Here is a 139642-nt window from a genome sequence, read left to right on the forward strand (position 1 = left end):
AATACATATTTCCTTATGATCTAGCTTTCATTTCACCGACTCCTTATTTGAGGTTAAACTCCACACCGAGTCCCTCATTTCTATTATATTTCTCAGTTTTGGAATTTATATTTGGTTCTATACTATAATTTCCAGTTCTCTATTTTGTTGTTTTTTTTTGTTTTGTATCTTTGAACACATGAGGAATAGTTATTTGAAAGTTTCATTGATAATTTTACTACTGCTGTTTCCTGTTCACTCTGATTCCTCCAGTGTAACTTCTCATAGTCCCAACTCTAAGTCAAGTTTGGGAAGTTTGTCAAGACCTGCTTTTTTATGGGGTCCTAAATTATTTCTTCTCCTTTTTGCCCCCATAAATTATAGAGAGCTCTGCTCGTGTGTGTGTGTGTGTATATGTGTGTGTGTGTGTGTGTGTGTGTGTGTGTGTGTGTGTGTGTGTGTGTGTGTGTGTTGGAACTGGGGCTTGAATTCAGGGCCTGGGTGATGTCCCTTCACTTTGGGGCTCAAGGTCAACACTCTACCACCAGAGCTAAACTTCACTTCCAGCTTTTTACTGGTTAATTGAAGGTAGGAGTTATGGACTTTCCTGTGCCGGTTGCCTGTGAGCATGATCTCCCAAACTCAGCCTCCTGAGTAGCTAAGATTACAGGTGGGAGCCATGAGCACCCAGCCTTCCTCTCAGCTCTTTAGCTATCTCTTCTGGAAGTAACAAAATACTTTCAGGAAAAAGATAGACACATAGCAGCCCTCTTCTGTACCAGCCCTCGGTTATTCTTCTCATTGGTAACTCAGCAAGGAGCTTGCTGCCGCCCAGAATAACTCCGCACTGAGGCCATGAAAGCAGCCATGCAGGGTTTGGTGGCAGAGAGGACACTTGACCTTCACGTGTTCTCTTTCCATGGCTGACACCTAGCTGTGCCATCTTGGAGGCTGTGCAGGCTTGGAAGGGTAACAGGCAAGTCGTAGACCAGAATATCACCTTAGAGTCACGGGCCCTTGGGACTTGAAATAAATGAATGAATGAATGTTTTAAAAAAGAAAGTTATGGCCAACATTTAAGAGTCTTCACCACATAGCCGGCCCTGGGCTCAGTTCTTCCAACTTCTTTCCAAGAACAGGGAGGCCATGGCCCAGGCATGGGTCCAGTTGTCGGCAGACCAATCTTGGGTTTCAGCGGGGCCCTCGCTGCACCTGCTGCTTCCCCGGCTCCCAGCAGCCTCGGGATCACCTCCCCCAGCTGCACAGGCAGCGCAGGACTTGGGAGCAGCCACATTGTAAAGGCCCAGATGAGGGGGATGAGGGATAGTGAGTGGGTGGGACTCCTCTCACTTCCCTCCCTACCGCCGGCCTCATCCCCACTTCCTGCCTCGCTCTCATGGTGACTCTCACTTTATTTGAGTTGGCCTCAGTCTTGATGGAGAAGCCCACAAACGACAGAAGGGAAGTGTAGGGGAGTCCCCTTACCACCTGGTATGTAAATAAGGCAGCAGAAAGACTACTGGGGAGAATGGGCCTAGGAGGAGTTGGGCTGCAGAGCCAAGGCCCAGGCCTGAGGGAGTGGGATGGAGATTGGGATGTAATCAATGAGTTCTAGACCAGCTCTAGAGGTTATCCACGCGGCTGTGGCTTCCCATAGACCTGGGGTCCAGTTCTGAGCACAGTGGACCCACTGTCATCTATGAGCCTAGACAAAACACTTGACCAGTCCAATGGAGATGATGATAAAGAGCTCCTGCCTGCTTTTTGTTTTTTTAAGAACCGAATACCATCCAACATATGTGGGGTTCACCCCTTCACCCCACCCTTCCCTGGGACTTCCCAGCGGCTTCCCACCCAAATCCTGTCCCCTCTACTTTGCTTGTCCTTCTGCCTCGCTGCCTTCCCTTCCCTTCCAGGTTGATATACACAACCTATCTACTTATGTCTTCACCCCAAGCATAAAACACTAGGTGTTAAGAAATTTCAGAAAGAATCCATTTCCGTCTTCTCCCTTGAAATGAGGAACCTGAGGCCTAGAAGGAATGGGGCCTGGCTCAAAGCCAGTCCATTGCTCCCTCATTTGCACAGAAACTGGAATCTCAGTGCACCCCTAACCTTCACTTGGAATCTGCAGTGCCATTCACTTTATCTTTCTTTCTTTTTTTTTTTTTTTTTGGCCAGTCCTGGGCCTTGGACTCAGGGCCTGAGCACTGTCCCTGGCTTCTTCCCGCTCAAGGCTAGCACTCTGCCACTTGAGCCACAGCGCCGCTTCTGGCCGTTTTCTGTATATGTGGTGCTGGGGAATCGAACCTAGGGCCTCGTGTATCCGAGGCAGGCACTCTTGCCACTAGGCTATATCCCCAGCCCCCATTCACTTTATCTTGAAGCCTACATCCCTCCTGCTCTTTTCTTCAGCTCCTACCTTTTGACTCCATCTCTCTCTCTTTGTCTCTCCTCTCTCTCTGTCTCTCTCTCTCTCACACACACACACCATTTATTTATTACTAGTATTATATTTTTACAGTGTTATTAATAGCAGAACATGGTGGTATATGCTTATAATCCTGGCACTAATAAGAAGGCTAAAGCAAGATGACTATGAGTTCAAAGCCAGCCATGGCCATGTTGTAAGATCAAAAGAAATCAAGTAAAATGGTTTATCTGCATTTGACCCTCTAAGCTCTTTTGTACAAGGCTCAGAGATACCATTTGGGGCCTGGAGTCCCAGAGTTTATCAAGCAGTTAAACCATGATTCCATAACTAGGATCCAAGTCTCCTTCCCAGGGTCTTATTTTCTGCCCTTCTCCCAGCTACCCCTTTGGCTTTGCCTGTCACTCATCTGCTGGGACTTAACCTGGTCCATAGCCAGAGAACTCATCCATTGGGTCTTGTCCACCCCCTAGTTCTACAGGAAGCAGCTCCCTGCCCTGCCCTTAAGGCCCTCCCTCCTCCCTGGCCCCTCCCACCTCCCAGTTCAAAAGCAGCTAAGCGCAAGACTCAGCAGACAACCCTCAGCTCCTCTCCTGAAGCTGTTCCTGAAGGCCTGGCAAGATCCTCCCAGGATGAAGGGCTTCCTCTTTCTCCTGCTCGCCATCATCTTCCTGCTCACCATTCAGGTAGGAGCAGCCCTTCAGAGCGGCTGGAACCACACAGGACTCTCCTGACCACCTTGGCATGGGCAGGAGAACAGGCTTCCAGAGACCCAGCCTTCTGCCATGGGGACAGAGACAGACAGGCTCCAGTGGGGACCAGGGCTGTGGAGGTCTGAGTGTCTGGGCTCCCAGCCTGGCTATGGTCAGTGTTCAAACGCTGGACACCAGTGGCTCACACCTGTAATCCTAGCTACTCAGGAGGCTGAGATCTGAGGATCAGGGTTCGAAGCCAGAATGGGCTGAAAAGTCCCCGTGAGACTCTTATCTCCTATTAACCACTCAAAAACTGGAAGTGGAGCTGTGGCTTCAGTGGTAGAGCGCTAGCCTTGAGCACAAAGAGGCTCAGGGAGATCCCCCAGGCCTTGAGTTCAAGCCCCACCACCACCAACAAAGCTGCCTGAAAAGAAGCCTTATTCGCACGCACGTGGGGATCTTCATAGGGTGCCAGGCATGTGGGGGTTCAAGAGGAACTGCACGATACTGGGGAATGAAGGAAAGTGAGGACACAGCCTGTGAGGATGGTCCCCATCCACGGGGGTGGGGGGGAGGGAGGGCTGTGGAAATAAAAGTCCCCAACAGAGGCTGCTCTGCTTCAAGAAGGGGCTCCCCCACCCCTGCCGGAGAGAGGTCTGAGGATGCAGTCATACAACCAGATAGAGAGACAGGCCCCATCCAGTCTCAGAATCAATGCCCTTCCAGAAGGCAGTTTCCACAGCTTCTACATGGCGGCAGAGGCTTTCTTAGTCAATTTAGGAGACAGGTGTCATCAAGTTCTTGATCAGGAACAATTTGTTCAAGCAGCAAAGATAGCTTGATAACCACCTGAAATAGTTGAATTTCCACCAAGAGCAGTTTCAGTGGCAGCCTGATCAAGCATTAAGGACAGCTTGTCACCACCAGGTCATCCCATCCCCCACCCCCACCCCATCCTTTTATCCAGGTCTTTTCACCTGGCCCCGATCCATGTGACCTTCATGACTGCTGGACTCTCCTCTGTTTGGCAGATGGGAAAATGGAGGTTGAGGGAGCCCTTTGCCGGGTAGAGAGACCCAAGCCTGGGGCTCCTCTATCTCCCTCTGCACCGGAGAGGCTAATGGTCTAGGAAAGGTGAAAGGAAGTTTCTAGAGGAGGTAGGCAGGGACCACCTCTGTCTCTGCCTGTGTCAAGATAGGAATCAGCTAAACATCCTGACCAGGGACGGTGGGGTGGGGGAGGGAGCTGTGTGCTCAACACACAGGCACGTCTGAGGACACACACCCCCTCCCCCCACTTCTCCTCTTGCAGATACAAACCGGAGTCTTGGGGAACCAGACCTTCGCTATAGGCTATGACCCTGACATTGTCACCGGGACCGCGACCGCGAGACTCAAACCAGTCAAGGGTGGCGTCCTAGCTCTTAGTGGCATGGATCGTGGCAGTTTCCTCCTCTTCTTGACCAACACCCTCATTCACCTCTTCTACCACAACTGAGGTGACAGTGTCAGCCCCCCCCCCCAGCATTATGCCCCCTCAAAAAGCTGCCATCGTTACTAGCTGCAGTCTTTGGGAAGAGCTGATCCCAGAAGTCCCAGACGGGAAAAAGTGACAAGTGGGGTAGTGGGGGAAATGACCAAAAAAGGAGAGGTGATGATGTAGAGGGAAAGAATCACCAGCTGGAGGGGGCGGCAATAAAATTGTCCTTGGACTAGAGGGGTCCCATGCGTGGTCACTGGTCATCCTTGGGCCTCAAGAGTCATCAGCAAGCCAGGCGCTGGTGGCTCACCCCTGTAACCCTAGCTACTCTGGAGGATGAGATCTGCGGGTTTAAAACCAGCCTGGGCAGGAAAGTCCATGAGACTCTTTTCTCCAATTAACAGCCCCGCCCCACCCCCAAATGGAAGTGGAGCTATGGCTTAAAGTGGTAGAGTCCTGAGTTCAAGCCCCCATGACCGACCAAAAATAAATAAGTAAATAAATAAAAAGTCATCAGCACAGAGGAGCTCCATGACCCCCCCCCATCAGCAGGGCCCCAGGCACCCCCCAGCCTCTCAGCCCCCCCACGCGAAGGTCCTTGTAGAGATAAGACCCGGATGCTGCCCTCTCCCCTCATCCTTGGTTATGTCCCTGTGTTTGGGGTTGAGTGACTCAGAGATCCTATTCCAACCTGACAGACCTTGGGTAATAATCCCAAGCTCAGGACCCTCCACCCCACCCCCATAACTCAGAATGCGATCAGGGGTCTCTCCAGTCCTAGGAACAGCTGCCTGGGGTTAAGTCTTTCCCTGCCACTGGGAGGCAGCTGCTTACTCATCCACCAGGGGCTGAGGGGGGGGGGGGAGAGGGGGGAGTGTCAGGGAAGACCAACAAGCACTGTATAACTAGTTCCACCCCTCCAGAGTTTGGGGTGTTGGTGTGTGGAGCCACAGGGGCAGAGAGGAAGCTGCAGAGCAGTCTTCAAGGACCCTTTTTCCTGGAAGACTTCAGCCCTGGGGCTGAGGAAATGGCTGTCCATGCCCTTAGTGACACGGGCTCTGTCCTCTTCAGATTCTTTGAGACCAAACCTTCAGGCTGTGAGATCAGAGAAGGGAGAAGCGGAGAGGAGCCTGAGTCAAGACTGTCCCTTATCTCTCTTCACCAGCTCCCTGTGCCTACACTGGTCCCACTTCAAAGTTTTCTGCATCCTGGGACTCATCGGGCCTGGCGTGGTAGTTGAGAGTTCTGTCCTTCTTCCCCCCCCCCCACCCCCCGACCTGTGTGACTGTGTGACCCCTGAGGGTGGGGACCCCAGGCCTGGTGCTAAGAGGTGGCTCTGAACAGATGTTGGTCCAATCCCAGGGCTCCCCCTGGTGGCAGAAGGCGGCATTACATCTGTGCGACGACGACACCCCCCCCCCCCCCCACCCACCACCAAAGGAGAGTCCAATGCCCTCTAAAAGATAAAAGAAAAACCGGCCACCAGGAAGAAAGAAGCCTGCCTGGACAGGGAAAGAAGGCCCACGATCCCCATCCCCAACTCTCAACATCGAGAGGACAACACCCGGCAGCGTATTCATTAGAAAATAGCTTATGTTACAACAAAAACCTATAAAAAACATTCCAGCCCAGCAAAGCCCTGGGGTGGGGAGCGGGGGAAGGGGGAAGGGAGAAGGGTTGGTGGGGAGGAGGGCGAGTCAAAGCACGTGGATGGTCCAGGTCTGGGATGCCCTGTCCTTGTCCAGCTCCCACAGCACCACGTGGTCCCGATCATAGCCTCGGCCACCTGAGGGAGGGGCAGGGGGGGGGTTCAGAGACAGTCAGAGAGGCCGGGACCCCTCCAGTGCCCGTGCCCATGCACCTGGCCCACCTTACCCTTCACATCCAGGATCTGGCCTTCAAACATCTGGCTGCAGATGTGGCCGGATTCATCGATGCTCCAGGTCTGGCGTGGCAGGCGGCTCTCTGCCCACAGCACCACCTTGGAGCCTGGGCTGGGAGGTCCGATCACCTGCAGACTCATGGTGGGGGCCACCTGAGGCCCCAGGTGGTGGTTAGGCCCTGTTTTTCCTTACACGGGGACTCTCTAGGGGTAAATCCTGACAGGCTGAGACCCCAGGCAAGTCTCTCCATCGAGGGCTTAACATGAGAAACGACAGGTGGGCTGGGAAAACATTAGCTGTACTGGGAAGTCTTCTCTGTGATCAAAGTCTCAGAGCACAGGCTTTCCTATCAGATAAAACTCTGCATATGTACTGGCTGTGTGACTTTCAACACATTACTGACCTCTCTGATTTCCTCACCTGCCCACTGACAAGTATAACAGGACCTGCCCATAGGGCTAAGGATTACAGGGAGGCGTTTGTGTGTAAGGCTTTGTGTGATGCTGGAACACAGCAAGTAAAACAAGGGCCTACAAAGCATGGCGCTCCCCACTCACTGCCTTTCTTGCCTTGTTTCTGGCTACTTTCTTTCTCCGTTGGCCTTGCTAGTCCTGGGAAATCTCTGGCATGTTCATACCTCAGGGCCTTCGCACTTGCTATTCCCTCTGCCCGAACTGTTCTTCCCCCAGACATCTATCTGCACGGCTGCCTTCCCGCGAGTGCCACTTCCTGTCCTCTTTGGTTGTTGTTGTCGCCAGTACACTCTGCACACTCAGCATGCTTGCTCAGTTGGTGCTGCCCCACTTGAGCACTTGAGCCACACTTCCAGTCCATCCTTTTTGCTGGTTGCTTTGGAAATGGAGTCTTGGGATTTCCCTACCTCGTGTTTGAACTGCAGATCTCCAGGTCTCAGCCTCCTGAGTAACTAGGATTACAGGTGTGAGCCACCAGAGGCTAGCTAGCTTGCTTTCTTTTTTACATTTTTCATTAGCATCAGTTAGGGGATTTCATTCTGACTTGTCCGCTTATGAACACAATGTGCCTGGTCAGACTCACTCCCTTTATTACTTTCCCTCATTCCCTTTCCTCTCCTAGCTTTCTTTTTTTTGGGGGGGGTAGGGGGGAGGATACCTCAGGGCCTAGGCATTGTCCCTGAGCTTTTTTTGCTCAAGGCTAGTATTCTAGCACTTGAGCCACAGCACCACTTTCAGCTTTTTGCTGAAGAGTCTCATGGAGGGCTGGGAATAGGGCCTGGTGGCAAAGAGTGCTTGCCTTGTGTACATGAAGCCCTGGGTTCGATTCCTCAGCACCACATATATAGAAAACGGCCAGAAGTGGCTCTGTGGCTCAAGTGGGAGAGTGCTTGAGCAAAAGGAAGCCAGGGACAGTGCTCAGGCCCTGAGTTCAAGGCCCAGGACTGGCCAAAAAAAAAAAAAAAAAGAGTCTCATGGACTCTTGGCTGGCTTCAAACCATGATCCTCAAATCTCAGCCTCTTGAGTAGCTAGGATTACAGGCGTGAGGCACCAGTGCCCAGCCTACCGTCCATTCTTGATTTATCTTTTCCCCATCCTACTTTCCTATCACCTAACACAGTAAAATATTTCTCATGTAAGTTGTGTTTGTCATCCTCTCTCCCTGGGATGGAAGCCTCAGGTGGGCAGGAGTCCCTTCTGCCTTTGGCAGAGCCTGGCACAAGAAAGAAGTGCTTAGGGCCAGATGCTGGTGGTTCATGCTTGCAATCCTAGCTACTCAGGAGGCTGAGATCTGAGGCTCATGGTTCAAAGCCAGCCCAGGCAGGGAAGTCCATGAGACTTATCTCCACCAGAAAAACTGGAAGTGGCACTGTGGCTCAAGTGGTAGAGTGCTAGCCTTGAACTGAAGAGCTCAGGAACAGCATCCAGGCCCAGAGTTCAAGCCCCATGACCACAAAGAACAACCAATAAAAAACAATAAAAAACCCAGAAGTGCTTAGAAAACTATGGAGTGGACATCATTATGGAAGAGAAGATGTGGCTCAAGTGGTCGAGCACCAGCCTTTAGCAAAAAAGCCAAGTGAGAACATGAGGCCCTATGTTCCAGTCCCAGCACTGGCAAGAAAGCACTGTCACGGCCTATGTGACACACGGAGGCCCTGAGAAGAGACTGGCTTACTGGGGGTCGAGGCGGGGGGGAGGAGCGGGGGGTCTACCTCTGCATTCTCTACTCCCCCAGGACAACACGGGGCCCATTCCTGACTGTGCCGGTCTCCCTAAGGTAGGCTTGCAAATAACTGGGGCTCAGCAGTGCCCAAATCTCCCAAATCACACCTGGTTCTTCAGCAGCCCATCCTCATAGAACCAGATGCAGCTGCCCCCGGCCTGGGGCCCGGAGACGACCACACGGCCTGCCTTCATGTCCTCCACGCGGTCTGGCACTGCCAGGAACCCCCCCAGGGCTGCATTCCACAGGCGGAAGTAGGCACGGCGCTGGGGGGACCAAGAGGCAAAGAGTTAGGAGATGGGAGACAGGAAGGGCCTCCGAGCCTCACCTCTCCATCGTCCAGGCCCCCAAGCCCTGCTTCTGAGTCTCCCCTTCTCATGCACATGTACAGTGGACACATGCATCACACACATGCATGCGCACGCACACACACAGTTCTATGTCCAGAGGTACCCATGTGAGTGGGGACGCTTGTGGCCCACGAAGTCCGGCCACACAAGTTCACGGAGGGCAAAGACAAACTTAGATGCAGCCACCAGACTCACACAGCCTAAACAACACCAGGCCCAGCCCAGCCTACTCCACGTTGTTATGGGGATGTGTGGAAGGATTCAGATGGACACATGCGTGTACACACACACACACACACACACACACACACACAGAGGGAGAGAAATGCTGACACATGCCCCATGCTAAAGAGAGGCCATGGTGAAGTGGGCACCAGACCACAAATTAGTGAGGCTCCTCATTTGGGGTGACAATAACAATAGTAATAATAATTACAGCTAACAAGCTGGGCACCAGGGGTTCACACTTGTAACCCTAGCTACTCAGGAGGCTGAGATCTGAGAATCACATTTTGAAGCCAGTCCAGGCCCAAAAGTCCGTGAGACTCTCAGCTCTAATTAACCATTCCCCTCCCGCACACACACACACAAAAAGCCAGAATGGAAAAAAAAAAAAAAAAAAAAGCCAAAATGGATCTAAGTGGTAGAGTCCTTGCCTTGAGCACAAAAGCTCAGGGGCAGCGCCCAGGGCCTGCTGAAGCTCCAAGATTAGCACAAAAAAAAAAAAAAAAAAAAGAAAAGAAAAGAAAAATCACAGCTATAGCTGGGTGCTGGTGGCTCATGCCTATAATCCTAGCTACACGGGAGGCTGAGATCTGAAGATCGTGATTCAAAGCCAGCCTGGGCAGGAAAGTCTGTGAGACTCATCTCCAATAAACTACTCAGAAAAAGCCAGAAGTTGTGCTGTGGCTCAAGTGATAGAGCACAACCCTCAAGCAGAAGAAACTCAGGGACAGCGCCCAGGCCTAGAGTTCAAGCCTCAGGACCAGCAAAAAAGAAAATAAAGTAAAATAAAATCACAGCTAAGGTGGGCTGAGTGCTTCCCACTCAAACCCTGGTCTGAAGGCTCTGCCACATTCCAGGTCTCTGGGCCTCAGACAGACCCAGGATTCTGCATGCTCTCCCCATTTTAAAGATCCAGAAATGGGGCTCTCTGGAGGGACAATACTTGCCCGAGGTTGCAGAGCAAATCCTTGTCCACTTGTCTGGGCCTCTATTTCCCCATCTGTAAAATGTGAGGGTTGGAGATAACCTCCAGGGTTCCTTCCAGCAATATAAGAGTCTGTGAATGGGGACTATACAGTCTTGCACACACACACACACACACACACACTCAACAGGGGCCCCAATGTGCGTACAAGCACTCACAAAGAGTATATACCCACAGATGTGTGCACTCACGTGCATATACACACACAAACCTCACAGCCATGCCACCCCAAAACTGCATGTGTGTGGTAATGAGACCCACGCGTGGCCAAGCCTGGGTGCTCACAAAAGCATTCGTGTGCAGAGGCTACACTTCCCAAAGTCAGCTATGCTTACTACTAGTGGGACACAGGAGAAAATTCTCAGTCCTGTGTGGAAAAACCTATGTATATAGACAACAATCTCATGGGTGTATGGAGATTATTCCTTAAGACAAAGTACCAAGTAAAGCCAGGTACTGGTGGCTCATACCTATAATCCCAACTACTCAGAAGCTAAGTTCCGAGGATCGAGGCTCAAAGCCAGCCCAGGCAGACAAATTCAAGAGACTCATCTCCAGTTAACCATCAAGAGGCTGGACGTGGGCAGGGAATGTGGCTTAGGGGTAGAGTGCTTTGCCTAGCACATATGAAGCCCTGGGTTCGATTCCTCAGCATGACATAAACAGGAAAAGCTGGAAGTGGCGTTGTGGCTCAAGTGGTAGAGTGCTAGCCTTGAAGAAATAAGCTCAGGAACAACACCCAGCCCCTGAAATCAAGACTCAGGGCTGGCACACACACACACACACACACACACACACACACACACACACACACACAAAGCTTGATTTAGAGAAAGCTCTGTGTACAGCCATATCACTGAACGCATGGAGTCTTGTCTGGTTCAGGCCTGGCAAGACAATGGGCCCACCTTCTGTGACAAAAGCAGCCAGACACACACATTCCCGGACAGGCACACACAGGGACAGGCCCACCCTGGCACGGCCTCTCGGGTGCACTACTCACCTGCTTGATGGGGTAGAGGGAGCCCACCCTTTGCGTGCCACTGTAGGTCAGCCAGTTGGTGATCTCGCAGCTGCCTACCAGCCACTGGCGGCCCCGGAAGTCGCTGTGCTCACACAGTACCCAGCTGCACTCAGCAGGTGCCAGGGACACAGAGGGGAGGAAGACAGAGAGAGGAGGAGACGCGATGTCAGAATAATCTCCACCTCCTCTCTTTCATGCTGGGCCCAGGGTCCTCAGGGAGCAGGGGGCAGGGGGCAGGGGGTAGGGAGGTGAGGAGAAGGAAGTTGGAAAGTAGATAACGGGGTTTACAGGGCCAAGCAGGGACTCCGAGAGGCCCATGGGGCTGGAGTCCCGGCTCTAAGAGGCAGAGCCCTCCTCACTCTGTGTATCCCCCTCTCCCTGCCAGCAGCCCCATCGCCCCCAGGGCCTCATCTCCCCCAGCCCCACTCACACGCCCCCCTTGATCCGCACAGACAGCACGTGGTTGTTGAAGCCCTCAGCCTGCAGACTCCGCACTTCCCCTCGGAGCTCGATCTCCTTCCCCTCAAAGCACTCTAGGCCGTACAGGAAAATGGCAGGCTCTGAAAAGTGCTAGGGCAAGGTAGAGGAGCAGTGAGGCTGGGAGAGCCCAGGCCGAGGCTCTGACCCCACCGTCCCAACAGGTGGACTCCAGATGCGTCCTGAGACCGATCGCTGCCAGTGGGCTGGCCCCCGTCCAGGCTGGTGACAGACGGAGGCCCAGCTGCCCAGTAAGCATCCTCTCTGGTAAATGGCATTTCTAAGAACCAATGGCCTGTGGCTCACACCCGTAATCCTACTTAGGAGGCTGCTGAAATTTTGAGGATCAGGATTCTAAGCCAGCTCAGGCAAGCAAGTCTTTGGAGATTCATCTCCAATAAACCAGCAAAGTAGAGCTGTGGTTCAAGTGCTAGAGTGAAAAGCTAAGGGATAGCAACCAGGCCCAGAGTTCAAGCCACAGTACAGGCATAAAAACAAAAATAAATATAAATGACCAGGCCAGAAACTTAGAATTCATTCTATATTTCCCCTTTCCGTTGTCATGATGTTCCTAACTGTACAATAACTCGGATGACAATGGTAAGGCTCATTTCCCGGGGCTCACGGTGTGTTGGACCCTGGCCCAAGCGCTCTCTCTGCCTATTCTCACTGTAAGTCAACAACTCTGTAAAGTGGATGTTATCATGATCTCCTCCTTTTTGTGTCAGTCGTGGGACTTGAACTCAGGGCCTAGGCACTATCCTTGAGCTCTTTTTGCTCAAGGCTAACACTGTAACTACTTTGAGCCACAGCTCCACTTCTGGCTTTCTGGTGATTAATTGGACATAAGAGTCTCTGGGGCTTTTTTACCTGGGCTGGCTTTGAACCATGATCCTCAGATCTCAACCTCCTGAGTCACTAAGATGACAGTTGTGAGCAACCGGGGCAACCTTGCTATAACCCGCTTTTAACAAAGGGGAAACAAACAGAGAAGGTGAACCTGTTTATTCAAAGCCCCAGATCTGGGCTTCAGACCCTCATCTGTCTGCCCTTAGGTTTCAGATTCTCGCCTGTCATCTGTCCTCAGACCCCAGCACATGGCAGTGTGGGACACAGACAGTACAGCCACTTTTGCCTGTTTCCAATGGTGTAACTTGGAAAAGATCATGGGGGTGGGAGTGGGGGAGGCAGCTGTGTGCCTCAGTTTCCACATCTAGCCATGGTAGCACTCCTCGCAGGATTGTGGTAAGACTCTGAGGCCTTGGTGCTTGGGGAGCCTGTTCTTGCTCTGTGCTTAACCCAACATCGGCACCCCCTCACTTGCCCAGTCCTCCAGTAGGCCTAGGATCACTTTTGTCCCTCTCTTCGTTGGTCCAGGACTTCACTGCTCAGTCTGCTTCACTGAGGCTGCCTCCCCGCCACCTGTCTGGCCATTCCCTCCTAATCCATTCCTGCTGTGGAAGCAATCTTCCCAGTAGATCCAGAGTGTTAGCTCCCCCTGTTCCCATACCACCTCTAATCTGGACACCCCAGTCTGCACTGTAACCGTTACATCTGTGTGACCCTGGGTTCTCTGGCTGTCTCCCTAGACCTATCTCAGCTGATTTGCCACAAACCTAGTAAGTGGAACTGGCCTGTAAGCCACACCGTCAAGGACGTGTGGGGAAGTCTGGGAAAAGACTGTGTTTAGCCCTGGCCGGCCCCCCCCCCACCCCCAGGGAGAAGACAAGATTTTTGTGCCCAGGACTCTTCCAGCAGGATCCTGCCTCTGGGGTTGCCTGGCACTGGATTGGGGGGACTCACCAGAGGGACTTTCTGCAGAGAGCCCAGGATGGTGGAGGCTAGGCAGCCCATGGCCGTGAGAGTGGGGAACTCGCCCTCGGAGAGAATGTGCTGGTCTCCCTCGAAATTCTTCTCATCGAACAGGATCCAGCTGCAGAAGGAAAGAGTGAAGGAAGGTGAGTGGTCACCCAAGCACACCAGCCTGCCCTGAGAACCAGGAGTGAAGGGCCAGAATGAGCATACACTGAAGCAGCAGGGACTGGTTAGACTTAGGAAAGGACGGTAAGAAATCCTATTGCTCCAGTGGAGAATTCAGCAATATCAAGCAACACACTCAGCAGCCCCATATCTAGGAGTCTATCTCAAAGATACTCTTCAAAACATGACATAAGCTGGGCACCAGCGGCTCACACCTATGATCCTAGCTACTCTGGAGGCTAAGATCTGAGGATTGTGGTTCAAAGCCTCAAAGCCAGTCTGGGTAGGAAAGTCCATGAGACTCTCCAATTAACCACAATAAAACTGGAAGTGGCACTGTGGCTCAAGTGGTAGAGTGCTAGTCTGAGCTGAAGAGCTCAGACAGCACCCAGGCCCAGCACACACACAAACACACAAAAGTTGTTTAAAAAACAGGGGGACAGGATAAAGATTTGGTTCACGTAAGATCAGCACTTGCATGGTAAGTGAAAAGCTCTGAGTTTGGTTTCAGCTCCACCAAAAAAAAAAAAAAAAAAAAAAAGTACTGGAGGGAGTAAGTTTTAACAAAGTTACATAAAATGGAATGACCAGGGGCTGAACAGTCCATGTCAAGCAGGGGGAAAGCATCTGAAAGGTGCCCCCCCACCCACACACACCCCTCAGCCCCAAGCACACCCTGAGCTTCACTCCCTCTCCTCCTCACCTGGCGCCATGCACACGACAGGACTGGGGCCGGAAGGAGGGAGGTAGAGAAGCCTGGTCGTCCTCGAAGGAGATGTGGTCGCCCAAGAAGTCGGGCCCAGAGAAAAGCTGAATCTGGAGGCAGAGGGGAAGGAAGGCGATGGGACCGGGCAGAGGGAATGGAGAAGGGACCGGGAGTTTTTAAACGAGGGAAGAGGATGTGGGCGCCACCAGTTCCCTGTGGAGATGCTTCCTCACCTTGGAGACAAAGTGCAGGTCATGCTCCCCAACCTGAAGGGAAAGGATCCGTGTCAAGACTCAAGGGAAGGTCAAGGTGACTCGATTCACCCTTCAGGTCTCAAATCCGTACAGTCCACCCACAGGAAGGGCAGATGCTGGCCCCGCCCCGGGCCCCGCCCCTTCCCAGAGCCCGCCCCCACGAATGCCACGCCCCCTCTGTGAAACACTGTCGCTCCCCAGCAAGGCCCCGCCCCCGCCCGCCTCGCCCAATGAGCCCTGCGGGCCGGCCCCTCCGGCCCCGCCCTCCCAGGCCCCGCCCACACGCCTGGGCGCACCTGCAAGACTGGCTGCAGCGAGGCGAGGGCGCTGTTGCCCGATCCCCAGTCGTCGCAGTTGCGGTACACGCCCTTCTCCAGCACGTACTGCTCCCCGGAGAAGCTCACCTGCCCATAGGCCACCCACCTGCCGGCAGGGCGGGACTCGGGTCGGCGGGGGCGGAGCCAGGCCTGTCCCCGCGGCGACCCAGCTCCCGCCAGGCCCGCCCAGTTCCCCAGCCCCGTCACTCACACGCCGCTGAGCACGTGGATTGCCTGCGTGTGTGGCCCGTGTCCTACCAGCTCCACGTCCGGCAGTGCGGAGCTCACCTCCACGCCGCGCCCCTCGAAGTCCATGGCCTCAAACAGCACCACGGCTGGGTCCCCGAAGTCCTGGGCCCCAGGGACAGTTAGGTCTCTCCCACCTCCAGGTGGAAACCACCAGGAGTACCCCGATTCCAGCAATAGAACCCACCCTCTCCCCAGGAAGGGGAGAGACCAGCCCGCAGGGAGCACTTCCTGGGAGAACTAGAGAAGGGGTACACATTGTGCCCTAGACTGGGGTGGTCTGGCTTGTCAATGACCACAGGCAGAGTCAGTCCGTCCACCCTTGCTCACCGTCCGGATGACCCGCAGGGAGGTCAGCAGCTCATCATAGCCACCCCAGTGTGACCAGTCGGCGTATTCACCCTCCTCCAGCAGGTACTGGTGGCCGCGGAAGCCCTCCTTCTCATAGCCCACCCAGCTGGAGGCAAAGGAAGGACAGACAGACAGATGAAGTCACAGGAAACCTATGGATAAAACAGCTGCTCTTACCCCACACAGTCTAGCCTACTCTCCACTCCAAAGGAGGCCGGTAGGGACAATGAGGTAGAAGGAATCATGCTAAATCCTCACCAGCCCCCAAGAATTCGTAGGGACCCCACAGAGGCCAGATTGGGGCTCTGGCTGTCCTCTGGCTGTTGAAGGTTATAGATGTCTCTGCTCACTTCCCAGCTCTGGCCCCGAAAACCTGGGGCTTCATACACCACAGCCTGGGGGGGGGGGGGGGGAAGAAAATATCAAATTGATAGGGTGTCATCTGGACCTAAAAATACCTAGCTAGTCCCAAAATCGGTCTATCAGTCAGGAGCTCCCTCAAGAATCCCCACCCTCTCACTGAGCTCCATCCCCTACCTGATTCCTGTCTCTGACTTCTGGCCTGGTCTGTACACATCAAAGGACGGTCTCCAATAAGCCCTTTAGGTCCACCCTCTTACACAGAGCTCCTGGCCCCTTGTGCCTATCTCTTGCCTTCTAGTCCAGGCTATGGTACCACTACCCCAACACTCTCCAGCTCCTTACCTTGGGCTCCCCTGGCTTCTCCACACTTGGACAGCCCTACAAAGGAGAGATTTTTATTTATTTTATTTTTTGCCACTCTGGGGGTTTGAACTCGGCCTGGGCACTGTCCCTGAGCTTCTTTTGAACAAGGTTAGTACTCAACTACTTGAGCCACAGCGCCACTTCTGGTTGTTTCTGTTTATGTGGTGCTGAGGAATCAAACCCAAGACTCCATGCATGCGAGGTAAGCACTCTACCACTACTAAGCCACCTTTTCAGCCCCCAGAGAAGAAATTTTTTTCTGCCAGTCCTGGAGCTTGAACTCTTGAACTCAAGGCCTGAGCACTGTCTCTGGCTTCTCTTTGTTCAAGGCTAGCACTCTACCACTTGAGCTACAGCACCACTTCTGACTTTTTCTATATATGTGGTGTTGAGGAATTGAATCCAGGACTTCACGTATGCAAGGCAAGCACTCTACCACTAGGTTACATTCCCAACCCCAGAAGAGATATATTTTTTGCCAGTCCTGGGGCTTGAACTCAGGGCCTGAGCATTGTCCCTGGCTTCTTTTTGTTCAAGGCCAGCATTCTACCACTTGATACAGTGCCATTTCTGGCTTTTTCTGTATATGTGGTGCTGAGGAATGGAACCCAGGACTTCATGTATGCAAGGCAAGCACTCTACCACTAGGCCACATCCCAGACCCCAGAAGAGAGATTTTTGAGACACTAGTCCAAAGGTAGGGAAGACAGAACTTTCTTGACTCTGAGGCCCCTAAAACTGGCTGACCTATACCTTTCCTTTCCTCCAGCCCTATCCCCAATAAAAGCTCCCAGGGAATGCTAAAGCATTCTTTTTTTTTGTTTTGGCCAGTCCTGGGCCTTGGACTCAGGGCCTGAGCACTGTCCCTGGCTTCCTTTTTGCTCAAGGCTAGCACTCTGCCACTTGAGCCACAGCGCCACTTCTGGCCGTTTTCTGTATATGTGGTGCTGGGGAATCGAACCCAGGGCCTCATGTATACGAGGCAAGCTCTCTTGCCACTAGGCCATATCCCCAGCCCCTGCTAAAGCATTCTGTTCTACACTTATTTTCCCTCTCCTGTGCACATATGCAGGGCCACACTTACTGGAACCCAGGGCAGAGGCCAGTGGGTATGTCCTACTCCTTACCAATTTCATGGGCTTTAGGGAGCCCACCCTAGAGTCCAGTGTACCCCAGGCTTCCAAGGTTGGGTACTCTCCAGGCTCCAGGATGTAGGGAGTATCTTCAAAGAATGGTTTAGGGTATAGCAGCCACCTAGGGAAGATAGAAAGGCCACTGTACCCCAGACTCCAAGGTGGAATCGTAGGGTAGGTTTGGAAGAGAAACTTGCCCAAAGAGGCTCAGGAGGACATTTCTGACCTCTGTCTCTCATAGTAGCCATTCCATTGGCCTCCCTTCTTCCAGCCTGTCTCTTTCCGGTTTTACACAGCCACTGGAGAGTTCTTTCTCATACACATAACCACTTACAAACCCCCTGTTGGACCAGGCACCAGTGGCTCACGCTTGTAATCCTAGCTACTCAGGAAGCTGCGAAATGAGGACCACGTTTCTAGGTAGACCTAGGCAGGAAAGTCTATAAGACTTTTATCTCCAATTAGCCAGCAAAAGGCCTGAGGTGGAGGAGGTATGGCTCAAGTGGTAGAGTACTAGCCTTAAGTAGAAAAGCTAAATGACAATGCCCAGGCCCTGAGTTCAAGCCCCATTACCAACACACACACACACACACACACACACACACACACACACACACACACACAAAATCTAGTTGTCTTCTTAACCTCACAATGAAGCCTGGCTACACAGAGGCCTAAGCTCTTCCTTCCTCTTGGATTCATACCTATCCACTTGCTGTTTATATTAGCAAAGCTGGACTTTTTATTTTGGGTGCTAGGGACAGAATCTAGGGCCTTATGCCTGCTAAGTATATACCCTACTGCTGAATAATGTCCCCAACTTCCAGACTGAACTTCTGAAGATTATCTCTCACCACTGGGCCGTTGTATATGCAGTTACCTTTGCTAGATATACTCTTCCTCAAACATTCAATTAACGATTATTTAGAAGCATCTCCTTGGGAGCAACTTTACCCTTGACATCAGGGATACAGTACTGAACAAAACATAAATTCCTGTCCTGGTGAAGCTTAAAGTTCTTTCTTTCTTGGTGCCAGCACCATAGCTTGAACTCAGACTTCATGCTCTCACTCAGCCTTCTTGGCTGTGGCTGACAGCCTACCACTTGAGCCTTGCCTCCAGCCCAACATTGGGCTAGCCTTGACCTGTGATCCTCCAAGTCTCAGCCTCTTGAGTAGTTTGGATTACAGGTGTGAGCCACCAGGGCCCATACCTTCTGCTGGTGCTTCTCTGTGTTCCACAGTCCTGCATTCTCCTGTCCCAGAACTCTGATTGTAATTATCTGTTTACTTGCTTGTTGTACCTTTTTTTTTTTTGAAACAGGGTCTTGCTATATATCCCAGGGTGCTATGTAGCCCAGGGTGGCCTCAGTGGACTCGCATTGGAGATCTTTTCTGCCTCAGTTTCCTGAGTGCTGGGGCTACAGGCAGGAACCACCATGTTCCACGCAGACTGAGAACTTTTGAGGTCAGGCACTGGGCCCTGTTGCCTCTTTGTCTCCCAGCACAATGAAGGTTAAGTGAAGGACTTCCAGAATAGCCTCGACTCACAGTCCTGCGGAGACAGTGGCAGAGGCCACCTTCAGGGGCTTCTCCAGGCCCTGGGCATCCTTCAAGGCCTCGGTGAATTTCACTTCTTCCCCGGCGAGGCCCACCTCGGAGAACAGGCTGATCTCTGGGGTGCAGTAGTCCTGCGAGAAGAGAAGCGGGGACAGGGACCTGTAAGCCAGGGCCTCCTGGTGACCAGCCTGCCCCAGCCAGCTCCCCATATCCAGCAGGCCAGGGCTTTCCAGTGGCTCCATCAAGATAGGAGGGTGTCTGGGGGTGTTCAAAGTTCTCCACAGTCCCTACTAGACCTAGACCAAAGTTCAAAGGAGAACTTGGCAAGGCATCATGCCCACCCCTTGCCTCTGCATGGCCGAGTTTCCTGCCCAGTGGAGGGGGAAGACAGACAGTCACTTCCACTTCCTGAGGGCCCAGTAGCTGTACAAGGACAACCTCTGTGCCGTTTGTTTTAGTGCTGTGGGGATGGAGCCCAGGGCCACACCCCAGGCTCTAGACTGACTTTGCCAGGTTCATGAAGTCTCTACATTCTGTATGTTTCTTCCTCATTAGGGCTATTTCATTCACTCACGGATTCGTCAAATGATTAGGAAGCATCTACTGAGTGCGAAAGTCGTGGGCTACCTCAGGGGGTGTTAGCAGTACATTTACAAATGTGGCTCAGAGAGGTTAAGCAGCCTGCCCCAGGTCACACAGGTTCTAAGTAGCAGAGCCAAAAATAAAGCAATGGAGTTTTTGTTCAGGGTTGCAACCCAGCACCTCCTACATGCCTGGCAGTAGTAAATGCCCACTCAGTGCTGGCTGAATCGAATGATTCTAGAACTGTCTAACCTCAGAGGTCTTGTTTTTCCCGTGTACATCGCCACCTTACATGAGGATGAATTTCACCTAATGAACTGTCCACAAACATCCTCGTCCTAGCTGAAGCTCATCATCTTAGCAGGGCGATGGCAACAGCTTGGGACTCAGTTCCCCATCCTTTCATTAAAAACAACAAGCTGGGTGCCGGTGGCTCATTCCTGCAATCCTGGCTACTCGGGAGGCTAAGATCGGAGGATCACAGTTGGAAGCTGGCCCTGGCTGACAAGATCATGAGTCTTATCTTCAATTAACCAGCAAAAAACCTGCAAGTGGAACTGTGGCTCATGTAATAGAGTGCTAGCCTTGAGCGATAAAGCTAAGGGACAGTGCCCAGGCATTGGGTTTAAGCCCTAGCAACAGCACATACACAAAATAAAAATTTTAAACTAAAGGCCAAGTGCTAATGAGTCACGCCAGTAATCCTAGCTACTCAATTAGCTAAGGGTCTGGGTTCAAAGCCAGCCTGGGCAAGGAAGGCCATGAGACTCTTATTTCCAATTAATCATCATAAAAGCCAGAAGTGGAGCTGTAGCTCAAGTGGTAAAGTGCTAACCTTGAAGAAAAGAAGCTCAGAGACAGCATCTAGGCCCTGAGTTCAAGCCCCGGGACCAGCACCAAAATTAATTAATTAATTAATTAATTAAATTGCTGTGACTTGGGGAGGGGGAAGCAGACTTCTTAGGCCTGCCCGGACCTGCTTCAAAAATCAAGAAACAGGGGCTGGGGATATGGCCTAGTGGCAAGAGTGCTTGCCTCATATACATGAGGCCCTGGGTTCGATTCCCCAGCACCACATTTACAGAAAATGGCCAGAAGTGGCGCTGTGGCTCAAGTGGCAGAGTGCTAGCCTTGAGCAAGAAGAAGCCAGGGACAGTGCTCAGGCCCTGAGTCCAAGCCCCAGGACTGGCCAAAAAAAAATAAAAAAAAATCAAGAAACAAAAATTAATGCTGTTGGGCTGGGAATGTGGCTTAGTGGTAGAGTGCTTGCCTAGCATGCATGAAGCCCTGGGTTCAATTCGTCAGCACCACATAAACAGAAAAGGCCAGAAGTGGCGCTGTGGCTCAAGCAGTAGAGTGCTAGCTTTGAACAAAAGAAGCTCGGGGACAGTGCCCAAGCCCTGAGGCCAAGCCCCAGGACTGGAAAAAGGAAAAAAAAATGTTGTTGGTTTTCACTTTCTACATAAGAAATTATAACGTAAACTTAAGAACCAGAGGAGTCCCTGCAGGGCCTGGGACACCCTCCTTTTCTGGTCTCCCTGTCTTTTCTCGGGGCAGCCAGAGGGAGGCCCATAGATTCTCACTCTGCTCTGAGCTCAGCTGGCGGTGTGTCCCGCAGGGCTAAGGAGACACCAGTGGATGTCTATGAACAAGTGTATGAAGGAGCTCAGTGGCAGCTCACCCTGGGTGCTGGGAGAACCGCTGCTCTGACCTCTCTCTGTTCCACTACCCGCACACACTTTCCTGAAGGCTTAGCTCAGCCTGGCACTTCCCCCTCCTCCCAACAGACTGAGCACTCCCTGGAGCCTCTGTGGCTCCAAGGCCACACTCTGCCCCCACCTGAGCCCAGGAGCTTCTCACTGTAGGCATGCAAGGCTGTTCCCCTCCTAGGGCCCAAGATGCCGGGCACATGGGGTAACATCTGGCCCCACCGCAGCCACTCACCTGGACAATCCGCCTCAGGGAGCCGATGCCCTGGGTGGCCCAGGCGGGGGCTCTGAGCTCCAGGTCTCCTTCAGACAGGACCAGCTTCCGGCCCTGGAACTCTGGGTGTTCGTACAGCATCCAGCTGGGAGTGTGGAGACCGCAGGGTCACAGGAGAAGGCGGCAACCATGGTCTCCAGCTAGCTAATATGATTCCCACTACATTCACTTCCCTCCTTACCCCCAGGTTTGCCCCCCACGGGGTATGCCCCACTCACCAGCCTCGAACCACCCTGAGGGAAGCAGTGTGGGCCCAGGCCGAGGCATCAGCAGTATCTCCCCAGATCTCCCTGCTGTGGCCCTGGCAGCCAGGCTCAGAGAAGAGAATCACCTGAGAAGGCACGGCAGGTATGCTCACCCCCCTGTCCCCAGTCCCCCCTGGAATCCCTGCCATTTGCCCCCACGTTCCTACCTTTCCAGGCCTGGTGTTCAGCTTGCCCTGGATCTTCAGATCTGGGCTCTGGAACAGAGGAGATGAACAGAAGTCTTACACCTCCTCACTGCCTCCCTGCTCCTGCCAATCCAAGGACTGAACGTCCCTCCTGCTGGCCTTCACCTCTAAGGAACCAGGGTATAAAGGGTGGAGGCCGCCCTTGTTTCAGCCCCCCAGGGCCTTGTCCCAGGAGCGAGATGCTTGTGAATTTCTTTCCCCAGCCTCTAGGAAATGGGAGCCACCAAGCTCTTTGAAATACTCAGTGAAAACCTCCTACAGTATGAATAGGGAAACTGAGGCCCATAAAGATGGGGCTTGCGCCCTGAGCTAGATAGACCTCAGACCCAAACCTTCTACTTCCAGAGACTTGGACTCCCCTCATCGGTTGCCACCCCAGCTGGGAACCAAGCAAAACCAAGCGTCTCCCTTGCCTGCCTAAGGTTCACCCACCCATTCCTCTGGGGGCCGGGCCTGGGCTGGCTTCTCTGGTGGTGGCCTTCCACTGCAGAGCAGGGACGAGTGTCCTGGCCCCTTCCTGAGCCCTGGTGCTCCATGAGGTGGCAGAGAAGATAATTTTGCACCCAGAGGTTCAAGGGTAGGAGCCTCCTTGGTGGCTGGCATCATACTGCCAAAGAGAAGGCTGCCGCCCAGACGGGAGGAGGGCCGGTGGTTGGCCTGTAGTTCCAGCCCTGGCTCTGCATGGGAGCCCTTGGTGCCGGCGACGTGCTTTTTCATCATGTCCAGAGGTGAGCAAGAGGCCTGCGTGGGCTTGGCAGGGTGGGGATCCCTGGAAGGGCTGGGATCCACTTTCTCCTGCCTGCGCTGGAGTTTTTCATCATCACTCAGGTAGGGGTTTTCTGGCTCCTCTTCCTCCTCTTTTTCCTCCTCCTCCAGCATAGGCACCTCCTGGGGACCGGGTCCCAGAACCCATGGCCCAGGCTGGTCCTCTTCGATGGCAGGCAGTGTAGCATACATGGCCAGGTAGGAGGAGCGGGGGGCTCGGGGCAGCCTGTGTGTGCGCAGGATCTCAGGGGGCTCCATGCTTCTCAAGGTGTCCAGGAAAACCTCCAGGTCAGCAGCCAGGGCCACCTCCTCCTCCTCCCTCGAGGGCTCTGGGAACACCTGGTCTGCACTCGAGTTGGGGACAAGCTGGGACTCCAGGCTGACCTCTGCTCCCATTGGTGCTGGGACAGGCTGGTCCTCTGGGCTAGAGGACACCTTCTCCACTGTGGAAGGTGGGGTGAATGGAACAGCATGACTCTGGACCCCCTCTTTAGGGGCAGCAGAAGAGGTGGGGCTCCTGTCAGAGTCCTGGGCAGCCTCATTCTGTGGGGGGGACAGGGGAGTAAGGACTGCTGGGCTTTGCACAGTCTCTTCCTTGGGAGGGGAAGGGACAGGACTGTCTTCAGGGACCAGGATGGCCTCAGGGGGCTTAGGGGACTGGGCAGCAGGAGCATCAGGGCCCTGCCCAACCTCTTCCTGGGTAAGGAGAGGCCCGGCTAGGACAGGGCCTGGGCCAGGCCCAGGTTCCGAGTCCTGAGCACATTTGCTCATGGAGGTGGGAGCAGAAAGGGCTCCTGAGCTGGGGACAGTGGTTTTCTTTAGAGAAGACGGCGTAGGAGCTTGTACAGACTCCGTAAGAACCTCGCTCACCCTGGGCAGGGTGGGGGCCGCTGGGGTATGGGCCGGCCCGTCTCTTTTCACCTGAGGCAGGGCATGGGGGGTGGGCTGGGTCCCGGGGTGAGTGGGCAGCACCGGCTCCTCGGGGGGATGGGCCGGGTCCTGGGAGGGCCCATGAGTCTTGGGTCCGGGAGAGGAGGGCGCTGATGCTGGGGTCTGGACAGACAGTAGGGTGGGGCTGAAGGCTCCCTGTCTCCTGGGGGACTCACTGGCCCTGGCATCGGGGTCTCCCTCATGGTCTGGGCCCCCTGAAGGGCTGTCCCGGTTTGGAGGTGGGTGAGCACCCCCTGGGATGCTGGCAGGGGTCACGGCTGAGCCGTCCTTCAGTTCTGCTGCCCTGGTCTCAGGCAGCTGCCCCAGGCCTGTGCCCAGCGTGCCGCCCAGGCCAGAGTTCCGTGGCATTCCACTGGTGGGCCTTGGGAGGCGGCTGGCAGGGGGGCTGCGCTCGGCAGGCACGAGGCTGCTGAGCAGCTCCAGGGCCTGGCTGCGGCTGGGTGAGCCCTCGGTCCCAGGGCTCACCACCACTGCCCGAACTGTGCGGCTCACGTTGCGGCCTCTGGTCAGGGCCTCCCCCGGCAGCTTGGGCCCCACGGTCACAGAGCTGCGGCGGTCCACGTGACCTCCGAGGATGGTGGTGGTCCGCACTGTGCGTGTCACGCGCCACTCCTCATGGCTTCGGGAGCTCCCACTTGTGACTCCCACACCTGGGTGAGGGCTGGGCTCCCGGGGCCCAGGCAGAGGCACCAACAGCTCCGTCCTAGCCATGGCTCCGGCGCCTAGGGATTCACTCCTGGGAGTCTGAGGGCTGCCATCGCCCCAGTCCCTGGCTTCCTTCAACCGCCTCACTGGCCTTTGCTCCTTGGGGGGCGGTGTGTACTTCTTAGAAAAGATGGGCCCATGGCTCTGGAAGTGCCAGGCGCCAGCCTCACCCCGCGGGCCCTGGTAGTTCACAGTCTCCTCTTCCTGAGTAGCGAAGCCATTGATCTCCTCTCGCCGGAAGCTGTGTTCAAACACCTCCTGGGAGGTGTCTGTCTGGGACCCTGACACCAGGGACACCTTGTGGAAACGATGTCTGGTCTCTTCCTGGGCTGGTGGCCGCTGCCGCCAAGTCAATGTGGCACTGACCACGTGGGCTTCAGCCCGGGCCGGGGGCCCAGTTGCCTCCTCCATCTTGGGCCCCGGCAATCTGTCTTGTAGAGTCCTTGTCTCACTGGGGTCCAACTCCCTGGAGGGGACAAGAGAGAGCGCCAGAGGGTGAGGTGGTAAGGCTGGCTCCTTGTGGCAGAGAACAACCGTCCCTCCACAGCCGAAGCTCAGGCCAAGTGCCTGACCTGCAGGCCTTTGCAACCGGATCTGCAACAGGGGCTAGAGATTCAAAGCTCCGATGTCAGTCATCAGAGTGCCCTGCCCACTCCTCCCCCACCCGCCAGGTCCTCAGATCCTTGGAAGGGTGGAGCTGAGGTTGGACCCCAGAAGGATGGAAATGGTAAGAGTACAAAGAAAGTTATATTGGCCCACTGGCTTATGGAAGGCTGTGGAACCCCACCCAGGCTGTCCTGTCCAGTGCTCCAGGAGCTGAAAGCTTGAAAACTAAGTACCTATACAGGAGGCAAAGAAGCAGACAGTTGTGGTTGGAGGCCAGTTATGGTTTGAAAAAAAAAAAAAGTTAGTGAGACTCCGGCTAAACAAAAACAAGTCAGGTGAACTCCCCAATGTCACCACAGGGATTTGCGAGCAGATGTGGGCAGGTGTGCACACATCTGCGCATGCAGGAGTAGCTGGTGATAATGCCAAAGCAGAGAGTACATTCATGTGCCTCTGTGGGTCTCCACGGAACCCTGGTCACAGCATGGTGGGCACTATAATGCCTTCTGCTCAACCTTCCTCTGAAGTCATTACTTCCCCCCATTGTACAGATGAAGAACCTGAGCTTTGGAGAAGAGGGATGGCTGGTTCAGGGTGATGCAGCCACTAAGTTGCCATGCTGAGGTTTGGATTTGCAGCATTTGTTTGTCAGCTGGGCAGGTACTGAGACTTGAACACAAGTCGTGGGTACTGTCCCTATACTTTTTCACTCAAGGCTGGTGCTCTACCACTTGAACCAGTGCTAAACTTCCATCATTTTTTTGCCAGTCCTGGGCCTTGGACTCAGGGCCTGAGCACTGTCCCTGGCTTCTCTTTGCTCAAGGCTAGCACACAGTGCTACTTCTGGCCATTTTCTGTATATGTGGTGCTGGGGAATCGAACCCAGGGCTTCAAGTACACAAGGCAAGCGCTCTTGCCACTAGGCCATATCCCCAGCCCACTTCCATCATTTTTCTGCTTAGTTGATGATAAGAGTCTCATGGACCTTCTTGCCTGGGCTAGTTTTGAACTGCGATCCTCAGATCTCAGCCTCCTGAGTAGCTAGAATTTCATGAATTTCCATCTTCTGAATCCTGACCTGGATATCCCATCTCTTACAGGTTAGGTGGGGCTCAGGCCACATCTAGTTGCTCCCATGATCCTCTTTGGCTCAGCATTTCTTCCCTTCCCTCCTTCAGGGATGTGGCCCTGGTCTTATTACGATAGCCTCTTTTACTAAGTGGGGGAAACAAACAACACCTACCTAACCAGACTTGCACACTCTCAAGAAACTCTGGTGAAATTCTGCTTTAAATAGCAACTACAGAAACAAGCAGCCAGTGCTGAGATTTTATAACACTTTGCTAAGTGCTTTACACTCATTGTTCTATTGACCTTTTAGAAGAATCTCATGATTCCTGAGACTTCATAAATATGTTGTTGCTGTTGCTAGCCAGGCACCAGTGGCTCATGCCTCAAGAAGCTGAGATCTGCAGACCTTAGACAACTATAGGAACTCTTATCTTCAATTAGCCGCCAAAAAAAGCCAGAAGTGTATGTATGGCTCAAGTGGAAGAGTACCAGCCTTGATTAAGAAAAAAAAAAAAAAAGCTAAGGGAACCTGGGTGCCAGTGGCCCACGCCTGTAATCCTAGCTATTCAGGAGGCTGAGATATGAGGATCACAGTTCGAAGCCAGCCCAGGCAGAAAAGTCCCTGTCTTTTTTTTTTTTTTTTTTTTTGCTCAAGGCTAGCACTGTACCACTTGAGCTACAACGCCACTTCCAGCCTTTCCTATATGTGTGGTGCTGAGGAATCAAACCCAGGGCTTCATGTATACGAGGCGAGCACTTTACCACTAGGCCATATTCCCAGCCCCTCTGTTAGTCTTTTATCTCCAATTAGCTGCTCAAAAACCCCACAACCATCCACAAAAAAAAAAAAAAAAAAGCTAAGGGAGAACTCAAGGCCCTAAGTTCAAGTCCTAGTACCATCACATACACACACACACACACACACACACACACACACACACAATATGTAGTTGCTAAGCAAACATTCCTATTCTGCCAATGAGATTTGAAAAGGCTCAGAAAGGAGAGGGAATTTGTTCAGAAACAGTAACAATTAAGACTTGAACCTTCCAGGTGCCAGAGGTTTACGCCTGTAATCCTAGCTACTCAGGAGGCTGAGATCTGAGGATCATGGTTCGAAGCCAGCCTGGGCAAAAAAGTCCCTATGAGACTCTTACCTTCAATTAACCAGTAAAAAATGAGAAGTGATAGGCTGGGAATGTGGCTTAGCAGTAGAGTGCTTGCCTAGCATGCATGAAGCCCTGGGTTCGATTCCTCAGTACCACATACACAGAAAAAGCTGGAAGTGGTGCCGTGGCTCTAGTGGTAGAGTGCTAGCCTTGAGCAAAGAAGCTCTGGGACAGTGGGGCCCAGGCCCTAAGTTCAAGCCCCAGGACTGACAAAAAAAAAAGAAAGAAAGAAAGAAAGAAACTTGAACCCCAACCCTAAGTGCTTAACCAGCATTCTAAACTAGATATTCATCTAGTAAACCGAGTCTCTCCTTTGGGGATTTACTCTTCAGGAAGACTACTGCCCAGGAAAGCCACCCACCCTCTCCTTTTGATCTCCAGGTCTATCCTAACTGTGGCAAGCCTGTTTCAGACCCTTGGATCCCAGAAGTGGACCTCTTGGTCCCCTCCCAGCCCAGGGGCTGGCCTGCTTCCGGTCTGCACCTCCTTTCTAAGAGACAGCCCCCAGAGGCCGTCCCTGGAGCAGAAAAGGACCCAGGGCTCCCATTCGCCCCTTCCATCTCCACCTTCCTGCTTCCTGAGCAGCAGCTGGAACCCAGAACTTTGGCCCTGCCCTGTGGCCTCAGCAGTGACTCAGGGTTTTATGAGGGGCAGAGATGAAAGGGGCTGAGGCCCCGAGAAGCCTGGCTGGACTCCATGACCACTGGTGACTGTGAAGGCACTGGGTGAGGGCCTCAGGGGCCGCGGACAGACTGCCTGGTGTGTGGAGGAGAAGAAGCCAAGAGCCCCACCACTCCCAGGTCTGGGCTTGCTGAAAACGGACATACTCAGACAGCCCTACGCTGCATCTCAGTGCCTCACTGTGACCCGGAGCCCCGCTGTCCTCCCCAAGGAGTCACCTCCCTCCCGTGGCAGCCTCAGTGGGACTCCCTCACCCGCAGCTCCTTCCTGTCCTCCCCTGAGGCCCCCTCTGCAGTCCTGAGTCATGGCAGCAACAGCTCCCTGCACTTGTGGAGATGCCCCGTTCCTGACCCCACTCATGGAAACTGGCAATGCCTGGACTCGAACCGGCTCCTTCACCCATTCCATCCCGTGCTCACCGTACCAAGCAGTGTGCTGGGCCCTGGTGACACTCACCCTCAGCCCGCCGGCTCGAATCAAAGGCATCCTAGGAAGCAGTCAGGGAGAAGCACCCTCAAAGGAGGCTGTGGACGATCAGCTCAGAAGAAGCAGCTTAACCCCCTGGCAATCAGTTCCATGCCCTTCTCAGCCCAGCCCAGCCCAGCTGGGGACAACACCCCTGTGGGTCACTCATTCCACAAGCGTGTGCTCACCGCTTCGGCTTGCATACTTCTAGGGACACGGAGGTCACCACTTGTCAATTTACCCATCCCGTCCCTGGACAGCCGTGACTACTAGAATGTGTTCCAAACTGGGCTGAGCCCTGCCTGCCTACAGCTCCCTGCTTTGCCCTTGCTCTGGAGACACACCCCAGCAACCCAGCTGCCAACCCCCACCAACCAGAAGCCCTCCTTCTCTAGGGCCCCAGACCAGAGGTGGATTTGCAAGCATGGTGACCTATGACCTCCAAATAAGGTGTGTGAGTCTGGGAAGGGAAGGGCAGGGCTGGGGGCGGGGGGGGGGGGGGGGGGAGTGTGGGAAAAGTCTTGTCTAACTCAACAAGTCCTGGATTCTCCCTGTTTACCTGTGAGTCACCCCCAAACTAGGCCAAACCAGTCCACAAGCTTACATGCTAGCAAGTCCATGCTGCGTCACGCAGGCCCACTCAAGTCCCAGGCCCACAGTCACACAGCCCCAAAACACACAGACAAACCCAGCCAGAAGCACACACAGCCACCAAGAGACACGCACACAGAGACAGAGACACAAAAGACAGATAGAAACACCACCACCACCACCTCCCAAGACACCCGTGTTGCACACACTCCCGGTGCAGCCACGAGCTCTCGTTCCTGTGAACACACAGGCACAGGGCAGGCACGCGTACCTCACACATTCATTCCCACGTGTGGCCCCGGCTGGACTCCACCCTTCCCACATTTGCCAGCTCTGACCCAGCGACCCCTCCTGCCGACAGAGGACTTGAAGGACGATGTCCCCGGAGGCCACCTCCTTCCTGTCTGCAGAGGCCCCAGTCTTCCACCCAAATCAATCATTTATCCACCAGGGACTGAAAGTAGCCAGGAAAGCTGGGTACCTGTGGCACGTACCTGTAATCCTAGGTACTTAAGAGGCTGCCATCTGAGGATCGTGGTTCAAAGCCAGGCCAAGCAATCTCCAATTAACCAGCAAAAAGCCAGAAGTGGAGCTGTGGTTCAAAGCCAGCCAGGGCAAGAAAGTCCGTGAGACTCTCATCTCCAAATAACCACCAGAAAACTGGAAGTGATGCTATGGCTCAAGTGGTAGAGTGCTAGCCTTGAGCTGAAGAGCTCAGGGACAGCGCCCAGGCCCAGAGTTCAAGCACCATGACGGACAAAACAACAACAACAGAAAGCTCAGGGAGAGTGCCCAGACCCTGAGTTCAAGCCCCAGTAGCCCCTTCCCCTCCCCCCCCCACAAATAGCCAGGGAGTGGCACCCTGGGTCCCTCTAGCCCAGACTGCTACTCCTTCCCCTACCCCTGCCCCATCCAGGGAGAAGACCTCCTGTCTCTCTAGCTCCTCTATCTCGGAAAACAGGTTCCAGAGCTGTAGTAGAAACCAGGGTTCGAATTCTGACTCCTTCACAGTTGACTTGTAGGTAAGTGGCAGGATTTTAGTTTTCCTACAATAATTAGGTAGTAGTGGAACTGTTTTGAGGGTTAAATGAAATTACACATAGTAAGCAAAGCACCGATGACAAGCCCCCACCAACACCATTGGAAACTCCTCAGAGCCCTACCAGAGGCCCAAGGCCCCTTCCTGGTGGAGTTTGGGTGCTCCCATGTGAACCCTCCTTACTGAGTTTTGAGGGATCTATACCTCCCCATGAACCCTCAAGGCAGATATAGAAACGTCATTTCAATATAAACTAAAACTCAGGCTTAAACAAGACACCAATGGCTCACACCTGTAATCCTAGCTACTCTGGAGGCTGAGAGCTGAGGACCATGGTTCGAAGCCACCCAGGACTGGAAAGTCTGTGAGCCTCTTATCTCCAATTAACCACCAAAAAGCTGGAAGCGGAGGTGTGGCTCAAGTGATAGAGTGCTAGCTTTGAGCAAAAAAAAAAAGTTCAGGGGCAGCATCCAGGCCCTGAGTTCAAGCCCCAGACTGACCATAAACAAACAACCCAGGCTTGGGAATCTCCGCACCTCTTCCTGTGGCCGCCAGCACAGAGCCAGGCAGAGTAATTACTGCTGCCACTGGGGTGTAATTAATAAGCATCCCTGCTATTTTGGCAGCTCAACTTTCTGGAGTTCAAAGCATGTTCCTTTAACTACCTCCTCCTTCTTCATCTCCGGCTACCAAATCCACTCAATAACTCAAGGCTCAGAGAAGTTAAGCAACTTGCCCCAGGACACCCAGCACCTTGGCTAGGTGCCTGTTCCCAGGCTGAACAGATCTGGGGAGTGGTGGGTTGGGGCTGAGGAGAAGGTGACCTCCTTCCCCCCCCCACCCCCTTCATCTGCCCATCCTGTGATAAGATTTTTCCCTCTTAGGGCAGGCAGGGGAGGAGGGTACCAGTGGTGGGTTCTAGGAGGCGGCTTGCGGATGAAGGGAGGAAGAGGAAGCGAAGTCGGAGGAGTAGCAGGGTCAGCTCACACTCACGGTGTCAAATGAGTGGCTGGATAGATCCAAGAGGGGGTGGCCACACCCGGGTCCTCTCCCGCCATCTCAGCCCCTGGGCTCATCGCTACTCACCGGCTGTGTGTAGCCTTAGGTCTCCAGCCTGCCTGGAGCTCCTGCCGCTGGGCCTCACTCCCTTGGAACCGTGGGGCTCTCAGCCGGGGCTCCAGGGCTGGGTTGGTTGGGCACTCGGTGATGGGGCGGGGCCCTTGGGGAGGCTCCTGCCAGCCCCTGGATTCCTCAGGGCTGCAGAGGTGGGGAGCTGGTCGGGCCGGTTCCTGGCCCTCCTTCCCCGGTGCGTGCTCACACCCCTGCAGGGTGATGGTGAGGTGGTAGCGGGCCCTCCTGGCAGAGGGGCCTGTGTGTAGGGTCTGTACCTCTGACTGTGCTGGCCCTGGGGTGTCGGGCTCGCCCTTTGCTCCCTCTGCCATGGGGACGGCCAGCAGGCGGGGCGGCAGGGGCGCGTCTTCCAGGTTGCCCGGTTGCCCCGGGCTCCCGGGGACGTCTGGTGCCGTAGGGAGGGACCTCGGGTAGGTGCAAGCTGGGGATCCCTGTCCCGAACGTGGAGGGGCAAGTTCTGGGCAGGAAAGGTGAACAGGCTCTCCTGGGGCCAGCGGGGGTGCCAGGCTGCCGGGCCCCAGGGAGGCATGGTAGGCCAGGTCGCAGGCACTGCCCACCGCTGGCCGCTGTAGGCGCCCCAAGGGCTGAGTGGCTCTCGGTGAGACATGTCCTCGATTCTGAATCCAGGCCCGAAGGTCCCATTCCGAGTGGCTCTGGGTTTGGACCTGGTGAGAGCGGAGGAAGGGATATGGTGAGGATGCGTCTCCCTCGCACCCTCTAGAACATGCCGGACACCCGGGCTGGCTCCTTGCTGCAAGGGGAGCTGAATGGACCAAGGCTCGCAGGACTCGGAGTGGACAGCGAGAGCCCTCGGCTCCCAGGCCCCACCGGGCCTCCAGGCCTGGCTCTGTCCTCTCAGCCTGCCGGCTCAGCTCCCGGAAGGCCCATTGCTGCTTGCACAGCGCCCTGGATCAGGGGCTACAGGGACATTCCTGCTTCAGGAGTCCATGGCTCTGTCTCTCCAGGCCACCAGAGGGCCTGCAGCCACCTCCCTGCCTAAAGTTCTCAAGACATGGCTGGAAGGAGGCATAGAAATAATCTGGGGGCATGCGTGGTGGAAGCGGGGGCCTGGGGACTCCTGAAATTTGGACACCTGAATACACCTGCTTTCTTCCCTGGGGTCCAGCCTAGCTGTGGGAATGTGAGGGAGGGGCTCAAGATGCCACACCCATATGACACTGGTTCCCCAAACTACCAGTTCTCAGGGATGGGCTTGGGTCCTTGGCAAGAGGAGCCAAATCTGGGGACAAAATTCCCTTTGTCCAGGAGGGCCCCTGAATCCCAATCTGTGTGTGTGTGTGTGTGTGTGTGTGTGTGTGTGTGTGTGTGTGTGTGTTGGGACTGGGACTTTAACTCAGGGCCTAGGTGTTGACCCTTAGCTTTTCCCATTCAAGGCTGGCACTCTACCGCTTAAGCCATACCTCCACCTCCACCTTTGGCTTTTTTGCTGGTTAATTGGACATAAGAGTATCATGGATTTGTCTGCCGGGCTGCCTTCAACCTATGTTTTTCAGATCTCAGCCTCGTGAGTAGCTAGGATTACAGGTATGGACCACCGGCGCCCAGCTCCCAATCACTTTCCTTGACTCATCTATGAAACACCCAGTCTCCCATTCCCTAGGCACCAGACATCTCGTGAGACCGGGAAGCTGCATGGGCAACGTGGGGACCCAGACAGAGACGGCCCAAGCCTCAACCCCCGTTCTGCTACTTGCTAGCAGCAGTAGCAGCAATAGCAATAGCAAGGCCACAGGTGTCTCCGCCTTCCCGTGAGTGCCTCCTTGGAGGTCTGTGCAGACTTGTTGAGATAATCCATACCAACAATGAGTACTCAACGTAAGTAATCAATTGTGGTTTGGGGGACCAAAGGGAGCCACCTTGAGCCTGCTTGAGCCCCTTAGAGGATGTCACTGTCTGACTCATGGCTCAGGTCCCCACCACTGAGGGGGGCCTGTAGCCATCTGTAGTCAGTTTAAGACTCAGGCCTACCAACACTTGCAAGGGGCCATGTCAGGAAATGACGAAAGGAGCTAAATACAGAGATCAAGGGGGTGGTGAGAAGGGGACCCCAGGAGCAAGGAAAACTAGCATTAATTAGAAAGTACACATTGGCTGAATACTCAGACCCCATGCTGGATGTTTTGCATTTATTATGTCATTTCTCCCCACAATCCCAGGAGGCATTCTTGTGCCCCTTTTGCAGATGGGAATACTAAGGTCACAGAGGGAATCTGTGACAGAGGGAAGATCAGTCCATCGTCTGACTGGAAAGTCGGGATTCCAGAGTCCTACCCAGCCCTCCGGAGCTTTTACCCCCACCCCCTCCGGGTTCCATCCTACCTGCAGGTTGACACTGCTGGCGCTGTCCTGGCTCTGGGCAAGGTCAGGGCAGCTCTGGCCACCCCAGGGCCTGAGAAAGAAGCCAAAAGAAAAAGAATGAGCATCCTCACCCAGTTCCCACACCACTATCCCAGACTCCAGCCCCCTCCCTGCCTCTTCCAGTAATAGCTGCTCAAATCTCTGGGGAAGTGGCAGCCTCTACTGCTCTTTCCCTGGGCTGGTTGCCTCATTCCTAGAGGCAGAGAAAGAGACAGGTAAGCTAGAATCAAATTAGGGTCAGGAAGGATGACATTGATCAAGAGGCACTGTACCCATAAACTGACATGCTGAATCAAAACTCCTATGTACAAGTTCAAAATAATAACAAAAATTTAAATAGTATATTTTTTAAATGAGGCCTGGGCCTGTGTGAGGGCCAAAGTGCAGAGACATAGGATTGGGATGACTTTACCATGTCTGCTGAGAGCCTCCTAAATGTCAGACTTAGCACCAGATTTTGTGCCTACGTGTGTGTGCGTGTGCGTGTGTGTGTGTGTGTGTCCGTGTCCACATGCCAGTCTTGGGACTTGAACTCAGGGCCTGGGCATTGTTCCTTAGCTTTTTGGGGGGCATTCTACCAGTTGAGCCACAGCTCTACTTCTGGCTTCTTGGTGGTTAACTGGAGATGAGAATCTTGTGGACTTTTCTGCCTGGGCTGGCTTTGAACCACAATCCTCAGATCTTAGCTTCCTAAGTAGCAAGGATTATAGGTATGAGTCACTGGTTCCTGGCATCTACCTGGATTTTAAGCCTAATAACAATCACAGCAGGTGGATACAGTGCCCTCCATTTTACCGGTAAGAAAACCGAGACCTAGAGAAGCAAAGTGACTTGCTCAGATCCACCAGGCTAGTGCGCCTTAGTGTGGGGACACGGGGATGGACCGTCGCAGGCCAATTCTTGGTTGGACACTGCTGCACTAGTAGGGACAACACAAAGAAAGTGCCTGGCTGCCCCCTCAGGCCCCCTCCCTGGGCACAGCAGGAGTCAGAGGCCCAGACCTCCGCGGGGGTCCCATTCCCACAGCTGGTAAGCTTTGATTCCAAATGCACACACAGCCAGCGTCATCAGGCGGGCCCTTCAGCCTCTCCCCTGCTCTCCTCACTCCTGCCTCACCTGTATGTGGGGAAAGGGAGAAGGGCAGCTGGGCCCATAGGGCAGGTTGCTTCCAGACAGGCTAAAGGCAGAGGGTGTGTCTACCAGAGGACGGTGGGCCGGGCCCTGGCAGGGAGTGGGTACCCTGGGGCACTCAGGCTTCCAGGCTAGGCCCTCCTCTTTGTAGGGTGAGAGAGTAGTACAAACCCCTCCCCTCAGTCATCCCCGACCACACCTCATCTCTCCCAGGGCAGCCGGGTGAGGACAGCTGTGTCATGATAAGATCAAGACAAATTGCCTGGTAACTGTATAGACATACAAACACCCCATACCTGACAGTGCACCCACATTTGCTGCCCAGATAGGGCCTGGGAGCTACCGGGACCCTCTCAGATTCTTACTCTCCCGCTCCTGGCCATTGGGCTCAGCCATCCACAGGGAAGTTTCCTTCCTTCCAATCAGATATCAGCTACCCCAGATAAACTCAGAGGGGTGAAGCAACCTGCTGAAGGTCACCCAGTGAGGCACCCGGGGCTAGAAGCCTGAGCCCTCCGGGTTGAAGTCTGGCCATTTCCCAAACGACAGAGTTTCAGGATTTGAGGTCTGGAGGGGAACTGTGGAAATGCGTACCCCAACTCCACCACTTCCAACTGTGTGGCTCCAGGCAGGCGACTTCGCCTCTCGGAACCTCCATTTCCGGATGTGAATCACTGGAAATACCTGCTTCCTAGGGCTGCCATGGGGATTACATGAGACAATCCAGGTTAACCACGAAGCAAGTGGCAAATAAAGCTTTATTGTTATTGCATTCTAGAGCTTTTCTGTAGGTGCAAGATGACAGGAGGACATCTCTGCGCAGCTTCTAAGGGCAAAGGCAATGCAATCCAAGGCAAGCCCGGAACCTGTCACTCATGACAAATGGAAATGGAGACCAAAGGGACATTGACCTGTGATGTCAGAATCAAAGTCCACAGCGACAGGAGGAACTACCACATCTGCCTTTAATTTGTCTTTAAACAGGGGAGGAAACTGTCCACAGGCTGCTTGTCTGACTTCGGAAGTTATTAAAGATTGTTTTTTTCAAGGTTTAAAAGAGCACAAGGGGTTTCCACAGTTCACAGATCTCAAATCGTGATACACTGACCCACATGTACTGTTGCTCAGAGGTAAGAATACATGCTGATTTGAACACATGATATTCTAACACACATACACACACACTCACGCTTACACACTGGGCAGCCCACCAGCCTTTCTCATTCTCCCCTCACCTATCCCGGGATCTGGCCACCTCTGAGGTCTCCTTTCCCCTGCGCTCCTTCCGGACCCCTAGTCCAGCGAGGAGCTGGGCCAGGCGGGCCCCCAGGCCCCTGCGCCGCTTAGTCATGGCGAGAGCCAGGCCGGGGGTTCGGGCTGTGGGACACGCGTTGGCCGGGGGCCACCCGGATCCGCTGCCCAGGTGGAGAAGCGCCTCCTCCGGCCCGCCCCCCTGAGTTAACACCCGCCCGCGGGCCGTGGGCGGGGCCGGCGCCCTGCGGCACTGGGTGCCTCCCCCCCACACCCCGCGCCCCTCCTCGCCAGCGGGCCGTGGACTCTGGGTCAGAGTCTCACGCCCAGCAGTCACACGCCCAGCTCCACGCTCGATCCCTTGCTCTCTGTTGGGTCCGCACTGTTTGCTCAAGCTTCTGAAACATGCTCGGGGCTGACAGTGAGCGAAACCTCCGAGCTGTGCAAAGAGGGTCACGAAAACCGGGGTTCGGTTTGAGGGCGGGGGGGGGGGGGGCGCCGCTGGGGGGCGGGGCTGAGCGGAGGGAGCCGGAGTGCGAGGGCGGGGCCTCGCTGCAGGGAGGGCCAAGGAGAGAGTGGGCGTGGTCTCTCCGGAAGGGGGCCTGGGGAGTGGGCGTGTCCTCGTCAGGGGCTGGGGGCATGGGCGTGGCCTCGTCGGAGGGCCCCGGGGAGTGGGCGTGGCCTCGTCGGAGGGCCCGGGCGGAGCGGTAATGCCGTGATGAGGGTGGGCTGGGAACCCAGGGAACCCACCCCGCGAGGGGTCTGTGTCCTGGAGCCACCTTAGGCAGAGAGGGAATGTCGCTCCGCTCTGCTCTGCAACGGGGTGGAGAAGCCGCTGGCGGGGGGGGGGGGGGGGGTGGCGGGCGGGAATCAGCTCCTTGTTCAGTCCTGGGCCTCCTGCCTCCTAGGCAGAGCCCCTCCCGCCATGCCTTGTGCATTTGCTGCAGGGACCCAGTCATCAGAAGTGGAACTAAGGGCTGGGGAGATGGCCTAGTGGCAAGAGCGCTTGCCTCGTATACATGAGGCCCTGGGTTCGATTCCCCAGCACCACATATACAGAAAATGGCCAGAAGTGGGCACTGTGGCTCAAGTGGCAGAGTGCTCGCCTTGAGCAAAAAGAGAAGCCAGGGACAGTGCTCAGGCCCTGAGTTCAGGACTGGCCAAAAAAAAAAAAAAAAAAAAAAAAAGAAGTGGAACTAAGGCTCCAGCCTTGGGCGGAAAAGGCTGAGGGACAGGGCCCCGAGTGCAAAACCAGTATCAGCAAAAAGAAATACAGAGGGAGGGAGGGAGGGAAGGAGAGAGGGAGGGAAGGAGGGAGGGAAAGAAAGAGGGGCTGGGAATGTGACTTAGCAGTAGAGCGCTTGCCTAGCATACATGAAGCCCTGGGTTCAATTCCTCAGCACCACATAAACAGAAAAAGCCAGAAATGGCGCTGTGGCTCAAGTGGTGGAGTGCTAGCCTTGAGCAAAAAGAAGCCAGGGACAGTGCTCAGGCCCTGAGTCTAAGCCCTAGGACTGGAGGGAGAGAGAGAGAGAGAGAGAGAGAGAGAGAGAGAGAGAGAGAAGGAGGGAGGGAGGGAGGGGGGCACAGGGAGAAGGAAAGGAGGGAGGAAAGGAATGGAGCAAGTGTTCTGTCCTGGGCAGCACAGTCTGCACCTGGCAGAGTCCTGGAAGGACTATCCACTAAGGAGTTCAGATGGCACTGTCCCAGATAAGTAACATGTAGGAAATGGAGCCCAAAACCAGCCCAGGATACATGACTGCAAGCTCCTGTCTCACACACAGGCTCTTCCAGGCCGCTTCCCCTCGCCTGCATCCAGGTGAGGTATAAGAATTATCAGTCGCATAGAGGCTCAGAAGACCCCCAACTCAGCTGTGGGGAAAATCTTTAATTTCTCTTCACCCCTTCTCCCCAGGGCAGTCTTGAGGGGATACTGGCTTGAGTGCTCAGGCTAGCTGTTTGCCCTGAGATACAGAGGCCATGTGGACCTTGTCCACATCCCAGCCCACCTGCTGCTCTGATGGTGCTGCCACAAGATCTAGTGCTCCCTGGTGCCACTGGGTGAGGTAAGTGAGAGATGCCAGTGACAGGTGGGTCCATGCTAGGCCACAGGGCCAAGGGGCATGCAGCTGAAGGTGCTAAGGGACACGACTCGGGCAGAAGCTGCCCTGGAGGTGCTGGGCCCTCGTGTGCAGGCGCAGGTGGATCTTGAGGTTGCTGGAGCTGCTGAATCACTTGTAGTACATCTGATAGGAATGGACATGGGTATCAACTCTACCCTTTGGGCTGGATCAGGATCTCCCGCATCTTGAATACATTCCTCCATACAGTTCCCTGTCAAATGCATGCCCCGAAGCTTTTCCTAGTGATTTCTGCCTGAGACCACAGTATCTGGTCCACAGGAGCCATGCAGACTCAGGTTAGTGTCCTTCTTTTACTCTGTGTATCTTTATAGAAGTCACTTCTCTCTGAGCCTTACTGAAAACATATGGCCATTAATTCCTAGTCTCATGATTAGGATAGACTGAATGGGATCATCACACAGAACTTTACTTCTGAGGCTGCAGCATTGGTGGGTACAATCAGCATTTTTTGGGGGGTCCCACATAGTCTTCCCCAGGAGGTCTTGGGGCAGCATGACTTGGTACTAGAACAATTTCTATATTATGGAGAGAAAGCTGAGGCCAGAGGGTAAAGCCACGAGTCAAAGGTCACACAGCAAGTTGGAGGAGAGGCTGGGATTTGCACACAAGTCATCTGATCCCATAGCCTACACAGAACAACTCCACTGCTCTAATTTCTGCCCCTGTAAATGGAGAATCCCTGCTTTTTGACCTCCTGAGGAATGAGGTCAGGCTCCAAGAGGGAGGGACCCATTGATCCAAGGTTTTCCTACTTAGGTTCTTTGCATATACTGCATTCTTAACTTCTATGAGAACCCTGAAAGGCCAGTCAGTAATGGGTATGTATTCCTTGGGATCCTCAAGTTCATTATCTCCTGTTCACAGTCATATGAATCTATTCCTTCCTCCAATATCACTCATTCCTAAATGGAAGGGTCATTTTCACACACACACACACACACACACACACACACACACACACTTTCCCCTACCACTTCCCACCCTCTGTGTCCATCTCTACTTGCACAGGAGGATTGGAACCAAGGCTCAGGGGCCTAGAAGTCATGAGGCTGCGGGGTGCAGGGAGTGGGAGGTCTTACCAGGCACTTGTGGGGCCGCTCTCCAGTGTGCACCAGGTGGTGCTTCTGCAGGTGAGCCAGCTGGGTGAAGCTCTTCAGGCACAGGGCACACTGGAATGGACGCTCCCCACTGTGCAAGCGCAGGTGGACCTGAGCCAGGTGAGTGAAATGCTGCCAGCTGCAGAGAGCCCCCAGAAGGGCCTGGGGTTCTCTCCAGATCTCTGTAGGACCCTTTACTGAAATCTGAGCCTCTCTCTCTCTCTTTCTCACCTTCCTAGAGGCCCAGCTATCACCCCCAGGATGCTTACACTCTTTCTTCGAGAAGCTAGGAGGGCAAGGAGGCCAGGCAAGGGGTATCCAAGTATCAGTGCTCCTCCAGGTATGAGCGCATACCAGCAGCATTGGTATCCCTTTAGGAGGATGTTAGAAATGCAGAGGCCACGTGGGTACTGATGGCTCACACCTGTAATCCTAGCTTCTCAGGAAGTATCTAAGGTTCCCAGTTCAAAGCCAGACTGGGCACAAAACCCCATGAGACTCTTATCTCTGATTAACTACCTGAAAACGGGAAGTGGAACTGTGGCTCAAAGTGGTAGAATGCTAGCCTTGAGCAAAAGAGCTCAGGGACATAGCCAGGCCCTGAGTTCAAGCCCCATGATAGACAATAACAAAAAAAGAAATGCAGAGGTCTCGCTCTAGACCCCACCCACCCACCCAAGTCACAACTCAGGGCCTGGAGCCTAGGAATGTGCATCTTATTGGCCATCCAGGTAGTGTGACATTTGTTAAAGTTTAGCAACTGCTGCACATCAGTAACTATAACTTGTTCTCAACTTTGGCAACTAACTTCTGGACTTTGCTAATACCAAGTGACACAGCCATTAGTGCCCCCTGCTGGCTGATTCCAGCAATACTATCTTACCTCACCTGGGCTGATCTGTGGGGTCCCACTTGACAAAGGTTTTCAGTCTGTGTCTAATACTCACCAAAATATAACTACTCCACCATCTTCCCTTCAAAAACAGTAAAGATCCTGCACTGATGGGCCATGCCTGTAATCCTAACTACTCAGGAGGCTGAAGATCGTGGTTCAAAACCAGCCTCGGCAGGAAAGTCTGTGAGACTCTTATCTCCAATTAATCACAAGAAAACCAGAAATGGCACTGTAACTCAAAATAGTAGAATGCTACCCTTGAGCAAAAAAGTGTAGGGACAGTGCCTAGGCCCTGTGTTCAAGCCCCACAACAGACCAAAAACAATGCACAGTAAAAAGACTTGGCTGGGAATCCAGAAAGTGTTGTGTCCAGGAAAAGGGACTTGTACTAAACATTAAGTGACCATTAAATCACAACAGTTTTGGGAAAACCCTGTCCATTAGGAACCTCAGTTTCCTTATTTTTATCTTAAATGAGATGATCTCATAGACAGTATTCTAGGACAGAAAGGATTTTCATGAATAGTTCTTTTCCTCTCCTATTTATTTATTCATTTAGTGCAGGTCTTAGGGCTTGAAATCAGAGCCTGGACACTGTTTCTGAGCTTTTGTGCTCAAGGATAGTGCTATACCACTTGAGCCACAGCTTTACTACTGGCTTTTTATGTGTGTGTGGTTAATCTGAAACATGTCTCATGGACTGTCCTGCCTGGGCTAGCTTTGTAGCCTGAGGTAGCCTGGGCTATCTCGGATCTCTGTTTCCTGAGTAGCTTGGATTACAGACCTGAGCCACTGACACTCAGCTATTTATTTATTTATTTATTTTGCTAGTCCTGGGGCTTGAACTCAGGGCCTGAGAACTGTCCCTGAGTTTCTTTTGCTCAAGGCTGGCACTCTACCACTTGAGCCACAGCGCCACTTCTGGCTTTTTCTGTTTATGTGGGTCTGAGGAATCGAACCCAGGGCTTCATGCATGCTAGGCAAGCACTCCACCACTAAGCCACATTCCCAGCCCTATTTATTTATTTATTTATTTGAGCTGAAGGATTTACTGTGTTACCCAGACTGACCTCCGACTCTTGAACCTAAGCCATCCTCTATTCTGAGTACAGGGACTATGGGTGTAAGCCTTTCTACCCAGCCAAGGACCATTTTATCCTGCATTTCTACTCAGCTGAACTTCAAGGTCACTTGGCCCTAGAGGCTGCCCAGGACTTGATTCTAAATGCAGGGTTGGAGTTAGGAGGGACCATGGGAGGGCTAAGGGGGTCAGCAGGGAGGCAGGTACCTTGAGGTTGGAGAGCTGCCCGAAGCTCTTGCTGCATACATTGCACTCGTAAAGGATTTTGCCATTCTTTTTCTTTAGTGGGTAAGGAAGGGCTGTGGTGCCTGCCCGGGCCTGTTTTCCTGGAGCCGCCAGGCCAGCTTGTGCAAGCCCTGGGTTGGGAGGGAAAGGTCTGGAGTCTAGATACCAGGCCTGTGAGGACAGGGTCCAGCCAGAGGCTTGGGAGGCCCCTGGGTAGAGAACACGAGTTTCCCCCAAGGCACTGGGATGCCCTGGCTCCATGGTTGTCATCGGCATGCTGAGTGCAGATGTGGTGGGGTAGAGGGTCTCTCGGGCTACCAGGAAGAGATGGGGATGTTGGACAGCAGGTAGAGACCCATAGGTGAACCGGTATGGTAGAGGTAGGAGAAGTGGGTACTCAGGATAGAAATGGTGGAGGTGGAATGGGAGCTCCTTGGAGATGGGGGCCAGAGGGGGACAGGGACAGAGAGCCAGAGAGCTAGGGGTCCTTCTTTTCAGCCCGGGGGCTGGGAAGCAGTTGTTGTGAGGAGGAAAGGATGAACAGGGGGCTCCGTGGCTTGCTCTTTCCTCCTGGCTTGCCATCCTGTCCCTGCTCCGGGAGTTCGTGGCTGTGGGTTTGTCATCATCGCTGGAGCTGCCATGCGGTGCGGGTGGCTGGTAGACTGAGCAGGGAAAGGAAAACAGTTTGGTCTCCACAGTCTCAGGTGAAGACCCATCTCCCCTACAAAACGGCCCCGCTGAGCTAGGCTCCAGCGGCTCACGCCTGTAATCCTAGCTACTCAGGAGGCTGAGATGTGAACACTGCTCTTTGAAGCCAGCCAGGGCAGAAAAGCCCATGAGATTCTTATATCCAGTTAATCTCAACTCCAGTGGTAGAGCTCTAGCCTTGAGCACAAAAGCTCAGGGACAGCACCCAGAACATGAGTTCGAGTCTCAGCACTGGCACACACACACACACACATACACACCAAAAATCGAGTGAAGATCCTAGCAAGTAATATACGGTTTGGTATTTTTCCTTTTAGTATTTTTTTCTTCTTTTGTTTTTGCATCGCTGGGGATTAAACTCATCACCTGTCTCACTGTTTTTTGTTTTTGTTTGTTTGTTTTCACCAGTGCTGGGGCCTAAACCCAGGTCCTGGGCACTATCCCTGAGCTTCTTTTGCTCACGGCTAGCGCTCTACCAATTGAGCCACAACACCACTTGCAGCCTTTTCTTTTTTTCTTTTTGGCCAGTCCTGGGCCTTGGACTCAGGGCCTGACCACCATCCCTGGCTTCTTCCCGCTCAAGGCTAGCACTCTGCCACCTGAGCCACAGCACCCCTTCTGGCTGTTTTCCATATATGTGGTGCTGGGGAATCGAATCGAGAGCTTCATGTGTAGGAGGCAAGCGCTCTTGCCACTAGGCCATATTCCCAGCCCCACTTATAGCTTTTTCTGGAGAGAAGAAACCCGTGGACTTTCATGCTTGGGCTGGCTTTGAACAGGAGTCCTCAGATTTCAGCCTCATGAGTAGCTAGGATTACAGGCTTGAGCTCCCAGCCCCCTGCTTGAGATCCTACTTTAAATAATAAAAATGGTTCTAGAATTTGAGCTCAGGTCCTCTTGATTGCTTAGGCAAATAAGTGCCTTACTAGTTCAGCTATGGCCCCAACTCTTTTTGCTTCTAGTTTTGCTCTTAGATTGGATTGTGAGCTTTTGTCAGGGCCAGCCTTGGGATCCTCTTGGCCTGTGCCTTCCAAGTAACTGGGATTACAGGCATGCACCACTATGCATGTACCACAGGCACCCCCCCCCCCCCGAGATTTCCCTTTTTAATGGGTGAATAAGTAGGCCTCAGGGATGTGCCCAAAATTATGGAACAGAAAGGACAGTTTCCTGACTCTCAGTCAGTGCTCTTAGATTCTTCCAGCCCAAACATTCTAGGCAAAACTTATCCCCATCTTCAGTGACTGGCTATATTTATTCTGCTTCCTATCCACCAGTATTACCTCCTTGAAAGGCCCCAGATCCTCAGGCCAGAACTTCAGGTCAAAGTAGAAATAAGGTGAGAGTCAGGCTCTGTGCTCACTAGGGATACTGAGCCACTTCCTCCATCCTGGAACCCAACTGTGCCCTTCCAAACCTCTGCCGAAGAACATATCCAGCCCCGTGCCCTGGCTTACGCATGCCTGAGGCATCCTCTCCGAGATCCTTCCGGGTTACACCGAGAAGTGCTGGCTGCAGAGAACACAGGAATGGATCCAGGGCCTGGGGAGAGGTCAGCAGGTCAGACCTGGCTGGTACCCCTGGCAAGGGGCACAACCAGGGACACAGGATGGGCCATGAGCACACACTGTGTCTGGAAGTGGTCTGCGGGTGGGGGGAGATGTGGAGGGCTGGGCAAGGCGCTTAGGAACTGGAATATATGGGTCCCGTACGTAGATGGCCCCACCCCTAGTTTGGTTTCCAAAGAGGAGAAGCTGGCTCTTGTCACATGGCTCCTCTCCCCTCATCCAAAGGTTTATTTTGTTCTCCCCCACTCTGGGGCTGCATTTCACACACACACACACACACACACACACACACACACACACACACACACCTATTTTGTTCTCTCTCCCAACCCCACTCCTGATCACCCTGGTCCTCAGCATATCTCAGACTATCTACTGTGTGTGTGTGTGTGTGTGTGTGTGTGTGTGTGTGTGTACATGCCAATACTGAGGCTTGAACTCAGGGCCTTTCCCTTATCTTTTTCACTCAAGCCTGGTGCTCTACTACTTGAGTCTCAACTCTTCTTCCCGCGTTTTGGTGCTTAGATGGAGATAAAGGTCTCATAGATGTTACTGCTCAGGCTGGCTTTGAACCCCAATTCTCCCTCACATCTCAGCCTCCTGAGCAGATAGGATTATAGGCATAAGCCACCAGTGCCTGGCTTATCATGTTGCTTTGAACAGGGTAAACTTGGGGGGAATCTGCATCCAAGTCTGTTAAGCCCCATAGAATGCCAGCCTCTCACTAAAGCCCAATGCAGTGATCACACCAGCCAAGTCCTCTCCCCACTCCTGTTTTTTTGGTGCCAATACTGGATCTTGAATTCGGGCCCTCAAGTTCTCCCTTGGCTTTTTCTTTTTTTTTTTTTTTTTGGCCAGTCCTGGGCCTTGGACTCAGGGCCTGAGCACTGTCCCTGGCTTCTTTTTGCTCAAGGCTAGCACTCTGCCACTTGAGCCACAGCACCACTTCTGGCCATTTTCTGTATATGTGGTGCTGGGGAATCGAACCCAGGGCCTCATGTATATGAGGCAGGCACTCTTGCCACTAGGCCATATCCCCAGCCCCTCCCTTGGCTTTTTCTGCTCAAAGCTGATACTCTACTACTTGAGCCACAGCTTCACTTCTGGCTCTTTGGTGATTAATTGGAGATAAGAGTCTCATACTTTTCTGCCCGAAATGTCTTCGAACTGTGATCCTTATATCTCAGCCTCCTGAGTAGCTAGGATTACAGGCGTGAGTCTCTGATGCTTGGTAACCTCTCCTCTTCTAGAGTCTGCAGGAAGGTCTGGGTCCTTGGGGCATGGGGCAGGATCTTTTAAGACATAATCCCCATGATGTGTGTGGTCTAAGTGTTATTCCGAGCCAGGGAGATGGGGACCCTCCTCCTAACACCACCTCCTACCTTGTGTGGACTGCTCTCAGAGAGAAGGCTGGGCCCCACCCTACCTTGTCACCTGTAGTTCTGGAAGTCTAGGCTGGGGAACACAAAGCCCTCTGTTTCCCCCCACCCCCGGGCCTTGATCTCATGCCAACAACCCCATTGTACAGTTGGTTTTTCCTTCATTCCCTACTACCTGTTGAGAAGACAGATTCATCAAGGTGAGCTGTGAAGATCCTCTGGGTAGGGGCTTGGGTTCTAGGACTTGCTCGCCTTCTAACATGCTGTGGGACCATGAGCACTTTCCCAGATGGCCTCAGTTTCCCTACCTGAAAAATGGAGGCTTAGTTACTGTGAAAGGCCTCTCGGTGCTGACAGAAAGGAATGATCACTCCTGCCAGATGCAGAAAGGGGATGCAGTCTCCAATTGGAGACTGACCAATCAGAGGTGAGTAGGAAGAGAGGTGGCTGGAGACGACCAGAACGTCCTCATGGAAGCTCGGAGAGAACATTCCAGATTCTTCAGGACCACCCTTTCCCTGAGGGAGATCCACACTGCTACTAGTCAGAGGCCTTCTACCATGCAGGCTCACTCGGATGGCTTTTTGGGATAGCTAAAGAAACTTCAGGCCAGGCGTCGGTGGCTCACGCCTGTACTCCTAGCTACTCAGGAGGCTGAGATCTGACGGTCATGATTCAAAGCCAGCCTTGGCAGAAAAGTCCCCATGAGACGCTTAACTCTGATTAACCATTCAAAAACTCAAAATGGTGATGTGGCTCAAAGTGGTAGAGCACTAGCCTTGAGCAAAAGAGCTCAGGGGCAGCGCCCAGGCTCTGAGTTCAAGCCTCACCACTGACAGGAGAAAGAAACTTCAGGGCCATCACCCAGCCTGTCCCAGGTTCCATCCTCGCCAGTAAGGAAGCCTGGGAGGGAGAGAGAGCGGAGAGTCCCCTGAGCAGCCCTGCAGGAGAACACTCCCTGCCCCAGTGCTCAGCTCAGTCAGCACCTTGCGTCTCTGCCACCTTCATCTGAGACCACCCAGCACGGGAGTCATCCCAAGTGATTGGATGGCCGGAGTCACCATCCCCTTCCTCTTCTCAGTCACCACCACCCAGTCCTGACCCCCAGTCACCCCGAAACCCTCACTTCAGTGGCTCAGGCCTCCCAAACCTTCACTCCCCTACCTTACCTCAGATCTCCAATACCTTGATCTGAAGGTGGCTTGGGCCCAGTTCTTCTCTGGCTGTGCAGCAGCCTTCTCTCACCAGGGGAGGGGGGAAGGTGGGAAAACAGGCAGCAGTGCAGGGGCTGAGGCCCTAGTGGATGTGAAAGATGACAGGAAGATGCTACATTTGAAAGTTCTCCTAAACAGGAAGAGAGGCAGGCAGGCATGGGGGCCTTGTGAGATCTGATTGGGGGAGCCCTCCCCCAGCCTTTGCCTCTCCCTGGCAGGTCCACAGGACAATTGCTGGGCTAGGAACTAGCATTTCAGGGTGCATGAATATGTGTCAGGGCTGGTAGGGGGACTGTCTTTGTTCTCTGAGCAGGAAAGGGACAGAGTAGGGTTCCATAGGCTGAAGTTGGGGGGTCTTTGTGGGGATGAGGGACAACTGAGAGAGAAATGGGCAGTGACCGTGACAGGCAGGAGCAAGAACAGGCAAGATGGTGACAGAAGAGGCAGACAGGATTGTCAGCAGGAATAAGAACAGGCAGAGACAGGTACCTATAGCTTATGCCTGTGATCCTTGCTACTCAAGAGGCTGGGATCTGAGGATCGTGGTTTGAAGCCAACCTGGGGAAGGAAAGTCTGTGAGATTTTCCTGGAGAAATGGCTCAAATGGTAGAGCACCACCCTTGAGCAAAACAGCTAGGGAAAGCCAGGCACCACTGGCTCTCACCTATAATCCTAGCTACTCAAGAGGCTGAGATCTGAGGATTGCAGTTTGAAGCCAGCCCCTGGCAGGAAAGTCTGTGAGACTCTCACCTCACCAGCACCAGAAGTGGCGCCATGGCTCAAGTGGTAGAGTGCTAGTCTTGAGCAAAAAGGAGCTCAGGAACCAGTGCCCAGGCCCAGAGTTTGAGCCTCAGACCAGGAAACAACAACAACAAAGCTAAGGGACAATGCCCAGGCCCTGAGTTCAAGCCCCAGTACTAGAATGCACACCACACACACACACGCACACACACACACACACACACACACACACACACACACACACACACACACACACTGCCTCTTTTTGGAGAAGCAGCAGTATACCAGGATTTAAACTCAAGGCTTTGGTTTGGAGAGGAACGCATTCTACCACTTGAGGAAAGTCTCCGGCCCCTTTTTCTTTGTATTATTTTTTAGATAGGGTCTCATTTTTTGGTTTTGTTTTTACAGGACTTAATTCTTCTACTTATGGTCTCTCAAGTAGAATAGCTGGATAGCTGGGATTAAGGCACCATGCTAGGCTTTTTTTTTGTCAGTCCTGGGCTTGAACTCAGGTCATAAGCACTGTTCCTAAGCATTTGTGCACAAGACTAGCACTCTACCACTTGAGCCACAGTTTCACTTCCAGCTTTGTGGTGGTTAATTGGAAATAAGAGTCTCATGGACTTTTCTTCCCAGGCTGGCTTTGAACTACAATCCTTAGTAAGTCTCCTGAGTAGCTAGGATTACAGGTGTGACACTAGAAGTGACTTTGCCAGTGACACAGTTCCATTATTCCCAGGAACATGAGAAGGTATGTCATTCTAGGGCCTCTCCCAAGTTCTTGAGTGTCTGCGCCACGTGTCTAACAGTCTTCATCAGTCATCAGCCTGCCCACGTGGCCTGGAATGCACAGAGACATCTCAGACCAGCTGCCATGGTTATGGGGCATGCCCTGGTGTTTCCCTGCCAGCGCAGGCCTGAGGCTGACACTCACTGCCACCGTGGCCTCCATCCCTTCCTGTGATGACCATGTACCACTTAGCTGATCACTACACAGCTGGGAGCCTGTCAGGTACAATGAGCACTAGCTACTCATTTTAGTTGCTTGGGTCAGGTTTTCTTGGATGCCCAAGAAGGTTTTCAGGAGGGGGAGAGGGGAGGGAGAAAGGAGCTCCCGCTGTAAATCCTAATGGCCAGGTCCTCATCCCAACCTCTCTCCTCCAGCACACTGTAGGGCAGGCAGGAACCAGGCCAAGCGGATATCCCGCCCACCCTGTGGATTCCAAGCCCCTGGCCCTGAGGTGGCGGGTCACTAGGGGCACCACTCGATGAATGGTGAGGTTCCAATCTGACTTCCGAGTTTCAACCAAGGTTAGTGAAGGAAAGAAAGGGGTTTAGGATGGGCACTGGTGGCTCACATCTAGCTACTCAGGAGGCTGAGATCTGAGGATCCCAGTTCAAAGCCAGCCCAGGCAGGAAAGTCTGTGAAACTCATATTTCCAATTAACCACCAGAAAACAAGAAGTGGTGTTGTGGCTCAAAGTAGTAGAGTGCTAGCCTCAAGCAAAAAAAAAAGCTCAGGGACAGTGCACAGGCCCCAAGTTCAAGTCCCACTACTGAGGAAAAAGAAAGAGAAGAAGAAGAGGAAGAAGGAGGAGGAGGGGGGGAGGAGGAGGAGGGAGGAGGAGGAGGAGGAGGAGGAGGAGGAGGAGGAGGAGGAGGAGAAGGAGAAGTTGTTGTTGGTTAGAGAAGGCTTTCAAGTCTCTGCTCAGTTGGTTTTATTTCTTCTTTTTTTGCCAGTCCTGGGGCATGGACTCAGGGCCTGAGCACTGTCCCTGGCTTCTTTTTGCTCTACCACTTGAGCGACAGCACCACTTGTGGCTTTTCCTGTTTATGTGGTGCCGAGGAATTGAACACAGGGCTTCCTGCGTGCAAGGCAAGCACTTTGCCACCAAGCCATATTTCAAGCCCTTTTCTTTCTTTTTTAGAGGTTGAATTTTGGAGTCTTTATTGGAGCGCTAGAGGTCTGCAGGCGGCCAATTACAAAGACCTGCAGTCTCTGCTCAGCTGGTTTTGAAGGATGCTTCTTAGGGTGGTCCTGGCTGACCTAGTGTGTGTCCTCTGTCTCTGTTTCTATCTCTCTGTGTGTGTCTCTCTGTCTCTTTGTTTATCTGTCTCTCTCTCTCTCTCAGTATTGGCTTTGAATCTAGGACTTCATACTTTCTAGGCAAATGCTCTACCACTTGAGCCATACTGCCAGACCTTTTTGCTTTAGTTATTCTTCAAATAACAAATTCATCACTTTATGCCCTGAGCCTGGACTGCAATCCTCCTATTTATGCTTCCCACAAAGCTGGGATGAAAGGTGTAAGTCACCATGTCCAGGTTTTGTGTGTGTGTGTGTGTGTGTGTGTGTGTGTGTATACTAAGGCTTGAACTCAGGGCCTGGGTACTGTCCCTTAGCTATTTTGCTCTGCCACTTGAACCACAGCTCTACTTCCAGCTTCTTGGTGGTTAATTGGAGATAAGAGTCTCATGAACTTTTCTGCCCTAGTTGGCTTCAAACTGCAATCCTCAGATCTCAGCCTCCTGAGCAACTAGGATTTCAGGCGTGAGTCACCAGCACCCAGCTCTGTGTGTGTGTGTGTGTGTGTGTGTGTGTGTGTGTGTGTGTGTGTGTGTGTACTGATCCTAGGGCTTGAACTCAGGGCCTGGGCTCTGTCCTTGAATTTCTTTTGCTCAAGGCTAATGCTCAACCAGTTGAGCCACAGCTCCACTTCTAGCTTTTGAGTAGTTTAGTGGTAATAAGGGTCTCACAGACTTTCCTGTCCCAGGCTGGCTTCACAATCCTCAGATCTCAGCCTCCTGAGTAGCTAGGATTCCAGATGTGAGCCACCATACCCGGTCCCAGCCTCTAGATCCTGCCTGTGATCCAAGCCTGGCTCTCTAGCCTTCTCATCCCTTCTAAATTCCTTTTGTCCTTAAGTTCTTTAGTAGCTTTGAGGCTTGAACTCAGGGCCCAGGTTCCATCCCTGAAATTCCTTTGGCTCAAGGCTAGTGCTCTACCATGAGAGAGCCACAGCTCCACTTCCACCGTGTGTGTGTGTGTGTGTGTGTGTGTGTGTGTGTGTGCGCGCGCTTTTTTGAAGATAAGACTCTTGTGGGCTTTCCTGCCAGGGCTGGCTGTGAACTGTGATGCTCAGATCTCAGGCTCCTGAGTAGCTAGGGTTATAAGCGTGAGCCATGGGCACTTGACTAAAGTGCTGTTTTTATGCAAACATAGAATTATACAATAATACATTGTTCTGCTGCTTTTTCTATTTATTTATCTTATTTTATTGTCAATCATGAGCAATCTTGAACTCTGGGCCTGGGCGCTGTCCCTGAGCTCTTCAGCTCAAGGCTAGCATTCTACCATGTGAGCCACAGGTCGGCTTCCATCTGCTGCTTTTTCTTAGCCTTCAGCCTACTGTGGCAATTATTTCACTCCATGTACAGCTACATCTGCCCCCTGCTTTTTCCTTACTATTTGGTGTTCCGTTGCAGGGCCTGCCGTATTGATTGCCAGCTGTATATCAGGCAGTAAACTCATTTCTAGGAACCTTGCTCAAAGGAATTTGACCAAACCTTAGCACTTGCAGTGAAGCTATGGGAAAATTTGCTGAAGGGTGCAGAAAGTTGGAAAGTTGGAAAGAAAAGAAAAATTTACAAACATCAGGGCTTGTAGCTAGTAGGTTAGGTGTTTGGGGGGTCAAAGCAGAGCTAGGGGGGTTAGTTTGGCTTGGGCTGAAAGTAATAGAGGTAATGAAACAACAGCCGAAGCCCCACTTCCTCCCTGTGAGCCTCAAATCCTCTTCCAACCTGGAGGCCAGCCGAACTCCAGCAGGCTGAGCACATGGGGTTCTACTGACCTTTTTTGTGGGGGGGGGGGGGTCAAAGGGCATGAACTAGGGCCTAGGCACTGTATCTGACCTCTTTTGCTCAAGGCTAGTAGTGCTGTACCAGTTTGAGCCACAACTCCACTTTCAGTTTTCTGGTGGTTAATTGGAGATAAGAGTCTCAGGACTTTCCTGCCCAGACTGGCTTTAAACCATGATCCTCAGATCTCAGCCTCCTGCGTAACTAGGATTACAGGTGTGAGCCATCAGTGCCCAGCTCCTACTGCCCTTTTGAAAGGCACCAGGTTGGATGGGGGTGAGGGGGCCTTGGCTTGCTCTGAGGGAAGAGCCATGTGGGATACAGGGGGGAGGCTGAGGTTGGGGGTGCTCCCCATTGCTCTGCCCTGCGGTTGACACCTCCCTCCCCTTGCCTGACACCCTCTTGCTTATCTCCTCAGCAGCCCAGCTGTCAGTCTGTCAGCTGCGCCCGGGTGGACCTCAGCCTTCACACCCCAGGGTGGTGAAGAGATCTGGCGATATGGCTATCCTGCTGTCACATTTGCACAAGGACCTGAAGACTCTCTGGTCTTCCTCCACACCCACTGTGGCCTTGCAGTCCTTCTGTAGGCAAAAGTTCAGCTAAGTCTTCCAGTGACAAGCAGGGTGCCAATGGCTCATGCCTGTAATCCTAGCTCCACAGACATATGAGGACCTCAGTCCAGCCTGGCAGGAAGTTCCATGAGATTCTTATCTCCAATGAGCCACAAGCCACCAACAAGCCAGAAGTGGAGCTGTGGCTCAAGTAATACAGTGCTAGTCTTGAGCAAAAAAGCACAGGGACAGTACCCAGGGACCCAGGTTCAAGCCCCAGGATCAGTACATTAAAAAATATATTTAAAAATTTTTAAAGGGGCTGGGAATATGGCCTAGTGGCAAGAGTGCCTGCCTTATAGACATGAAGCCCAGGGTTCCATTCCTCAGCACCACATATATAGAAAAGGCCAGAAGTGGCGCTGTGGCTCAAGAGGCAGAGTGCTAGCCTTGAGCAAAAAGAAGCCAGGGACAGTGCTCAGGCCCTGAGTTGAAGACCCAGGACAGGCAAAAAGAAAAAAAAAAAAAGGCCAGAGATCACAGGTGTGAGGCATGAAGGGCTGTGTTTGTGCTGAGGATGGGGGACCTGACCCACCTGCTCCAGAGTCAAGGATTCTGAGTGCTGAGAAGGCCAAGGGTAGCTCTTCCCTCTGCCATGGCTCTGTCACAGGACACACATTTCTAGGCCTGGCAGGTGTCCATCACAGGGAGGAGGCAAAAGGAACCTGAACACTTTGACCACAGGCTTCCCCAGGCAAGAGACTAACCAGGGACAGGTTAATAGAAATGATGCCAGTTGTACTAGAAGCCCCTGTAAGCCCTCTTTGTTATTCTTCCTGTGGCACTCGGGTATTTCCGGTGATAGCGAAAGGCCCCAAGGTCATCCACACTGGGTTTGACTATCTGTCAACTAGAGACCCGCCCTGGCTTCCGTTTCCATGTCTACAGGATAGGAAGGCAAAGCGTATAGCATCTGGGAGTGGAAGGGAGGGGTCCTAGAGGCTGTCACAGGCTGGGAAGATGAGGACCAGATGCATCCTGTTGGGGTTCCTTCCTGGGAGTTTCGGGGATGGCCTTGCGGCTCCAAACCTGCCTCCTGAGGGATGCCAACCGCTGCCCCCGGGGGAAAGCCAAGCAGCAGGACCTGCCAGCCACAGCCAAGCCATGCTTTCTCAGTGGTGCGCAGAGGGGCCCACTGGGACCCCAGCGTGGCCTGCTTTGTCAGCACAGGTGACAGAGGTGGAAATAGTGTCACTTGCTCTCCAGGAGTGAGGTCCCAGTCTAAAGCAGGAACTTCAGCCAATTTCTGATCAACCACACTCCAGGCTTTTGCTCAGTACAGTTGCCATCCTCCCTGGCACTGCTCTAAACACACACACACACACACACACACACACACACACACACACACACACACTATGTATACTCACATGCAGGGGTTTGGGGAACCAAGCCAGCCCCTAGTATCTGAAGCTCATTAGACTCAGTCTCCTTTTAGCTACCCCAAGTCTCCCAGCCAGGCTCTGGTGACTCATGCCTATAATCCTAAACTACTCAGGAGGATGGAATGCTGAGGATTGAAAAAAAAAAAAACCCCACAAAATAAACAAACACGTGATTGTGTCTCCAAAACAACCAGCCGAACCAGGCTGAAAGTGTGGCTCAGGTGGTAGAGCACTAGCCAAGTACCAGATATGCTATTTGGTTTCTAGCCCTGAGTTCAAGCAAAACAAAACATAAGCAAAACAAAATCACACACACACACACACACACACACACACACACACACACACACACACACACCCCAAAACTCCATTAGGGCCTAAGGATCAAGAAGTGTAAGAAGGGGGGCTGGGGATATGGCCTAGTGGCAAGAGCGCTTGCCTCGTATACATGTAGCCCTGGGTTCAATTCCCCAGCCAGAAGTGGCGCTGTGGCTCAAGTGGCAGAGCGCTAGCCTTGAGCAAAAGGAAGCCAGGGACAGTGCTCAGACCCTGAGTCCAAGGCCCAGGACTGGCCAAACTGAGACAGGGGGCTGGGAATGTGGCTTAGTGGTAGAGTGCTTGCCTAGCATGCATGAAGCCCTGGGTTTGATTCCTCAGCACCACATACACAGAAAAGGCCGGAAGTGATGCTGTGGCTCAAGTACTAGAGTGCTAACCTTGAGCACAGAGAGGCTCAGGGACAAAGCCCAGGCCCTGAGTTCAAGCCCCAGGACTGACAAAAAAGAGACTGATACAGTGTGGGTCACCTCACCTGGACTGTGGCAGAGAAACCACCACACTCAGTGTTCCAAAGGCTTCCGTGGCTCCCAGATCCTCTGGCTTCCCCTAAGAGGCCTGCTCTGATGCATCACCGCTCATCCCACTTCTAAAACGGGAGCAAGAGAATTACTATGTGCCAGGCACTGGTGGCTCACACCTGCAACCCCAGCTACTCAGGAGGCTGAGGTCCGAGGATCACGGTTCAAAGCCAACCCAGGCAGGAAAAAAATCTGTGATATTTTTCTCTCCAATTATCTACCAGAAAACCTAAAGTGGTTCTGTGGCTCAATGTGGTAGAGCTCTAGCCTTGAGGAAAAAGAACTTAGGAACAGTGCCCAAGCCCCAAATTTAAGCCAGCCCCAGGATGGAAGGGGGGAGGGATGGGGGACTGGCGCTGGTGGCTCACACCTGTAATTTTAGCTACTCAGGAAGCTAAGATCTGACGATCATGGTTTGAAGCAAGACTGGACAGAAAGCTCCAGGTGAGGCTCTTATCTTCAATAAACCACTCAAAAACCAGACGTGAGGGGCTGGGGATATGGCCTAGTAGCAAGAGTGCCTGCCTCATATACATGAGGCCCTGGGTTCGATTCCCCAGCACCACATATACAGAAAATGGCCAGAAGTGGCGCTGTGGCTCAAGTGGCAGAGTGCTAGCCTTGAGCAAAAAAGAAGCCAGGGTACAGTGCTCAGGCCCAGAGTCCAAGCCCCAGGACTGGCCAAAAAAAAAAAAAAGCCAGACGTGATGCTGTCGCTGAAGGCTCAGGGAGACTGCCTAGGCCCTGAGTTCAAGCCCCACAACTGGAGAAAGAAAGAAAGAAAAAGAAAGAAAGAGGGGGGGGAAGGAAGGAAAGAAAGAAAAAGAGAAAGAAAGAAAGTGGGGCTGGGGATATGGCCTAGTGGCAAGAGTGCCTGCCTGCCTCATATGCATGAGGCCCTGGGTTCGATTCCCCAGCACCACATATACAGAAAATGGCCAGAAGTGGTGCTGTGGCTCAAGTGGCAGAGTGCTAGCCTTGAGCAAAAAGAAGCCAGGGACAGTGCTCAGGCCCTGAGTCCAAGCCCCAGGATTGGCCCCCCCCCCCAAAAAAAAAGAAAGAAAGAAAGTTACTATGGTCAGGTGCTAGTGGCTTATGCCTGGAATCCTAACTATTCAGGAGGCAGAGATCTGAAGATCACAGTTCAAATCCAGCCCAGGCAGCAAAGTCCTTGAGATACTTATCTCCAATTAGCAAAAAGCCAGAAATGAAGCTGTGGCTCAAGTGGCAAAGCACCAACCTCAAGTGAAAAGTTAAAGCACCTAGCCCCTGAGTTTAAGCCCCCAGTATTGGCACAAAAATAGAAAGGTATGTGTCACTAGCCTTGATTGTGTTTTCAGGACACTTTCAGGAAATCTCCAGAAAAGTTCCCGGAAGTTCTGGATTGCATAGATTCTTGGCCAAGGGTGAGTGGGGGCCGTGGAATGCAGACAACTCTTGGTTCCGGCTTTGTCAAAGAGCTAACGGACTCTAGCAGGGCCACTAAGTTGCTTGCTTAGTTTCCACATCTTAAAATGGTTAGGCACAAGAGAGGCTGGGCTTCCTTAGCTCAGGCCTGTAGTCCTAACTACGCAGGAGGCTGAGATCTGAGGATCAGGGTTTGAAGCCAGCCAGAACAGGAAAGATTCTTCTTCTTCTTTTTTTTTTTTTGCCATCCCTGGAGCTTGCCTCAGGGCCTGAGCACTGTCCCTGGCTTCCTTTTGCTCAAGGCTAGCACTCTGCCACTTGAGCCACAGCACCACTTCTGGCCCTTTTCTGTATATGTGGTTCTGGGTAATCGAACCCAGGGCTTCATGTATAAGAGGCAAGCACTCTTGCCACTAGGCCATATTCCCAGCCCCCAAACAGGAAAGATTCTATGTCCCATGAAGACCATGGGAAAAAAAATGGAAGTGGAGCTGCAGCTCAAATGGCAGAGCTCTATTCTCCAGCAAAAAAGCTCAGGGACAGCTCCCAGGTCTTGAGTTCAGGCTTCGGGACTGGCACACGTGCACACACACACACACACACGCACAATGGGTGCACAAGAAAGACCATCTGCTACTGAGCATCCCCTTAAGGACAGACTGGGGACAGAAGATGCTGGGATAATGCGGTTGGTTTGGACCCCCAAAGCCTCTGGACCTTCCACCCTCCCCTGAGCCACTTGAGCTTGCCAAGCGAGCACCTTGCTCCCCACTCGTTTCCACCACTGGCATCTCCTGAGCAGATCTGCTCAGCTTCCGGTCTGTGGTTTCCCTCTTAGCTTTGGGAGCAGCTGTGGGCGCTAGCGAGGTGGGGAGGCTTTGAGAGGGCTGCGGCAAGCCAGGGGAAGGTGTCACTTTCCAAATTAACCTCTGAGGGGCAGGCACAGGTCACTTTGAAGCAGACTCACCACCACCCCCCCTCCCTCCCTCCCCCGCCCCCCCCCGCCCCCCCCCCCCCCCCCGCTTCCCAGGAAACCCTCCAGAGGTTCCAAAGAAACAGCCTGATCCAAGTTTACAAGGCCCTCTGAACAGAGCGGGGGAATAGTCCCTGGTCCAAAGGGTGCACGAAACTAGGTGCCAATTGGCTCCTGCCTGTAATCCTAGCTACTCAGGAAGCTGAGATCTGAGGATCTCAGTTCAAAGCCAGCCAAGGCAGGAAAGTCCCTGAGGCTCTTAACTCCAAATAACCAACCCCCTCAAAAAAAAAAAAAAAAAAGTAGAGCTGGGACTCAAGTGGTAGAGCCTTGAGCAAAAAAGCTCTAGGACAGGGCTCAGACCCTGAGTTTAAGCCCCAGTACAGGGATATACACATACACACAACAACAACACCAAAATACCAAAAGAAAACAAAACAACAACAACCCTCCCCCAAATACAACCATCGCCACTATTTCTCTGAATCTACATGAAGCCTGCCTCCACCAAGCTGGGTGTGGTGGTGCATACATGTAGTCCCAGCTACTTAGGAGGCTGAGACAAGAGGATCATTTGAGTCCATGAGTTTGAGGCCAGTATGGGCAACATAGAGAGACAGGAAGAAAGGAAGGAAGGAAGGAAGGAAGGAAGGAAGGAAGGAAGGAAGGAAGGAAGGAAGGAAGGAAGGAAGGAAGGAAGGAAGGGAAGGGAGGGAGGGAGCAAGGGAGGGAGGGAGGGAGGGAGGGAGGGAGGGAGGGGAGGGAGGGAGGGAGGGAGGGAGGGAGGAAAGCCAGGCACTAGTGGCTCATGCTTATAAATCCTAGCTACTCAGGAGGCTAAGATCTGAGGGTCACAGTTCAAAGCCAACTCAGGTAGAAAAGACATGAGACTCTTATCTCCAGTTAACCACCAGAAAACCAGAGGTGGAACTGTGGCTCAAGTAATAGAGCACTAGCCTTGAGAAAAAGAGCTCAGGGACAGTGTCCAGGTGGTGAGTTCAAGCCCCACAATCAACAACAACAAAAAAGTTATATACTTAAGTTTGTAAGGTCAAAATTTAATATATTAGTGCAAAACAAAAACTAATTATGGGCTGGGCATCAGTGGCTTATGTCTGTAATCCTAAGTACTCAGAAGACTGAAATATGAGGATCACAGTTTGAAGCCAATCAGAGCTGAAAAAAGTCCTGGTGAGACTCTCATCTCCAATTAACCATCAAAAAAAACCAGAAGTGGCACTGTGGCTCAAAAAGGTAGCACTAGCTTTGAGCAAAAGAGCTCAGGCACAGTACCCAGAGCCTACGTTCAAGCCCCATGACTGGAAAAAAAAAAAAAGTAATTATGTGTATAATCATACTACTGTCTTACTATATTCTTCTTTTCTTAGTAATATTTGTAAAAATTGTTTAAAATATGTATTTTATCAGAATATTTATTGTGTGACTTTAATTACCTTAGGCTGAACACATGCACTCATATTATTCAAAAGAGAATGTACAAAATTACCTTAATTGTGAAATGGTAACCTTCTTTCTGTATGACACCTTAATAGTAACAATAAAATTATATTTTAGAAAAAGAAAGGAGGGAAGGATTTAGATCATCTCAATGAATGTACCTATAAATAATTAATTACAAAGGGAAAACTAGTAACATTGTAGTGGAACAAGATGGCAAGACACCACCTCAGGTGCCTTCAAGTTCATCCATAAGGGGACAAATTGACATTGTGTATCTCCTGATAGGATGTGCAAAGAAAGATACATCATTCCTCAATATTCTTGCCAAAAATGCAGAATTTGAATCTAATTATAAAGAAACATCAGCCAGATCCAAATGGAAGGACATGTGCAATGGAACTGGCCTTTTATTTTAAACAATGTTAAGGTCAGGAGTGACAAAACACAAGGCACTGTTCCAGAGTCAAGACAGAACTGTGAAATTGTAGTGGTATGGCTGATCCAAGGTTCATTCTGCACAATAAAGGGTATTATTCCATCCTTGTTAGGACAACAGGAACATTTTGAGTAAGGCCTGTGAATTGTATTGTTATTCTGATGTTGACTATTATTGTATTATGATTATGTTTGAAAATGTTCTTGTGTTTGGTTTGTGGTGCTAAGGATTGAATCCAGCACCTTGTACATGCCAGATGTCATGTGAGCCAGTTCCTTAGCCTTGTGTGTATGTGTGTGTATGTGTGCGCGTGTGCGTGAGTGTGTACATGCATGTCAGTACTGAGGCTTGAACTCAAGACATGGATGTTACTAACCCTGACCTTTTTTTGCTCAAGGCTAGTGCTCTACCAGTTTGAGCCATAATTCCACTTTCAGTTTTCTAGTGGCTAATTGGAGATAAGTCTCAAGGACTTTCCTGCTTGGTCTGACTTTGAACCACAAACCTAAGCTCTCAGCCTCCTGAGTAGCTAGGATTACAATCATGAACCATCAGCTCCTGACCAGCCTTGATTCTCGCATCCAGCATGAGAAGAATTCAGAGAAGATTTGATCACCCTGAAACCAATTGGGAAGTTTATCTGGAAAGAAATAAGGCAGAGAAAGGGATTGCTTGGCATGATGCCACTGAAAGATGACACCTTAGTTTACCTCTAGACATCTTCAGGGTGCTGATCTGAACCTTCAGTTTAAATAGAGGAAGAATCATGTTGCGAGACAAAGGTCTACCTAGTTTCCAGGTTACAGGTACAAGCGTGCATTATCTCAGCCCCGGGTCCTGGGCCGCATCTACCTGTCATCACTGGACAGAAGCAATGTGGTTTTCCTAGATGATTGCTCCTGCTCCAGGGTGCAACTGGATCATTTGAGGTAACTGTCCTCATCTGGGGGTGATCTGTGCTGCAGAGCCCTGCTGCTCCTTTAGGGTGTTCTCCTCCTTGGCATGAGGAAGTTCATGATTACTCCTATCTTTCTTAGAACCCAAGAAGATTGCAAAATGACTGTGGAGAGAATTGTTCAGAATAATTACAAACAAAATTGGAGGCCGAGATGTGAGGCTTTCCTCTTACTTTTAATTCATTCGTGGCAGCAAAAATAGTTTCAAGTACCTGTTACAAAAACACTTTTTTGCTGGGTGCTGGTGGCTCACACCTGTGATTCTAGCTATTCAGGAGGCTGAGATCTTAAGATCACAGTTCAAAGCCAGCTCAGGGGGCTGGGAATATGGGCCTAGTGGCAAGAGTGCCTGCCTCGTATACATGAGGCCCTGGGATCGATTCCCCAGCACCACATATACAGAAAATGGCCAGAAGTGGCGCGCGGCTCAAGTGGCAGAGTGCTAGCCTTGAGCAAAAAGAAGCCAGGGACAGTATTCAGGCCCTGAGTCCAAGCCCCAGGACTGGCCAAAAAAGAAAGAAATATTTAAAAAAAAAAAAAAAAAAGCCAGCTCAGGCTGTAAAGTCCATGAGACTCTTATTTCCAATTAATTAGCAAAAAAACCTGGGAGTAGAGCTGTAGCTTAATTTTTATTTATTTTTTTATTTTTGGCCAGTCCTGGGCCTTGGACTCAGGGCCTGAGCGCTGTCCCTGGCTTCTTTTTGCTCAAGGCTAGCACTTGAGCCACAATGCCACTTCTAGCCTTTTCTATATATGTGATGCTGGGGAATCGAACCCAGGGCTTCATGTATACGAGGCAAGCACTCTTGCCACTAGGCCATATTCCCAGCCTGAGCTGTGGCTTAAGTGGTAGTGTGCTAGCCTTGAACAAAAAAGCTCAGGGACAGTGCCCAAGATGGACTCAAATTGGGTTTCTCTATGGTGAGAACCACACAGCATTTAGCCTTTGGATTTTTTTTTTTTTTTTTTTTTTTTGCCAGTCCTGGTCCTTGGACTCAGGGCCTGAGCACTGTCCCTGGCTTCTTTTTTTGCTCAAGGCTAGCACTCTGCCACTTGAGCCACAGCGCCACTTCTGGCCGTTTTCTGTATATGTGGTGCTGGGGAATCGAACCCAGGGCCTCATGTATACCAGGCAAGCTCTCTTGCCACTAGGCCATATCCCCAGCCCTAGCCTCTGGCTTTTGATCACTTACTGAGATTGCCTCTGAGAAATTCCTATCTCTAGGTCCAGTCTCCAGCACGGCTATTACCTGTGAGTTGGGAAGTTTAGTTATATTTTAGGTTGCCTTTGCATTTCCCCATCACTTGCAGTTAACTAATAGTTATTAAGTAAGTAGAGTGCCTACCTAGCAAGACCCTGAGTTCAATACTTGGGGGGATGCGGGGATGTGAACTATAATTCTCTGTAACCCTGACATGCTTCTCTAGGAAAACAAAAAGGCCTCTCTATCTTTCCAGCATCCCCATTACCCATGGACAGGGACCACAGGAGAAGAAGAAATGGGCAAGCGGGAGAGGGAGAGTGTGGTGAGGTCTGGAGGGGATACACAGGGCTCTGGAGATCCATTCGGGCACCTCCAGGTCGTACTGGGCCTGGAGCTGCCTTAATTTGTAGGTCCCTAGAAAGAAAAGAAAAGCCGGGCAACAGTGGCTTACACCTGTAATCCTAGCTACTCAGGAAACAATCTGAAGTTTGTGGTTCAAAGCCAGCCCAGGTAGGAAAGTCTATGAGACTCTTATCTCCAATGAATCACAGAAAAAGCCAGAAATGGTGCTGTGGCTCAAGTGGTAGAGTGCTAGCCTTGAGCAAAAGGAAGCCAGGGACAGTGCTCAGGCCAGAGTTCAAGCCCTAGGACTGGTAGAAAGAAAGGAAGAAAGGAAGGAAGGAAGGAAGGAAGGAAGGAAGGAAGGAAGGAAGGAAGGAAGGAAGGAAGGAAGGAAGGAAGGAAGGAAGGAAGGGAGGGAGGGAAGGAGGGAGGGGAGGGAAGGAAGAGTGTCCCAAGTGAATCTTTAAGAGAAATTACAAATATTAAAATCTGAAAAATACTGTACCACAAATACTATGTCATATTAGTATTGTCTGTTAACTACTTTTAAACAGATTAGCTGATGTATTTCAGATTTCCAGCTGCCATTAAACTCTCTTAAGTGTGCACATTACTCCATTCCCTCCCAGGAAGGAGAATTGAAGCTTAAGCTAAATCTACCTTTAATTGCTGGGTGTCAGTAGCTCACACCTATAATACCAGCTACTTAGGAAGCTAAGGCCTGAGGACTTTGGTTTGAAGCCAGCCTGGGCAGAAAAGTCCTTGAGACTTTTATCTCCAACTAAACACAAAAAAAGCTGGAAGTGGAGGTGTAGCTCAAGTGGTAGAGTGCTAGCTTTGTGCACAAAGGCTCAGAGACAGTGCCCAGGCCCCGAGTTCAAGCCCCAGTACCAGCACAAAACAAAAACCAAATCTACATCTAGTCCACTCACTTCTGGAAAACAAGTTTCAGAAAGGCTCCAGATATCTGCTGACACTTTTTTTTTTGGCCAGTCCTGGGCCTTGGACTCAGGGCCTGAGCACTGTCCCTGGCTTCTTTTTGCTCAAGGTTAGCACTGCCACTTGGGCCACAGCGCCACTTCTGGCCTTTTTCTGTATATGTGGTGCTGGGGAATTGAACCCAGGGCTTCATGTATACGAGACAAGCACTCTTGCCACTAGGCCATATTCCCAGCCCTCTGCTGACACTTTTGCTAAAGGAGAGAGAGAGAGAGAGAGAGAGACACAGACACAGACACAGACACAGACACAGACAGAGAGAGACAGAGATACAGAGAGATTGAGAGAGAGAGGAAGGGAAGGAAGGAAGGAAGGAAATAAAGAAGGAAGGAAGGAAAAAAAGGGAGACAAGACAGAAGGGAAGGAAGTAATTGCCAAGAAAATTGCGCCCCAGCCATGTGTGTGAGAAGATACTGAAATAGAAAGGGTTAAACATCTGATCAAAGCTGAATCCAGCCCTCCCAGGCTTCTTTTCCTCCCTGGAAAGAGGCCCTGATCTTTCCTGCCCCAGGGTCTTTGCAAATTGTTCCCCCTGCCTGACTCTCTTTGGCTGCCTCCCCTTCAGACAGATTCCCTCAACATACACAGCCCATTTCTTTCCACGTTTTCACCTAGTCAAGACTTAGGCATCTGGTAATTCTCAGTTTAAAAGTCAGTTTCTCAGGAAGGCTTTGCCTGGCCTCAAGCACTGTAACCGTTCTTCTGGGGTGCCCCTACCCAGCAAGTGCAGAGATGTCCATCCTTTCTATACTGGTGTTTTCCTAGTCTGTAGGGCAGGACCTGGTGCACACTGCCTGGCACACAGTGGCACCCAAATAATATTTTCCAATGAATGAACAAAAGAACCGGGGCCAGGGGGGTGGTGTAAAAGAAAGGGTCATATGGGGAAGGAGCGCCGCCTGCTGGACACAGAGTTCCAGGGTCCCAGCACCTCTTTAAACTGGGAAGATTGATGGGGGAAGAGTAAAAATTCTACCCTGTGGTAAATCTTGGTAAATCCCCATGTCATGCCCAGATTTATGGCATCTTTTTATTATTGTTGTCCTTGTGATGATGATGATGATGTCGCTGTACAAAGGGGCTACAACTCCACAAGCCAGGTTATGAATACCATGCTTCTTGATCAATGTCACCCCTTCCTTCCCGCCCACTTTTCCCCTTCCACCCCAATCCTCAAGTTACATAGTGATATTGTCTTCCTGCTCCAGCAACTTCACCCCCACACTCCCTCTGACTGAGTGCCCACCCCTCCCCCCTAGTCTGATTTTTATCTGCACCCTCCACACACTGCAGACCAGGTGGGCCCAAGCTCCATAGAGACCACAATTATTCCCACCCTCTTCTACAATTAATATCCCTCCCTCCAGGACCTTTAGCTGTGAATAAGAATAGGACCCAATTCCTCCATCGATCCTCTCCCCCACCTCCCTCCCTAATCAATCAATCAATCAGTCAGAAGTGATTGGCTGGGGCATTGGGGTGGCTATGGAGAAGGAAGATGAGAAAAGCGTAGGAAGTGTGTTGGGGTGAGGGGAATGGGAATGTGTTTCTGGAATAAAGTCCTGCTAAAAAGTCCTGAAGGATAGGATTTGGTAGATTGGTGTCCAGAGGAAATAATTGGTAAGAATATGCCTGAGCTGTTTAGGAAAAGCTGAATGCGGAATTCCCAATCACTGCCTTGACAGAAATGTAGTTGATTTATTTATTTTGCTGTTATTGTTTTGTTTTGTTTTTGTTTTTGCTAGTCCTGGAGCTTGAACTCAGGGCCTGAGCACTGTCCCTGGCTTCTTTTTGCTCAAGGCTAGCACTCTGCCACTTGAGCCACAGTGCCACTTCTGGCCGTTTTCTATATATGTGGTGCTGGGGAATCGAACCCAGAGCTTCATGTTTATTTGTTTTGTTTTTGTTGTCAGTCTTAGGGCTTGGACTCAGGGCCTGAGCACTGTCCCTGGCTTCTTTTTGCTCAAGGCTAGCACTCTGCCACTTGAGCCACAGGCTTTTATCTATATATGTGGTGCTGAGGAATCAAACCCAGGGCTTCATGTATTCGAGGCGAGCACTTTACCACTGCCCCCCAGAGCTTCATGTATACGAGGAAGTCAAGCACTCTTGCCACTAGGCCATGTTCCCAGTCACACTTCCGGCTTTTTCTGTTTAGTCGATTTATTTTTTTTTTAAACCCAGTTTATATCCTGTGAGCTCAAGAAGAGGGGAGGGTTTCATAAGGGAAGTCTGGGTTGAGGCTAATGTAGCGAGTTCAGAGACTCAGTGTGGTTTAGAAGGCAGGAGGAAAGCTAGGCTTGAATGAAAGGGGGAAGGGGCGGGGTCAAGGGGAGATGGAGGTCGCTTCCCCTGCTGTGCGGACTGGAGACCTAGCACACTGTGTCTCTCCATATGGTTCCCATCCTGGCCCCTCCCCCCAGCCTTTCCCCCAAGTGGAGCTCGGGAAGAGTGACAGTTCCTTAATGACCCTGAGTCGGGCTGGGTCCTCTGAGCTGCCTGTGGCCACTGGGGGGGACCAACAGGAATCGAAGCTGAAGCCCAGGTTATTGATCTCTGGCCCCAAAGGTCAGCTTCAGGGACCAAAAGAGTGGTGTTGCCACTGTGGAAGCCTTGAGGGACCCCACAACTGTGGAGATGTGCCCCAGGCACAGTTTTTCATGTCCAGGTCCTTGGTACCCAGTGGTCCGACACGTACATGTACACACATGCAGCCATACACGCACTAACACACATCCTCTTCCATCCTAGCCTGATGAGATGTCTCAGAATAGATGTGGGGGTCTGGACTTCTCAGTGATCAGGGAGCAATGAGGAGCAGGGACTAGCCAGGGGCCACCAGTGGCTGACTCCTCTAATCCTAGCTACCAAGAAGGCTGAGATCTGAAGATCACAGTTTATTGTTGTTTTGCTGGTCTTAGAGCTTGAACTCAGGGCCTGAGGACTGTCCCTGGCTTCTTTTTTGCTCAAGGCTAGCACTCTGCCTCTTGAGCCACAGTGCCACTCCCTTTTTCTGTTTATGTGGTGCTGAGGAATCAAACCCAGGGCTTCATGCATGCTAGGCAAGCACCCTACTACTAAGGCACATTCCCAGCCTGAAGATCACCCTTTGAAGCCAGCTTAGCTTGGCAGCTTAGGTAGGAAATAAGTATGAAACTCTCTTTTTTTGTCAGTTGTTGGGCTTGAACTCAGGGCTTGGGTTCTGTCCCTGAGTCTCTGTGATCAAGGCTAGTGCTCTAGCACTTGAGCCACAGCACCACTTGTGGTTTTTTGAATGGTTAGTTGGAGATAAGAGTCTCCCACAACTTTTCTGACTAGGCAGGCTTCAAACCAAGATTCTCATGTCTCAGCCTTCAGAGTAGATAGGATTACAGGCAGGAGCCACCAGTGCCCAGCCTTTCAAGGGATTCTTATCTCCAAGACCTAGGAGCACACACACATACACACTCACCCACACACTGAGAGCAGGAACTTAGGTGGAATTTTTCAGTGCAACCTCCTATCTCTTAGACTAAGCTCTGGGAATCCAGGAAAGGTGACATAATTTGTGTGTAGCCTTGGGCAAACCACTTAACCTCTTTGGATTGTATTTTTCTTACTGTTTCATCCCTTAAGCTTCTAGGATCCTTTCCAGATGAGCAACCTAAGATTTCTAAGGAAGTAAGTAGGAATAGGCTGACAGTAGAGTTTCACTTAGGACTTAGGTTCAGGAGATGCTAAGAAGAATCCCTAGACTTGGAAACAAAAACCTAGATTCTAAGTTTTCATTATTAACTGTGGAAACATAAACAAGTTGTAAGGTCACCGGACAGGAAACCTGCCACATGGTTTGGGCAGAGAAGCGTTTACTGGGGGGAAAGCAAACTGCCAGCCAGCATGAGATGGAAGCGTGAGGAGACAGAGGGGAAGGAAGAAGAGAAAATGAGGGAAAGGCGAGAAAGAGAGTAAGAGAGAAAAGGAAAGAGCAAGAGAGAGTAGGAGAGACAAGAAAAGAGAGAGAGGATTCCTGTTGAGACGGATTATATAGGGAAAGGGAGGTATGGCCAGGTGGATTGGGATGTGACTTCAGAGAAGAGGGAGGTAACTGCCTCCAGGTGTGCCAGTTACCTAGGTAACACAGGCACAGGGCACAGGGGCATCTGCATGGAGCCCTCCGGGGTATGGACCTCACACAGTCATGCATTTTAATGCATTCAACAAATAAGAAATTATGGGCTGGGGATATGGCCTAGTGGCTAGAGTGCTTGCCTCCTATACATGAAGCCCTGGGTTCGATTCCCCAGCACCACATATACAGAAAATGGCCAGAAGCGGCGCTGTGGCTCAAGTGGCAGAGTGCTAGCCTTGAGCAAAAAGAAGCCAGGGACAGTGCTCAGACCCTGAGTCCAAGCCCCAGGACTGGCCAAAAAAAAAAAAAAAAAACCAAATAAGAAATTATGCTCTGCCAAGCTTTGTGTGGTCTGCTGGACAGATACTGAACAATGTAGTTAGGGAGCTTGATTTTACATTCTAGTAGGCAATGTAAGAAAAAAACAGACAAATACAATAGAGCGGAAAAGTGTTCTGTTACTGGAGTGCAGGGGACCAGAACACCAGAAAGCGACGATGACAATGGGTAGGTGAGTATGTATGGGGACCAAGAAATCCCCGATTATACCAAGTGACATCTGTACTGGAGCCTAAAGAATAAAGAACAATCAGCAAAATTAAAGTGTGAGAAATGGTACTTCAGGCAGAGGGACAATTGGGGAGGGGGAGGACAGGAAGAATGATAGAACCAAGTGTTTGAGGCTCAGGAAGAACTAGGCAGGAAGTCAGGGTTGTTGGCCCCTGCCTGTAATCTGAGCTATTCAGGAGGCTGAAATCTGAGGATTTGAGTTCGAAGCCAGTCTAGGCAGGAAAGTCTGTGAGATTCATCTTCGATTAACCACCAACAAAGCCAGAAGTAGAGCTGTGGCTCAAGTGGTAGAGTGTCAACCTAGAACAAAAACACTAAGGAACAGAGAGAGCTCAGAGCCTGAGTTCAAGCCCCAGTACTGGTGCCACAAAAATAAAATAAAATTTAAAAAAGGAAGAGCTGAGAAGAAATATCTAGGAGTATGAGGTGTAAGGTTGAAGTTGGGGGAAGAGACTCCTATCTGCAAAACTGAGATAAACGTAAGTCCACCTTGCTTGGCTCCCTCAAACCCCTGTAGCCTTGTTTTCTAGGGTCTAGTGTGGCCTTGGGAAAAATAGATAATGCGTGGGAAGATGCTTTGTGACTGGAAAAGCAATCTACAAGGCCATCTATGGAAAGAGAGATGTGTATCTCTGAGGAAGGAGTTTCATCAACCTGGCTTTGGGCTAATTCCAGCAAAACAGTGGGAAATTATCACTGAGGCCTTGAGTCTCTGAAAAAACTTTTCTGAAGTCACCCACCTGAGGAAAGGTGGGACTGGAGTTTGACTACAAAGTCTGACCCCAAGGTGTTGGTAGAAGAGGAAGAGGCCATGTCCTGAAGACTCCACTAAGGAGGGGTCTGCAGAGATCAGTTGTAATTCAGCCAAAGAAAACTTTAAAAAAAGTTTTTGGTTTTTGGACAGGTTTATTATGCCATTTATTATGTCTTATTTGACAAAGATTTGGTCTTTGTGGTCTGGCAAGAAAGCATTCATACTAGCATGATGTCACTTTTAGTATGTGAAGTGAAGGACAAAACATAAAAACCAAAGTTATGCCAGGTAGCAGAGGCGTACACCTGTAATCCTTGCTACTGAGGAGGCTGAGATCTGAGGATTCAGACTTAAAGCCAGCCTGTGCAGGAAAGTCAGAGAGACTCTTATCTCTAATTAACCAGCAAATAAATAAATAAATAGTGTTAGATGGGGTGTGTGTGTGTCACTCAAATGGAAGAGCTTCTGCCATTAGTGAAAAGGCCAAGTAAAAGCTCAAGCCTATGAGTTTAAGCTGTAGTTCTGGTGCCAAAAAAGTAAAAGAAAAAGTAAAAGGGAATTGGGTGCCAATGACTCAGGCATGTAATCCTAGCTATTCAGGAAACTGAGACCTGAGGATCACAGTTCAAAGCCAGCCAAGGCAGAAAAGTCCATGAGACTCTTATCTCCAATTGACCAGTAAAAGACTGGAAGTGAAGCCTTGAGCAAAATAGCAGAAAGAGAGAGAGAGAGAGAGAGAGAGAGAGAGAGAGAGAGAGAGAGAGAGAGAGAGAGAGAGAGAGAAGAGAGAGAGAGAAAGGAAGGAAGGAAGGAAGAAAGAAAGAAAGAGGAGGGCTGGGATGTAGCTCAGTGGCAAAGCGCTTGCCTAGCAAGTGCAATGTCCTGGGTTCAATCCCCAGTACCAAAAAAACAAAAGACAAACAGAAAGAAGGAGGAAGGGAAGGAAGAAGAGAGGGAGGAAGGAAAGAAGGAAACTACACAATCCTCACTGTCACTAAGTGGGCAAGGCATCCAGAGGAAGTAAGCTAGCTCTCTCTTGCTACATGTCTGCAAACTGATCTAGAAAAATTCAAGTCAAACTGGACTAAGAGCTAGACTCTGCTGATCTGCAAGGCTCCTTCTGGCTCAGAATCTCAGAACCAGAAATGTCCTTTCCTCTTCTTATCACTGAAAGAAGCATGAAACTGTCCCACTCTATCTTCTCCTGAGGGCAAATAACAGGAACAGATATTCTCTAAATCAGTAAGTCAAGAATAAACATGCACACATCTTATTTAGAGATTTTTTTTTTTGTGGTATTAGTTTTGAACTCAGGGTCTTACACTTGCAAGACTGGGGCTCTACCAATTAAGCCAAACTTCTATTCCCGCTTCTTCCCCCCCCCCCCTTATTGTCAAAGTGAAGAACAGAGGGGTTGCAGTTTCATTTGTAAGGTAGGGAGTACATTTATTGTTCAACTTGTTACCTCCTCCCTCATTCCCCCCTCCCCCCGCCTCTCCCCTCCTGCTTCTTATTTTGTGTGCCAGTCTGGGGGTTTGAACTCAAGGACTAGTCTTGACTTTCATTGTGCTCAAGGTTGGCACTGTAGTATTGAGCCACACTTCTATTTCTAGCTTTTTTTTACTGGCTAATTAGATGTAAGAATCTCATAAGTTTGTCTGCCAGGGCTGGCTTCAAAACTGACTTCTCAGATCTCAGCCTTCTGAGTAGTAGCTAAGATTACAGGCATGAGCCTCTAGCATCTGGCTGTAACCCTGCTTCTTGTTGGTTATTTTTTAGATGGATTCTAGCAAACTTTTCTGCCTGGGCTGGTCTTGAATCTAGATCCTCCAGATCTCAGCTTCCTAAGTAGTAGGAATTATAAGAATGAGCCACTGACATGTAACTAGAGATATAAAAATATCTTAGAGATGAACTGGCTCAGACAGACTGCCTCAAGGGAGTGAAGGGGTTGACAGTGGTAAGACGATTGTTTTTCATTATAATTATTTCAATACTAATTGATTTTTCCCTGCCCTATGCATTAATTACTTTGTTTTCTTTTTAAGTAAAGAAGAAGAATATTGGATGAGCTGGACCTGGGATTCACTGTGATCTGCAAGCTGAGGTAAGTTGTATAACTCCAATAAGTCTTCATTTCTTCTCCATTAAAATAAAGACATATTGGGATGGCTGAGGACCAAGATAATACACACAGTGCACTTAGCACACACTTGGAGTACAATACACAAGCAATAAACAGTAACTGCAGATTTTGGAGAGTAGGTCAAAGATCAGGTTGAAGTCTGGTCCCAGGGGCTCACACCTCCTATAATCCTATCTACTCAAGAGGCTGAGATCTGAGGATCACAGTTCGAAGCCAGCCAGTTCAGGAAAGCCCATGAGACTCTTATCTCCAATGAACCACCAAAAAGCTAGAAGTGGAGTTGTGGTTCAAGTGATAGAGTGCTGGCCTTGAGCAAAAAAGCTCAGGCCCTGAGTTCAAGCCCCAGGACTGGTCCACGCACATGTGTGCATGTACGCGTGCATACACACACACACACACACACACACGCATACACACACACAGAGTCCAGGTTGAAGTAGCATTTAGGAAATGACAGCCATTTGATTAGATGCTCTGCCTCCTGCCTCCATGGAACGTGACAATCATTGGCTACGAACAAATGGGCACCAGGTGACTGACAGCTGGATGGGTTGTGAGCCACAGTCCACACAAAAGTCGTGGAGCAGATCACTGGAGGGATCAGCAGCCCCGAGGGGGGACTTACAGCAAGTATCAGGAGGTCTCGGTAGAGGACACCTGGAGACATACATCACTGGACAGTGAGCTACCCACATGCTTATCATTTTCTTTTCCTTCCCATACCTTGTGGGGGATGTGTCAGAAGGAAAAGATTTAGAGGCTGTCAGGGTGAGGGCCAAAGGTCAACTGGGGTCAGGAAGTCTATTTCATTGAGGTCACTCTTGTCTCCTTTCAATCTAATGAAGCCATTATTGGTGAAAGCAAGTGCCTGGCGTCTTGCTCTGTGAAGCAGGGCAGGCGGGGAGAAGGGAGGAGAGAAGGAAAGGGGGCTTCCTTGGCATGTCCTTCTGCCAATCCAACAGGCCTGAGAGGTGAGAGGTGCACTCGTCCTTGGAGGGACTGAGGATGACAGACAGCACGGGGCAAAGCCAGATTGCTTCTCTGGGTCGTTAAGAAGGTTTCTCTGCCTGCCTGCCTGCCTGCCTGCCTGTCTGTCTGTCTGTCTGTCTGTCTCTCTCTCTCTCTCTCACACACACACACAACCACTTAAGAATGAATGTCAGAGTGGGAAGAAACCTTTACAGGGTAAAACCCTTACAGGGTAAAATTGAGTACCTTTCCTGAGACCATAGAGCAAATACACAGGCCTGAAGCACGTCTGTTATACATTGACTTAGTTGCCTGTTTATTATCTCTCTTTCACCTCTAGAATGTAAGCTTTAAGAGAGCAGCAACTTTATCTGTTTTGTTGCTTTGTTCTTTCCTGATGTCCTTTGCACAGTGCCACCTAATGTATAGTGTAATAAATGTTCAGTAAATATTTGCTGGATGAGTGAACAGATGAATACAAACACTTTGCACTTTTCCTTCCTGATGAATCCCAGAACATATTATTACATTGCATAGCAAACATAGTTAACATACCATTTCCTAGATTTTTTTTTTTTTTTTTTTAGTGCTGGTCCTGGGGCTTGAACACATTCGGGGTATTATCCCTGAGCTTTTTGGTTTAAAGCTAATGCTCTACCACCTGAGCCACAGCTCTAGGTTTTTGTTGATTAGTTGGAGATAAATCTCTTATGATTTCCTGCGTAGGCTGGTTTCAAACCTTGCTCCTCGGATCTTAGCCTCCTGAGTAGCTAGGATTACAGGTGTGAGCCACCAGTGCCCAGCTGTCCTTTAACTTTTTCACTTAAGGATAGTCCTCTACTCCCTTGAGTTACAGCTCAACTGCTGGCTTTATGCTAGTTAATAAGAGATGAAAGTCTCATTGACTCTTCTGCCTGGGTTGGCTTTGAACTGCAATCCTGAGATCTCAGCCTCTTGAGTACCTAGGATTATAGGCGTGAGCCACCAGTGCCTGGAAATTTCCCAAATCATTTCACTGCAGAATTTTTTCCAGCGGTACACTGTATTCCTCACTCCATGGAAATGATGTCTTGAGGAACACCCATGGCAATGTTTTCTCCAATGTACACCATCACTCCTGTTAGCAGATGGGCAGAGGTTGATACTCAGAGCAGCCCCCTGGACTCTACCACAGTTCTTAAAATCCCTGTGAATTAGAGAGGGATGTGGGCACTTGATCCGAAGAGGACCTGCTCTGGTTTTGATCAGCTCTGCAATCTATAAAGCCAAGAGTTACAGGGAGGGCAAGCAATGACTACAATCATGGCTATCAGAACCATCACAACTTTGTGTCCTATATTTGATAATTACCATCTTTTGTGCACAGATGTTTTTCTCATTGATAAAAAGGCACCATCAGTCATTATAATAACACCCTAAAAAAGTAATATGGGTCTGACACTGGTGGCACATATCTGTAATCCCAACTCCTCAGGAGACTGAGATCTGAGGATTGCAGTTCAAAGCCAGCCTGGGCAGGAAGGTCCATGAGATGCTTATCTACAATTAACCACCAGAAAATCAGAATTGGTGCTGTGGCTCAGAAGTGATAGAGCACTAGCCTTGAGTGAGAAAAGCTTAGGGACAGTGCCCAGGCCCTGAATTCAAGCTCCATGGCCAGGAAAAGAAAAAGTAATATGAAAGCCCGGTGTTGGTCTCTCACATCTGTAATCCTAGCTACTCAGGAAGCTGAGATCTGGGGATCACAGTTTGAAGGCAGCCCAGGCAAGAAAGTTTGTGAGACTTTTAATCACCACTAAACTACCAAAAAAGCTGAAAGTAGAGCTGTGGCTCAAGTAGTGTTATGGGGTTTGAGGGAGGGGGTTCCCCCTCCCTCCAAGAGTCCACCACTCAGAGACAGTCTTAAGCAAAAAGATAGGTTTATTGGGGAAGCACAAAGCAAACTGACCAGTCAGGGATGCAGCACAGACTCGGGAGCTGAAACTGCGGCAGTGAAAAGCAAGCTGACCACCAGGGACATGGTGCAGACTCGGGCTCTGACACTGTGACCCCAAGCAGTCCTCAAATTGGGGTTTACAAAGGTAAAAGCATGGCACAGATGTAGGAGGTTGACACAGGGGGTAGAACAAGCAACAAACAAGTTAAGAAAGCCAATTACAGGAGCAGAATTTTGGGGTCAGGTTGACCTAATCTACTCTCCCCAACATTTCCTACCATGCTTCCCTAGTCAAGATGGAGTCAGCTATACACCCTACAACATCCCCTCTTTTCTTTCAGCCTAGTCAATCCCTTGACTCATTTCAGTAGTAGAGCGCTAGCGTAGGCACTGAGTTCAAGCTTTAGGACCAGCAGCATGAAAAAAGAATATTAATATGGAATCAAAGAGATATGGGTTCAAATCTGCCTCTGCATGTATTAGCCAAACAACCTTACACCAGATATATTAATTGATTAATATAAAGTTACTGCTTTTTTTTCTTGTGCAGATACTCAAATACTAAGGCTTGAGTTCAGGGCCGTGTGCTCTTATTTGGTTTGCTAGCTTACAGCTGGTGTTCTACCACTTGAGCTATGCCTCCACTCCAGCATTTTCTTGATTAATTGGAGATGGAATCTCTCAGACTTTTCTTCAGGGGTAGTCTTTAAACCTCAATCATCCATGTTTCACCTTGGTTAGTCTTTTCCTGATCAAGGCTAGCACTCTGCCACATGAACTATAGCTTCACTTCTAGCTTTTTGGTGGTTAATTGGAGATGAGCGTCTCACAGACTTTTTTGCCTGGGTTGGCTTTCTTTCTTTCTTTCTTTCTTTCTTTCTTTCTTTCTTTCTTTCTTTCTTTCTTTCTTTATTTATTTATTTATTGCCAGTCCTGGGCTTGGACTCAGGGCCTGAGTACTGTCCCTGGCTTCTCTTTGCTCAAGGCTAGCACCCTGCCACTTGAGCCACAGCACCACTTCTGGCTGTTTTCTATATATGTGGTGCTGGAGAATTGAACCCAGGGCTTCATGTATATGAGGCAAGCACTCTTGCCACTAAGTCATAGTCCCAGCCCCTGGGTTGGCTTTAAACTACAATCCTCAGATCTTAGCTTTGTGAGTAGCTAGTCCCATTAGCACCCAGCTGGTATATTAGGTTGTTCTCTCTCTCTAAATAGACCCTAGTCTCTAAGTAGTACATAACTTCTTGGAAGGCAAAGTCTACTTATTTCCTATTTTATTTTACTCTTTCTCTCTCTGTTGTGTGTGTGTGTGTGTGTGTGCGCGCGTGCGCGCACATCAGTCCTAGGCTTTGAATTTCATCCTGGGCACTGCCCCTGAGTCTTCTTGCTCAAGGCTAGCACTCTATCATTTGAGCCATCCCTCCACTTCCAGGTTTTTGCTGGATAACTGAAGAGTCTTATGGACTTTTCTACCTGGGCTGGCTTTGGATGGCAATCCTCCGATCTCAGCCTCCTGAGTAGTTATTATTGTAGATGGGAGCCACCGGCATCCATCAAGGACGGATTTATTTTGCCTCGTGATTTCACATGATCAGTACATAATTCAGACGCTGTTTTGAAAGATATCTCTATGATTTCTAACTTCATCTTCACAATATCTCTAGAGGAGGAAACTGAGGCTTGAAGAAACTTCCCCGGCTACAGCATTTGCACATCTGTGAAAAGTACTAATGAGTAAGGAAATAATTTTGAAAACTACTAGTAGAGAGATTATTTTCTCGTCTGCTGTGGTCATCTTTGACTCAAAGAATCTCTCTGGTTTCCCTTACCCTTCCTTTATGGTAGCATGAATCCAGGAGTGGAGCTCACAGAATCACCAAGTCTCTTTTCATCTTACTGGGTCAGCATTGCTGGGGAATGTGTTTTTTTTTTTTTTTTTTTTTTTTTTTTTTGCCAGTCTTGGGCCTTGTACTCAGGTCCTGAGCACTGTCCCTGGCTTCTTTTTGCTCAAGGCTAACACTCTGCCACTTGAGTCACAGACCCACTTCTGGCCATTTTCTGTATATGTGGTGCTGGGGAATCGAACCCAGGGCTTCAAGTATACGAGGCAAGCGCTCTTGCCACTAGGCCATATCCCCAGCCCCTGCTGGGGATGTTGAAGAGACTCAGGAAGGCAGGCATTCTCTTTTTCTTTCTTACTTTTTTTCCCCCAGTCCTGGGGCTTGGACTCAGGGCCTGAGCACTGTCCCTGGCTTCTTTATTGCTCAAGGCTAGCACTCTACCACTTGAGCCACAGCGCCACTTGCACTTGCCACTTTTTTCTGTATATGTGGTGCTGAGGAGTCCAGCACCTTCTCACTAGGCCGTATTCCCAGCCCCAGGCAAGCAGGCATTCTCCCGGCGTGAGGCTGGGAAGCAGGCGAGAGCGGCTTTGTTCAGCACCAAGGACAGAGCCCCGGGCGTGCTCAGCACCATGGACAGGGGCAGCGCCTTGTGCCGGCTGGGAAGACCCAGCCGCGCGGGAGGAGGGCTGACCGCGGGGAGCCCGGGCGCTCCACAGCTCCTTCTCCCTCCTTCCCTGCACCCCAACCTGAACCACCTGCTCCGGAATCTTAGGAAGGCAGTCACAAGAAAGGAGCAAATAGGTTTTAACAGGGGAGGATTATGTCAAGCAAAAGCCTTTGGCGGATCGACTTGGAGAACTCCAGGAACATCTAAATTACGGTCCCCAGTGGAGAGCAGGCCGCTGCTGAGGATCCTTGTTAATGATGGGTATCGTTTAGGACGAGTGGCAAGAGCGCCATCCTAGCCCTTTCTATCCCCCCCACCCCCCTCCAAACCCTCTCTCCCATTCCCTGCGCTTGAGATCTCGCCTCACGCAGAGCCATAGATCGGAAAGAAGGAAATCATTTGTGCACAGGCCCCGTCCCTCCTTCCCATTCTCTCCTTCCCGGTCTCCCCCCCCCCCCGCCCCCAACACCACTTAACTCCCGCATCGTTCCTAAGCGCACGCGTTCCCACACAGCTGCGGCGTGAGAACCCGGGAACTTGGGCCCACTTGTGAGGAAGGGTGAACCGAGAGCCCGGCGACGCCCCCGAAAGCAGGCTCTGTCCCTTTAAATGGGTTGAGGCCGTGGGGGAGGGGAACTGGCCGGAGCTGGCATTGTCCAGTTTGAACTGAGCACCGGAAGTGGAGGGGCAGGGCCAGGGCCGTGCTCTGAGCCCCGGGCCATTGTCCATCCCCAACCCGGGCCCGAGCTGCCCGCTCCGGCCCACCCGCGCTCCCTCCCGGGAGGGAGGCTCTCCCCGCTGATGAGGAGCCGTCCCCACCTCCCCACCTGCCCCTCCGCGGGGAGGGCGAGCCCCAGACCCCGAAGGCCCGGGCGGGGCGGGCGTCCCGGAGGAAGGGCCTCCACCCACCGGCTCAGCCGGCCTTCCCCGCCCGTGGACGGGGCGGCCGGGGTCGGGCGGCCCCGGCTGGGAGCGGAGCTGGGCGGGAGGACCCCCCCCCTCCCCGTCTCCGCCCTCGGTGCTCCCCTCCGGCTCTCCGGGGGGAGCCCTACCTGGGCCCCCCCCACCCCGCCCTGGCAACGCCCTGGGAAGGAAGGAGGGCCTGCTCTCCGGCCGCCCGGGGAGGAAGGAGGCCCGAAACTCCGGGAGGCTGAGACCTTTGGCCAGGCGGACTCGCAGGGGGCGAGCGCCCGGATCCCGCCCGCCCGCCCGGCCGTCCCTGGCCTCCGCGGGGCCGGCCGGCCGCACTGGGGTGGGGGGCGAGGGCGGGTCAGCGCCGAGCCGCCGGGTCAGCGCGGAGGCCGGCGGGGAGGGGGAGGGGCGCCCGGGCGGGGGGAGGGGGAGGGCTCATCCATTTCTCCCTTGACAGGTGGTTTGTGTTTCTGATTGGCCAGCGCCACCGGCCTCACACCTCCCTCCCTCCCCCCCCCCGCTCTCTGGAATGTATAATTATCTGTGCGGGGGGTGGGGGTGGTGCGTGAGGGTGAGTGTGTGTGGTGTGTGGGACAGTCACGTGGTTACAAACTACACCCCCCCCATCCCGTCACCTTCCCTACCTGTGTCAGCTTTGGGGACCCCCCCCCTTCACACACTCACACACATACACACACCGAGTCCTCAAAGTGCTGAGACCCCGAACCCCGGGGTCCCCGCGACTTCCCCGGGCCGATGACTCCCCAACTCCAGATGTGCGGGCGCGGAGCGGGTGTCAAGGCTCCGGGTCCCGGCCGGGAACCCCGGAGGTGTCAGGGACCCGGGCGGTGGGGGAGGGCGGGCCGGAGCCGGAGGGAAAGGGAGGAGAAAGGCGAGGGAGGGGAGGCGGGAGGGGAGGGGGCTGCCCGCGGGGGGTTGGGTCATTGTCTTTTAGAATTTGGGAGCCTTTGAAAAGCCGTGGGCCCTCCCACCGCCATTGTGCGGGGGAAGATGTAGCCGCCTCTTCTCCGAACCTCCCCTTTGCCTCCGGACTTCTCTGGGGCCAGCAGCCGCCCGACCAGGGGCCCGGGGCCGCGGGCTCAGCCGACGACGACCATGGGCTCAGTGTCCAACCAGCAGTTTGCAGGTTCGAACTCGGGACTTGGTGGGGACACCTTCAGGGTGCCGGGCGCCCGGGAGCCACGTCGAAGGGAGGCAGGGGAAAGTATCCCTCCCTCCCCCCGCCCCGGGCTGGGGCGCACGCAGGACCCCCCGGTCGGTGCGGCCGCCTGCTGGGCCACGGGGGCCGCGTCTGGAGCCGGGGACCCCGGTGTCCCGGGGGCGAGCGCGCCTCGCCCGTGGGGGCGGAGGGAGAGAGAAGAGGAGGGGCCTGTCGGGCCGGGTGTCCCCGGCCACAACGTGCTGTGGGCGGGCGAGCAAAACTTTCGGGGCACCCTTGGCTTCCGTGTGAGGTCGGGAGCGCGGGAGGCAGCCGGCCGCCCGGGGGCTGCCCGCCCGGGCGTCCCGGGTGTCGACGGGCGTGGAGGTGGGGGGTGTCCCCGCGCCGGGCCCCGCGGGGGTCCCCTGGCTCGCGGGTCCCCCCCGCGTTCACCGATCGGCCCCATCTCCAGGTGGCTGCGCCAAGGCGGCGGAGAAGGCGCCCGAGGAGGCGCCGGCGGACGCCGCACGGGCGGCCGAGGAGCCGCAGCTGCTGCACGGGGCCGGCATCTGTAAGTGGTTCAACGTGCGCATGGGGTTCGGCTTCCTGTCCATGACCGCCCGCGCCGGGGTCGCGCTCGACCCCCCGGTGGACGTCTTTGTGCACCAGGTGAGACGGCTCTGGTAACTTCTTCGCGGCGGAAAGGGGAGGCCTGGGGGCCGCGTCCGCAGGGGTGGGCGGGCGGCGCTGGGTGGGATGGGAGCAGACCCGGGACTCTGCGAACTGGGCATCTCTTTTCGCCTGAGCACCCCAACTTGGAGTCTCACACCCCCCCCCGGGGGGGGTAAACAACCGGGGGGGGGAAGAGGAGGAACGCTGATGATCAGCACCCCAACCCCCTTCCGGGAACCCCTCTAGCATACCACGTGTCTATTACCTCCTTCCCCTGGGAAGGGAGCAGGGGGCAGGGAGGTGACCCCATGTGGCAGAAACTAAGGTTGTATTGTGCTTGTCGGTGGGGGGAGGGCGAGCAGGCCGACCAGGGAAGCGCACGCGGGGCCTGAGCGCAGCGCCGAGGGCCCGGTACCTTTAACATCTGAATGGCACTCGGGGAGCGGGAGCCGGCAGAGGAAACTGACACCCCCCACCCTAGGGCGTGAGGCTGAGCTGTGTCCCTTGGTGAGTGGCAACCTCACCCAGGTAGTCCCCCAAAAGTTATGCCCTGGGGCTTGGGTAGGATCTGTGTGGGGGCTTGGGAGGCTCCTAGGGGATGGGTAGCAGTGGAGGAGGAGGGGGTACCGTGGCTGTTTGCAGGAGTTGTCCTGCCAGGAAGGAAAACCTCAGGAAGGCCAGGCATGAGCCTGCCTAGTTCACTCAGTCTAGGAGGGACGTGGGTAGATACAACCCCAAGTTCTCAGTGAAAGCAGGGCAGCGCAGTGGGGGGTGAAATTCAGTGTCGCTGGGTGGGGGGGGGAAGGGAGGATGGCCTCTGGACCTATTCTCCACAGCTTGGCGTTTATGGCCCCAGACTGCCATTGATTGCTGTCCTAACCTTCCTAGCCTCAAACGAGGAGCCCAGAGCCAGCCTTCTCCCTCCTCCCAGGCTTCCCCTTTCCTCAACACCCTGGAGAGATTACATAGGTAGGGCCAGAGTCTAAAGGAAGTTGCTGCAAGTTCCCTTCCCCACGAGGTGGGTTTAGGGCTGATCTAGGAAAGAAGAAATTGCTAATCCCATGCCCTCTAGGTTGACACCCAGGCCTGGCCGGGCAGGGAGGGGTTACTTCGGGGAGGTTGGCCTTAGGAGCAGTGGGGGAGGGGAAAGGAGGATGTGGGGATTAAGGGTTGGAGCCTGAGGGATGGCATTCTGGAGGGGGAGGGGTGAGGGAAGGGAGGTGTGGAGTGGACTGGTTGGAAGCTTCTGGGAAGTCTTGAGCACAGTCCTCCAGGAGGAGGGAAAGCAGAGGAGATCCCGATCTGCTGGTTACTGTTGCCTCCTTGGGGGTCTCTGGCCAAAAGGACCTGCTGCCCGGTGCTTAGCTACCCTAGCACAGCTCCCCCTCCCCCTCCCCCTAGTGCTATTCCTCTTCTGCCAGACTGCTGGTTTCTGACTGGTGGCCTTGCCCCCCTTCATTTACATATGTGAATGATAACCCACAGGAAGTAATTGTGAGGGAAAGAAGGGAATTGGGCTCTTTAGATCTATTAAATCACTTTATTACAGGAACCTACTTTGAATGGTTCTCCTCAGTGGGGGGTTAAGGGGTGGGGAAAAAAGGAAGACAAGTCTCCCCCATTCTCTAACTTATCTGATCCCTAAGACATTAAAATAAACATTTCCTGGTCTGGGGGATGACTCCCAATTTGGGAATTCTGAAGCAAAAGATTTCAGATTCAGCACTATGGACTTCTCTTCCAAATACTGCTAAGGAGAAAGAGGCTGAGGGGCAATGTGGCCTCTTGAGTTTCTAAGCGTGTCTTGGCCATAGACAAATCGCAAGGCTTTTTGTTTTACCTCTGAGCAAGTGGTGGTGGAGGAGAATCGGGAACCTGGAACGCCCAGCACCCACAGTTTTTTTAGGAGGGACATTAGCTGAGATTAAGAATCAAGGATTTCTCATAGTTAGGTGCTTGGCTAGGAGTGGTATAGAGTATTTGTCTAGCAAGCCCAAAGTCCTGGGTTCAGACCCTAGTACCATAAGAAAATAAGAACTTCTCAAGAGGGCTATCTCTGGTCCACGCAGACCACCTGACCAGTAAGTTCAACTTAGTTTGAAAATTGAAATTTCTCTGGGAATCTAGCGATAGATGAATTTGTAGATGCAGAATAGTCCCTAAGAATTGTTTTATTTTAGTGAGGAGGAAAGTGTTCATTAAGGAAAGAAATACCAAACTGCTCATTCTTCAGTTCCTTCTGGTGGGCACCCAGGAGGTGAGTGGGAAGGATAATTTGCCAGAGCAAAGGGATGGGGGAGTCCCTTCCACAATTGGCTTGTAAGATTTCCCAATACCTTGTTAACTACTGTTGTTCATTCTCCTCCCAGGAGTTTAGTGGGTGAAAGAGGGCATCTGCCATGAGAAAATAACCATAGACTTGTGTGGTCAATGAATTCACGCATGCACATTCTGAGGCTTGAACTCAGATGCTGCCCTTTAGCTTTTTCATGCAAGGCTGGCACTCTGCTACTTGAGCTAGAGTTATTTCTTCTGTGTGTGTGTGTAAGTTTGTGGTGTGTTTGGTTAAGTGGAGATGAATGGGCTTTTCAGCCCAGGTTGGCTTTGAACCATGATCCTAATATCTCAGCTTCCTGAATAGCTAAGATTACAGCCTTCAGCCTCACTCCTGGTTTTAGCCACAGGTTTTAAAAGAAAGTTCTATTCAGAGTTAATGGAGATTTTAAGAGCATGATGGTCAGCTCTTACATGTGGGTTTCTCAATATTGGCACAATTGACTTATTTTTGGGCAGGTTAGTATAAAATTCCCTTGATCTAGGAACTATCTTTAGAAAATGCAACAGTATTCCTCCCTTGTACTCCTAGTAGAAAACCAGTTACATCTTTCGCTTGTGAAAATCTGAATGAATGTAGACATTGCTAAGTGTCTCCTGGGAAGTAAATCACCCCTGTTGAGAAAGTTACACAGGAAAACTAGAGCAAAATAGCTCTACAGGGTCCTTTATGCTCATTCACCAAGAATGCTAAAATCTCAGTGACCATGTTAGGATTTGGGGCTGAGCTTAAGTGTGTGCTTGCTGTATGGTTTCAAGTCCAGATTGCCAACAGTGGTAGAAATTTGGGGGTGGGAAAATTTTCCTTCTCCATAATGTCTCAGAACTTATTTATGTTGAAAGTCAATTTCTGGCTAAAGTGGTCTGTTAAAAGTCCTGGCAATAAAAAGAAAAGCCATATAGTTGGTCACATCACTAAAAGTTGGGTTTTGATTGAAATTGAGGCCAAATGGCCTGCTTTTTCAGGAAAGATTCAAGAGAGGTGACCAGAGTGATAAAACTCCCTCAGGGTCTAGGTTGGGATGGTTGGGTGGGGAGGAATAATGGGATCTTACCTGGCTCATAGAACTGCACCTGACTAGTCACTGATAAACAGTTGATGTCATTTTTCTTTTCTTTTTCTTTTTTTGCCAGTCCTGGGGTTTGAGCTCAAGTCCTGGGCACTGTCCCTGAGCTTCTTTTGCTCAAGACTAGCATTCTACCACTTGAGCCACAGCGCCACTTCCAGCTTTTTCTGTGTATGCTGTGCTGAGGAATTGAAGTCAGGGCTTCATACATGCTAGGAAAGCACTCTACTACTAAACCACGTTCCCAGCCCTTGATGTCCTTCTCTTGTATGGTTTTAGCAAATGTGTAAGCCCCTGGGTCATCTTTTTGGAACCCACTTAGTCTAAGGCTAACTGAATACGTATGGAAATCAACAAGCTGAGTATGAAGACGGAAGGGTATCTTTAGGACCTGGTATATCGGGAACATACTTAGAAGAGGTCTTTCTCCAGGGGGAAAGACACGATAGAAAGAGGTGTAAATTGATAGTTGCTTTCATTCTAGTCAGGTTATATAAAACATGATGCTCTGAACAGTTGTGGAGTGAACGAATCACTATTCTGAGCCCCAGGAGAGAATTCTCTTGTTGATAAACTAGAAGCCGCAAGTTTGGTTTCATTAATTATCCTTTTTTAATTTTGGTAGTCCTGGAACACAAACCCTGCTATCCATCTAGTTGTTGATTCACATTAAAATAAGCAAAGACAAAAATAAGTGGATTTTTCAGAAATTTGGCACCAAAGAACATTTGATTTGGGGGTATCATGGCCTCTTCTGGGCATCCTTCTGTTTTTGCAGAGATGAGCTTTCTCTTTTAGTGTCCCAAGTAGAGGTTGTGTCACCCTAGGGAAGCTTCCACTCTGAGTGATACTAATGTCTGTCCAAAAGTGGTTTCTAGTAGCTTGGGCAAGGTTGCTGTTGTTGCTCTGACATTCCTCATCAATCACATCCTCCACTCTGCTAGTATCTCCCCCCACACCCTTTGAAACTGCCTTAGGTTAAAAACAACAACAACAACTACAGGGGTTGGGAATGTGGCTTACTGGTAGAGCTTTTGCCTAGCATGCATGAGGCCCTGGGTTCAATTCCTCAGTACCACATAAAGAGGAAAGGTTGGGTGTGGCACTGTGGTCAAATGGTAGAGTGCTAGCCTTGAACAAAAGCTCAGTGTCAGTGCCCAGACTAGCAACAAACAAAAAACCACCACATCCTGCAGGAATGCAAGAATGACTTGGTAGTCCCAGCCTGGAAGATGCCAGTAGCTGAGAAGAGAAATTTTCTTGGGGGCTTGAACTCAGGGCTTCGGAACTGCTGTCTCTGAACCTCTTTGTACAAGCTCAAGGCCAGCTCTCTACCACCTGAGTCACAGCACAACTTCCGCTTTTTCTCAGTAGTTTGTTTCAGTTCAGGATTTTTAGTGTAGTAAGATAAAACTAGTGAGAAATAGGAGAGAATGGTTTCCTGCTTTTCATGCAAGAAAACTACTGAGAAAAGTGTAAGTCCTGCTCGCTCGTGGAATCCTAACTACTCTGAGGCTGAGATCCGAGGATTGTGATTCTGTCAGCCTGAGCAGGAAAGTCCATGGAGACTTTTGTCTCCACTTAACCACCATAAAGCCAGAAGTGGTGGTCCTGTGGCTCAAAGTGGTAGAGCACTAGCAAAAAGACTCCAAAAATTTGTACACAGCTTTTTCTTTTTTTAAACATGATTTCAGGTTGGAGTTGAGACAGGAAACTTAGGTTCCAAGAAGAGTGATGGCCTCTTTCCTTGTGCAGTGTGTGGGGGCAATGAGGTGTCAGATGACCCACCCTAGGAGCTACAGAGAAATCTAGAAATCCCAGTGACTATTTGAGTTGGCAGTTCCGAACCCCTCGGTCCCTGCTGGTCCGGGCTCCCTGGTGTGCTCTCTGCGCACAGGCTGATGTATTGCGCCATCTGGTGGAGAATTGAAGGCAGAAGTCTTGGGTCTGGCTCTCTGAGTAGAAGTGATATAAATGACGTGTGTCTGCTTGCAGCTTTTGGTTATGGACATTTCTTGGCCTCTGCAACATCTAATAAACTTCTGGCTAAACGTACCTTGGGGAATGAAGCTCAGAGCTCTGACTGAAGTTACTTTGATGCATTTTCATGTTATTATTTGCCAGTCCTGAGGCTTGAACTCGGGCTTAGGCACTGTCCCTGTCTTTTTGCTCAAGGCTAGCACTCTACCACTTGCCACAGCACCACTCCTGGCTTTTTCATGCATGCTAGGCAAGCACTCTACCACTAAGGCACATTCCCAGCCCACTTTTATGTATTTTTATTTCCATTATATGGGGTCATTCTGGCCAGTAGAGTCAGGTTAGGGTGTTCTGTTAACACCTCACAAGTCAGAAATGACATTTTATGAATCATTCCATGCAAAATATTAACATCATTCTGCCTATAGTAAACAATAACAGTAGTTATTTTGGATAGCAGAGAACTTAGTGTACTCAAAAACATGTTTGTGCACTGGGAGATCTTAAAACTGGAACAGCTCTGGATGATGGAGACACCATTCCGCACCCCCCCCCCCCCCTCAGTGAGATATAGCAAGTATCTTGGAATTCTGTCTCTCACCAGGTATGGGTGGCTCTCATGCCTGTAATCATTAGCTACACAGGATGTTGAGATCTGGGGACCCTGGTTCAAAGCCAGCATGGGCAAACAAAACTGAGACCTATTTAACTTGCACAAAGCTAGAAGTAGAGTTGTGGCTTTGAGCAAAGAAGGTAAGCAAGAGCATGATGGGGGGGGGGGGAAATTCTGCCACTGTTACTATTGTTCCACTAGAAAGAAGCCACGTGACTAAGGTGAACTGTGTCATAGCTGGAAGAGACCAGGTTGTCATGAAGGTCTGATCCAGCTTTGACAAATGATTGAAAGAACTAGATTTCTTCAGTGACTGTTTCTTAGGTCCATTCTGTCTCTTAAGCTTAGGCAGCTGGTGAAGCACTGGAACCGAAGGGGTGGGTCCATAATTGGAGGGTCCTGCCAAGGAAATGGGCTGGGAAGGTGGCTCAGTGGTATAGTGCTTGCCTCCGTTCATGAAGCCCTGAGTTAGTCTTCAGTGCCACAAAAGCTGAAAAAGCCAGAAGTGGCACTGTGGCTCAAGTGGTAGAGTGCTAGCTTTGAGCAAAACAAGCTCAGGGGCTGTGCCCAGGACCTGAGTTCAAGCCCCAGGACCGGCCAAAAGGAAAGGAAATGCTTTCTTCTACTGTTCCCAAAGTGCCACCGCCTCCTATCCCCATGCAGCAAGGCTGGGGCAGGCTGCCCACCTTCCTGATTTCTTTCCCCAAAATTGGAAAGATGAGAGACCTTTCCTCTCCCATTGAATATAGATCTGAGGAAGTAATTAATTACACTTACTAAGGGAGACCTCTGCTGGGTCACCCTCTCAAATCCGGGGTGGGGAGGGAGGGCAGGCCTAAAGAGGAGGAAAAACCAGGATGCTGGAGAGGACTGGCAAGCCCAGCAGGTCTCACTGGGAAAGTGGTGTTTCTGTATCCATTTCCCTTACCATGACCATAACCCCAACAAGGGAAGGAAGGAACCGATCTGTTTGGATGTGGGGGAGGGTACCTAGGAACTCCAGGAATCTGACCACCAGAACCAACCAGTGTCAACTCTTTGTTTCCTAGGATTGGGTTCCATTGGGGGAGCTCAGGCCATGCCCCTCCCCCCTAGGGCTTTTTTTTTTTTTTTTTGGTGGGGGATAGGGAGATGGGCGGGCCCCAGCTTTGTGTGTGGCTGGGGGTGGTACAAGAATCTTCTGGCTCCTTTCAGATGCAGGCCCTGGGAGGCTAGCTCAGTGGGACTGCACACTGATTACCTATCTGATAAGAGAGGAATTCAAACTATGTGTTTTTAGAAAAGAGCTGGGAAGTGGGGGAAGGGAGCCACTTCTAGAGACCACCAGTTTAAATCCTGGCCATCCCGATTATTCTGAGGTGCCTGCCCAGGAGGGGGGGAGGTGTGTGTGTATGTGTGTGTGTGTGTGTGTGTGTGTGTGTTTTACTCACATCTCCAGCCCAGAGCAGCCTTGCTAATCTCTTATTGAATTGTTTCATTCTTGTTGTCCCCTAGTCTCACAAATTTATAAGGCATGGCTTAAGGGTGGTGTTATTCTGGGGCTCTGGGACAAGAGTTTCAAAGCTGGCTAGTGATAAAACCAAGAGTTAATTTTGAGTCACTTGACACGTGGGTGTCACTGTTGCCTTGTCTCCCCTCCCCCCATCCAGTCTGAAGACCCTGCTAATTGCCACCCACCTCACCAGGGATTTATGTGTGGCTGGCAAAGTGTTAACTACTCATGCATAAAACCACACTGCACCATCATAAAATTGGTATCTACTTCATCTTGTAAATGAATAAGAAGAGGGAACAGGCTCTTAGATCCAAGCCTTTTCCTCTTCTGCTGGATCTCAAATAGAGAAGGTTCCAGCCTAAGTAGATGGTGAACTGGAATCTGTTGGGGAGGTTGTTGGTCTTGTTTCTCTCTTGTCCCAACTCTTTAAAGAGAGTCATCCTTTGTCCATTGAAATGTTTTATTTATGTTCACTGCAGCCCATTCTCATTTTATTTGTTTGTTTTGTTTTGTTTTTTTTGGCCGTGAACTCAGGGCCTGAGCACTGTCCCTGGCTTCTTTTTTTTGCTCAAGGCTAGCACTCTGCCACTTGAGCCACAGCGCCACTTCTGGCCATTTTCGGTATATGTGGTGCTGAGGAATCGAACCCAGGGCCTCATGTATATGACACAAGCACTCTTGCCACTAGGCCATATTCCCAGCCCCCCCATTCCCATTTTAATGTCCTACCTCCTTGCACAACCAAGTTGATGCAGTGGGGACTTCCGTCACCCAAGCTGGGTGGTCCTTGGCCAAGTATGTGTCAGATGTTTCTGTGAGAAGGAAGTGACAGTCCTAACATTTACTGTGTATGTATTTACTGTATATACACTCCACGCCTGTAAGCTGGATGTGGCTGTCTATAATAATACCAATACCATAAAGGCTGAGGCCCCAGAATTCCCCAGTTCAAAACTAAAGGAGGAGTCGGTGACAGTGACTCAACTCCTGTAATGCAATGCTAGCAACTGAGGAGGCTGAGAATGGAAGGACTGCAGTTCAAAGCCGGCACCACAGAAACATTCAAGCAACCTTTTCTTAAAAATGACCTGCAAAACACAGGGCTGGGGGGTAACAGGCATTTCATAAACTAGGATGGGTCTGGCTCCCAAATCCACGCTCTTCACCAATCACCATGCGGAAAGATTTGTCTTCTGTTTTGCAATGCCACCTAAGTGAAAGCAAATTGGAAGTTTTATTTCCCACCAAGTTGAATTTCAGACCCAAATGGAATTGCTGTTCCCCGGTTGCGTGCATGTTGACTCAAGCCCTTCTGTGGAAGAACTGAAGGGCTCTCCTGGAGCCAAATCCACATGCGTTCTGCTCTCCAAATCCCAAACCAGGAGGCATGGGAGCATGGTTCAATGCCAGGAGGGAGAGGTGAAGAAATATTCTGAGTTACTGTACAACGTACCAAAGGAACGGAACTATGATCAAAGCACTTTCCATTCTGATGGAAGTCAAGTCATAGAGCCTGTTTTTTCATACTCAGACACTTCAGTTTAGTTCCCAAACCATCGATTTTTATCTTACCCATAGCTTTTTTTTTCTCTATAGCTGAAGACCGAACTCGGAGCCTTGCTCTTGCCAGGCGGGCACTGTTCTCTGAGTTAAATTCCCAGCCTTACCCATACTTTCTTTTTTTTAAAAACATATATGCTACTATATCAGTGTTATTATTAGCTTGGAATTTAAGGGATAGCTTAGGATTCTTAAAGTCTAGGTTGGATTTCCTTCCCTCCCTGCCATTAAAAAAATTTTTTTTTTTTTGCTAGTCCTGGGGCTTGAACTCAGGGCCTGGGCACTTCAGGCTTTTTCTGTTCACGACGAATGGAACCCAGGGCTTCATGCGTGCTAGGCAAGTACTCTACCTCTAAGTCACATTCCCAGCTCCTAGGTTGTGTTTTTTAAACCATACTGTCAGGTCATCTTTCCAAGTTGAATAATTTAAAAATCCTATCTCCTGCCTCAAGGCCAGCTAAGGCAGAAGAGTCCTAGATCCCATCTCTAAAATAACCATACAAAGCGGGACTGGAGGCATGGCTCAAGTGGTAGAATGTCAGCCTAGTAAAGGAGGTGAGACCCCATACTGTTCATACCGCAGTACTGCCAACAGATGAGATTTTACATTCACTTTACACTTGAGACTTGCCGATACCATGTTGTACTCAACATGGTAAACTAGTTGCAGTAAACTAGTAAGTTACTTTTAAGTTAACAATATGTGTCATTTAATCTTGTGAAAATTATTTCTACTTATATTTACTCATTTTGGTTGTTTGTGGGCTTGATTTCAGGGCCTGGGTACTGTCCCTGAGCCTCTCTAGCACTTTGCCACTTGGACATAAGAGTCTTCACTGCGACTTTTCTGCCCAGGCTGGCTTTGAACACTGATCCTCAGATTTCAGCCTCCTGAGTATCTAGAGTTACATGTGTATGCTACTGGCACCCAGCCAATTGATTAATTTTCTTTTTTGCCAGTCCTGGGGCTTGAACTCAGGGCCTGAGCACTGTCCCTGGCTTCTTTTTGCTCAAGGCTAGCACTCTACCACTTGAGCCACCGCGCCACTTCTGGCTTTTTCCATATATGTGAGGAATCAAACCCAGGGCTTCGTGTGTGAGGCAAGCACTCTACCACTAAGGCCATATTCCCAGCCCCGAATTGGTTAATTTTTTTAGCACCACTTATTGACATTTTTCCCTTGTCTATTCTCCTGCTTCCTTAGATCTCTTCTTAGTGTTCCTTTGCTTGCTCTTGAACTTAGAGCTTCGTGCTCTTGCTTAGCTTTTTCTGCTCAAGGCAGGTGCTTTACCAGTTGAGCCACACCTCTGCACTTTTTTTGTTGGTAATGGCTTAGTTGCAGATAAGAGTATCTCAGTCTGGCTAAGCCAGATCTCAGTTTGAGTAGCTAGGATTGTAAGCATGAGCCACTGGCATACAGCTACTTAAATAATTTCAGATACTGGGGGCTAAGGCGTAGCTCAGGCTCACAAAAGCACTTGCCTCACAAGTGCAATGTCCTGAATTCAGTCCCCAGTGCCAAACAAAATAATTTCAGACTTAGAAAAAGAAGGTGCAAAATTTTCCATATAACCTTTACTCTGAGTCATCAGTTGTTGACATTTTTCCCTATTTGCTTTATTATTATCTCTGTCTCCATACAGTTTTATTCTTTTTCTTTTCTACTTTTGCCCATCCTAGGGCTTGAACTTGTCTTTGAGCTTTTTCACTCAAGGCTGGTGTTGTACCACTTGATCTACAGCTCCACTTTGGCTTTTTGGTGGTTAATTGAGGATAAGAATCTCAGACTTTTCTGCCCAAGCTGGCATTGATCCCAAGTCTTCAGATTTCAGCATCCTGAAGGGCTAGGATTATAGGCATAAGCCATAGTCACTGTCTTCTTGAATTCAGCGTTCAGTAATTTTATTTTATTTTTCATTTTGCCAGTCCTGGGGCTTGAACTTAGGGCCTGGGCACTGTCTCTGACCTTATTTTTTGCTCAAAGCTAGCACTCTACCACTTGAGCCACAGCAGTAGTTCCAACTTTTTGTTTGTGTGGTACTGAGGAATTGAACCTAGGGCTTCATGCATGGTAGGCAAGCACTCTACCACTAACCCACATCCCCAGCCCAGCATTCAATAATTTTAAATAGCATATAGTACCTAAATGGGACTTTAACCTTATTGTTATTGTCCTGAGGGGCTACCATTTCATAAGTTGGGTGATGAGTACATTTCTTTTTTGGACAATGTTATCCCTTCCATTTTCAGCTAGTTTCTCCCTCCCATCCCTACCTATAAGCTAAAAGGTGATTCTTTTATCTAACCCAAATATGATTATTATGACCAAGAAATTTGACACAGATACAGTTACCTGCATTCCATGTGCAGATTTTGTTCGGTCCTCCCTTACAGGATCCAGTCCGAACTCATTCATAGTTCATATTCAGTCATAGTTCTTGGTGATAATGACATTTCCGTAGAATCTTTTGTAATTTGTTTGTGGAGACTCCCTCTGAGTTTATCTGATGTTATCTCATGGTTAGAATCAAGGTGTACAATTTAAAGTTATTTGTCCTTAGTGCTGCTTATCAGATATGTGTGTCCATCCATTTTGGTGGGTCCCTTTACTATCTATCCATCTGTTTATAGATAGGATCTCTGCAACACAGGCTGTCCTAGCACTCTGGAATTTCCTGCATTGGTGTTTTAAAAGTGTTGGGCTTGCAGTGTGTGCCATGTTTAGCTCCAAACTTAGTATGTTTGTTTTGTTTTGTTTTACCAATAGAGGGAGAGTTCTGTCACTCTTCTACCTTATAGAAACAGGTTTGTACATTTTTTTGATGAAATAGTGGAAACTAATAATAAAAATCTACTGTGCAATTCAGGAGGCTCAGATGTGAGAATCACAGTCAAAGCCAGCATGGGCAAGGAAAGTCCATGAGACTCATCTCCAATTAAACAGCAAAAAATGTGGCGCTGTGGCTCAAGCAGTAGAGAGAGTATGAGCCTTGAACAAAAAAGCTCAGGCACTGCTTCTAGGCCTTGAGTTTAAGCCTCAGGATTACCACCAAAGAAAAGTAAAAGAAAAAATTTGATGGTGTTTCTCTTACAGAGTAAGCTGCACATGGAGGGTTTCCGGAGCCTGAAGGAGGGTGAGGCTGTGGAGTTCACCTTTAAGAAGTCTGCCAAAGGGCTAGAATCCATCCGAGTCACTGGGCCCGGTGGGGTGTTCTGTATTGGGAGTGAAAGGCGGCCAAAGGGCAAGAACATGCAGAAACGCAGATCCAAAGGAGACAGGTATGGCTTGCAAGGCAGCTTGTATGGGTTCTGGGAATGAGAGCTCTCCCCACTCCTGGGGCCAGGTTGTCATGGGTTCTGAAGCCTGTGGTTCCTGGCAACATCTAAATCGTTGGGTTGCATCTTCAGTGAAAAGGCACTGATTGCCCATGATCATTTGTTTTTATGGTACTGGGGTTTTGAACTCAGGGTTCTGTGTGTGTGTGTGTGTGTGTGTGTGTGTGTGTGTGTGTGTGCGTGTGTGTGTGTGCGCGCCAGTCCTGGGGCTTGGATTCAGGGTCTGAACACTGGCTTTTTTTTGCTCAAGTTTAGCACTCTGCCACTTGAGCCACAGCACCACTTTTGGCCATTTTTTGTATATGTGGTGCTGGGGAATTGAACCCAGGGCTTCATGTATGTGAGGCAAGCACTCTTGCCACTAGACCATATCCCCAGCCCTGAATTCAGGGTTCTCATAGTTGCTCGGCAAGTGCTCTACCACTGAGTAATAAGGGGCCATGGATTTGATGGTGGGACAAGGTGTGCTTCTGTCTGGATCTATCTGTTCTTCATCTATCACGTCTCCAGTGGACTCATCGGAACTTGCTGTTGGGCTAAATCTCATAGCTGTGAGCAGCTAATACTAATTTGGCCTTTAGAATTCCTTCATTGTCAAGGGTATGCCAGACCCCTCTCCAAGTTGTAGTTTGATCAGTAACTTCCTCTTTTTGTGTGTGCTGATTCTAGAGCTTGCACTCAGGGGCCTAGGCAATGTTCCTGAGCTTTTTTGCTAGGCTAGCATTCTCCCATTGCGTGCGTGTGTGTGTGCGTGTGTGCGTGCGTGTGTGTGTGTGTTGTGTGTGTGTTGCTAAGCTTTTCTACCAATGCCAAGGGTTTGGGTTTTTTTAATTTATTTAATTGGAGATCACAGTCTCCAGGCTTTTTTTTTGTCCTGGCTTTGGAAGGAGTTCATTATATCTCAGCCTCCCCAGTAGCTAGGATTATAGGCATGAGACAGTGTCCCCCCAGGGTAACTATTCTCATCTTGGTATTTTCAAGTTCATCTTCAGAGGTCATCTCTCTGATTAGATTTGGAAGGGGCTTAAGAGTTTATATGTGGGGACAATGAATGAGGTGACAAACTTTGGCTTTTTCCCATGTCTGTTTCACTTCACCATCTCATTTTGTACTAGGTGCTACAACTGTGGTGGTCTAGATCATCATGCCAAGGAATGCAAGCTGCCACCCCAGCCCAAGAAGTGCCACTTCTGCCAAAGCATCAACCACATGGTGGCCTCCTGTCCACTGAAGGCCCAGCAGGTCCCCAGTGCCCAGGGAAAACCTGCCTACTTTCGGGAGGAAGAAGAAGAGATCCACAGCCCTGCCCTGCTCCCTGAGGCCCAGAATTGAGCTCTCAGAGTCGGGGGGCTACTCTTGCTAGCAGAAAGTTTCAAGGAGCAGGCATCAATCGGCAAAGTGGAGAAAGTGGGGATAAGGGTGGGTTGGCGAGTAGCTGGCACTGCCATATGTCTCAGGCCGGGTTTTCCCAGCATCACCCCATCTCTCTCTTGGTGAGAGGAAGGGGTGATGCATAGGAACTCCCTTCATGATCTATCCCAATTCAAGTGAGGGGCTTTGGGGGAGCCACCTTTGAAACCTGTGTGATTTATATGATAGGCTCCCCCCCCCCCTCCAAGCCTCCAGCTTCTAAAAATGACCCAGATTGTCAAGTTGTTCTTTTTAAAAAGGTTGTATAGTGTTTCCCCTGCCAGAGTGTGCAAAGACCAGCAGATCAATGGGCTCAATCCCTGAGGTAGTAGTACCTTGTGTGGGAGGGCCCCTCAGAAGCAAGGCAGGGTTTGGGTTTTTTATTTTTATTTTTTATCATTTTGCTTTCCCTCCACATCTTGTTTCCTCATCACCCTAACTTGAGCCACAGTGCTGGGAGAGCTGTCCCATGCATTGGGTTGTGATGACAGGCAAAATGGGTGACGAGGGAATAGCTGCAGACTGGCTGCTCTGAGCTTCCTCCCACCCCTTTCTGGGCCAATGTGATTGTAATTTATTTGCTCCCTTGGATAACTGCACCTTGGGTTCCCACTTCCTCCAGGATGCCAAACTGCACTATCTGTGCGAATGACGTATCTTGTGCATTTTAACTTTTTTTTTCTTAATATAAATATTCTGGTTTTGTATTTTTATATATTTTAATCTTAAGGCCCTCATTCCTGCACTGTGTTCTCAGGTACATGAGCAATCTCAGGGATAAGTGGGCAGCAGCTCCAGGTCTGCACAGCAGGAAGACTTTGTTGTTTTTATCACCATGGAGAGCAACCATTTGGAGTGCATAGCCTATTGAACTACCTCATTTTTGCCAATTAGAGCTGGCTTTTCTGCCATAGGGTCCTCTTGAAACCCCCTCCACCCTTGGAAATGTTTCATGGGAGACTAGGTTTTTAATTGGGTTGCCCCATGACTTGTTCTCCTTCTGCTGGAAGAATGGAAATTAGTCTAAACAGGAAACTGTGGTGCAGAGAAGGTAGAAGAGGCCCAGAGAGGAAGCCAAGGATAGTGATGACTGTCTAATCCTAGGGCTCTGGGACTTGTTTTCTTTCCATATACAAAATCCTTTCCTAAACTTGCCTGGGCTTAACCATGCACATAAATGTATGTGTATTTTTTTTCCTAAAGAAATGGGAATTGGGCTGGGAAGCTTATTGGTAGCGTGCTTGCCTAGCATGCACGAAGCCCTGGGTTGGATACTTCAGTGCCACATAAACAGAAAAGGCCTGAAGTGGCGCTGTGGCTCAAGTGGCAGAGTGCTAGCCTTGAGCAAAAAGAAGCCAGGGACAGTGCTCAGGCCCTGAGTCCCAAGCCCCAGGACTGGCAAAAAAAAAAAAAAAAAAAAAAAAAAGAAGAAGAAGAAATGGGAATTACTATGGCTAAATGTTAAGACCACAGATTTGTCTTCCCCTTATACTAACCAGGCAGGAATGGATGGATTATATATAAAGCAAGGACCTAAATCTTCAGCCTTTCAAAAGTCTTGGCTTCCAGGCAGACCCCTAAGTGAGGGCCTTTTTGTAGCACCTGGAGCCAGTGTCCTGCCCTGCTGCACAGTGGTTCATAGTGTTAGCTAAAGGAGAAAACGGGGGTTTCGTTTACATGCTGTGAGATCCCCGCAAACCTACCTCACTGAGTCGAAACGGGACAAATGCAATAGAATGCATTGGGTGATGTGTGTCTGATCCTGGTTTCTTGTCTCCCCACAAATGCTGCCCCCCTCTAGTTAATTGTATTTGTCTAGGCTTTGTAGGACTTTACTGAGTTTTTGAGTTGGTAATTGCTAGGTGGCCTAGTTTGTGTAAATAATAATGTATGGGTCTTTCTCCATGTTCTTTTGGGGTTTTATTGTTTACAAACTTTTAGAATTGAGAAAAATAGCCAAAGCATCTTTGACAGAAGGTTCTGCACTAGACAAAAGGATCTGAAACTAAGTTGGGGGGACCTCTTCTAAAGTGAGGATCTTGAACCATCATTTTTCTTTTGTGCCCTCACTTCTCCTATTTCCCATTTTGGACTAGATCTTTTCTAAAAAATAAGCCCTATTCCCTACCCTTTTCTCCCTCAAAAGAAAACCTATGTGCTCATACACAGTTAATTTGTGGAATGTCTCTTCAACTTTTATGTGAGTTATGCAAAGGTTCTGAAGCTAGGGCTCCACCCCCCCCACACCCACTTTGTTCCCAACCTGAGTCCATTTTTTAAAAAATGTGATTATCACCAAACAAGACACTTGTGACTAAATCTACTTGTTCTGTAATAGTAGAGAGAAACCATTGGGGCTTTCCATGTAGAAAGTGGGGTCAGGAGACCAGGAAACAGAATGTGAATGTATGTTCAAGTCACTCAGGAACTTGTACACAGGTGCAAGAAAGTTATGTCAAAGTGGCCACAAGATTGTTTAATAGGAGACGGACGAATGTAACGCCATGTTTACTGCTAGAAACCAAAGCTTTGTGAGAAATCTTGAATTTATGGGGAGGGAGGGTGGGAAAGTGTGTACCTGTCTGTCCTTTCTCTGATCCCTGCAGACAAAACTCCCTTGGGCTTTGATGATCCCAGCCCTGGGGTGTTTTATTTCATGATTGATTTTGCTGTACCCGAGTACTTCCTTTCCCCTTTTCTAATCATTTTTTTTTTTTGTAACACATGCTGACTCTTCCCTTCCCTTCTTTTCCTGGGAAAATACAATGAATAAATAAATACTTATTGGTACTCAAACTGACCTCTTGTCAGATATTTAGGGGGCCTTTTCTCCCTTCTGTAGCTCCTATCTTCTTAGATTGGGACTCAGAAGTCATGGGAGGGACCATTAAGTTTTTCTGTTCACCACTTTGTTAGGAATGAATCTTGATTCTGTCTTCATAGCACCTCATTACAGTGGATTTTTGTTTCTAGTTGAGGCCTCTTGTCCCTTCCTTGGAAGCTGCCACATTCAAGAGGGGATTAGAGGCTTGGCATGCATAAGAATGGGGTTGCCTATGCCACTGGCTGGGATGAAAGGATGGGGCCATGGCTTGGGGCATGAGACCCTAATAATACTTTGTCCCCTACTCTTCAAAGCCTTTTACAAATCTTAATTAACCCCTTGTAGCACCCCCAGAATAAAAATGTCATATGGAACTGGGGAAGTTGAGGCCAAAGGAGATTCTGAGCTAAAGTTTTTTTAGCCTACTAATCAACGGTGAATTTGTAAATTTTTTTTTTTTTTTTTTTGGCCAGTCCTGGGCCTTGGGGCCTGAGCACTGTCCCTGGCTTCTTCCCGCTCAAGGCTAGCACTCTGCCACTTGAGCCACAGCGCCGCTTCTGGCCATTTTCTGTATATGTGGTGCTGGGGAATCGAACCTAGGGCCTCGTGTAACCGAGGCAGGCACTCTAGCCACTAGGCTGTATCCCCAGCCCAATTTGTAAATATTTTAAGTGAAGATTTTACAAGGAAAAAAAAAACTTGATTATAGGCAAACAAGATAGTAAAAAAAATTGTGAGTTGGCAACATTAGAGTAAGGGGCTATGTCCACATAACTAGTACCAAAAGCTGGCTAGAAGCTCACATCAGCAAACTATTGGGCTTAAGTGACTTCCTGTAAAAGCTGCCAGGCTTCTAGGTCCTAAAGGATGGTTGTTTGGTGATTACTGAAGGTTGGGTTGCTCATCTCCTGGTCTTAAATTGAATCATGTTATAATGGCCCGTTCATTCCAGATGCCCTGTGGCTCATACCTGTAATCCTTGTTACTCAGGAGGTAGATCTGTAGCTTGAGGTTCAAAACCAGCCTGAATAGTTAAAGTCCAAAGAGGTATCTCCCAATTATTCCCACCACCACCACTCTGCCCCCTCCCCCCCATATAAAAGAATCTGAAGTGGAGCTGTGGCTCAAGTAGTAGATCTTGCCTTGAGGGATAAGCTAAAAGCCCAAGTACCAACACAAGCACTCAAAAAATTATCTTGTTTCTGAGGACGAAGACTAAATTGAACATAAAGGATTCTTCAAAATTAAGCTGGAGGCAGGGCTCAAGTGGTAGCACAAACCAAGGATCAGAGTTCAAACTCCAGTACTACAAAAAAAAAAATCTCAGCTTCAATCATTTTGATAGCTTTACACTTAAGAAAAATGCTGGTGTTATTGGATACTGAAAGCTTTTTTAAAAGTACATCCAGGGCTGGGAATATCGCCTAGTGGTAAAGTCTTGTATACATGACACACTGGGTTCAATCCCTCAGCACCACATAAACAGAAAAGGCTGGAAGTGGTGCTGTGGCTAAGGGAGAGTGCTAACCTTGAGCAAAGAGAAGCAAGGGACTGACTGTGCTCAGGCCCTGAGTCCAAGCCCCAGGACTGGCCAAAAAAAAAAAAAAAATTTACATCCTTGCCACGCACATCATTTAAGTTTTTTTTGGCCAGTCCTGGGCCTTGGACTCAGGGCCTGAGCACTGTCCCTGGCTTCTTCCCGCTCAAGGCTAGCACTCCGCCACTTGAGCCACAGCGCCGCTTCTGGCCGTTTTCTGTATATGTGGTGCGGGGGAATCGAACCTAGGGCCTCGTGTATCCGAGGCAGGCACTCTTGCCACTAGGCTATATCCCCAGCCCCAAGTTGTTTTTTTTTTTTTTTTTTTTTTTGAGAAAATGGAACTAATTTCTTACATGTCAAAATTCTGCAAGATTGGGTAAGTTGTTAACCCTTGGGTTTTCTATTTTGATATTTACGGCTTTTCTGATTTTTAAGTTGCTCTTAACACCGTTTCTGCCTTCTTCCTAGTTTTGAGTTCATTTGGCGGTGGGGGGGGGGGGGGACTTGGAAATCTGCAAACCAGAAACTGTGTACCTTAATTTTTTTTTCGCATTTTTTTCTGCCGAGGGGAGGGGTCTTAAACTCAGGGCCTGAGCACTACCCCTGGCTAGCACTCTACCACTTGAGCCACAGCGCCACTTCTAGCCTTTTCTATATATGTGGTGCTGAGGGATTGAACCCAGGGCTCCATGCTTGCTAGGCTAGCACTCTACCACTAAGCCATATTCCCAGCCCTCGCCTTAAATCAGCCTTAAATGTGTTGATACACAAAATGAACTTGGGTTTTTAAACTCATGGCCTCATGTATGTTAGGGAAGTACTAGAGTTACATGCTCAGTTTATTTTTTTTTCCACTTATCAGGTGCTTTTTGTTTTCACACGGTTTTGCTCCCAGGCCACCAGTGTAGCTGACCTCACTGCAGTGGCCCACCAACCTCAGGGATTGCCCTGAAGTTTTCCTGGGGCTGGCCTGGAATTTTGTCCCATCTCCACCTCCCAGCAGTTGGGGTTACAGGCGTGAGCCACCGCCTCGGGACTCCAGAGACATAACCGAGTTTTATTAACTTGTCCCAGGGCTTCTGGAGTATTCCGGTTTCTGCAGATCGCAGAAGTGCGCTTTACCCCATCTCTGCATCCAACCTTCAGTTTCCCACTTCGAGGTGGGGTTCCCTGAACTCAGGTCCTGTGGCAACGCTCGGGCTACCGGGACCCGACCCCGCCTACCGCAGCAAATTTACCCGCACGTTGCCAGAGCGCAGAGTCGGTTCGCGCGGTCAGGTGACCTCGGCGTCTCTTGGCATCGTCGCCCCGCCCACATGGACGTACGCCGGTGGCAGGCCCTAAACGTTTGGGCCGTTCCCGCCCCTAGTTCCGCCCACTGAGTGGCGGAAGGGGCGGGCACCAGCGCCCGACGATGACGTTTACTTTCAGCGCCACGTAGCGAGGAAGTGTCTTCGCCCGGGAGTAGCACAGTTGCGGTCATTTCAGTGGATGAGCTCTGGCGCTGGGCAGAGGCGGGAAGCGAGGAGACGTCAGCGGGAGGCTTAAAGGTAAAACTGAGATGGTCACTGGACCACTGGGGCCTGAGGCAAAGCGTGCAACAGCTGAAGACTTAGTGACTGGGAGCGCCAAGTGGGAAATAGGTTAGCGAAAGACGTGGGAGAAAGAAGTGGGCAAGGATCACAGTGTAGACACTGTAAGGTGGCAGAAAGCAGACTTGGACACTTAGAAACAGGGCAGATAACGAGAAAGGCCCACGAAAGCGGAAGACACGTGGACCAGGGAAAGTCCCCCTTTGGCTTATTACAGCTCTGGGTCATGAAAGGTTAGACCAGTGTCTACTGCGGTCAGTTTGCCACAGCCCTGGTCATTCTCAGAAGTTAATTATTGCTGTTTGCAAGTGCTGGTGACTTACCGTCCACCAGTTTCTGCCTGTCTGTCTCCCTCTCTCTCAAGTCTACCTGTTGTCTTGTTCGAGGTGGTGGTCTGACTTGGCAAGGACTATGTCATGGATCAAAGAAGGAGAGCTGTCACTTTGGGAACGGTTTTGTGCCAATATCATAAAGGTAAGTCATGGCTCAGAGTCCAAGGTGGCCTTAAGACAGGTAATCCTGTAACAAGCCTATTGTTTAAATTAAGCCATCTTGGAGGTTTAGTGAGGTTTAGTTCAGGGATCCAGAGACTTAGTATTGTAATATAGTTTGACATCTATATTTCTGGTAATGTGATTTTTCCAGTAGCGTTTGCAGGCAATCCAGAGCCTCCCAATATTATTTGTCAGCATAACTTGTTTTTCCATATAGAAAAAAGAAATTTGTTTTCCTGTAGTTGTTATCCATTATTTTTAGTACTATCCTCTGGGTTTAGATAGAATAAATAATCTTATTTTCCATGTGGCAATACAGTGTAATAGGCTCTGGAAGTGGTCAAGCATGAATGAAAAGTTTTGTTTTATTATTTATTGCCCATGTGACTTTAACAACCACAGAGTTTTTGAGAATTAAACGAAATGTATGAATAAAACAATTAGCAAGATGTCTAGCAGTTCTCTAGTTACTATTATTAATTTGAGTGTTCTCTCACAGTTACCTAAATACTGGATCACTATGTCTCACATTCAGTTTGCATCCCCAAGCCTTCCTTCAGTATTTCTCTAGGAATCTCAATAATTTCATACCCTTTGCCCAACACAGGTTGTTTATGGGCTGCGAATATGGCTTAGTGGTAGAGTGCTTGCCTTGCATGCATGAAGCCCTGGGTTCGATTCCTCAGTACCACATAAACAGAAAAAGCCAAAAGTGGCACTGTGGCTCAAGTGGTAGAGAGCTAGCCTTGAGCTGAAGAGCTCAGGAACAGCACCCAGGCCCAGAGTTCAAGCCCTACAACTGTCCCCCCGCCCCCGCCCCCAGCCACCAGAGACTTTCCTGCCTGAGCTGGCTTTGAATCCTGATCCTCAGACCTCAGCCTTCTGAATAGCTAGGATTACAGGTGTAAGCCATCAGCACTCAATACCAAGACAGGTTTTAGATTGGGGCCAATCTGCTGGATTTTTCAGCCACAGACTATCACGTAGCATATAGCAATGGATTTATCAGTCAGTTAGTTTTAGATCTTCCCATATGCTTACACACAAATGCCAAGTGATTTCAGTCAGTTAAGGAAATAGAAAATCATCTTAAGAAATGACAGCAGGGGCTGGGAATCTGGCTTAGTGGTAGAGTGCTTGCCTTGCATGCATGAAGCCCTGGGTTCAATTCCTCAGTACCACAGACATAGAAAAAGCCAGAAGTTGCTCTGTGGCTCATGTGGTAGAGCACTAGCCTTGAGCAAAAGAAGCTCAGGGATAGTGCATAGGCCTGAGTTCAGGCCACAGGACTGGCCCCCCAAAAGAGAGAAAGGTATCACAGCAGTCATGTGTTGGGATTAACAAACTGCTCCAACTTTTGAAGGAACATAAAGGTAGAAGATTTTGGAAAGATGCCAGGGAACTAGTCAGTAAAAATTCCTCTAGGTGAGGGATGATAGATTAAGGAGTGAATTTTTTTTGTACTAAACAACCCAAGTAGACTCTAAGCCACATAAGAATTTTGTCTCAGTCAAAAATATTTTGTGTTTGCATTGATTTTTTTTTTTTTTTTTTTTTTGGCCAGTCCTGGGCCTTGGACTCAGGGCTTGAGCACTGTCCCTGGCTTCCTTTTTGCTCAAGGCTAGCACTCTACCACATGGGCCACAGTGCCACTTCTGGCCATTTTCTATATATGTGGTGCTGGGGAATCGAACTCAGGGCCTCATGTATGCGAGGCGAGCACTCTTGCCACTAGGCCATATTCCCAGCCCCTGCATTGATTTTTTGGTTTTAGAAGAGATAAAGTCTTACCACATTGCTTAGGCTGTCTTTGAAATTTGTGAGCTCAGGCAAACCTGTTGCCTCAGCCTCAAGAGTAACTTGAGACTATCCATGTGTGCCATCATGCTCCTAATTTTACAAAAATCCTAATGTGGGGCTGGGAATGTGGCTTAGGGGTAAAGTGCTTTAACCTAGCATGTATGAAGCCCTAGGTTTGATTCCTCAGCACCACATAAACAGAAAAAGCCGGAAGTAGTGCTGAGACTCAAGTGGTAGAGTGCTAGCCTTGAGCAAAAGGAAGCCAGCACAGTGCTTAAGCCCTGAGTTCAAGCCCAGAACTGGGAAATAAAAAAAAATTTTTCATGGCAAAATGAAAATCCTGATCTTTTTCTGCTTGTACTTTGGTTCACACTTGTAATCCTAGCTACTCAAAAGGCTGAGATCTGAAGATTGCAGTTTGAAGCCAGTCAGTAGGAAAGTCCATGAGACTTTTTTTTTTTTTTTCCAGTCCTGGAGCTTGAACTTAGGGCCTGGGCACTGTCCCTGAGCTTTTGCTCAAGGCTAGTGCTCTACCGCTTGAGCCACAGCTCCACTTCCAGCTTTTTCTGTTTATGTGGTACTGAGGAATTGAATCCAGAGCTTCATGCATGCTAGGCAAGCACTCTACCACTAAGCCACATTCCCAACCCTCCATGAGACTCTTATCTCAAATTATCACCAAAAAGCCAGAAGTGAGGCTGTGGCTCAAATGGTAGAGTGTTATTCTTGATTTTAAAAGTTCAAGGACAATACCCTGAGTTCAAGACCCTAGGACCAGCACCAAAAGAAATTTTTTTTAATAAAAATCCTGATGTTTAGTTCTCTTATAAAGTTAGATCATGGGGCTGGGGATATGGCCTAGTGGCAAGAGTGCTTGCCTCATATACATGAGGCCCTGGGTTCAATTCCCCAGCACCACATATACAGAAAATGGCCAGAAGTGGCGCTGTGGCTCAAGTGGCAGAGTGCTAGCCTTGAGCAAAAAGGAAGCCAGGGACAGTGCTCAGGCCCTGAGTCCAAGGCCCAGGAGTGGCCAAAATAAAATAAAATAAAATAAAGTTAGATCATAATAGTATTAGATCTCCATTTCTGTGTGGCTGCACAGAGAAACTAAGGCCCAGAGCTATTATGTTCAAGCCTGTCAACTTGGTATGTAGTGTCCTTTTTAATCCCCAAAGACTATGAGACCAATTTATCATTTGTTTTCTTCTTTCCACAGGCAGGCCCAATGCCCAAGCACATTGCATTCATAATGGATGGAAACCGTCGCTATGCCAAGAAATGCCAGGTGGAAAGGCAGGAGGGCCACTCACAGGGCTTCAACAAGCTGGCTGAGGTGGGTGTGGGTGGCAGAACCCCAAATGAATAGCCTATGAGCATTAGATTAAAAATAGACCATGAGCCTCTAAGTTTGCTGAGGTTTGAGGGGGTTTTGTTTTATAAAAATACTAATGGTGTGCACACATATTTGAAGAGGGATCTCTTTATATAGCTCAATCTAGCCTCAGACTTATGATTTTCCTGCCTCTGCCTCCAAAGTGCTGGGACTGTAGGCATGCGCTACAATGCATATCTGTTTCTCTATTTTTTACTTGCTTGCTAATTGTAGGTCTCATTAACATTAAGAACAACAATAACAACAACAACAACAAATAGTCATTACAGCCAGGCACCAGTGCCTCATGCTTGTCAACCTAGCTACTCAGGAGGCTGAGATCAAAGGATCACAGTTCAAAGCCAGCCCAGTCAGAAAAAGTCTGTGAGATTCTTATCTCCAGTTAAACACCAGAAAACTAGAAGTGATACTGTGGCTCAAAGTGTACAGCACAAGCCTTGAGCGGAAAAAGCTTAGAGACATCACCCAGGTCCTAAGTTCAAGCCCCATGACCAACCAAAAAAGAAAAAGTCGTCACAAGATGAAATTGCCTCCTTATGTTACCTTAACAGATAAGTTGTTTCTATCATTCTGTGCCTTGTGTAATCTTCATAGTATGCCTCCCATGCCCTAACATTTATAAAATTCTATCTCTTATAATTTTTATTTTTACTTGATATTTTGGAAGATTATTTTTCTACATGCTGTAATAACATTATTATTATTTTTTTAAATTTTTTTGGCTAGTCCTGGGCCTTGAACTCAGGGCCTGAGCACTGTCCCTGACTTCTTTTTGCTCAAGGCTAGCACTCTGCCACTTGAGCCACAGCGCCACTTCTGGCCATTTTCTATATATGTGCTGCTGGGGAATTGAACCCAGGCTTCATGTATACCAGGCAAGCACTCTTGCCACTAGGCCATATTCCCAGCCCCTAACATAAATTTTTTTTTTTTTTTTTGCCAGTCCTGGGCCTTGGACTCAGGGCCTGAGCACTGTCCCTGGCTTCTTTTTGCTCAAGGCTAGCACTCTGCCACTTGAGCCACAGCGCCACTTCTGGCCTTTTTCTGTATATGTGGTGCTGAGGAATCAAACCCAGGGCTTCATGTATATGAAGCAAGCACTCTAGCCACTAGGCCATATTCCCAGCTCACCTAACATAAAAATTTTGATAAAAAAATTTATCGTGAGAATTTCATATAACTTGTTTAGCCTGTTTCATTCACTGTTATTAGAAGTTGCACACAGTACTGTTTTAGCTAGATGTGGTGGTACACCTCTGTAATCTCAGCACTGTAGGAAACTGAGCAAGAGGATTGTGAGTTCAAGGCTGTATTATGAGATTCCGTCTCAAAAACAAAATTAGGATAAATTCTGAAAAGTATTCTTTCTGAAGCAAAGGTAGGGTAACTCCCTTGCTTTGCTGACCAATTTCTCAGGATTCAGGCTCTTTTTTTTTTTGGTCAGAACCTGGGACTTGAACTAAGCACCTGACACCTTTGTTCATTGGCTGGCACTCTACGAACTGAGCCATGCCTCCACACCCAGATTCAAGCTTTTCAGTGCTAAAACTGCAAAATTTGCCAGGCCACCAAGCACATCACTCTATACAGAGGTCATGAACATTTATGGGTTAATGAGAATTGTTAATTGGGAAGAAATGGAATGTTAACAATCTCTGTGAAACTTTAGTTAGGTGTGTAGGGTCCTGAGAATTGAACCCAGGACATCATACATGCTAAGCCTTTGCTGTACTTCCTAGCTCTTTGTAAACCTAACACTTAAGAAAATGGAAATAAAGTTTGTAGCTCATAGGTGCCATCTTATTTATTTATTTGTTTATTTATTTTTGTCTGAGACTGGGACTTGAATGGTGCACCTGATGCTTTCACTCATTGGCTGTCGCTCTGCCAACTGAGCCATGACTCCAACCTGTGGGAGCCAGCTTCCTGGACATGAGAATAAGCCCTGTGGCTAGGGCAGTAATATTTTTTTTCTTTCAAGAGGCAGTCAACAGTGGAGTTCTCTCAGAAGTCTTCAGGATTATTGAACTTTGCTTCTGTTTTGTGACTAAAAGGACCTTTCTTTCTCTCTTTCTTTCTTTCTTTCTTTTTTTTTGCCAGTCCTGGGGCTTGGACTCAGGGCTTGAGCACTGTCCTGGCTTCTTTTTGCTCAAGGCTAGCGCTCTACTACTTGAGCCATAGCACCACTTATTTTCTGTATATGTGGTACTGAGGAATCAAACAGGGCTTCATGTATGTGAGGCAAGCACTCTTGCCACTAGGCCATATTCCCTGCCCTACAAGGTCTTTTCTTACTGCTTAGAAGCTTAAACTCTGAAGTCAGGGGTACAGGCTTCTTTCCATCTTTATTTTTACTCCATCCCACTCTTCCTTCCTTCCTCTTTCCCTTCCTCCACACCTCCCCTCTCTTTTCCTTCCCTCCCTTCCTTTCCACACCCCTCACTGGCATTTTCTTAGATGTTTGTGGATTTATTCCTGTCCCTGAATCTGTTAGCATCAAAGCGTTAGTTCTATGATTATTTCTTTGCTTCCATTTGAATGTCTACTTGGTTTCTCCCTTTAACCTCTACCTCTCCAACTCAGCATTGCTTTTCTTTTTTCTTCTGCCAGTCTTGATGCATGAACGAAGGGCCTGGGCACTGTCTTTGAGCCTCGCTGTGCTCAAGGCTAATACTCTACCACAGCACCACTTCAGTTTTTTTCTGTTTATTTGGTACTGAGGAATGGAACCGAGGACTTCATGTATGCTAAGCAAGCCCTCTACCACTAAGCCACATTCCTAGCTGTGCGTGCGTGTGTGTGTGTGTGTGTGTGTGTGTGTGTGTGTGTGTGTGTGTGTGTGTTGTTCGTGGGGCTTAAGCTCAGGTCTTAGCATTGTCCCTGAGCTCTTTTGCTTAAGGTAGTGCTCTACCACTTTGAGCCACTTCTGGTTATTGAATAGTTAATTGGAGATGAAAGTCTCATGGGGACTTTTCTAACTGGACTGGCTTCTTACTGTGATCCTCAGACCTCAGCATCCTGAGTAGCTAGGATTACAGGTGTGAGCCACTCGTGCCCTCTCAGCGCTGTTTTTCTTAGCTCCAAATAGTTCAGTCTCAGACTTTTCTGCCTCTTCTTGCTTTGAATCATGATCCTCAGATTTCAGCCTGTTGGCTAGTTTGGGATTACCAGTGTGAGCCACTGGCACCTAACTCAGTTTCTTAAATGATTGTATTTCTGCTTATTATTATTATTACTATTCTGGTGAAGTCACAGGCAAGAACCTAGGTCTTTTATCTTCTCAATGAAGAGTTATTTCAGGTAAATTACAATGGCATTAGTTTAGTGGTCTTCATTAGCATCACATTTTTTCAGTTTTTTTTTTTTTTTTGGCGAATCTATTTTTAAATAGTTATAAAGGTGATGTACAGAGAGGTTACAGTCGGGGCTGGGAATATGGCCTAGTGGCAAGAGTGCTTGCCTCATATACATGAAGCCCTGGGTTCGATTCCCCAGCACCACATATATAGAAAACGGCCAGAAGTGGCGCTGTGGCTCAAGTGGCAGAGTGCTAGCCTTGAGCAAAAAGAAGCCAGGGACAGTGCTCAGGCCCTGAGTACAAGGCCTAGGACTGGCCAAAAAAAAAAAAAAACAAGCAGAGAGGTTACAGTTACATAAGTCAAGTAATAAGTACTTTTTATTTATTTTATTGGTCATGGAGCCTGGGCGCTGTCTCTGAGCTCTTTCACTCAGGCTAGTGCCCTACCACTTTGAGCCACAGCTCCATTTCTAGTTTTCCGGTGGTTAACTGGAGGTAAGAGTTTCATGCACTTTCCTGCTCCAGCTGGCTTTGAACCATGATCCTCAGATCTCGGCCTCCTGAGTAGCTAGAATTATATACGTGAGCGACTAGCACCTGGCCAATGCATTCCTTTTTGGACAGTGTTGCCTGTTTCCTTGCTTTCTCCCAGTTTTTACCTCCCCCATCCCCACTCACAGTTTGTTCTCTTCTTTCTGTGCTGGTCCTGGGGTTAGAACTTAAGGCCTGGGTGCTTTCCTTGAGCTGTGTTGCTCAGGGCTCTAGCACTCTCCCTCTTGAGCCATGGCTAGCTCCCACTTCCAACTTTTGGATGGCTAGTTAGAAATAAGAGTCTCACAGAGAGCCTGTCACTGGTGGCTCATGCCTGTAATCCTAGCTACTCAGGAGGTTGAGATCTGAGGGTTGAGGTTTAAAGCTAACCCAGGCAGGAAAGCCCGTGGGACTCTTATCTCCTCTTAACCACCAGAAAACTGGTAGTAGAGCTATGGCTTAAAAGTGCTAGAATACTGCCCTTGAGTGAAAGAGCTCAGAGACAGCTTCCAGGCCCTGAGTTCAAACCCCATGACCAAAGAAAAAAACAAACCAAAAAACTGGAGAACAAGTCTCACAGACTTTCCTGCGCAGCCTGGCTTTGAACCCTGATCCTCAGATCTCAACTTCCTAAGTATATAAGATTATGGATGTGAGCCACCAATACCCAGCTTTGTTTCTTAAATGGTGACTTTCTGCTTATTTGGTTTTTTATTCTGTCATGAGCACTAATCTTATCCTTGTTTTACCCATGTGTAGGATGGGGTAGAAAAGTACTCTCTCTGACTCTGGTCAGGGCAGAAGTCTCTTTTACTTTCTTCCCATTCTATGAGTATTCCAACTCTTTGTTTTTTCCCTTCTTAGACTCTGCGCTGGTGTTTAAACTTGGGCATCCTAGAGGTGACAGTCTATGCATTCAGCATTGAGAACTTCAAACGGTCCAAGAATGAGGTTGATGGCCTAATGGATCTGGCTCGGCAAAAGTTCAGCAGCTTGATGGAAGAACAGTAAGATTTTGTCTGAGGGGAGGATGTGTTTTCACTCCTCCAGCCTTTCCTTAGCCCTCACAGTTTTGTTATCAGGCTTATTTAGGAGACTCTTAATTTAAATCTCCTCTGAGGCAAGCATCAAAAATACAGTTTAATTTTCCTTTGTCTTTTTTTTTTTTTAGACATTGATTTGAGGATATTGGGGTATTTCACAGAACTTAAGAACAAGTACAGGCAGCTTCATGCAAAACAAACCAGGATTTAGAATCAGTTTGGCAGTCGCTTTATAATTGACTTTTCTGTGCAAACCTGCTATCTGCTTTGAAAGATGGGCGCAGAATGAGCTAACTCCCTTAATTATGGCCAGATGAGTGCAGGTAAACATGAGAAGCCCTTTTCTGCTATGCCAAGTTCCCTACAAAGGTACTAGACTTCCGCTACACAGTGTCTTAGATTTGGGATGATGCATGAGACATCATTGGGAGAAATACAATATTATCTTTAGCTTGAAGAGGAAGTTTGATGGAGATGGTTTGCTTCCAACTGTGGCACCTTCTCCAGCCAGAACTGCTCTCAAGTCTTCATTATAACTAGTGTGCTCAGATCCGTCTATATTGAGGCTAGGAAGATGAGAGACTAAAGCCTGGAGTTCTGGTCGAATTGGACCTAAAAGAAGCTTGTAGGAAGCTTATTTTGTCACTTTTATTCTATGTAACAGGGAGTAGCAGGGAGAATATTCAGGCTTCCCTCTGTCTGCTTTAGGATGGTTGGATCCTGTGCCATGGACAGTGCTCCTTGCTTCATAAGAGTATCCATGTTGGGGCTGGGAATATGGCCTAGTGGCAAGAGTGCTTGCCTCACATACATGAAGCCCTGGGTTCGATTCCTCAGCACCACATATATAGAAAATGGCCAGAGGTGGCGCTGTGGCTTAAGTGGCAGAGTGCTTGCCTTGAGCAAAAAGAAGCCAAGATAGTGTTCAGGCCCTGAGTTCAAGGCCCAGGACTGGGGTGGGGGCGAGGGGAAGTATCCACATTGCCGGCGCCAGTGGCGTCATGCCTGTAATCCTGGCTAGTCAGGAGGTTGAGATCTGAGGATCATGAATCAAAGCCAGCCCTGGCAGGAAAGTCTGTGAAACTCTTACCTCCAATTAACTACCAGAAAACTGGAAGTGGCTCTGTGACTAAATTGGTAACTGGAAGTGGCTCTGTATTCAAGTGGTATAAAGCACTAGCCTTGGCCTGAAGAGCTCAGGGTTAGCATCCAGGCCAAGAGTTCAAGCCCCACGACCCACAAAAAAAAAACCAAAATGAGAGTCCATGTTGCTCTGAGCTTGTGGCATAGAGGGGGAAGGAGGAAATATCCCAAATATTCCAGTTCTTCTGCACTTTATACTCATCTTTCTTGTTTTAATTTTTTTTTAATTTTTGTGCCAGTACTGGGACTTAAACTCAGAGCCTTGGTGGTGTTCCTTAGCTTTTTTTCACACAGGCTGGTGCTTTACCACTTGAGCCATGCTTCCACTTCCAGCTTTTTAATAATTAATTGGAGATAAGATGAGAATCTCACTGGGGGCTGTGAATGTGGTTTAGTGATAGAGTGTTTGCCTAGCATGCAGGAAGCCCTGAGATTGATACCTCAGTATCACATAAACAGAAAAGGCTCCAAGTAGCACTGTGGCTCAAGTGGTAGAGTGCTAGCCTTGAGCAAAAGAAGCTCAAAGACAGTGCCCAGGCCCTGAGTTCCAGCCCTAGGACTGGAAGAAAATAAAGAGTCTCACTGGGATGGCTTCAAATTGGGATTCTTAGATCTCAGTTTCTTGACTAGGATTATAGAAGTGAGCCACCAGCAACAGGCTAATTTTACTTTCTTTACTTTTTAAATTTTTTAAATTTGTTATTTTTTAGCCGTCCTTAGGCTCGAACTCGGGGCCTGGGCACTGTCCCTGAGCTGTTTTTGCTCCAGGCTAGCACTCTACCACTTGAGCTACAGCACTACTTCTGGCTTTTTCTGTGTATAGAGTAGTAGGTAATTGAACCCAGGGCTTCATTGTGTTAGGCAAGCACTCTACCACTAAGGCACATTCCCAGCCCCTTGCCTTCTTTAAATATTGTTTGTATACCAGGCCTTAACCTAATTATGTAGTCTTTGTTGTTGTTGTTGGTCATGGACTTGAACTCTGGGCCTGGGCACTGTCCCTGAGCTCTTCAGCTCAAGGCTAGCACTCTACCACTTGAGTCACAGTGTCACTCCCAGTTTTCTGGTGGTTAAGTGGAGTTAAGAGTCTCACGGACTTTCCTGCCCAGGCTGGATTTGAACCATGATCCTTAGATCTCAGCCTCCTGTATAGGTATAAGCCACTAGTGCCTGGCAAGATGTAGTCTTATTACTAGCATATTTTACTATAAGATATTATCAGCACAATTTTAGACAAGAAAAACTAAAAACCAGAGTAGTTAAAGAGTCCAAACAGACAGAGTGAACACCTAGGTCTTATACCTAGCGCTGTCCCATACAACAAGTGATAGGGAGTTTCATCACAATGCCTGCAATATCAACACTTGTTAGACTTGCAAGGTAGTGCTGAAGCATAAAGTAGGAGAATTGCAAGTTCAGGTCCAGCCTGAGCTACATAGTGAGTTCCAGTCTAGCTTGAGCTACATGGTAGCACCCTGTCTTAAGCAAATGACAACAAAAAAGACAAACAAATATGGATGACAAGCTGGATGCCGGTGGCTCACGCCTATAATCCTGGTTACTCAGGCAACTGAGATCTGAGGATCACCATTAGAAGCCAGTCTGGGCAGGAAAGTTTGTGAGACTTTTATCTCCAATAAAGTACTTAGGAAAAGCTGGAAGTGGTGCTATGACTCAAGTGATAAAGTGCTAGCCTTGAGCACAGAGAGGCTCAGGAACAGTGCCCAGGACTAACAACAATAAAAAAAAAAAGCATGACAAACTGTACAAGTGCTAGGGAGATCACTTTAGTCAGTAATAGAGAAGACAGTCCTAGCCAGAGAAAGAAGAACCCTGACAGGTGCTTTTCCAACCATGTGGCACCAGACCCCAGAGTTCTAGGAGTGGGCATCCAGAAAAATCCCAGAATTAGGGCTGGGGATATAGCCTAGCGGCAAGAGTGCCTGCCTCGGATACACGAGGCCCTAGGTTCCATTCCCCAGCACCACATATACAGAAAACGGCCAGAAGCGGCGCTGTGGCTCAAGTGGCAGAGTGCTAGCCTTGAGCGGGAAGAAGCCAGGGACAGTGCTCAGGCCCTGAGTCCAAGGCCCACGACTGGCAAAAAAAAAAAATCCCAGAATTAAAGGGTGATGTGTGTGCATTTCTTGCTTTCTTGCTTTTTCTTTCTTCCCGTTTTGTGTAATTGTTTTCTGTATAGGACTGAGTTAAAGAAAGAATTCTTAGAGTAAAAGGAAGTCTGAAAACACTGGCCTAGTTCAGTTTCACTGGTTGGGAAAGTACACTCTAGTAAAGAGAAGAGAAGGCCTTGCCTGTGGCCACGCTGACCTGGTAGCAGAGCCAGGTTGGTGCCAGTCCCTGGGCATCTCCAGGGGTTTCCCAGGTTCTTCTCTACGGAGCTCCCTGGAGTCCTGCATTTCCTGTCTGAGAACAAGCCTCTCACTCCCTACTGGCACTTGACAGATGCCTATGGTCATAGTTTGGCAGGGACAGTTGTCACCCCCCACCTTACGGTTATGGGGGCACGAAGGGGCAGGTACAGGATGACCTCCAAGGAGCAGTCTCTTCTTTCTTTCAGTACTGGGGTTAGAATTCAGAGTCCTGTGCTTGCTAGGCGGGGGCTCTATGGCTGATCTACACCTCTAGCCATTTTTTGCACTGCTTATTTTTGAGATAGGGTGCTGCCTTCTGCCTGGGCACATGGCTGGGCCATGATCCATCTATTTTAGGCTTCCTGTCATGGCTGGAATGACAAGTATGTGCCACTGTGCCTAACTCTTGTTTGAGAAAGGTCTCACAAACTTTTCTGTCTGGTTAGTCTCAAACAGCACTCCTCCCAAAGTTCTCTCAAGTTGCTAGGATTATAGGCATAAACCACCAGTATCCAGCCGAAGAAGCTGTCTTCATTCAGGATCACATAGTAAGTGGAGGTTCTAGGACTTGTATCTATTACTCTTGTTCAGATTTTGTCTTATTTTTGGTTTATTTGGTCATGGGACTTGAACTCAGGACCTGTCCTTGAGCTTTTTTGCTCAAGGCTAGGGCTCTACCACTTTGAGCCACAGTTCCACTTCCAGTTTTTTGGTGGTTAACTGAAGAGTTTCACAAACTTTTCCTGCCCAGGCTGGCTTTGAACTATGGTCCTCATATCTCAGCCTCTTGAGTAGTTAGGATCATAGCCATGAACCAGCGCCAGGCTTGATTTTTTTTAACTGCTTTTTGTTTTGGTTTGGTTTTTTTCCCATGTCCTGGAGCTTGAACTCAGAGCCTGGACACTGTCTCTAAGCTTCTTTTGCTCAAGGCGAACACTCTACCGCTTGAGCCACAGTACCATTTCTGGCTCTTTCTATTTATGTGGTACTGAGGAATCGAACCCAGGGCTTCATGCATACTAGGCAAGCACTCTACCACTAAGTCACATTCCCAGCCCCTTGTCTTTTCTCTTTTGGCACTGGGGATCAAACCCAGGAATTGCACTTACTAGACAAACACCTTGCCACTTAGCTATATCCCAGCCCTTTTGCCTTGATTTGACCATACATTTGTCCTTGATAGCTCCAGCAAGTTTTCAAAATTAGGTAATTAGAGTGTGCTTCCCAAACTATGGACTAATATACTAAGTTAAAGGTTGAATGGGATTGACAGGCTCTAGATATGGCCATGAGCTCTGGCTCAACAATCTTCAGAATAACCCGCAGGAGACCCACACCCCACAGAATTAAGTTCCTACTTCCCAACCACAAAGCACTTAGTTTCTGCATGGCATTCCCAGGGGAGAGAAGCCAGTAGTTCACAGTGAATTCATACTCACTATATGCAGTTACTGTGCAGTAGTCTTATTAGGATGTAGGGGACAAGCTCTGAACTGAGACTTCCCAGGTTCAAGTTCAGGTTGTCCATTCACCTGCTGTCTGAACAAATTAACCTCCCTAGCCCCTTACCTGAATATGGACACTAATTCTTGTGTGTGCTTCAAAGGTTGTGTAATGATGGAACATATCGTTGCAGTAGCAAACATATAATTTACATTAGCCAATGCTGTTACCATCCTTTTACCAGAACATAACTAAAATAACCAATTATATAGATCTTACTCTAAAGCAATTTACTCATTTGTCAAAATGAGACAGACATATTACAGAGTAAGTAAAATGCAGCTTGCCAACAAGGACACCTGAGGAGATGTAATTAGTGCTCAAGCATTTAGCTTCTCCGTACAGACAGACCTGGGTTCAATCCAGACACAGTGCCCGATACCTGTGTCCCACACAGTCCCTCTCTGACTGTCTTGTCTGAGCTTCAGTGCTATAGTGAACTTCTGTCAGAAGGTGGTATAGTAGCTTCCTCTGGAAGCACCTGGCCCTTTCTGACTCAGTAGGTGCTTTGTCTCAATCTGCCTCCTTTTTCCCAATCAGAGAGAAGCTGCAGAAACATGGGGTGTGTATCCGGGTCCTGGGTGATCTGCATCTGTTGCCTTTAGACCTCCAGGGACTGATTGCACAAGCTGTACAGGCCACAAAGAACTACAACAAGTAAGTTTTCAGATTTGTCCTCAAGGATCTGTCTCAATCTTTGACTCCTTTCTGGTTTTAAAGAGATACCTGGGGGGCTGGGAGTGCAGCTTAGTGGTAGAGTGCTGGCCTAGCATGCACAAAGCTCTGGGTTCAATTCCTCAGTACCACATGAAGAGAAAAAGCCAGAAGGGGTGCTGTGGTTCAAGTAGTAGAGTGCTAACCTTGAGCAAAAAGAGAAGCTCAGGAACAGTGCTCAGGTCCTAAGTTCAAGCCCCAGGACTGGCAAAAAAAAAAGGGGAGGGGGCACTCCTTGGTATATTATTTCGTATAAGGAGAATAGAGAAAGTCGTTGGGGATGTTTAGAGTCAGAAACTTCTTCCTTCTATCTGAAATGCTGCTATACAACCATGTCATATGTGTTTATACTCACATGTAGACATACTTTTCATCTTCTCTGTGTGTGTGTGTATGTGTGAATGATGATGGTAGTCATATTTTTTTTTCTTCCTAACTTGACAAGTAAGGGGGGAGTACACAGTCCTAAGACTTGTTTCTAAAGGCAGGTACTTCAAAAAATCATTTCAATATCTCCTCTTTTTTTGGTGCTAGTACTATGGATTGAACTCAGGGTTTGAGTTATTATTGTTATTAAGGTGTTGTACAAAGGAGTTACCATTTCAAAAGTCAAATAATGAGTACCTTTCTTTTTTTGTGTGTGTGTGTGTGTGTGTGTGTGTGTGTCTTGAACTCAGAGCCTGGGGACTGTCCCTGAGCTTTTCTGCTCAAGGCTAAAGCTCTACCACTGTGAGCCACAGTTCTGCTGCCCGTTTTCTGGTGGTTAATTGGAGATGAGAAAAATCTCACAAGCTTTCCTTCCCAGCATGGCTTGATCCTCAGATCTCAGCCTCCTGAGTAGCTAGGATTACAAGAGTGAACCACTGGCACCTGGCTTATGTACCTTTCTATTTTGGGATAATATCATCCCTTCTTTTACTTTTGCCCAGTTTCCCATTCCTGTTCCTGCCTACAAGTTACTAGTTCATTTTCCACATATGTATAGCATGATTGCATTTGTCCACCCTCTCTCCCTTTCTGCTCTTTCCTTTCCTTCCCCTAAAAAAAAAAAACTCCCAAAAACAAACACCACCACAACCACCAACAATAACAAACAAACAAAAAAACGATGTTTGTCCTTTAGCTTTTTCGCTCAAAATTGGTGCTCTGCCACTTGAACTATACCACCATTAATACCTTATTCCTTTTATGGACGGTATGACCTTAGAAAGTTGTCCATGTGCAGAGAGAATACAGTTCAACCATCCAAACTACATATTATGGTTTTCAGGTATGTTTGCCTGTGTGTTTGTTTTTGCCCACATCTTCTTCCTTTTCTCTTTTACCTATGCTAATATCACAGCGGATTCCCATTCTCTATAAGCTGGCTGTACAATATGAAGGCAGTAAGGCCATTTAGTTTTTGTCTTACAAAATAAACAGCATAAACCAGGCACCAGTGACTGATGCCTATAACCCTAGCTACTCCCAAAGCTGGGATCTGAGGATTATAGTTCAAAGTCAGCATAGGTAGGAAAGTCTGTGAGAGTCTTATCTACAATTAATCAAAAGCTAAAAGTAGAAAGGTGGCTCAAGTGGTAGAACAATAGCCTTTAGTGAAAAAGCTTAGGGACAACACCCAGGCCCTGAATTCTGGTCCCAGAACTGGCGGCAGAACAAACAAAAAAACAAAACACAGCCCCAATAGCTTGTTTATGCTAAGAACTCCTGAAATCATAAAAAACAAAAACAAAAACTCACAGTCTTGCCTTTCAGAACTAATCAGTTAACATTTCGGGGGAGGGGGGGAGGGGGACTAGGGTTGTCCTTGCAGGAAGGGGTGCTCTAATCTTGATAAATCAGTGTTTGTGCTGTCTCCTCAGGTGTTTCCTCAACGTCTGTTTTGCATATACATCCCGTCATGAGATCACCAATGCCGTGAGAGAGATGGCGTGGGGTGTAGAGCAAGGGCTGCTGGATTCCAGGTATGTGGGATTTCTTTTTCCTGGTAGCCACTAGGGAAACAGATAACATGTGCACCAAATGTCCTCTTCTATACGCATGGCTAGCTCAGAGAGATCTGCAAACATGGAGCTCAGATTCATCTTACTAGAGCCCACTTAAGGTTTTCTCTGAGTTCATCACACACCAAGAAACTCCTTAGAACAGCAGATCAAAGCATGAGTCAAGGCCATCCACTCAATGACAGATGACACCCTCCTTACCTTTTAGCAGTATTTTTGTAAGAATGATTTTTCAGGAGTGTACTCTGTAGAGTCTTTTAGGCTTCTCACATTATACTTTCACACAAAATTCCCCAAGTGGGGCACTGAGGGCTCACACCTGTAATCCTAGCTACTCAGGCTGGGATCTGAGGATTGAGGTTCAAAGCCAGGTAGAGCAAGAAAGTCCATGAATGAGCCTTTTTTTTTTTTTTTTTTTTTTTGTCATTTGTGGGGCACTGTCCCTGAACTTTTTACTCAAGGCCAATGTTCTCCCGCTCAGAACCACAGCTCTACTTCCAGCTTTTGGGTGGTTAGTCGGAGATAAGAGTTTCATAGGTTCCTGCCAGGGATGGCTTCGAACCACCATCCTCATATCTCAGCTTCCTGAGTAACTAGAATTACAGGTGTGAGCCATCAGCGGCCTGCTAGTCTGTGAGACTCTTTTTTGTTTTGTTTTGCCAGTCCTGGGGCTTGAACTCAGGGCCTGAGCACTGTCCCTGGCTTCTTTTTTGCTCAAGGCTAGCACTCTACCACTTAAGCCACAACGCCACTTCCGGCTTTTTCTATATATGTGGTGCTGAAGAATCGAACCCAGGGCTTCATGTGTACGTGGCGAGCACTTTTACCATTAGGCCATATTCCCAGCCCCTGTGAGACTCTTATCCCTAATAAACTACTCACTAAAATCCCGAAAGTAATACTGTAACTCAAGCAGTAGAGTGCTAGCCTTGAGGAAAAGAAGCTCTGTGACAGCGCCAAGACCCTGAGTTCAAGCCCCAGGACCAGCACCCAAAAAAGAAAACTGTTAATCATTAGTAACAGGAGTATTTTAGTAACTTTTTTAATTGGTAGGGACTTTTGAAGCCATCTATCTATTTCGTCTTTTCTTGTGTTATTATTGTAACCTTTGGTTATAATATTAGTAAATTAATAATAAAAATAAAGTAGTAAAGTAAAGCAGTAGTAACAAAATACAGTTCAGGCAATGTGTTCTGTATTTTATAAGATTTCCTCTCATGAGAAAACTGAGAGCACTGAAATAACTTCCCGAAGGTCGCTCAGCTAGTCAGTGGGAGAGCTAGGACTCAAATCTTAAGCTGTCTGATGCCAGAACTTTTGCCTTATGTCTCTATTATGTAAAATCTTGGGATGGAAGAATTTTACTGATTCCTTTCTCAAGTATAATCTGATTGACTGGAAACTAAGTTAAGAATTAAGCTGAATGCCGGTGGCCCATGTCTGTGATCCTAGCTACTCAATAAACCCAGATCTGAGGATGGTAGTTCAATCCAGCCCAAGCCAGAAAGTATTGAGACTTATCTCCAGTTAACCACCAAATATCCAGAAGTGGAGCTATGGCCCAAGTGGTAGAGTGTAGTCTCGAGCACAAAAGCTCAGGGTCAGCACCCAGTTTAAACCTAAGTATCAACATACACACACAAAAAATCTGTCTGAGGATGTTCGAGTTGTAGAGAGCCTTCCTAGCAAATTTAGAACCTGAGTTCCAATTTTGGTATCTTCAGGGTTAGTAGGTAGGGAGAATTAGGGCTAGAAATACAGCACAATCCTAGAGTGTGGGAAAACCCATGGTTCATTGTTTAGTACCACAAAGTAAAAAGAAAAAATAAGATTGCTTCATGAGAATAGGAAAGATAAGAAGGAAAGAATATACTTTGTCTCTTTTGGATTTTGCTTTTTGAGATAGACTGGCCTTGAGCTTACTACATAGTAAGGCTGGACTCCAAAGTTGTAATGCACTCTGCTTGTCTACGATTTAAACTCTGATCTTGCTTTCCCCTCAAACTACATTACAGTGCTCAGTGACCTTACCTTTCTTTCTGCCTATTGTTCTGCATGTTTTCCCCTGCTCAAGCTCTCTGCCTACCTCATTTAATAACCTGCCGCTCTAGGATTCTCATGCTAGTGGAGTGTGGGCTGCTAGGATCAACAGGGTCAGGAGGCTAATGTCTCAGCCCACTAGCTCCTGCCACTTGCTTTGAAGCTCTGGCTGGCCTCATCAGGGCCTATTATTCAAATTTAGGCAAATCCTCATTTATATCAGAAAGTCAATGAGTTTTTGCAATTAGGCTGTACCTAATAGTTTGATTTCTATGTTCTCATTACTGCCTTCCAGCTCCTCCTTTTCCTTTCTTCTAGGGTATGCTTTTTTTTCCCCTAGAAATTTAGTATATTATTTTGTGATTCTCAAATTACAGAAGGAATGAGATGGAGCCTGAAGAATAGTTAATAAATTCTTTCAGTGAATTACTTTGAATAAGTCATGACCTCCTATAGGTCTCTGCTTTATTTATAAATTAGAGGAATAAAAGTAGTTGCTAACATTTACTCCATGCTAGGCACCTACTAAGGGTTGTGCATACATTTTATTTTATTTTATTTTATTTTATTTTATTTTATTTTATTTTGTATGTACTCTGTAGCCCCAGGCTGGCCTCTAATTTTCAATCCTCCTGACTTAGTCTCCCAAGTACTGAGTATAGGTGTGTAACTGCCATGCTCAGATCTCTGCATACATTTAATCCTACTCCCTATAAGGTTGATACTGTTTTTTTTGTTTGTTTGTTTGGTTCTACTGGTGTTGAACTTAGGGCTTGTGCTTGCTAGGTTGGCTAAGTTACATCCTCTAGCCCTGTTTTTCAGTGGTTATTTTTTGGATAAGATCTTCTGCCTGGGTATGCACCTCAGCCAAGATCCTCCTGCTTCAGCCTTCCCATAGTTGTTGAGATAACCAGTATGAACCACTGTGTCAAATTCTCCCAAACTTTGCTCCTGTAGCTGGCCTGAACTTCAGTCTTCCCAATCTCATCCTCCCATGTAACTGAGGATGGCAGGCTTGTGTTTCTTTGCCCAGCTATGGGGTGCAAAAGGGTATGTGGATTTTTCTGCCTGGGCTAGTCTCAAAGCACAACCCACCCATTAATTTTCAGTATTGGTAGTTTGAAATCAGAGCCTCATGCTTTCTAAGCAGGCCACTTAAGCCACACCCTCATCTTTTTTTGCCTGTCCAGGGGCTTGAACTCAGGGACTGAGCACTGTCCTTGGCTTCTTTTTGATTAAGGCTAGCACTCTACTACTTGAGCCACAGCACTACTTCCAGCTTTTTCTGTGTATATGGTGCTGAGGAATCGAACCCAGAGCTCCATACATGCTAGGCAAGCACTCTACCAGTACACATTCCTAGCCCTTGCTTTAGGTTTTTTGTTTTGTTTTTTTGCCAGTCCTGAAACTTGAACTCAGGGCCTGAATATCATTCCTGAGCTCCTTTTGCTCAAGGCTAGTCTAGTCTTCTACCACTTGTGCCACAGTTCTACTTGTGGATTTTTGGTAGTTTAGTGGCAATTAGAGTATCATAAACTTTATTGCCCAAGCTGGCTTCAAACTGCAATTTTCAGATTTCAACCTCCTAAGTAGCTAGGATAACAGGCATGAGCCACCAATGACCAGCATTTTTTTTTTTTTTTTTTTTGGTGCCAGTCCTAGGGCTTGAACTCAGGGCCTGAGCCCTATCCCTGAGCTTTATTGCTCAAGGCTAGTGCTTTATCACCTAAGCCATGTGCTTTAATTCTAGCTACTTAGAAGGCTGACAATCAAGGGTCAAACCCGACTGAGCAGAAAAGTCCATGAAACTTTTACCTCTAATTAAACACCAAAAACCTGGTGAGCTATGGTGAGCTGTGGCTTAAGTAGTGAACACTTATTCTTTTTTTTGTTTGTTTGTTTATTAATTGAACACAAATTTTTTTTACAAGGTGTTGTGCAAAAAGGGTACAGTTACATAGTAGGGCAGTGTGTACATTTCTTGTGACATCTTACGTCCTGTTTTTCTATCCCTTCTCTAGGTCAGGTAGACATATATACAATATACAATATACAATGTATCAAGAACATATATAGTATTCACAGACTTGGTCTCTACTGTCTCTCTGTCTCCCTTTGTTAACAGTTATATATCAGGGAGATCATGCCCCTTTGTTTTCTGTGTTGTAGGTTTGTCTCGCTCAACATTATTTGTTCGAGTTCTGACCATTTCCCTGCGAATAACAATATTTCACCATTCTTAATCGCTATGTAGTATTCCATTGTGTATAAGTACCATATTTTTTGGATCCATTCGTCTATGGAGGGGCATCTGGGTTGTTTCCATATTTTGGCTATTGTGAATTGTGCCGCGATAAACATGGAGGTACAAATGTCTTTTTGATATCTTGGGTTTTGCTGTTTAGGATAGATGCCTAGTAGTGGTATGGCTGGGTCAAGGGTAGGTCTATATTGAGCTTTTTGAGAAACCTCCATACTGTTCTCCAAAGTGGTTGTACTAATTTGCACTCCCACCAACAATGGAGAAGGGTTCCTCTTTCCCCGCACCCCCTCCAGCATTTGTTGTTTCCTGATGAACACTTATTCTTAAGCACAAAAGCTTCAGGGACAGCCCTGAGGCCCTGAGTTCTGGCACACATACCAAAATGTCTCAGTCATGAGCTACCAGCACCCAGCTACTCTTATTTCACATCCACCACTTTTTTTGTGTATCCTGGTCCTGGGCCTTGAACTCTGGGCTTGGGTACTATCCCTGAGCTTTTGTGCTGAAGGCTAGCACTCTACCACTTGAGCCACAGCTCTACTTCCAGCTTTTTGGTAGTTAGAGCCTCTTGGACTTTCCTGCCTGGCTGGCTTCAAACCATGATCCTTAGACCTCAGCCTCCTAAGTAGCTAGCTTTATGGGCATGAGCTGATACCTAGCTCATCCACCACTCTTTTTGTTGTTGTTGTTGTTGTTGTTTTTAACTTTTTTATTATTATTGTAAAGATAATGTACAGAGGGTGTGGTTATGTAAATCAGGTAAAGAGTACATTTTATTTCTTTTATTTTTCTTCTTTTTGGCCAGCCCTGGGGCTTGAACTCAGTGACTGGGCACTGCTCCTGAGCTTCTTTTACTCAAGGCTAGCACTCTACCATTTGAGCCACAGTACCACTTCTGGCTTTTTCTGTTTATGTGGTACTGAGGAATCGAACCCAACGCTTCATGCATGCTAGGCAAGCACTCTACCACTAAGCCACATTCTTAGCCCAAGAGTACATTTCTTTCTGGACAATGAATTTTAAAAAACAAGATGTTTGGGCTGGGACTATATAGTTGTAAAGATTTAAAATCATTTGTGAAGCTTAGGGTGTAGCCCAGTGGTAGAGTACTTGCTTAGCATGCATGAAGCCTTGGGTTCAATCACCAACACCACAAAAAAAAAAAAAAAAAAGAAAGAAAGAACAGAGGGGTGTGGGACAAGAGTGGGGGGTTATACTGGTGAGTATATTTAATGGCAAGCTATAAAGAATTGGAAAGCCTTACGCATGAAAGTTCACCAAGACAGTACTACAAAAAGATGTGTGTTTCTGTCTCCTCTTCATCTTAGTGATATCTCTGAGTCCCTGCTTGATAAATGTCTCTACACCAACCACTCTCCTCCCCCCGACATCTTGATACGGACTTCTGGAGAGGTTCGACTGAGTGATTTTCTGCTCTGGCAGGTAGGTGCTTTCCGAGCACTGTTGTGACAGGATTGGGCTGAATACTGGATAGGACTGCACTCATAGACCAGATGAGACCGTTTGTGCTTATTCCTAGCCTAGCCACAGTAGGATCAGAAAACATGTAAGCAAGGAGGCTGAAATGTGGAGAGGCGTTGCTAGGCTATGCCTGGTAACATTTGCTTTTCTTTCCACATCTGACCCTGGCTTTGAAAAATTGTGTGATTGTTGCTTTCCAAAGTGCAAGGCATCCAAAAATCAAGCATTCCAATAATAGTGATATCTTTTCCCTGCACCCACTGTTCAAGGAACACGGCCTTGAAGTCTTGGTCGTGTGTCAGCCTCTACGTAAGCATGGCCCCTGAACCATCTAAATGACGTGCAAACTCTCAGGGGTTTGTTGTGACAGCTTTTTTTCTCAGTTCTTCCATCTAGGTAGCCCCTACAAAGCAATCATATCCAATTTTAAGTTGTTGTCAGCTCAACTCTTTCCTCCCCTGTTGACTTGGCCCCTGAATAGCATATAACTGGGGGAAGGTTATTCTCAAAAATAGATTTCATTTAGACTCAGCTTGGAAGCAGCTTACCTGATAAACTCCGGAAATTTTAATGGACTATAATCTTAAAAGTGAATTAAAAATTATTATTGACCATGCTTTTAGTCTTTGATTATACTAAAGGAAGTATGATGTGTTTCTTTTCTTTTCTTTTTGCCATTCCTGGGGCTTGAATTCAGGGCCTGGATATGTCCCTGAGCTTCTTTTTGGTCAAGGCTAGCAATTGAGCCACAATGTCACTTTTGGCTTTTTCTGTTTATGTGGTACTGAGGATTTGAACCCAGGGCTTCATGCATGCTAGGCAAGCACTCTACCACTAAGCCACATTCCCAGCCTCTGATATGTTTCTAATGGTTCTGTGACCTATTATTACTCTGTTCAAGTTTATTTTGGGCACTGAGATTTAAGGGGCTAGTGCTGGGATGGAAATATAACTGAGTGTTAAGAGTATCTGCCTAGTGTGCACAAGACCTTAAACAAACAAAGGAACAAATAAATAAATCACACTGGTCAACTAGAGGACTCATCAGAAGGGGCCAACCTAGCTAGCAAGGAACTCCATGTCTTAAAAAGACCAAGGACGAGTGCTCTGGAAAAGGTGACAGTTTATTTCTGCGAGGAAAAACAACAACATTGAGTTCCTTATTTGTGCTTCAAATTTGGCAGTAATGAAGTAAAAAATGATCCCTACTGTCTGGAAACCTAGTGTGTGGCTGGTGAGAAGCAAGTCAGTTTAACTCTGGGAACAGATTATAGGCAATTTATGCTAGCCTTTCAACATGGCAAAAGTATCATTTGGAAGAAGCAAAGTTGTTGAGAATACTTGCAATTGCAACCTTGGGCGAGGGAGGTGATGTTGGCTTAGCATAACAAGCTAGCTGACAACTGAAGTGTTCCCCTACAAAGCATTAAATTCCTCACCCCTGAAGGACTCAAGCAGTGGCTGTAAGAGAGTTCTAGGGGCCAGGAGACAGCTCATTTATAGTGATTCTTACTCAAGTTCAACCTGCTCTGTGCTCTGTATGATGTATATTCAGTCTTCATAGTGAAGCCTTGACAACCAGATATTCCTATTATCCAGCTTTACACTTGAGGAAGGTTAAATGGTGCTGGAAGAGGCAGAATTAAGAACTAGGCATTCAGGCTCCAGAGCTCATGCACTTAGCTACATTGCCATTCTTCAGTGACTGAAAAGTAACAATGGCAGCTAGCATTCGTTCACTGCAGACTTTTACCAGACATTGTGTGACTCAGGTGACCTCCAAGAGCCAAGTACCAGTAACTTAGTCCAGATATTATTTTATGGTCTGAAAATTGGCTCTGGGAAAAACCTTGGTGGAATGATCCAGTCGAGTTTTGCTTTGCCACAGGCAGGTGATCTAGCTGCTTCAGACAACACCCACCCCATCCCCACCCCCATGAAGGAATCAGAGCTGGCATTGAAAGCAGCTGTAGCTCTGGGTGCCTGTGCGATATCATTTCTGGGCTTCTTGCAGCTCAGCCTGCTCCTCTATGGGAGGACTGGCCAGCAAAGTGGCTCAGCAACATGTAACTAAGCATATTCTTCCTTCTCTTTCTGTCACAGACTTCCCACTCTTGCCTAGTGTTCCAACCCATTCTGTGGCCAGAATACACATTTTGGAACCTCTGTGAAGCTATCCTGCAGTTCCAGAGGAACCATAACACACTTCAGGTATGAGTAGGGGGGCTGGCTTGACTGGATACATTAGAAGAAAAGTTTAGCATTGATTGGCCTTGCCGTGTGTGTTTGTGTGTGTGTGTGTGTGTGTGTGTGTGTCTATGTTAAACACTTCATGACAAGCATAGTGAAAGTGGTGATGATGATGATGATGATACTTGCTACCACTCACTGAGCATTTACTGTGAATGAGCATACACTGCAAATGTTTTACATTCAGTACCTTTATTTAATGTTCCCAAGTACCAGTTCAGGCAAACCCTAGTACCTCTTTTATGTAAATGAATAAATAGAAGAAAAACATTTAAGAGATTATATAACCAGTGAGAAATACAAGTAAAGTTCATTGTCTTAAAAACCCAGGAAAATGTTCTTTTTAGCAGGATTGGTCCATTAGTCTCTGAAGATAATAGCCTAAAAGGTTATAGCCTGGCAGGGTGCTACCGACCTGTAATCTCAACTGCTCAGGAAACTGAGGCAGAAAGATTTCAAGTCAGGTTTGACAGAAGAAAAAAAAAGTAACCGTGTAAATATGTAAAATCCAAGCCTCTTCTAGAAATGTTAAGAATATAAGATTGTATAAAACCATATTATACAACAACTTTGAATTTTGATCAAGAAAGTCTGAAAGTTTCACTAGGAGCCAGTTACTCTCATCTGATTAGCACTCTTTATTTTTCTTTAAAAAAAAATATTGTTATTAGGGGCTGGGGATATGGCCTAGTGGCAAGAGCGCTTGCCTCCTATACATGAAGCCCTCGGTTCAATTCCCCAGCACCACATATACAGAAAATGGCCAGAAGTGGCGCTGTGGCTCAAGTGGCAGAGTGCTAGCCTTGAGCAAAAGGAAGCCAGGGACAGTGCTCAGGCCATGAGTCCAAGGCCCAGGACTGGCCAAAAAAAAAAAATATATATATATATATATATAAAATAAAATAAAAATATATAAAAATATATATATATATATTGTTATTAGGGCTGGGAATATGGCCTAGTGGTAGAGTGCTTGGCTCGTATACATGAAGCTCTGGGTTCGATTCCTCAGTACCACATATATAGAAAAAGCCGGAGGGGGCGCTGTGGCTCAAGTGGCAGCGTGCTAGCCTTGAGCAATAAAGGAGCCAGGGACAGTGCTCAGGCCCTGAGTCCAAGCCTCAGGACTGGCAAAAAACAAAACAAAATATTGTTGTTGTAAAGGTGATGTGTAGAGGTGTTAGAATCATTTAAATCAGGTAATTAGTACATTTCTTTTTGGAGAATGTCACCCTTTCCCTCCTTGTCTCACAGTTTTTCCCTCTGATTAGCACTGTTCATAATAATAGTGGTATTGGTAGAGGCTGGCTAACATATTGAGATTTCACATACATTTCCTTATTTAAGCCTTCTAACAATCTAAACCTAGCAGGTTTGGGAGGCCTCATTTTTCAGATATCTGTTAAAACAGGAGCAGAGAGACCAAGTAATTGTCCCATAGCCACAGAACTAAGAGCTTGAGTTTTAAAATTATACATGGTGCTTCTTTTTGTGTGTGCACCAGTACTGTGGCTTGAACTCGGGGCCTGGCCCTGTCCCTTAACTTCCCCCCCCACACACACACACTGGTACTCTATCACCTGAGCTACAGCTCCATTTTCACCTTCTGTCAGCAGTTCATTGGTGATGGCTACCTCGTGGCTTTAACTCACTATCCTCAGATCTCAGCCATCTATTCTATGTAGCTAGTATTACAGGCATGAGCCACCAGCACTGGCCTGGTGTTTGTCTTTTTTGTTGTTTTTGTTGTGTTGTTTTTTGGGGTACTTTAAATTGTAACTTTTTTTTTCTGTTGTTGCTTCTTAAGTCTGGAGAAGTAATGGCCAGGAAGAAATTACGAGTAAGGGGCTGGGAATATGGCCTAGTGGTAGAGTGCTTGCTTTGCATGCATGAATCCCTGGGTTCCATTTTCTCAGCATCACATATATAAAAAAGCCAGAAATGGCACTGTGGGTCAAGTGGCAGAGTGCTAGCCTTGAGGAAAAAGAAGCTCAGGGACAGTGCTCAAGCCCTGAATTCAAGGGCCAGGACTGGCAAAAAAAAAGAAATTACAAGTAAGTCGAGGCTTCTCAATGGCCTTGGTTTAAGGGCCCATTGGCAGAATCTCATGATAATCATAGGCCACGTTCATAGAGCAGTCACAGGTCTGTTTTCCACAGGACTACATTTGTCACTCACTTTCATAGACTACTTTCAGTGGGTACATGTTGTCCGTGAAATCTGTCTGTGAGTTCTAAGTCCAGAACTCCTGCGATAAGTCAGTCATATCACAGAGCTAATCATGTCAAAGGGTTTGATTGTTAAGTCTCACAATATGAAAATATTAGAGTACATTCAGAACAAATGAACAAATGAACAGCAATGCTTCAATTATCCACTGCCAATGAGGAATGAATGTCAGATTTTCCCACATAACCAAAATTACTTCTTAAGAACTAAGATGGGGGCTGGGGATATAGCCTAGTGGCAAGAGTGCCTGCCTCGGATACACGAGGCCCTAGGTTCGATTCCCCAGCACCACATATACAGAAAACGGCCAGAAGCGGCGCTGTGGCTCAAGTGGCAGAGTGCTAGCCTTGAGCGGGAAGAAGCCAGGGACAGTGCTCAGGCCCTGAGTCCAAGGCCCAGGACTGGCCAAAAAAAAAAAAAAAAAAAAAAAAGAACTAAGATGGATGGGCAGCTGTGGTTCACACTTCTTTTTTTTTTTTTTTTTTTTTTTTTTTTTTTTTTTGCTGTTCCTGGGCCTTGGACTCAGGGCCTGAGCACTGTCCCTGGTTTCATTTTGCTCAAGGCTAGCACTCTACCACTTGGGCCACAGTGCCACTTGTGGCTGTTTTCTATATACGTGGTGCTGGGGAATTGAACCTAGGGCTTCATGTATGGGAGGCAAGCTCTCTTGCCACTAGGCCATATTCCCAGCCCCTGTGGCTCATACTTCTAACCCTAGCTACTCAGGATGTTGAGATCTGAGCATCACGGTTCAAAGCCAACCCCTGCAGGAAAGTCCGTGAGACTCATCTCCAATTAGCCACCAGTGAACTGGAAGTGGTGCTATGGCTCAAAGTGGTAGAGCACTACTGGCCTTGAGCAAAAAGAGCTCTGGGACAGCACACAGGACCTGAGTTCAAGCTTCACAAGTGACCAAAATAAAACAATTAGGACTGTTTTTTCCCCTTTTTGATTGGAAAATTTGAAGTGAGGCTCGTACATAATTTCCTGACCTTATATACCAGCATTTGTTAGCAATGATGATGATTAATCACTTTGTAATGATGATTACAATGGTAATGGTAACTACCATCTTTAAGCACTTTACTGTACAGCCATGACCTTGAAGGATGGGGATGTTTACTCTAAAGCTAGATGGTCCCAAGAACTTGTCTTTAGGATTTCTTTTTCTTTACCTATCTTTTTTTCTTTTTGCCAGTCCTGGGGCTTGAATTCAGGGCCTGGACTCTGTCCCTGAGCCTCTCTGTGGTCAAGGGTAGATCTCTATCACTTGATCCACAGAGCCACTTCCAAGTTTTATGTGGTACTGTGGAATGGACCCCAGAGCTTCATGCGTGCTAGACAAGCACTGTACCACTAAGCCACATTCTTGTTTTTTTTCTGTTTTTTGGGTGTGTGTGTGTGTCCTCCCTTTTCTACCATGTCAGTGGCTAATTTTGACAGCATACCTCTGTTTCTTCCCTTCCTGTTTACTGTTTTAAATCAGCTGTTACAGGCAAAGAAGCCAGTTAATCAAGCATGTTAGAATTGTGTATCAAATGAGAGCAAATTAGCTCTGCATGAGCCCCGATCCTTTGCATGTGGACCTTCTTGTGTCTGGGCTTCTCACTTAACCACTTATAGTAATTTTGCTTCCTAGATACTTTGCACATGATGGTTACAGGAGTTACTGCAGGTTTCCTCCTCCCAATAACTCCCTCCAAGACCCAGGGCAATGTTGGGCATAAGAGAGTTGGCAGTTAGCTTGCCAGACAGGGTATCTGTCTTTGTGGAATTTTTGTATTTTTAGTTGGAGGGATAGACAAGTAAACAAATGTGTAATGTAATTCCTAATTCTAATAAAACACTGAGGAGGGCTGGAAATATGGGTTAGTGGTAGAGTAACTCACCTTGCATGCATGACGCCCTGGGTTCGATTCCTCAGCACCACATAAACTGAAAAGGCCAGAAGTGGCGCTGTGGCTCAAGTGGTAGAGTGCTAGCCTTGAGCAAAAAGGATGTCAGGGACAGTGCTCAGGCCCAGAGTCCAAGCCCCGGGACTGGCAAAAAATAAAATAAAAAATAAAGCACTGAGGAATACACAGAATAATAGGCTAGAAGGTAATGGAAGAAGGGACAAGAATAGTGAGGTTAGTTTAGGTGAAAAGTAGAAATGAGGCTGGGGAAGGTCAGGCCTCTGATTCTGTAGCAGTGGTAACAAAACTGAAGGACTTAATTAGGATCTGATTGGCATTTGGTTTAAAAAAAAAAAACAAACAAAAAACTCAGGACTTATACAAGGTAGGAGTCAGAGGTAAGAGACCAAACTCCTACCATAGCCAGAATGAGAAAGGATGCATGCTAAAGGAAGGTGATGGCATTTGGGTAGAGGAGGACTGAAGTTAGAGATTAAAAATAAATATTGGGCTGGGGATATGGCCTAGTGGCAAGAGTGCTTGCCTCGTATACATGAGGCCCTGGGTTTGATTCCCCAGCACTACATGTACAAAAAAGGGCCAGAAGTGGTGCTGTGGCTCAAGTGGCAGAGTGCTAGCCTTGAGCAAAAAGAAGCCAGGGACAGTGCTCAGGCCCTGAGTCCAAGCCCCAGGACTGGCAAAAAAAATAATAAAAAAAAATAAATAAATTTTGCTGGGCACCGGTGGCTTACACCTGTAATCCTAGCTACTCAGGAGGCTGAGATCTGAGGATTGTGGGTCGAAGACAGCCATGAGACTCTGATCTCCAATTAGCCACCAAAAATGCCAGAATGGAGCTGTGGTTCAAGTGGTAGAATGCTAGCCTTGAGCACAAAAGCTTAGGGACCTAGCCCAGGTCCTGAGTTCAAGTCCCAGGACCAGCACAAAATAAAATCTTAAAAAGAAACAATCCAAGTGTGGTAGGGTACCTTTATAATCCAATCACTTGGGAGGCTGAAGTGGGAGGATTGTAAATCTGAAGTCAGTCTGTGCTACATAGTGAGAACCTACCTCAAAAAGAAACTGAAAGTGCCAGCTGCTCACATGTAGCTACTCATAAGGCTGAGATCGGAGATCCCCAGCTTTTTTTGTTGTTGTTTTGGTTTTTTTTTGGCCAGTTCTGTAGTTTGAACTTAGGCACTCCTCCTGAGCGTCTTTTGTCCAAGGCTAGCACTCTACCACTTGAGCCATAGTGCCACTTCTGGCTTTTTCTATTTTCATAAACACTCATCACTACGTAGTGCTGAGGAATGGAACCCAGGGCTTCATGTATGTTAGGCAAGCGCTCTACCACTAAGCCATATTCCCAGCCATGGACAGGAACTTCTTAAACCTCAGAGCTCTGGGCAGACTGCCCCGAGCAAGCTCTCCCAACACATGCAATATTGCCTGTTCTTTACACTGCCAGAATATTCTTCTTTCTCTACACTGTGCTTCTCTTTGAAGCCTCTCCATTGGTTAAAAGTTCTATGAAATCTTATTGTTCCTTGGCCTTTATCAGCTACAATTGCTTTCTCCTCTGAGCTTGCTTAGCCCTTTTTCTTGCCTCCTTGATGACCTTTTCCACATTTTATCTTGTGCTATATGGTACTTTGTGTTCATAGCTGTGTCCTTGTCACCTTGTGAGCTTCTGGCTTAATAGAACTGTGTCTTGGGCACCTCCACAACCCCCAAATCTTTTATGTAGTACTCAAGATTCTCTTTCTTTTTTGCCAGTCCTGGGGCTTGAACTCAGGGCCTGAGCACTGCCCCTGGCTTCTTTTTGCTCAAGGCTAGCCCTCTGCCACTTGAACCACAGCACCACTTCCAACTTTTTCTATATGTGTGGTGCTGAGGAATCGAACCCAGGGCTTCATGTATATGAGGCAAGCACTCTACCATTAGGCCATATTCCCAGCCCCCCCAAGGTTCTCTTGACCAAGGCCAGGAAGAGGCCTTTCCCACCAAGTGGGAAGCCCTTGCAACCATTGCTCCGCCTATAATCTTCATAGCATGTGTGACTTCATCACAGCAGCAGAGGAGAACTCTCAAATGTCTGGGACCATTCAAGAGCCTACAAAGATATTATAGAGTTTTTCTTTATCATCTTTATTCATACAGTTAAGAGACCTTAGCAAACAACCTTTCTCCTCTGAACTCAGATAGATAACATCTCCCTTGCACCTCCATTCTGAGAGTTGAGTGAGGCAAGATGTGAAGTACTTATGCACAGGTAGGACCTTTATTTTTTTTTTTTCTTTTTTGCCAGTCCTGGGGCTTGAACTTAGTGCTTGGGCAGTCCTCCTGAGCGTCTTTTGCTCAAGGCTAGCACTCTTAACTCTTGAGCCACAGCACCACTTCTGGCTTTTTCTGTTTTTGTGGTACTGAGGATTTGAACCCAGGGCTTCATGCATACGAGGCAAGTTCTCTACCACTGAACCATATTCCGGTCTCCATTTTTGTTTTTTTGTTTTTTTCTAAGATGAGTGGACAAAGGCTGGGAATATAGTGGCAAGAGAACTTGCCTCGTATACATGAAGCCCTGGGTTCGATTCCCCAGCACCACGTATATAGAAAATGGCCAGATGTGGCGCTGTGGCTCAAGTGGCAGAGTACTAGCCTTGAGCAAAAAAGGAAGCCAGGGACAGTGCTCAGGCCCTGAGTTCAAGGCCCAGGACTGGCAAAAAAAAAAAAAAAAGAAAAGAAAAAAGATGAGTGGACAAGACCTGAACACGAGGTGCCATAATACAAGGTCAGAAGTCGTGGAGTCATCAGTTTAAGATACCTGTAGGTATCCTATAAGAACACGCTATTGCTACTTGATGTGGTGGCATAGGCCTGTCGTCCCAGCTACTTGGAGATTTCGGCCAAAGATTTCTTGAGCTGAGGACTTTGTCTCAAAGATAAAACAAAATCCCCCTTACTCACTCATGGAATAAATTTGGGTAGACGAGCTCTGGTGCAAAGGCTCAACAGGCCTAAGAAACTGGTAGCAACAGAAAATAGTGAGATACAGCCAAGAGCAGCCTCCTCCGCCCCATGAGGCATGTGGTCAGCGATTGTGACTGGCTGGTTCACTCGTGCAGGAAACCCCAGGTTCCTGGGAGGAGAAGCATCCTCTCTGCACTTAGGAGCTGAGTGAGGATTTGTCTTGGTCACAGACACAAAGAAGTGCTGTTCGGGAATATTGCCACCCATTGTTGGAGTTTGTTTCAGGAGTCCTTGGGACTCTCTAGCACTTTTAAGGACTTCTTCCCTAGCAGACAAAGCAGACTATAGACTGTAACACCTGTTCTAGGCAGATGTAGTAAGTGGCTTAAGAGAGTGCTCATAGGAGGACTGTCTATCAGCTATCTTCATACGAGAAGCAGGTCTGGAACTGAAGCCAGTAAAGTGGCTTAGGGACCTGGGAGGGTGCTGCCTCTGAGTAACCTGGGAGACCAGAAGTGACTCTGTGCACAGTGCCTGACAGAAACAGGACCTTCCTTTTAGTAGAGAGTAGACAATAACAACATGTAAAATTGCTGTTTCTGTCTGAGAGCCTGCTAATATGCTCGAGAGGATTTTGCATATATTATCTCTAATCCTTAAAACCACTCTTCAAGGTAGGCACAACCCCCACTTTATGGATGAAGAAATGAGGTTAGGAGAGGATTTTCCCTGAGCCACAAAGCTTGCTGGATGGGGAAATCAGAAGTCAGACTCACATTTGTCTGGTTTCCTTGCAACTAGAAGGCCAAGAACAATTTTAAGGAATACAGATCCTGCCACACAAACCAAATCAAGATGGACCCACCGTGGCTGCTGCCCTGCCTGTACCACACAGGCACCACCCTGGCATATCTGCCCAAAGTTCTTTCTAAAACTGGTACAGACTCTCCACTGTGCTCCCTCACTTGGTCCACCCCGTACTCCACCCCTATCCTCCTCCCTCCCATTATCACCCACACTTAAAAGCAATCTTCCCACCCCAAACCCCACTTTTCTCCAGCAGAAGGCCCGAGACATGTATGCAAAGGAGCTGGGGAGGCGCCAGCTGGAGAGGGACCGGGCTGCAGTGGCAGAGCAGCTGCTGCGAGAGGGGCTCCAGGCCAGTGGGGACGTCCAGCTCCAACAGACCCGCCTGTGCAGACTCTCCACCAGCCGTGAAGAGCGAGTCCAAGGCTTCCTGAAGGCCCTGGAATGCAAGAGGGCTGACTGGCTGGCGCATCTGGGCACTGCATCACCCACTTTGCCCTGACCTTTGCCTCCGGGGCCCCCTTCCCCTCTTTTCTTGGTGAAAGGCACCTCCCTCCTGGTGATGACTTAGGCTCCGCTCCCCTTGCTTGGCAGGAGAGCCCCCATGGCCACGTGCGCTGGCAGTGGACACCTTTGGGTGGCCTGGGACAGCAGTAGCTCCTCGGGAGGATTGAGGGTGATAGTATTCCACAAGGACACTTAACTCCTGTAACCAGTAGATTTGGAGGACAGAGGGCCACAACTCAGCTGGCTGCCTCCCCGTCTGCCTGTGCTTTTGGATGCACTTTGTTTCCACGAGTACGTCTTTGAACACGTAGAATTGCAGGAAAGAGGTCTTTCCCAGAGCCCAGGCTCTTTCCATCCATCTTTGGCTCTACCTTGGGTCTGCTGGTAAATAGCTAGTAGGCAGCCAGAGTTACTTAGGCAAGGCAGAAAGGGGTGGGAGAGACAGAAAATTTGCCCATCTGCTGCTCCTCCCCTTGGATCTCCACCTGGGATATGCTATTGAGGTTCTACCCTCACCCACCATGCAGGACTGATTGCTCACTGAAAGGCTCAGCGCCCCCAATGGTGCACAGAAGCCAGGCGGGTGATTACAATCCAATTACCTATTGTCGACTCAGCCCACACAAGCTTTTCTCCCCCTCTTGCAGGGCTTGGGGCCAGGCTCTGCTCCCAGGGAAATTAGCCCCCTCTGTGGCTTCAGGGTAACAGAATGGCCTGAGTGGGCCCTGGTGAGCATCAAGACTGAGAAGAACCAAGCATTTCACCCATTTGCCTCTGCCCTCTGACCCCTGTCCTCACCATCACAAACTCTAGATTCCCACTTCCAGTCGCAGAGGCTTCCTAAGTAGGCTCCAAAACCAATTATCCTTAGCATGGCAGAACTTGGTGTGAGGGCTAAGGCTGTCCAGCAGGAAGAGAGCAGAGTGGAGGCTGTCCTTAACTCCTCCTGCCAGGCGTTGCTGCCTGCTGTAGAGTTGCTGGATTAGTGCCTCTGACGAGCTGTCTGCCTGGCAACTGTGCTTCAGGTGTCCCAGAGCAGCAAGTACCAGCCAGAAATACCGACTGAACGCTATTTACCAGTATTCTCATTTTACTTTCTGCAAGCCATTTTCCCAGCACCTCCAAGAGAAGTGCGATCTTGTAAGCAGCATTGAGCACATCCTGTAGACCCCTAACTTTCCTGTACCCCAGTCCCTTCCTGCCTTTCTGTGTACTTTGGATGCCTCTTACTGGGGATGCCTTGGCCATCTCTGCTCCCAGAATCAAGTATAAATGCCAAACACTGCAATTGAGAAGCCAATCTATGCACCCTTGGCAAGCCCCCCCTACACACCTGGCACTCCCCACTACCAGTCCCTGGCACAGAGTTCCCAGAGAGCAGGTGCTGTACATTTTCCAGCTTTACAATGGGGCTGTTGACAGCTTTAATTAGGGAGGCATGAATTATGTTGCTATAACGAATAGCCCTACAATTAAGGCGGGAATGGAGGCAGCAAGCGGAATCTGCCCTGTGAGCCTCGCTGTTGAGTCCCGTCTCTTCTCACTTTCCCTCTTCGTTGGGGTACAGTAGAGGTGATTAATGGACCAGGTCTCTGGGGGTGGAGTAGGCAGGAGCTGCCTCGGGAGGCATTGTGGGGGTGGGAAAGATGCAAATTTGACTGCTGCCCAAAGCAAGAAGCAAAATACTTGTTTTCTTTCTGCTGGTCTGATTTGTGCAAACTAGCCTCACCCTAGCCTCAGAATCTCAGGCGAGGCCGTTTGTCCTCTCGCCTGAAAGCCAAGCCCCATGGCTGAGAATACTTATCCTGATCTCATGTTGTGGGTCGAAATAGATTTTAAATTCTTAGATATGACTTGTCTGCTAACTGCAACGGAGGTACAACCCTGCCTTGCTCCTGCTGCTTTCCGTTTTTCCTGGGGCACGCTTGGCCAACTCCACGACCCCTGGCTCTGGGCTGGGGCACACCCGAAGAGCCCTCTTGCCATCACACCTGTTCCTCTACTTGTTTCCTAATCCCCCGGCGCTCTCCTCGGCCCTCCATTTCCTCCCGCGGGTGAAAGGAAGCCAGCCTGACAGTGTGGAAGGAGGGATTTCACCAGCTGCGGCGTCGGCAGCGCCCCGGCCCGGCGGCCGAGTCGAGCGGGGGCAGCTGGGCTCGGTGCTCGGGGTGGGGGGGGGAGGGGAGTGCCCGGAGGCCGCCGGGGCGACCGCGCCGCGCTCCCACTGGGTCCTAAGGGCCGGGCCGGCTGGAACTCGAGGGTCGGAGCCGCCCGCCGTGCTTTGGGGGCCCCCGGCTACTATTTGGGGAGGCAGCTGAGCGGCGGGTGCTGAAAGGACAGCTCCCACCTGCCCCGCAGCACCCGAAGGGCACCCCGGCCCTGTCTCCCCCGCCCCCCCCCCCCTGCACGGCCGACACCCCGCTCGGAGTGGACAGCTCTCCAGGTGCGGCGCAGCGAGGGCTTCCCCGAAGTGGGAGCCCGGCAGGATGCAGCGCTGCCCGCGCCAGGCCGGCCCGCCCGCGCTCTCCCCACCGAGCTGCAGCCGGGCCCCGCGGCGGCGCCGCCGCCCGCCCCCAGGCCCGCCCCGGGGGGCCCGCAGCGGGAGCCGGAAGGCCGGCCGCCGAGACGGGCCCCGAGCGCGGCTCGGCTGGGAGAAGTGGGCAGCTCGTTGCATAAGGAGGAAGGAACTTGGAGTTTGCAAAAGCCAGCCAGCTCTTGGCGGGAGCGGCGCCCCGGCCCGCGCGCCCCGCCGGGAGCTGCGCCCTCGCCGCGCGCCTCCCCCACCGCGCCCCCACCCCGCGGCGCGCCGCCGTCCCTCGCGCCCTCCCCCCACACACCCCCCTCCCCACTCCCTCCAGAGGAGGTGAGTTTAAACCCCGCCCACGTGACCCCAGCTGGACCAATGAGCTGCAGCGGGAGGTGAAATCCGGTTCTAACCGGTCCGGGGCTCCCAGCGCTATAAAAACTTTATAAACCCCCCGGAGCCCGAGCAGTGTGAAGAAGAGGCGAGACGACCCCCGGACCGACCCGCGCCTCGCGTCCTTGCATCCTCGCCCAGCGCCTCCGTCCCGCCGTCACCATGCCCAAGAGAAAGGTACGTGGCGCGAAGGCCGTGGGCGCCGACCGCAGCCGCCACCTCTGCCTCCTCCCCGACCGGAGGCGCGGGAATCGGCGCTGGCAGAGCGGGCGCCGCCGCGGGGCTCGAGGCGAGGTCGGGGCCTCGGGCTAACCCAGTGCGGCGCCGCTGCTCCGGGCGCCAGAGGCCATATTGGAGGAGGCAGCGGCGGCGGCGGCGGGAGGAGCCATGTTGTTGGCTGTTTATCCTGCTCCCCGCGGGCTCCCGCGCCCTCCCGAGCCCCCTCCCCCACCAGAACGTCGCCCTCCCCTCCCCGCGGGGCTGGCGGGCGGGCGAGCGATTCAAACCCGAAAGGGCGGGAAGGCGGCGCTCGGGGTTGGCGGGCGGGGGAACGCGCTGCCGCCAAAAAACCGCCGCCGCGAGGGGGCGGGGCCGCTTCCGAGGCTCCGCCCCCGCCCACTCACGTCCCCGGCGCACGGGGCGGGGCCTCGAGGCGGCCCCGCCCCCGCCCTCCCACGTCCCCGGCGCACGGGACGCGCGCCGCCGTCGCCCACGAGTCCTCGGGCTGCGCGCGCTGCCTGTCTCCCGCCCTTGACGGCTGCCATGGTAACGGCGCCCGGCTCCGCCTCCGGAGGGGTTTGTTTGCGCCAGCTGCAGCTGTTGCTCCTGCCTGGCGCGATGGCGCGGCCGCCGGCAGCTCTCCTCGGCCCGGCTCCAGCCTTGCCCTGGAGTTTCCCCGCCGGGCCGAGGCCTCCGTGCACGCCCTGGGCTGGAACGAGCCTGTGGATGGCTTCCTTGAAACTAAGTAGACATGCCTGGGAAAGTTGTGACGCTTTCTCAGAATCCCGCTGAGGAAAGTCAGTGAAGATGATTTCTTTAGAAGCTACGAGGTTGGCTTTAATTATGCGTTTTTATCTTGATGTCGTCTAGGCTGAAGGTGATGCTAAAGGAGATAAAGCAAAGGTGAAGGACGAGGTAAGTGTTCCTGACAATTTTTGGGTAATCAACTACAACTCACTTCCCCCTAAATTTGCCTAGAATTGTGTTCGATTTCTGTAATGCGGAACAAAGTAACCTTCTGTTTTTATTTTAATAGCCACAGAGAAGATCCGCCAGGTTGTCTGCTGTAAGTGCCAAGTTTTTGTACCTATTCTTGAAACTCTATTGCTTCCAGAGAATTTTGGGTGATCTCCACCTCGGGGTATTGCACATTGGGAGTTACTGGTTCTGAAATTCCAGTGGCTGTAGCCGAATTGGGAAACTAACATTCCAAAAGAAAACCCGCCATAAGAACTTTGGCAAGTAGGAGAACCCTCTCTATCCTTGATACTGTGATTCAGTTGTTTTGTTTTGTTTCTTTGCTCTGTTGAACTAAAATACTCTCTTCTTCCCCTCTGCCTGCCAAAATAAGAAACCTGCTCCTCCAAAGCCAGAGCCCAAGCCTAAAAAAGCCCCTGCAAAGGTAAGTGGAACTGAGAGACAATAGTGCTAACGCTGGAATTGGTAATTTTCACAGAAAAGAGAACTGTCCTTCACCACCTTAACCTAATTCAGCATAATGGTGACTCCATCAATGGATGTTGTAAGTTGTTTTGATAGCCTTATCCCTGTTATTCCTATTAGTTTTCTAGTCAAGAACTTTGTCAGTTGCCAGAAAATTGCTCTTGAGTGTTAAAACATTCAAGTGCTTGGTTTGTTCTCAATGTGAATTTTGTATGCTGAAGATCACAGTAAATTATGATTCAGTTTAGTTTTCATCATTTATTATGGGAGGGGGTTGGCTTCAGTAAGCACCTTATACTGAATTTTGCAGACCATAACCTGTCCATGTGAACGAGGAAGTACAGTTCTTCTTTTTTCTTCTACATTTTAGAAGGGAGAGAAGGTACCCAAAGGGAAGAAGGGGAAAGCTGATGCTGGCAAGGATGGGAATAACCCTGCAGAAAATGGAGATGCCAAAACAGATCAGGTACAATTGTTTGATTTTTCTGTTGTTTTGTTTGTTGTTGTTGTTTTGTAGATGTGCACCTTGTAATCTACACCACTTCAAATATGTTGTGCTTTTCCTCCTGACTGAAATCCTGGATTCTTAAAATCTGTACCATTAGCTAAATAAAACACACTGTTGTCCTGGATCCTACTCAAGCTACACTATACTATATTCTTTTTTTTTTTTTTTTTTTTTTTTTTTAGCCAGTCCTGGGCCTTGGACTCAGGGCCCGAGCACCGTCCCTGGCTTCTTCCTGCTCAAGGCTAGCACTCTGCCACTTGAGCCACAGCGCCGCTTCTGGCTGTTTTCTGTATATGTGGTGCTGGGGAATCGAACCTAGGGCCTCGTGTATCCGAGGCAGGCACTCTTGCCACTAGGCTATATCCCCAGCCCTATACTATATTCTTCTCCCCCTCCCTACCCCTGCCTTTTTTTTTTTTTTGTCTTTTGGTGCTGGTCCTGGGGCTTGAAGTCAGAGCCTGCCTGGCGATGTCCACCCTACCACGTTCAGCCACAGTTCTGCTTCAGCTTTTTTGGTGGTTAATTAGAGATAGGAGTCTCATGGACTAGGAATTCCTGCCCAGGTTGTCTTTGAATTATGCTCCTCATATCAGTCTCCTGCATAGTTAGGATTACAGGAATGATCAACTGGCACCCAGCTTACAACATATGTGTTGTGTGTTCACACAGGCACACCAGTCCTGCAGTTTTAATTCAGGGCCAGGGCATGGTCCCCTAGCTTTTTGAACCACAATTCTGCTTCAGCTTTTGCAGATTAATTGGAAATAGGAGTCTCAAAAGAAGTATTGAAAGACTGTACAAGACTATACATCTAATGCCTTATTAATCTTTTTATTTCAGGCACAGAAAGCGGAAGGTGCTGGAGATGCCAAGTGAAGTGTGTGCATTTTTGATAACTGTCTACTTCTGGTGACTGTACAGTTTGAAATACTATTTTTTATCAAGTTTTATAAAAATGCAGAATTTTGTTTTACTTTTTTTTTTTAAGCTGTGTTGTTAGCACACGGAACACTTGTTTTGGGGAAAGGAGCATCTGCCACTAATAGAATGTCTCCAAAGCTGGATAAATGTGGAGGGGACCGCCTTTCCCTGCTAGTTTTGAGAGGCTTCTTGTTGGCTCCCAGAAGGAATTCCCTCATGTTGACACACAGCCACCTTGGCACAAATGCCTTGTGATGAGGGAAAACTCAAAATAATTTTTCGTCCTCTTTCTCCATCATCAGCATAGACTTAACTCCCTTAAAACCAGAGGCCAGTTGGGACCTTGACCCTCCCTGCCCCCCAATTGGTTTTTCTAATGTGCCAGGCAATCTGGACTTCACAGTGGCATCATTGAGCTGGTGTTCCTTAAAAGAACTGGTTTCCTTTTCTAAATCGTGAATTTTCCGATTGATAATTCTGCCATTTTCATTTCCTGAAAGTCAGGGTCGGCTTGTGAAAAAGTTGTTAAACAACATGTTTAATGTGAAATGTCAACCCTCACTCTAAACTTCCCCTATTCAGAGCTTCAGATGAAGACGTCATTGGGTTTTATAATGGCTTTCTGATTTTGATAGTCCATCCAAGAAGGGAGTTTGAAAGTTGTTGTATACTGTTTAAAAAACAAAAAGATTGTCTGCCCATGTCCTGCCTGAAATACCATGGTTGTTTATGAAAAGTATCTTTAATAAAGCTGGATACAGTTTGGCTTGGAATGCTGCCTGTGATCTTTTCAGATCATTGGGGAAGTTAGGTTCTCAGGTCTCCTAGAACAAATTACCTTTTGCTTACTAAATGTAGAGGTTACATTTATAGTCAGAAGCTTGTTGGGTTTTATTTTAATGTTAATTTTCTTTGTGTATGGTTTTATTTTGTGCGCCATTCCTGGGGCTTGACTCAGCAGAGCCTGGGCCCTAACCCTGAGTTTTTTGGCTCAAGGTTAGTGCTCCACCACTTGAGCCACAACACCACTTCTGGCCTTTTACATAGTTATTGGAGTTAAGAGTCTTGCAGACTTTGTCTGGGCTGGCTTTGGACCATGATCCTAAGATCCCAGACTCCTGAGTATCTAGGATTACAGGGAGTAGCCACCAGTGCGAGGCTTTCAGTGTGTGTGTATGTGTGTGTGGTTTTTGTTTGTTTGTTTGTTTGTGTTTGCCAGTCCTAGGGCTTGAACTTAGGGCCTCAGCACTGTCCCTGGCTTAAGTGGTGCTGAGGAATCGAACCCAGGGCTTTTCATGTACATGAGGCATGCCTAGCATGCATGAAGTGCTGGGTTCAGTTCCTCAGCACCACAATAAACAGAAAAGGCCAAAAGTGGTGCTGTGGCTCAAGTGGTACAGTGCTAGCCTTGAGCAAAAAGAAGCTCAGGCCCTGAGTTCAAGCCCCTGGGCTGGCAAAAAATAAAAGTTATCCTAGAAGCTGAGATAAGAAAAATCCATTAGTCTGTTAGATGTCCCTGAGTCTGGGCCCTTGTGTAAGGCAGGTGACACTTTACTCCTAAGGATATCAATGATAGACATTAGTGAGGACTTTGTAGAGAGTAAGTCTTGAAAGCTAGATGCTGGTGGCTTACTCCTGTAATCCTAGCTACTCAGGAAGCTTAGATCTGAGGACAGGTTTGAAGCCAGCTCAGACAAGAAAGGCCCGTGAGACTCATCTCTAACCTAAAAGCCTGGAAGTGGAGCTATGGCTCAAAGAAACTTTGAAGTATTGCAATCATTTTATGGATGAAGAAACTGAAATAGGGGTACTTAGTTATTTGTGATAGCCGTGAAAACTCCTAAACTCCTAACTTTGGTAGAGGTATGTTTGGGGACATCCTTTGGATAAAATTACCATTTGGGGCTGGGAATGTGGCTCAGCAGTAGAGTGCTTGCCTAGCATGCATGAAGCCCTGGGTTCGATTCTTCAGTAACACATATACAGAAAAAGCCAGAAGTGGCACTGTGGCTCGAGTGGTAGAGTGCTAGCCTTGAGCAAAAGAAGCTCAGGGACAGTGCCCAGGCCCTGAGTTCAAGCCCCAGGACTGGCAAAATGAGATTACCATTTCTCTATATAAGCTATTTCCAGTTTACTTGTTGAAATCCTGTAAGTGGTTTGGTTTTAGGGGTGGGGGTGGGGATCATGGTGCTTGAACTCAGGGCCTGGACACAGTCCCTGAGCTTTTTGCTTGGTTCTAGCACTCTACCTTTACAGTTGGGGTTCTTGGCCTTTTGACAGTAAATTTTGTTGTGCTAACAGTTTTGTCACATGCTCTTGATTTGGAGGCCAATTGTCAAGTGAAGGCATTATCCTTATTGTAGGTCAGGCAAAGTGACTGGCTGATTTGAGCAGCTTGGGACCATTAAAAAATGTCAATGTCATAAAGACGTTTTCTTAAGACCACAATGAAAGTGGACCTTCCCAGCACTGTTTCCAAGTCTGTTCTAATCAGTCTTGGGAAGAATGAAGAATCACTTGCATTAGTATTCTTGGTGCCGTAAGAACTAAGATCAGGGGATGGGAATATGGCCTAGTGGCAAGAGTGAAGCCCTGGGTTCGATTCCCCAGCACTACATATATAGAAAATGGCCAGAAGTGGCGCTGTGGCTCAAGTGGCAGAGTGCTAACCTTGAGCAGAAAGAAAAAAGCCAGGCACAGTGCTCAGGCCCAGGACTGGGAAAAGAACTAAGATCAAATGCCTTCAACAGTATATGAGGGGCTAGAAGCAGTACTTACCTAGCAACCTGAGTTCCAACCCCAGTAATGATTCCACACAAAAGGGGATTCAAGCCCCTGAGGTAGGTGTGGCTTTACACAGGCAGGTTTTGGCCCTGAGCACAGCACGTCAGGTCTTCTGTTCCAGGAATAATACTACATCATGTCCAGATGCAGGACCATTTTCACTAAAGAACAATGAAACCTTTTCCAGGAAGCCTTTCAGTCATAGCAAGAAGGGATGGAACCACAGAACTTGTAGAGGTAGGGTGGATGACTGCAGAAGAGAGGGCTATTGGGTGGACACCCTTATGCATCAGATCCCCATCTGACTTCATTGCAGTATGTGTCACTGCTAAGTATGACCCCCTCCCTTTTAATTCCTCATGTTGTGCAATGACCACCATGGTCTCAGACTTCATTAATACTTCCCCCTAAAGCCATATACCTATAAGTGAGAACTTCCCTCCCCCAGCCCTAGGCGATCATTAACTGTGTTGTGTCTATAGACACTTCATCCAAATGATCTTTCTGGACCTCTTTGTTTTCTTTTGGTGGTATTGGAGCTTCACATTTGCTGGGCTGACACTGTATCACTTGAGCCACACTTCTAGCCCTTAGAATTCTTAGAAGGTTTTCAAGGTCCATCTAGCTTATAACATGTACTTCCTTTTTATTGACTACCACTTGAGCCCTGTTTTTTTTTTTTTAAGATAGATTGTTCATTTATTCTGAGTCTTAAATTGATAATTCCCGATTTCATTATTGCAAATAAAATGCTGCAAATCCGGGCTGGGGATACGGCCTAGTGGCAAGAGTGCTTGCCTCGTATACATGAGGCCCTGGGTTCGATTCCCCAGCACCACATATACAGAAAATGGCCAGAAGTGGCGCTGTGGCTCAAGTGGCAGAGTGCTAGCCTTGAGCAAGAAGAAGCCAGGGACAGTGCTTAGGCCCTGAGTCCAAGCCCCAGGACTGGCCAAAAAAAAAAAATGCTGCAAATCCTAGCCAGCACAGAGTTTAGTGATAAGCAGGTCCATTCCATGGACATAGATGACTTTATCAAGTAAGTACATTTTTGTTTGCCTAAGCATTTACATGCTTTACTGTGGTACCTTCAGATCAGAGGTGTAAGATGTTACTTGGAAG

General features: G+C 49.2%; 5 protein-coding genes across 10 annotated transcripts; 3 read left to right on the plus strand and 2 right to left on the minus strand.

Moving 5' to 3' along the window:
• Positions 1-6199: 6199 nt before the first annotated feature.
• Positions 6200-36139, minus strand: Crybg2 (crystallin beta-gamma domain containing 2). 3 transcript variants are annotated; one of them, XM_048350578.1, is made up of 22 exons: positions 35936-36139; positions 33531-33600; positions 31146-31855; positions 22449-24903; positions 21978-22025; positions 21784-21896; positions 21527-21650; positions 18992-19131; positions 17436-17562; positions 16288-16323; positions 15841-15977; positions 15562-15688; positions 15197-15336; positions 14965-15091; positions 14648-14680; positions 14412-14524; positions 13532-13661; positions 11682-11821; positions 11231-11354; positions 8775-8933; positions 6460-6619; positions 6200-6370 (listed from the first exon to the last, which is right to left on the minus strand). In XM_048350578.1, exons 1-22 carry the CDS (start codon positions 36049-36051, stop codon positions 6282-6284), a joined length of 5418 nt encoding a protein of 1805 aa, XP_048206535.1. In that variant the 5' UTR covers positions 36052-36139; the 3' UTR covers positions 6200-6281. The 3 variants fall into 3 exon arrangements, with proteins under 3 accessions (XP_048206535.1, XP_048206537.1, XP_048206536.1); XM_048350580.1 differs by having other exon boundaries at positions 35956-35963; XM_048350579.1 differs by lacking the exon at positions 35936-36139 and adding an exon at positions 35295-35354.
• Positions 36140-37801: 1662 nt separating this feature from the next.
• Znf683 (zinc finger protein 683) lies at positions 37802-45353 on the minus strand. Its single transcript, XM_048350581.1, has 5 exons — positions 45224-45353; positions 43559-43643; positions 41376-42055; positions 39175-39303; positions 37802-38197 (listed from the first exon to the last, which is right to left on the minus strand). The coding sequence occupies exons 1-5, from the start codon at positions 45308-45310 to the stop codon at positions 38183-38185; spliced, it is 996 nt and encodes a 331-aa protein (XP_048206538.1). The 5' UTR covers positions 45311-45353; the 3' UTR covers positions 37802-38182.
• A 31101-nt stretch (positions 45354-76454) lies between these two features.
• Positions 76455-93263, plus strand: Lin28a (lin-28 homolog A). The gene is made up of 4 exons (XM_048350591.1): positions 76455-76552; positions 77037-77233; positions 89381-89565; positions 90738-93263. The coding sequence occupies exons 1-4, from the start codon at positions 76522-76524 to the stop codon at positions 90952-90954; spliced, it is 630 nt and encodes a 209-aa protein (XP_048206548.1). The 5' UTR covers positions 76455-76521; the 3' UTR covers positions 90955-93263.
• Positions 93264-96844: 3581 nt separating this feature from the next.
• Dhdds (dehydrodolichyl diphosphate synthase subunit) lies at positions 96845-131967 on the plus strand. Of its 4 annotated transcripts, none has more exons than XM_048350588.1 (10): positions 96848-96946; positions 97353-97462; positions 100502-100618; positions 105372-105514; positions 111109-111225; positions 113145-113246; positions 118917-119031; positions 121174-121281; positions 129475-129778; positions 129813-131959. In XM_048350588.1, exons 2-9 carry the CDS (start codon positions 97400-97402, stop codon positions 129721-129723), a joined length of 1014 nt encoding a protein of 337 aa, XP_048206545.1. In that variant the 5' UTR covers positions 96848-96946; positions 97353-97399; the 3' UTR covers positions 129724-129778; positions 129813-131959. The 4 variants fall into 4 exon arrangements, with proteins under 4 accessions (XP_048206547.1, XP_048206545.1, XP_048206544.1 ...); XM_048350587.1 differs by having other exon boundaries at positions 97375-97462; XM_048350589.1 differs by having other exon boundaries at positions 97375-97462; positions 129478-129778; positions 129813-131958.
• Positions 131968-132637: 670 nt separating this feature from the next.
• Positions 132638-136501, plus strand: Hmgn2 (high mobility group nucleosomal binding domain 2). Its single transcript, XM_048350592.1, has 6 exons — positions 132638-132822; positions 133735-133779; positions 133901-133930; positions 134216-134266; positions 134678-134773; positions 135656-136501. The coding sequence occupies exons 1-6, from the start codon at positions 132808-132810 to the stop codon at positions 135689-135691; spliced, it is 273 nt and encodes a 90-aa protein (XP_048206549.1). The 5' UTR covers positions 132638-132807; the 3' UTR covers positions 135692-136501.
• Positions 136502-139642: the final 3141 nt, after the last annotated feature.

This window comes from Perognathus longimembris, chromosome 7, assembly GCF_023159225.1.
Source record: "Perognathus longimembris pacificus isolate PPM17 chromosome 7, ASM2315922v1, whole genome shotgun sequence".
In the NCBI taxonomy this organism is placed as follows: Eukaryota; Metazoa; Chordata; class Mammalia; order Rodentia; family Heteromyidae; genus Perognathus; species Perognathus longimembris.

Excerpts from the sequence above, each read along its gene's own strand:
- Crybg2 (XM_048350578.1), bottom strand. The coding sequence starts at position 36,051 with ATGACTAAGCGGCGCAGGGGCCTGGGGGCCCGCCTGGCCCAGCTCCTC. Across the intron at positions 21,897-21,977 it reads TGAACACCAGGCCTGGAAAG|GTGATTCTCTTCTCTGAGCC; the intron begins GTAGGAACGTGG and ends GTGCCTTCTCAG. Across the intron at positions 6,620-8,774 it reads ATGGGCTGCTGAAGAACCAG|GTGGCCCCCACCATGAGTCT; the intron begins GTGTGATTTGGG and ends CTGGGGCCTCAG.
- Znf683 (XM_048350581.1), bottom strand. The coding sequence starts at position 45,310 with ATGTTAGAAGGCGAGCAAGTCCTAGAACCCAAGCCCCTACCCAGAGGA. Across the intron at positions 43,644-45,223 it reads TGAATCTGTCTTCTCAACAG|GCCCTGGATCCATTCCTGTG; the intron begins GTAGTAGGGAAT and ends ACCTCTCCCCAG. Across the intron at positions 39,304-41,375 it reads GGCAGCTCTCCAACCTCAAG|GTCCACCTGCGCTTGCACAG; the intron begins GTACCTGCCTCC and ends CACCTGGCTCAG.
- Lin28a (XM_048350591.1), top strand. The coding sequence starts at position 76,522 with ATGGGCTCAGTGTCCAACCAGCAGTTTGCAG. Across the intron at positions 76,553-77,036 it reads GTCCAACCAGCAGTTTGCAG|GTGGCTGCGCCAAGGCGGCG; the intron begins GTTCGAACTCGG and ends CCCCATCTCCAG. Across the intron at positions 77,234-89,380 it reads TGGACGTCTTTGTGCACCAG|AGTAAGCTGCACATGGAGGG; the intron begins GTGAGACGGCTC and ends TTTCTCTTACAG.
- Dhdds (XM_048350588.1), top strand. The coding sequence starts at position 97,400 with ATGTCATGGATCAAAGAAGGAGAGCTGTCACTTTGGGAACGGTTTTGT. Across the intron at positions 113,247-118,916 it reads CAAGGGCTGCTGGATTCCAG|TGATATCTCTGAGTCCCTGC; the intron begins GTATGTGGGATT and ends TCTTCATCTTAG. Across the intron at positions 119,032-121,173 it reads GTGATTTTCTGCTCTGGCAG|ACTTCCCACTCTTGCCTAGT; the intron begins GTAGGTGCTTTC and ends TTTCTGTCACAG.
- Hmgn2 (XM_048350592.1), top strand. Across the intron at positions 134,267-134,677 it reads CTAAAAAAGCCCCTGCAAAG|AAGGGAGAGAAGGTACCCAA; the intron begins GTAAGTGGAACT and ends TCTACATTTTAG. Across the intron at positions 134,774-135,655 it reads GAGATGCCAAAACAGATCAG|GCACAGAAAGCGGAAGGTGC; the intron begins GTACAATTGTTT and ends TTTTTATTTCAG.